The sequence below is a fragment of the Nicotiana tabacum genome, unplaced genomic scaffold (assembly GCF_000715075.1).
Source record: "Nicotiana tabacum cultivar K326 unplaced genomic scaffold, ASM71507v2 Un00001, whole genome shotgun sequence".
In the NCBI taxonomy this organism is placed as follows: Eukaryota; Viridiplantae; Streptophyta; class Magnoliopsida; order Solanales; family Solanaceae; genus Nicotiana; species Nicotiana tabacum.
This window is the reverse complement of record NW_027438239.1, coordinates 2,578,163-2,722,341: the sequence shown is the minus strand read 5'-3', so window position 1 is coordinate 2,722,341 and position 144,179 is coordinate 2,578,163. Positions and strand designations below refer to the sequence as shown.

Sequence of the window (144,179 nt, the reverse complement as noted above, 5' to 3'; positions counted from 1 at the left end):
TGATTTTTTAGGATGGTATGGGAACATTATGGAGAAAATATACAGCTTAATTTGTTGTACTCTTTAAGTTTTTCCACTTTTAAATTGTCAATGGCCAGGTGGAGGAATATAATAGGAAAATTTATAGAAATACTAGTAGCATCATCATTATTCATATATAGTAGCCCCAAAAGTCTTAGAAACTCCTAATAAGACAAAAAAAGCAGATTAAATAAATCCTAGCTTTCACCAGCTTAAAGCTACCCATTAAGATCTACTTGCAAATTTTTATTTTCACACCCAATGGTTTGAATTATAATTATTATTACTATATTTTAATGCCACAAATTAAAGCCGGTTCACATCAACCACCCCGTGAAGACAGAAGAAAACGAAGATAGTGACACTTAAATATATGGGGAAGAAAATAGTATAAATGGCAACAAAAAGTCTCCAAAAGTAGAGGAGTTTGAGATTGGTAAAAGATAAGCTTTGTCCTTTCTCTTAATTAAAAGTAAGTCCTCAGTTCCTTAAACCCTTATATATTCTACTTTTATGGCTACCCATTTCATATTTTAATTTGCTTCTTTTGGTCTTTTTCAGGATTTCAACACTTAATTTGCTTCAGGGAATTTTCAAGAAACTTGGGATAATTGTAAGATAAATACTTCTATGCAGTTTAATTAATTTTTGGAGTTTTTAAAGAATATATATATATATATATATATATATATATATATATATATATATATATATATATATATATATATATATATATATAGTAGAAGTTTGGACCTAGATTTGATATATATATGTTTGTGTTGCAGGAAATGGAATATCATGGTTTTAATCAACAGTGGCCAATTAACTCATTTGATGAGCTCAGTGCAATATCTATAGCTGCTTCATTTAGTGAAAATTTGCATGAATCTTTCATTTCTCAGCCAGATTTTGGGCTTAAGAGACCTGCAGAAATGTCCCAAAATATTTATCTTGAAAGGCCATTGAAGAATCCTAAAACTAATCAGAGCTGGAATAATTCCTATGAAAATGATCATATTTTGAGCTCCCATTTGATCAACTCAAATAATTACACTAACCAAGTTGTGAATGTGAAGCCTAAAGAGGAGATGAGTACAATATCTTCCAACAGCAGTATAACATTTGCAACTGAGCATCAGAATATGGTTTCTCAAGAATCTTTTGCCAATCAGAATTACATGTTTAAGGCTAATTGCCAAGGAGCTAAGAGTACTGTTAGTACAAATGGGAAACTAACACAAGCTCAAGATCACATCATTGCGGAGAGAAAAAGACGCGAAAAACTCAGCCAAAGATTCATTGCTTTATCTGCTCTAATTCCTGGACTCAAAAAGGTACGCACTAACAATAGCTATTATCAAACTAATTAGTTGCCCGAATACAGTGGCGAAGCTAGAAAATTCCCAAGGGTGTTCAGACCTGAAAAAAGTAAAACAAATTAAGACAAAAGGTGTTCAATATATATTATATTTATCTAAAATCTAATATTTTAGATAAATACACAGTGTAATTTTTCATAATATTTCGACGATGGGTCAATTGACCTCCCTTAGCAAAAAGGTGGCTTCACCCATGCACGCAGAGTTGACAAATGAATGGGTTGGTCAAACTTGGGCAAGCCAAATCCGTCCAAAGTTTGCTCAGATGAAAATAGGATATAATCCAACGGGCGAGATCAAAATAGGATATAATCCAACCCTTCCAACGTTACAAAATTTATCTTCCTTTTTTTTTCTTTTTGAAAAAAATTAGTAAAATTTAATATATTTTTCTTAATTATGATCTTAGTTTCTTTCATATTTACAAAAAAAAAAATCCAAATTTCAATTTGTATAGTATTTGATAGCATTTTGACTTGGGCCATTGGGTTAAACCATTTTGACCCAATAATTTGATGGGTCATTTTGGTTCAATCAACAAAGTGATCATAATTCAACTTGATTAGAGTTGGACGGGTTGGACTTAATTTTGTCACCTCTAAATACTCTGAAAAAGTACTCATATTATTTATTTATTTTTATCTGCTGAATAGATGGACAAGGCTTCTGTTCTAGGAGATGCAATAAAATACTTGAAACAACTCCAAGAGAGAGTGAAGACACTTGAGGAACAAACAAAGAAAAAATCTGTGGAGTCTGTTGTATTTATTAAGAAATATGAACTTTATGGAGATGGTGAAAATTCTTCTTCAGATGAAAACTACTCGAGTGGTACTCTACCAATTGATGAGCCACTCCCAGAAATTGAAGCAAGATTTTCTGAGAGAGATGTCTTAGTTAGAATTCACTGTGAGAAAAAGAAAGGGTTGGTTGACAAAACAGTTGCTGAAATTGAGAAACTTCATTTATCAGTCATCAATACCTGTGCCTTGTCTTTTGGAACTTCTGCTCTTGACATAACTATAATTGCTCAGGTATATTATTTCAAGTTTAATTTCTATACATGCATGTAAGATTAAGCAAATAATTTGCACAATGTAAGTAATTATAAACAAATCTCTATGATATACATTAATTTGTAACATCGTAATAAATTAGAATGATAACTAATCTACTACTATCTTGTATTAAGTACATTGATAGTGTAGTAAAAAATTTAAAAATCACTGTTCGTGAATATAACTTAAATCCTAAGTACTACTATTTTTTACGTTCTTGATGTTTTCTCTTTTCCCATGGTAAGGCTATTTAATTTTTGTGTTCATTTTTACCTTCCAAATTCTTAAAAAGGCTTAATTCCATGCAGATGGATGAGGAATTTGCAATGACCGTCCAGGATTTTGTCAAGAATTTGCGCTCTGCTCTCAAAATATTTATGTGAAGGTTGTGAATCGTCTATCGCAGTTTCTTTTAATTAGAGTGTTTGGTATGTCGGAAGTTATTTTTGATGAAAATATTTTCCGGAATACTGTTAATTATCATTTTCCTGTTTCTTGGATATTTAGGCTTGTAAGGTCTACTTCACCCTTTAAAACCATGTCCATTTTAAGCTTGTTTGCCGTGGGGTTAATTCATTTTGTAGGGAGGATTTTTTACTTTTTTGCATGGTTAATTTGTTAACCATGTTCAATTTATCCAACCTGTTGTAAACATAGATGACCCTATGGCTTAGGCTTTTTTCTTTTCTTTATACATATTTTTCCACAAGGAAGGTTGAGAAATTCAACGAGTACCAAGTGGTCGGAGAAAGGGACAAGAAGGTTTTTTTAGGGGTGAAGAGGCAGACGGGCTTTGTACCATTAATTTATGTGTTTTGTCAATGTTTTAGAGATCCTCTTGAATTATCTTTTGGAGGGTCTCTTTCGTTGTTATGTAATGTCATTTGGTTTATGATTTAGAATAAAACCACGTTATTTTCAATCTCCTATTTCTTTGCTATTTAAGTTGATTCGTGAATTATTAATACACTATCCCTTTTAATTAAGTTATTCTTGTGTATATCTTATGCTATTTCTAGAAAATGAATTACTAATTGCATCTAAGCTGTTGTGTTTACACCCAATACATTGACAACTTAGTTCTCTTTTTTCGTTTGTGCTCCGGGTACAAAGAACTTATTTCTCTACTGTTGTGTGTAATATTCCGGATATATGAATTTGGCTATGATTCGCAAGCTTGCATAACCGGAGTTTATTTCTAAGAACTATACTAATTTAATTCAAAATAGTGCATAAAAAAGAAGCGAAGAGAGTTATATGAATCACTTTTTTTCAATTGAAAAAGTGAGAAGAAAATATTGTTTAGGTCCGATTTAGTATAACTATTATTTTGGAACGTCACACAGTAAAAAAAGGTATATTATATCAGACAGGGCGTATCTAGAGTATAGTATATGGGTTCTCGGGAACTCAGTAACTTTTGTGTATGTATACGGTCGAAATAGATTTCGGTTTTCCTACGTTCGATCGAGTTCGAATGGTAAGCAACCGGAGTGGGATTTTGGGATGAGTTTCGAAGGCAGTACAAACGAGCCTCGAGTCCAAAGGCTGATCGAGGAGTCGGCTCGATACTTTTATCGAGCTCGTGACCAAATCGATCCGCAAGGTATTGCTTCGAGGTCAGAAATGCGCTACGCCCACCTCGGAGGTCGAACTCAAGCCAAAACCGCGGGTTCGACCCAATAACGAGTCTAAGCCAGTGTCGAGCTCACAGACAAGAGCCGTTACAACCATACTAAGAGAGAGAATTTTGGCGGGAATCGAGGAAGAGACAATTCATCATGGGTCCTCCACTATATGCTTTATTTTATTATAAATGAAGTAGTATCCCTCTATTATAGGGGGAGGGGAATCCTTGTAAGCAGGACACGACAGAGAATACACTGTAACAAAAGATCACTTCTCATATTGAAAAATATCTTCTGATGCTTGTTTATTTTTACCTTATTCATTCTTTTGCTCACTATTCCCATTCTCATAGACAATAACACTCATATTTCTATTTTCTATACGATTTGTATCAAATTGTATCGTATATTCTTAGAACCATACACAAATTTAACGTTATCTGATTTTTCGGGTAAACAGTTTGGCGCCCACTGTGGGGCTAAGGATAACGGTGGTTGTTTGATATAAATCTGCAGTACACACCAGTTTACAACTTCGAATCAGCAATGGCTTTACCTATCGACCACGAAGCCAGCCTTCAAGATGAAACCAACAACTTGGTACCCGGGACCGGAAGGCCACTTGACGATGGCACTGAGGCTCGAATCGAAGTACCAGAAATTCGAGTCGAAGTACCGTTAGATGTCAATTCACAAGTGGCTCTTGAGGCGAACCAAAGTTCCGAACCGGAAAAAAAGCATTCAGGGTGGTACTCGATCCGTAGCTCGAGACACCCATAACGTGGGGGAAATCGGAGTTAGCTTGCGCATGATCTTCGAGATGTTACAAGCTCAACAAGTAGCGATAGCTCAGTTGTAGAGCCAAACTCATATACAAAGCAGGCCGGATCCCAATCCGCTTCGAGAAACCACCCCCAGAACGGAGCCCGCCATAGTGAAATCAAACGAGCAAGAATCGGGGACCACTCCCGAAATTACTAAATTGCTCGAGGAACTCACAAAACGAGTCGAAGCCAACGATAAGAGAGTGAAAAAATACAATGCCAGGGTCAATCATATCCCGATAGCTCCGCCAATGATAAAAGGGTTGGATTCGAAAAAATTCATACAAAAGCCTTTTCCCTCGAGTGCGGCCCCAAAACCAATCCCCAAAAAATTTCGTATGCCCGAAATTCCCAAATATAACAATACGACCGATCCTAACGAACATGTCACCTCTTACACATGTGCCATCAAGGGTAACGATCTGGAGGACGATGAGATCGAATCCGTGTTGTTGAAAAAGTTCGGGGAGACCCTCTCGAAGGGAGCGATGATTTGGTATCACAATCTGCCGCCAAATTCCATCGATTCTTTTGCCATGTTAGCAGATTCGTTCATAAAGGCACATGCTGGAGCCATAAAAGTTGCAACAAGGAAATCAGTCCTCTTCAAAGTAAAGCAAAGGGGTAATGAAATACTGAGGGAATTTGTATCACGATTTCAAATGGAACGCATGGTATTGCCACCGGTCACAGACAATTGGGCCGTCCAAGCTTTCACCCAAGGGTTGAACGAGCAAAAATCGATAGCATCACATCGGCTAAAGCAAAATTTGATCGAGTATCCAGCAATAACTTGGGCAGATATACACAACCGATATCAATTGAAAATTAGGGTCGAAGATGACCAGTTGGGAGCTCCGTCTGGATCCATGCATCAGAACAGGACAACTGCTAAAAACCAAAGGGAGATCGATAGAGAACAAAGGTCGAACAGAGACCGATATCAATCGTACGTCGCAGATCGGATGAACAACGGTTCGACACGCAACACCGCCCGGAACAATCGAAGGATTGATCGAGGGCAAAATTGTCGGGGACTTATGAGCAAGAGCGGCTTTGATAAATATGTCGATCCTATAGAAGCACCTCAGTTATCGGAATATAACTTCAGCGTTGATGCATCCGCCATCGTGTCTGCTATCGGACGCATCAAAGACACTAGATGGCCTCAACCAATACAGACCGATCCTGCCCAAAGGAATCCCAATCAAATGTGTGAATATCATGGCACCCATGGGCACAGAACGGAAGATTGCAGGCAACTAAGAGAGGAAGTAGACCGGTTATTTAACAAAGGCCACCTTCGGGAATTTTTGAGTGATAGGGCAAGGAACCATTTTAAAAACAGGGATTTCGACAAGCAAAACGAGCAGGAAGAGCCACAGCACGTCATTTACATGATCATCGGCGGTGCCGATACCCCTCAGGGACCAGTGCTTAAACGCACTAAAACATCGATTGTGAAAGAAAATCGATCTCGAACTCAGGATTACACACCCATAGGAACCTTGTCCTTCAATGATGAAGATGCAGAAGGGGTCGTACAACCTCATAACGATGCACTAGTAATATCCGTACTCATGAATAAAACTAAAGTTAAGCGTGTGTTTATTGATCCATCCATCCAGGTAGCTCGGCCAATATCATCAGATTGAAGGTCGTAGAGCAGCTCGGCCTGCGGGACCAGATCGTACCCGCAACCCTGGTTCTAAACGGATTCAATATGGCATGTGAAACCACCAAAGGCAAGATAATTTTACCAATAAACGTGGCCGGAACCATCCAGGAAACGAAGTTTCACGTGATCGAAGGTGACATGAGGTACAACACCCTGGCCATGGATCCACAACATGAGAGCTGTACCTTCGACCCTACACCAGGTCCTCAAATTCCCAACATCGAGAGAAGTCAAAATAGTGTACGGAGAACAACCAGCCGCAAAAGAAATATTCGCCGTCGAGGAAGCCAAACCAATATCCTCGCCTTCGTCAGTAAAGGGATCGACCTCGGAAGGAGAACGAGACACCAAATAGCAATCACAGACATCGGCTTTGACCCAACCAGATGATCGAAGAACATGATGATTAGAAGGTCCCTCGATCCTTCATGATTCCCGATGACTCCGACGCCACCAAATCAACAATTGAGGAATTGGAGCAAGTCACACTAATCGAGCACTGGACCGAACGAAAGGTATACCTGGGATCGGGGCTGAGCCCCGAACTCAGGAAGAAACTTGTTCAATTTCTTATCGATTACATTGATTGTTTTGCCTGGTCCCATTTAGATATAACAGGGATTCCACTAGACATAATGACGCATCGGCTAAGCTTGGACCCTAAGTTCAAACCAGTAAAGCAAAAGAGAAGACCCTAGTCCGAGGTAAAACACGCATTCGTAAAAGATGAGGTAACCAAACTTCTCAAGATAGGGTCCATTCGGGAGGTGAAATATCCCGATTGGTTAGCCAATATAGTTGTAGTGCCTAAAAAAGGAAACAAACTTAGAATGTACGTGGACTATAATGATTTAAACAAAGCATGCCCCAAAGATTCTTTTCCACTACCCAACATCGATCGCATGATCGATGCCACGGCCGGTCACGAGATCCTCACTTTTCTCGATGCCTATTCCGGGTATAATCAAATCCGGATGAACCCGGAGGACCAGGAAAAGACTTCATTTGTCACCAAATATGGAACATATTGTTATAATGTGATGCCTTTCGGGCTAAAAAATACGGGGGCTACCTACCAACGCCTAGTATATAAAATGTTCGAAGAACAAATAGGTAAATCAATGGAAGTTTATATTGATGACATGCTAGTTAAGTCTTTGCGCATAGAGGACCATCTGACCCATTTGCAGGAAATGTTCGAGATTTTGAGGAAATACAACATGAAGCTCAACCCCGAAAAATGTACTTTCGGGGTCGGTTCGGGCAAGTTCCTCGGCTTCATGGTGTCAAATCGGGGAATCGAGATTAACCTCGATAAAATCAAGGCCATCGAAGACATCACCATCGTGGGCAGTGTAAAAGTTGTACAAAGGCTAACGGGACGAATTGCGTCCCTAGGCCGATTCATTTTGAGATCATCAGATCGAAGTCACAATTTTTTCTCCCTACTCAAAAAGAAGAACGATTTCGCTTGGACCCTGGAATGCCAACAAGCACTGAAGGAACTTAAACAATATCTGTCGAGCCCACCACTACTTCACACTCCGAAAGCAGATGAAAAACTTTTCTTATACCTGGCAGTATCAGAAATTACAGTAAGCGGTGTCCTAGTTCGGGAAGAGCAATGTACGCAATTTCTCATTTATTATATAAGTCGAACCATAGGAGAAGCAGAAGCTAAATATCCACACTTAGAAAAATTGGCACTTGCACTGATAAACGCCTCTAGAAAGTTACGACCATACTTTCAATGTCACCCCATATGCATATTAACAACTTACCCACTTCATAATATTTTGCACAAGCCCGAACTATCGGGCCGATTGGCCAAATGGGCCGTCGAACTTAGTGGGTATGATATCGAATATCAACCTCGTACGGCCATCAAGTCTCAAATTTTAGAAGACTTCATGGCCGATTTCACGCCAACCCTCGTACCCGAAGTCAAAAAAGAATTCCTGCTGAAGTCGGGTACGTCCTTGAAGGGATGGACCCTTTTTACGGACGGGGCCTCGAACGTAAAAGGGTACGGTTTGGGCATAGTTTTAAAGCCACCCACAGGTAACACTATTAGGCAATCTATTAAAACTACCAGGTTGAATAACAACGAGGCCGAGTATGAGGCCATGATTGCAGGTCTCGAGCTAGCCAAAAACTTGGGAGCAGAAGTCATCGAAGCCAAATGTGACTCTCTGTTGGTGGTAAGTCAAGTAAACAAAACCGTCGAAGTTAGAGAAGATAGAATGCAAAGGTATTTGGACAAACTACATGTCACTTTGCACCATTTCAAACAATGGACTTTACAGCACGTTCCACGAGAGCAAAATAGTGAGGCTGATGTACTTGCGAATTTGGGATCATCGGTCGAGGAAGGCGACTTGAGCTCGGAGACTGTCGTTCAACTCTCGAGATCCATGATCAAAGAAGGTCACGCCGAGATAAATTCTACGAGCTTAACATGGGATTAGAGAAATAAGTATATTGAATACTTAAAGAACGGAAAGCTCCCATCGGACCCTAAAGATTCAAGGGCCCTACGGACTAAAGCTGCTCGATTCACGTTGGCTTCAGATGGAACGCTATACCGAAGGACATTCGATGGACCATTGGCAGTATGCTTGGGTCCAGGAGATACCGATTACATCCTACGTGAGGTGCACGAGGGCACTTGTGGGAATCACTCTGGTGCCGATCCATTAGTCCAAAAAATAATCAGAGCAGGGTATTATTGGATCGATATGGGCAAAGATGCGAAGGAATTTGTTCGAAAATATGTCAAATGCCAAAGTTTGCACCAATGATCCATCAACCCGGAGAGCAACTTCACTCAGTCCTATCCCCATGGCCATTCATGAAATGGGGAATAGATATCGCCGGCCCTTTGCCATCGACACTAGGTAAAGCTAAATTTATTTTATTTATGACTGATTATTTCTCTAAATGGGCCGAAGCACAGGCGTTAGAGAAAGTAAGAGAGAGAGAAGTTATAGACTTCATCTGGGATCATATCATATGTCGATTCGGGATACCCGCCGAAATAGTATGTGACAATGGGAAACAATTTGTGGGCAGCAAAGTGATAAAATTCTTCGAGGATCACAAAATAAGAAGGATATTATCAACACCGTATCACCCCAGTAGGAACGGACAGGCCGAGTCAACGAACAAAACCATCATTCAGAACCTAAAGAAGAGGCTGAACGACGCTAAAGGAATGTGGAGAGAAATCCTACCCGAAGTCCTTTGGGCATATCGAACGACGTCAAAATCCAGTACGGGGGCAACCCCGTTCTCCTTAGTATATGGGTCCGAAGCATTGATACCAGTCGAAATCGGCGAACCCAGTAGCAAGATTTCGATACACAACATAAGAATCAAATAACGAGGCTATAAACACTAGCCTCGAATTATCGGATGAAAGACGAGAAGTTGCTCTCGTCCAATTGGCCGCCCAAAAGAAACGAATCGAAAAATATTATAATCGAAGAACCAAGCTCCGCCATTTCAAGCCCGGGGACTTAGTGCTAAGAAAAGTTACCCTCAATACCCAAAATCCAAACGAAGGAAAACTAGGACCGAACTGGGAAGGACCATATCAGGTTCTCGAGAATGTTGGACAGGGATCATACAGGCTCGGTATTATAAACGGAAAAAAACTATCAAGCAATTAGAATGTGTCACATCTAAAACGATAATACTGCTAAGGTACGACCCCTCCATATTCATCTATATTTCTAAACTGACCCCTATAGAAGTCTGATCAGGAGCTAAGATGGATCCTTTGATACGAAGCCATAGATCTGAAAGCACGCATTGCACTCTTTTTCCCTTAGACCGGTTTTATCCCAAATGGGTTTTTCGGCAAGGTTTTTAACGAGGCAACCAATGATCGTGTTGCACGTACAATAGTATCCGAGGCCTCTTTACAATCGACCTCGAATACTGGGGGGCATTAGGCCCTCAAATGTATCAAATTCAGATGCAAGAAAGTTATTTCGCAATAACAGGGTTCCATTAGGAAAAGTTGTAAGAGCCAAATGGTCAAAACGAACCATGCTCATGTAGTTGGCCTGAACCCAGGCGCGAAACATGAACACATGTGTAGTGACTTGCAAAGAAAGTTCTCCTCTTTACCGACATCTTATACCCAAGAAAAATTCCTCTATTTGGAGATTTATTACGCAAACAGAATTAAGATAAATTCGACCATTATGCCTATAGGCTATATTAATTCTATTTCGAATCATTCACTCGACTTATAAGCCTACAGGCTACTTTTATTTCGAGTTCGAGAAAGCACTCACTTGACCATTATGCTTACGGGCTACATTAATTCGAGTTCGAATCATTCACTTGACTTATAAGCCTACGGGCTACTTTTATTTCGAGTTCGAGCAAGCACTCACTCGACCATTACTCCTACGGGCTACATTAATTCGAGTTCGAATCGTTCACTCGACTAATAAGCTTACGGGCTACTTTTATTTCGAGTTCGAGCAAGCACTCACTCGACCATTAAGCCTACGGGCTACTTTTATTTCGAGTTTGAGCAAGTACTCACTCGACCATTACTCCTACGGGCTACATTAATTCGAGTTCGAATCATTCACTCGACTAATAAGCTTACGGGCTACTTTTATTTCGAGTTCGAGCAAGCACTCACTCGACCATTAAGCCTACGGGCTACTTTTATTTCGAGTTCGAGCAAGCACTCACTCGACCATTACGCCTATGGGATATATTACTTCAAATTCGAATCATTTACTCGACGACTAAGCCTACGGGCTACTTTTATTTCGAGTTCGAGCAAGCATTCACTCGACCATTACGCCTACGGGCTATATTACTTCGAGTTCGAATCATTCACTTGACGACTAAGCCTACGGGCTACTTTTATTTCGAGTTCGAGCCAGCACTCACTTGACCATTACGCTTATGGGCTACATTAATTCGAGTTCGAATTGTTCACTCGACTAAAAAGCCTACGGGCTACTTTCATTTCGAGTTCGAGCAAGCACTCACTCGACCATTACGCCTACGGGCTATATTTCTTCGAGTTCGAATCATTGACTCAACTAATAAGCCTAAAGGCTACATCACTTCAAGTCTGAAAAAACACTCGATCAATCATAGAGACTACAAAGTCCAAATTCGATTAAGTTGTTTAGATCCTTGTAAAAATATTGATAAAGGCGTGAATAAAATCTTCATGAAACAGAAGCAAGTCGGCAGAATTATCAATATAAAAATTATCTACATGGTTGATTACAACGTAAAAACTAAGGACTAAACTTCTTAGTCATCCTCGGGAGCGGTCTCTTCTTTATCGGACTCCCCCCCATTCTCGGATCCGCTCTTGCTATCGTCATCATCATCATCATCGCTATCAGAAGCCAAGGCTTCAGCTTCAGCTTCGAGCTCTTTAGCCTTTTTTTTATCTCTTCAGTAAGGTCGAAACCTCGAGTGTGTATCTCCTCGAGGGTCTCCCTCCGAGACCGACACTTAGCAAGTTCGGCAATCTAATGTGCTTGAGTGTTGGCAGTATCCGCCGCCTCTCATGCCTCCATCTGAGCAGCCTCGGCATCAGTCCGATACACGGTAATGGACTTGTCCGCCATGACTCTCGATGACTCAACCTCCGTCTTGGCCTCAGCAAGCCGTGTTTCAAGCTTCTCAATACTCTTAGCCTGAGCCAAACTCTTTTGCTTGACGCTTTGAAGCTGAACATTGGCCGATAATAATTTGGTCAAGATGGTTTCTTTTTCTGCAGCCAAGTGGTCGATAGTCTCCTTCCACCGATTATATTCAGCCTTGATTTGATCGACTTCTTTCCGAAGTAACTCGATCTTTTTAACTTTTTGCTGCAGCTGAGATAACGAAGGGTTAACTTCCACAGTTGAGTCAAACCCATACTCTAACAGAACGAGGCTCACCTGCTTATGTAGTTCGGCCTCTTCTTCACGAGCCTTAGCAAAAATCTACTTGGAGGTCCTTTATAGCCTCGTCCTTTTAGTTGCAAAGAAGCCACAGGGCATCTCTCTCCCCCGAGACCTTCTGAAGCTCGACCTCGCACTGGCTGAGGTCGACTCGAAACCTACTAATGGCCTGCACAGTAGGGAAAGAACACAAGTCAAGTTTGGAAAAGAACGAAGAAACCAAGTACAGTAAAATCATTACCCGAGAAATGAAACGTTGGGCCTCCTCTAGGAGAAGAGAAGCATCACCAATGTCGGAGGCATCATCGACTCCAATAAAGCAATCCCGAAAAGGGTCCCCTACACTAGAACCTCCGCCCATATCGGGGGTCTTCAATTCTCGAGCCTCCTTTAACGCCTCCTCAAAAAAGGTTGGAAGAGAAGGCAAATGACCCACTGTCATGGTCCCAAGCGAATCGCTCGGGATGCTCTGATCGAAACTCAGGGTACCGGAATCAACCCCGACCGGTACAGCCGCCATCGGCTCAGAAGCTCTAGCGATCTCGATAGCTTTTGCAGATCGGATCACCAAAGCCGAGGCATCATCTTTTTCTTCTTCTTCTTCTCTCAGTCGTTGGACCGAGTCCATCGAAAGAGCAATTGCCTTCCTCCTCACCCTTCGAGTTTTGGGCTTGGGGTCCTCTGGCCGAGAGATAGATTTTCGGTTCTTATCTTTCCTCGGTTCCGGGACCGGGGACTTGGTTCCTTCTTCACCACTCGAAGGCCTCAAAACGGCATCCTTGGTTACACCTGCATGAAAGAAAATCGGTGACGAATGGAGCATAAAAAATATTTTGAAGAACACGAGAAGTAACCCTTACCATGATTCTTGGCCTCCCATCTACCTTTTGCCAAATCACGCCAAGCGCGTTCGGCATAAGAGGAAGTTGATGCTAACTTTCGAACCCAATCCTCTAGGTCGGGTACCGCTTGTGGCATCAAAGGGGCAGCTGTATATCGAAGAAAGACATCAGATAAAATCGAAAAAAGATACGAAAAACAACGTCTTATGAAAATCACTTACGGTCGAAATTCCATTCCTCGGGGAACGGCATCTTCTCTTCCGGAATGAGGTCATGGGTCCTCACTCGGATATAACGGCCCATCCAACCCCGATCCTTGTCTTCGTCGATGCTCGACATCAAAGCCTTCGATGCCCGATGATGAAGCCTGATTAGTCCTCGAAATATTTGAGGCCGATACAGTCATATGAGGTGATTCAGGGAAAATTCCAGCCCCCCGGCCTTGTTGGAGAAGAAGCGAAGTAAGGTTACTATACGCCATAGAGAGGGATGAATTTGACCAAGGGTGACTTGATATCTCTTGCAAAAATCGATGATCACCGGGTCGACGGGACCCAATGTGAAAGGGGTAAGTGTAAACACTTAAAAATCCATCCACATGGGTGATGACGCTCTCTTCGGGGGAGGGAATTTGCAACACAACCTCGGAACCCCAGTTGCAGTCTTTCCTCACAGCCTCGAGATTACCCTCTGTTATCGAGCACATGTACATCGACACACGCTCACACCGACCTGGAACAGATAAAGGATTCTTAACCTTAAAATCAATCTTCAGAGTACACGGGCCGGGAACATACTCATAGGTAGGCGGCTCCACCGGCGCCTTGTCGCCGGACGACCGTGAAGAAGAAGCTTTCTCCTTCTGAGGTACAGTTTTCGAAGTTTTGGCCATTGATATAAGAGAAAGAAAGGCAAAGGAAGATGAAAAATTGATGCAGATGGCTCTGCAAACGGCGGAATAGAGAGAAAGGGTAAGAAAATTTGGAAGAGTGAAAGATGTAAAAGTGATAAATGTTAGGTGGAGGGATTATTTATAGGCTTGCATCGTGACGGTTCAATATCAAAGGTGGCCGACCACCGTCTGACATGCATTAAATACCTTGAAAAGACTAAATCGATGGGACAGCTATCGCATACGTCATGATCGAGCCCTGTGAAAAAGTCAGCTTATAACCCGATCGAACCGTCGAAGATCATATCGATTCTCACCACATCCTTCCTGAGAAACGAAGGGACTATCTGTATACGGTCGAAATAGATTTCGGCCTTCCTACTTTCGATCGAGTTCGAATGGTAAGCAACCGGAGTGGGATTTTGGGATGAGTTCCGAAGGCAGTACAAACGAGCCTCGAGTCCGAAGGCTGATCGAGGAGTCGGCTCGATACTTTTATCGAGCTCGTGGCCAAATCGATCCGCAAGGCATTGCTTCGAGGTCAGAAATGCGCTACGCCCACCCCGGAGGTCGAACTCAAGCCAAAACCGAGGGTTCGACCCAATAACGAGTCTAAGCCAGTGTCGAGCTCACAGACAAGAGCCGTTACAACCATACTAAGAGAGAGAATCTTGGCGGGAATCGAGGAAGAGACAATTCATCATGGGTCCTCCACTATATGCTTTATTTTATTATAAATGAAGTAGTATCCCTCTATTATAAAAAGGGGGAAATCCTTGTAAGCAGGACACGGCAGAGAATACACTGTAACAAAAGATCACTTCTCATATTAAAAGATATCTCCTGATGTTTGTTTATTTTTACCTTATTCATTCTTTTGCTCACTATTCTCATTCTCATAGCCAAGAACACTCATATTTCTATTTCTCTATACGATTTGTATCAAATTGTATCGTATATCCTTAGAACCATACACAAATTTAACGTTATCTGATTTTTCGGGTAAATAGTGTAGACCCTATATTTTTATTAAATATCTATAAATATCTAACTATGAACTCAATTATTATTGTACATTAATTTGAGATTGCGATGGGAACTCATAAACTTCAAATCCTGGATCCACTTATGATATTAGATCGATGGAAGATTATTTTCATAGAAACGAAACCTAAGAATTAAAGTTAATTATTATTTAAACATCAGTAATTTTTATACTTTATGAGAAATGTCGGACTACAGCACTTTAATTTTGTTAGAAATCATTTATTGTCTTTTCAATATTAACAAGACCTTCTTGTGTGAAATCGAATTATAGCATTGTTTTTTTTTTATATGGATACAAACCTTGCGTCACGCTGACTACATATGTGACATGTATGCTTCAGCCGAAATTTGAACAGTATTATGCTATTGCATCTCATGTCTCCTCCATGAATTATACAATTAGTCCAACGTTGATATTTTTTTCTTAAGGGCTCTGATTGTCACAAATATATTTGAATAAATTATTTGCAGACGACGTTTTCTTGTTTTTTTATTTTTGCCATACTAAATAAATAAGTAACCATTATGTTATGCTGATCAAACTTAACTTGCCAGATTGTGACAGTCAAGAAATGGGCAGTTTGCTCATTTAAAAAATATATAATTTATCTGTTTTAATTATCTTTTAGGAGGGGTGGATATGGAAATAGTGGATTTGAACCCCTTTAGCTAACCATTTTCAAACTATAGCTAACTTGAACTTAACTAGCTAGGAATAAAGTTGGTACAACAATGCGTCCCCACAAGATATCGTAATCTTTCTTGACCAATCAAGATTCCACGACTTTTGTTTATGTAATGACAATTATTTAGGTAGCAGACTAAATTAATAATGTGGAAAAGGATTTTGATACGTAAAGGTTTATACGCGATTTTATTCATTTTACAAAAAGTAGGTTTATTAAAATTGTCAGACCTTGCTTACATATATAAAAGAGCATGTTGCTAAAGGTATTGTCACTCTTTGTTGTCATTTTTAGGCAAATGTTGAAAATAGAACAGATAATATTTGTAGTTGGTTTAGCTAATGACGTTCAAGGCAATAATTGGACTTAGGCTAGAAAAAACTTGTATTATAGTATATTTAAGCTCCTTTTGGCGTACTATTTTGAAACTCTACTATCTAATCAAATTGCTCAATTTTGGTGGTATTTGAATATTTCTGGGGAAAATATTCCAACAAATTATTGATGACTTGTGCCTAAGGAAAGAGACTAGCTACTACCCCTTACACATTTGGCTTAGATGGGGCAAATCGGTTAAGTCAAAACTCAGTAAAAAAAAATGATACGGTACAATTGCTCTCAGAATAATAGTCAAAAAATATATATTTTTTTTATATTTTTTGTATATATATATACATTATTTATTTATACTTTTACAACTACCGCATATAAATAATTTCAATTACGGGCTAAAAATAATCTTTGCCCGATAATATAAAGTCGGTTTCATATTTCATAGTAGCAAGTCCACATCATAGAAAGTCTCGTCTAAAGCATTTGGTGTCAAATTTTTTGAACGAGTAGTTTTTAACAGAAAATGGGTAATCTTTCTTGTATATCGTTACAAGTGCATATTTTAATTGTGCATTACTCCGTGAAAGCAAATTATGTGTAAAAATTGTATGGGTCGCCTTATTTGGTCGCCCATTTTTAATTTATACCCATTTTGTTTTTTCGTTTGCATCCGTACTTATTTTTGTGTTAAAAGTGTTTTAAACAGACGATTTTGCCCTTCTTTAATAAAAGACTATTGACAAACTCCAGGTTAAAAATTTAAGCATGTTTAGGCTGAAGTTTTAGTAAATAAATTAAAACATTTCAGCTTGTTTAGACTGAAGTTTTCGATAAAACTCAGGACAAAACTGTAGACTGCGTTACAGAACTTCAGCATGTTTTGGTATAAAATTTTAGCAAATGAACTAAATAACTTTAGCATGCATTAGCAAAAAATCTGTAGAAAATTACATACTGCAAGACAAAAATTTAAGCATGTTTAGTCTGAAATTTTAGCAAATGAACTAAAAAACTTCAACATGTTTAGTCTGAAGTTTTAGCAAATGAACTAAATAACTTAAGCATGTTTAGTCTGAAATTTTAGCAAATGAACCAATAACTTAAGCAAGCTTAGTCTGAAATTTTAGCAAATGAACTAAATAACTTAAGCATGTTTAGTCTGAAGTTTTAGCAAATGAACTAAAAAACTTAAGCATGTTTAGTCTGAAATTTTAGCAAATGAACTAAATAACTTAAGCATGTTTAGTCTGAAGTTTTAGCAAACGAACTAAATAACTTACGCATGTTTAGTCTGAAATTTTAGCAAATGAACTAAATAACTTAAGCATATTTAGTCTGAAGTTTTAGCAAATGAACTAAATAACTTAAGCATGTTTAGTCTACAGTTTTAGTAAATGAACTAATAACTTAAGCATGTTTAGTCTGAACTTGTAGCAAATGAACTAAATGAACTAAATAACTTAAGCATGTTTAGTCTGAAGTTTTAGCAAATAAACTAAATAACTTCAGCATGTTTAGTATGATTAGTCTGAAGTTGTAGCAAATGAACTAAATAACTTCACAATAACTTAAGCATGTTTAGTCTGAAGTTTTAGCAAATGAACTAAATAACTTCAGAATAACTTATGCATGTTTAGTCTGAAATTGTAGCAAATGAACTAAATAACTTCAGAATAACTTAAGCATATTTCGTCTGAAATTTTAACAAATGAACTAAATAATTTCAGCATGTTTAGACTAAAGTTCGGATAAAACTCATGCAATAATTTAATTTTTAAAGCGTAGAGGACAATTACGATATTCCTCATCAGATTTATTTTGACCTTGATTATTTTTCCTTAATATTATCTTTTCAATTGATTAAACTAATATCCAATTGCGAGTAACATATCTTCATCATCTGATCTATGTTGCTTCTTTATTGTTCTCACGTTCTTAAGCACCATTAGGGGTGAGGGGTGAGGCGTTTGGGTTTTATTAATTCTCACAACTCCATCAATTGTTTCGTGACAAATAACTTTAGCATGCATTAGCATGAAGTTTTAGCTTCAATGTGAAACAACTTCATGCTATATTAGCATGAAGTTTTAGCTTCAACATGAAACAACTTCATGTAAGTGTGATTCTGAAGATGAATCTGGACAAGTTTCTGATTTTTTGATTAAGTTGCTGAGAGGAGAGGAGGAGATCGTTTTATATCTTTTGTCGGGGGTGTAGTTGTTATATTATTAAGAATTTTTTGTCAGCTGGCTACCAAATCAATAATTTTTAAGAATAAGATACAAGTTAAAAGGTGACACAAATATAGGGTATGGCTGCAAATTCCCCAAATTATGTTTAACGAATACTAGAAGTTAAAATGTGAAAGAAAGAGAGATCATAAATCCTAAAAAAGCAGTTCGTATTTAAGCATTTACACAAGTCCACATCTAGAAGGGCACATTTACACTTAGGTCACATTCTAGAAGGTCAAAAACAGCAAATGATTGGGTAGAGAATTATTACAAAACGTTTGTACGTGGTAGAATAAGAGAGTTCTGAGTTGAAACTAAGCATTTTCTATTTTAGCATCTTCTCTTACGCCATGGTTGATCTTTAGTAAGATTTTATCAATTTTAATTTTAAAATTTTTTTTTCAAAATTCTTGTTTGTGATCTACGGCGGCCAGAGGCAACTGTTATCATTATTCTATAAACGATATAAGCATTCGAAAAAAAATCAAGTTTTTTATATGATTGAGCAGATCGATTAGAGTACTATCATCTCTTCTTTTGGGGATTGTATCAAAAATTCAACTTTTTTTTCTTCTTAAATTTTGGATAACCGCATTCATACTTTCTATTTGACATATTTAAATTTTAATAAATACTAAAAGTATAATATATGCGTATATATTGAAAATATCAAGAAAAACAAAACGATTAGATGAAAACTAATATTAAAAAGTTGGAATAGAAGAACCTGATTCATTAACTTGATGTGAAAATAAATATTTGTTGCTTTCAATATATAGGCGAAAAAATACAGAATAATAGAATCTCTAGGAGGCACAAAAAAAATAATAATAGTAGTAACATTCTGTGAGAACTGAGAAAGATTAAAAATAAAATTGAATATTATGGAAACCAAGAAAAGAAGTGAAATGGTTTACATAATATTTAATGAGAAAAAGACTTTGAAAAAAAGGAATAATCACTTGATTCCTTCCATAAATTTTACATGGGATTTTTTCTTTCCTATACAATATTTGAAACTTATTTACCAAAATTGTCCTAGATTTGTATATTACCCACCCTAAACAAGGATTACTTACAAATTATATATAATCCATTTATTAGTGCCTTAAATTAGGGGATTTAGATACATCATTTTTTTTTTCTCTCCTCTTCTCTTTCCTCACTATCGCATCTCTCATCAATTTTTCTTTCTTTCTTCATCATTCTCTCTCACTGTCTCTCTCTCTCTCTCTCAATAAGGTAAGCCTAAAAGTTGTCTTCTGTCAATCAACCTATTGAAGTAACCTACATTTTGTACTGGTTTGCCCTCTTTTTTTTTACATTGCTACCCACCAAATATGGAACTTAACAGTGTAAGAAAGAAATTGAATTCATACTTGTGACACTTCGGTTTATATTGTGCTCTCTTGAAAATCAGATTATCCTGCAGCTTGTTAGTCTTCTTCAAAAGATGAATTCAGCACCTAGTATGAATGTCATAGGAATTGAAGATTCGAACACTAATCTATCATAAAGCTTTGAATTCGAATTTGGGTTTTTAAAAATCATTATTTGTTTGGATTAGGTATTATTGAAAATAATTGGGAATATTATTTGGAGTTTATATCTCAGTTTTGAGGGTGTTTGGTGAAGATTAGACTTGATTTTGGCTGAATTTCAGATTGACATACAATATACTTACGGAATTGTAGTAAAGTTGTATTATAATTGTATGTGTCACGGCCCGAAATCCAACTAGTCATGATGACACCTAACCTAACCCGTCAGGTAAGTCAATTAACCACTAACCAATTTTAATAACAATTAATAAAGTAATTAAGTAAAAAAATATTTGAATCTGATACATTCCCCAAGGACTTGTAGTATAAATCATGAGCTTCTAAGAATAGAGTTTACAAAGCTGAAATTAAGTAAATATATTACCTGTTTGAAGAGTACATAAATAGAGTTTTATAGATCTAAGGCTACCACGAACAAGAGGCAGCTACAACCGAAATGCAAGTACATCTTTAATTTCGGCTCCCATTAATCACAGCAACGTCAGCAGTCAATATCTGCACGCAAGGTGCAGAAGTGTAGTATGAGTACAACCGACCCCATGTACTCAATAACAGACAAACCTAACCTTAGATTGAAAGTAGTGACGAGCTAGAACAAAGGTCGGGTCCAATACCAATATTCCACAATAATTCATAACAACATAGTATAAGTAATAAAAGGAGTATCTCAAAAATAAAATGCTCGAGCTCGTTCCCAGTTCCAGAAAAGTAGGCATGCTTTTCAAGTATTTCAGTGAAAACTCAAATCTTTTACCAAAATTTGCTAAAAATATGAATAAGTTTGAAAACTATGATTTTCCCAAAAATCCTTCAACAATATATAAGATGTTTCATTTTCCTTCCAGATAGCAAGTGTAAGATGCCTCTCTATGCCCATATGTCAAAATGCATGAGAAGTCATAAATGACATGATACTATACAGCATGAGGAAAAATGCATCTCTATGCCTGTATGTCAAGTGTGCATGCCAAATGCGATGCAAATCAGTAATAAAGACCATATGCATACTCTCAGGGTATCAATTCACTCAATCCTCCCAGTCACCCAGTCCTCTCAATCACTTAGTCCTCCCAATCACTCAGTCCTCCCAATCACTCAGTCCACACAGTCACTCAGTCCTCCCAGTCACTTAGTCCTCCCAGTCACTCGGCACTCGCACTCAGTAGGTACCTGCGCTCACTGGGGGTGTGTACAGACTCCGGAGGGGATCCTTCAACCCAAACGCTATATCAAGCCAATCATGGCATGAAATCAATGAAACAAGCTGCGGCGTGCAGCCCGATCCCATAAATATCTTCATAATCAGGCCCTCGGCCTCACTCAGTCATCAACCTCTCCAGTCTCTCGGGCTCTCAATATCATGAAATATCAGCGCCAAAAAATGATATGATGTATCAATATATAACAACAGAGACTGAGGTACGATATGAAAATGAATGGACATGACGGAGTATGAAATTGCAATGTAAGCAAATAACTCAATAGGAGTAACGACCTCAATGGGTCCCAACAGAGTAAGCATGTAGCCTAAGCATGGTTTCTAACATGAATCACAGCTCAAAAGATCTAGTACGTAGATTTCGTGGTTACAGATATGACAAGGTAGCTACATAGTACCACAGAAATAACAAAATTATAACTTACACGGTGCACGCCCACACGCCCGTCACCTAGTATGTGTGTCACCTCAACACCAATCATATAACACGTAATTTGGGGTTTCATACCCTTAGCACAAAGTTTAGAAGTGTTACTTATCTCGAACAAGCCAATTCCAATACCGAGCAAGCCAAGTGATGCTCCAAAAATGCCATCTAGCACGTAGCGACCTCCGAACGGCTCAAAACTAGCCAAAACCAACTCAATTACATCAAATGAAGCCCAAGGAAACAATTCCAAATGATAAATATCGAACCCTTAATCAAAACCCAAAATCGGCTAAAAGTAGCACCTAGGCCCGCGCCCCAGAACTCAAAAAAACTCACAAAATCCGATAACCCATTCAATCACGAGTCCAACCAAACTAGTTTTACTCAAATCCAACTTCGAATCGATGTTCAAAACTCAAAAATTCACATTATGAAACTTTAGGCCAAAACCCCTAATTTCCTCTTTAAAATTCACAATCCAATCACCAGAAACGAAGATAGATTTATGAAATATAACCAAAACTGAGTAGAGAATACTTACCCCAATTCATATGGTGAAAATTACTTCAAGAATCGCCTCAATCCAAGCTCCATAGCTCCCAAAATGTAAAAATGGCTGAAACCCTCGAAATAGAGTACTTTATAATCTGCCCAGGCCCCCCTCTTTCGCGAACGCAAGAAATTCATCTCTTTCGCGATGAATAAAACTCACACTGCCACAAAATACTCTACGCGTTCGCAATACACCCCACGCGAATGCGATGACCACTGCTGCCAAGGCTTCGCGAACGCGACTCACCTTCCGCGATCGCATAGAAGAATGCTCCAACTCCCAACTGCAAACCTCATCACTATGTGAATGCGATCCTCCATACGCGAACACGAAGAATACTTGCCCCAACTCCACGCGAACGAGGGATATACTTCACGATCGCGAAGAACAATTTGCTGCTGCCATCGGAATACGCTACGCGTTCAAGACAATTGCCCAGCGAACACGGTGAAGGACTGAGACACCGGAAATCTGTAACGACCCGATCGGTCATTTTGAGAGTAATAGACCCGATCCCCTATTTACTCATTCTCCCATATCTCTTTCTACTATTGTGACTTGCCGAGAGGTTTCATTTTGGTTTTTGGAGTGTTTTAGGATACTTAGTCCCTAAACGGAAAGCTTAAGTTTTAGGTTGTGTGAAGACGACTCTGAAATGGAGTTCTGTTGATTCCGTTAGCTCCGTTGATTCCGTTAGCTCCTCTGTAGCTCATTTAGGCTTGAAATGGCGAAAGTCGATTTTTTTGAGTTTTGGACCGGTAGTGGAATTTTTGATATCAGGGTCGGATTCCGATTCAGGAAGTTGGAGTAGGTACGCAGTGTTGATTATGACATGTGTGCCAAATATGGGGTCAATCGGACGTGGTTTGATAGGTTTCGGTATCGGTTGTAGAATTTTGAAGTTTCAAGTTCTCTAAGTTTGAATTGGAGGGTGATTTGTGATTTTAGCATTGTTTGAGGTAGTTTAAGGGCTAGACTAAGTTTTTATGGTGTGTTTGGATTGGGTGGTATGTTTGGTTGAGGTCCCGGGGGCCTCGGGTGAGTTTCGGGTGCTTAACGGACTAGTTTTTGGACTTGAAAGAGAGCATATTTCTGGTGTTTTTGTTGCAGACAATCCTTTATCGCGTTCGCGAGAGAGGTCTCGTTATCGCGTAGAGCATCTGGAAAAGGCAGGTATAGAACACTAAGGCTATGCGTTCGCGATAAGGACCTCGTGTTCGCATAGAGTCAACGGTCAGATGGGTTCCAGGCATGATAGCCTACGCGTTCGCGATAAGTGTCCCGCATTCGCGTAAGGTCAGGCTAGTTGAGCTTCGCGTTTGTGATCAGTTTATCGCATTCGCGATGAGTATATTTTAGGTCTGAAGCAGTTTGTGCTTCGTGAATGCGAGGCTTTGACCGCGTTCGCGAAGAAGGGCATACCTGGGCAGAATTTAAAGTTCAAAAATGAGGGTTTTGAGTTCATATCACAAAATTGAATTGGGAGCTCGGTAGTAGACGAAATTTCGAGAGATTTTCAGAGGGAGTCATTGGATAATGATTCTTAACTCCTTTATGGTTATAACCCACTAATCTATCATTAATTTTATCATTTAATTTCGGATTTGGAGTGAAAAATTGGGAAAATTTGAGAAAAGTTCTTAGACCAAATTTTGGGGTTTTGATCGAGACTTTGGTATCGGATTTGAGTGAATTTGGTATGGTTAGACTCGTGAGTGAATGGGTGTTCGTATTTTATGACTTTTACCTGATTCCAAGACGTGGGCCCCGTGAGGCATTTTTGGGCGTTTTTCTAATTTCTTACCTTAGCTTTGATTTCGTTAGATAGATTAGTTTCTTGTAGCTATATTTATGTTATGTAATTGGTTTTGGCTAGATTTGAGCCATTCGGAGTCGGATATTCGTGGAAAGAGCATTGTGATGGATTGATTTGAGCTTGGTTCGAGGTAAGGGGGTACTCCCCTTAGGATTTGGTACTGTTTGATATGTGAGCACCGTGTACGTGAGGTGACGAGTACGTACACTGGCTATTTATTGTAAAACTCCATTTTCACTAAGTCATAACTTATTTTTCTCCTTATTTGAAAACACTAGCATTTGTAACTATCCTGTTTAGACTAGAATAGCATGCCTACTTGTTTAACTGCCTATTTGAACTCTGTACAACATGTTTAGTGAAATTTCCTGCTTTCCTTGACTTGAACTTAGTATAAACCATAGGATTTCTTGCTGTAATTGTTATCTCGGTTGGTTACACTGCATATTTACTTTGGGACTACGAAACGGTATTCCCTGAGATTCCCCTATACTGCATATTTATTTTGGGACTATGAAACGGTATTCCAGGAGACCCCCCTGCACATTTACGTTTGGGACTACGAGACGGTATCTCAAGAGATCCCCTGTTGTTATCACTGTGTTCTGAGATGTTGTCTTTCATTGATTCTATTCCTGTTAGATTTTCGTATTTATTTTACTGCGATATTTCATTCTCTCTTGTTTCATTATATTTATACCAGTAGGGCCCTGACCTGATCTCGTCACTACTCGACTGAGGTTAGGCTTGGAACTTACTAGGTACCATTGTGGTGTACTCACGCCCTTTCCTGCACATGTTTTTTGTGTGCAGATCCAGGTTCATCTTACTAGCCTCATCACTAGTTGCAGTCGCTGCTGCTTATTGCAGACTTCAAGGTATATCTGCTCGCGCCTGCAGATCCTCGGAGTCCCCCTCTATCCCCCTATGTTTATTTTTCCTTTTTTCTTTAGAAATGATGTATAGAACGGTTAAGACTTCTTAGTAGCTTGTGACTTACGGTATTTCGGGTTTTGGAAATTGTTTTGTACATTTTCAGAGGTAATAGTTATATATGCCGAGTGGCATTCAGTTGCTTATTAGATATTTGTTACTGTTAGTAGTTAATGTTCGTGTTTTTATTTTATTTCCGCAAAGTGTTAGGCTTACCTAGTCGTATAGACTAGGTGCCGTCACGATGGTTCACGGAGGGAGAAATTGGGTCGTGACAAGCTGGTATCAAAGCCCTAGGTTCATAGAAGTCGTGAGTCACAAGCCGATTTATTAGAGTCTCACGGATCGGTACGGAGACGTCTGTACTTATCTTTGGGAGGCTATGGAACTATTAGGAACAAACATACTTCTTTGATTTCCTTGTCGTGTGAGTTATTGGCATCAAATTCTAAAAATTCTCTATTCTATTCTTTGTCACAGATGGTGAGGACCCGTACCGGATGATCTGATGACCTGGCACCCGCGCCCCCTGTTAGAGCCGCCAGAGGCCGGGGTCAGGGTAGAGTACGTCCATGCGGTGCAGCTAGAGCACCCGCGCGAGCTGCGACAGAGGAGCCCCAACAGTTCCAGCTGGAGGGCAGGCACCGGAGGTTCCTATTGCTGCACCAGCCCTCCAAGAGACTCAAGCCCAGTTCATGAGCATGTTCAGCACCTTAGCTCAGGCTGGATTGATTTTGTTAGCTCCCGCCATATCTCAGGGCGGGGGAGGGGCACAGACTCCCGTATCCTACACTCATGAGCAGAGGGTCCAGGTTGATCAGGCACCAGAGTTCATTCCTATGCCGCCGGTAGTCCCGGTTCAGCATGAGACTAGGACAGCCGCTTCTGAGGCGGAGCAGCTCAGACTTGAGAGGTACCAGAAGTACCACCCACCTACCTTCAGCGGATTGGCTAAAGATGATGCTCAGGGTTTTTTGGAGGAGTGTCATCGTATTCTCTGTACTATGGGTATAGCGGAGACGAGCGGGGTTTCTTTTACTACATTCCAGCTTAGAGGAGCAGCCTATCAGTGGTGGCGTGCTTATGAGTTGAGGAGTCCGGCTGAGGCAGCTTCACTTACATGGACTCAGTTCTCGGATATGTTTTTGAGAGAGTATGTCCCTCAGAGCCTCAAGGACTCATGGCGCGTGGAGTTTGAGTAGTTGCGCCAGGGTGCTATGGCTGTATCAGAGTATGCAGTCCGCTTCAGTGATTTGGCCCGACATGCACCGGCCTTGGTTGCCCCCGTTCGAGAGAGGGTTTGACGATTTATTGAGGGACTTCACCCCAGTATCAGGATTAGTATGGTCAGGAAGCTGGAGATGGATATTCCTTACCAGCAGGTTGTGAGAATTGCTAGGATATTGAAGGGCATGCTTGCCCGGGACCGAGAGGAGAGAGAGGCCAAGAGGTCTCGAGAGACTGGTTCTTATTCTGGAGCTCGTGCCCCAGCAGCCCGCCATGGTAGGGGTTATGTGGGTCGCCCCGTTCATTCAGATCTTCCAGCCGCCAGTGGTGTTCCAGCCCCTTCTAGGCCCAGGAGCTTTATTATGCACCGCTAGTATCTAGTGTGCCTCCTGCTTCGGGAACTTTTAGCGGCCAGTCCAGCAGACCTGGCCCGAGTCAGTCACAACATTCACGCCCTCCAAGGGGTTGTTTTGAGTGTGGCAACACCTACCATATGGTGAGGGAATTGCTCCAGACTTAGGAGGGTTGTACCTCCATAGACTTCTCAGCCATCACGTGCTTCACCGGGTCCTCAGGCCATGATTCCAGTACCAGCTACTGCCCTACCTGCTCAGCCAACTCGAGGTGGAGGTCGGGGAGGTTGGGATTTTGCCCTATAGGGGAGGCCAGGCCAGGTATTATGCTCTTCCAGCTCATACAGAGGTAGTTGCTTCCGACTCTGTCATTACAGGTATTGTTCCAGTCTGTCATAAAGATGCATCGGTATTATTTGACCCAGGCTCTACATATTAATATGTGTCCTCTTATTTTGCCCCACATTTGGGCGTATCTCAGGATTCTTTGAGTTCCCCTGTTTATGTGTCTACTCCTGTGGGAGATTCTCTTGTTGTGGATCGCGTGTATCGGTCGTGTTTGATTGCTCTTAGTGGTTTTGAGACCATAGCCGACTTATTATTACTTATCATGGTAGATTTTGATGTTATCTTGGGCATAGACTGGTTGTCGCCCCATTATGCTATTCTTGATTGTCACGCTAAGACTGTGACGCTGGATATTCCAGGCGTACCGCGATTAGAGTGGAGAGGTACCTTAGAGTATACTCCCAGCCGAGTTATTTCATTTCTTAAAACTCAATGAATGGTTGAGAAAGGGTGTGATGCGTATCTAGCTTATGTGAGAGATGTCAGTATTGATACCCCTACAGCTGAGTCAGTTCCAGTAGTGAGGACTATCCAGATGTGTTCCCAGCTGATCTGTCGGGCATGCCGCCCGACAGAGACATTGATTTCGGTATTTATTTGTTGCCGGGCACTCAGTCCATCTATATTCCTCCATACCATATGGCTCCTCCTGAGTTGAAGGAGTAGTTGCAGGAATTGCTTGATAAGGGCTTCATTCGGCCTAGTATGTCACTTGGGGTGCTCCTGTCTTGTTTGTGAAGAAAAAAGATGGTTCTATGCATATGTGTATTGATTATCGCCAGTTGAACAAAGTCACAATAAAGAATAGGTATCTCTTGCCTCGTATTGATGACCTATTTGATCAGTTATAGGGTGCCAAAGTATTTTCCAAGGTTGACTTATGATCAGGTTATCATCAGTTAAAGATTCGGGATCCAGATATCCCGAAGACTGCTTTCAGGACTCGGTATGGCCACTACGAGTTCCTTGTGATGTCATTTGGGCTGACCAATGCCCCAGCAGCCTTTATGCACATGATGCACAGTGTGTTCCGGCCCTATATTGATTCTTTCATCATAGTATTCATTGATGACATTCTAGTGTATTCCCGAACTCGGGAGGATCATGAGCAGCACCTGAGGACAATGCTTCAGACTTTGAAAGAAAAGAAATTGTTAGCGAAGTTCTCAAAATGTGAGTTCTGGTTATATTTCGTGGCATTCTTGGGTCATATTGTGTCGAGTAAGGGGATTAAGGTGGATCCGAATAAGATGGAAGCAGTGCAGAGTTGGCCCAGACCGTCCTCAGCTACAGAGATCCGGAATTTTCTTGGGTTGGCGGGGTATTACCATCGGTTTGTTGAGGGATTTTCTTCTATTGCAACACCTATGACCAGGCTAACCCAGAAGGGTGCTCCGTTCAGGTAGACAGAAGAGTGTGAGGAGAGCTTTCAGAAGCTCAATACAGCTTTGACTACAGCCCCAGTATTGGTATTGCCTTCATGTTTGGGGTCTTATACAGTTTATTGTGATGCGTCGCGAGTTGGCCTTAGCGCGGTGTTGATGCAGGATCGTAGGCTGATTGCCTACGCATCCAGACAGCTGAAGGTGCATGAAAAGAACTATCCCGTCCACGACCTTGAGCTAGAAGCTATTGTTCATGCCTTGAAGATTTTGAGGCATTATTTGTATGGTGTTCCTTGTGAGATTTACACCGATCATCGGAGTTTGCAGCATCTGTTCAAGCAGAAGGATCTTAATTTGCGTTAGAGGAGGTGGTTAGAGCTGCTTAAGGATTACGACGTTACCATTTTTGTACCATCCCGGGAAGGACAATGTGGTGGCCGATGCTTTGAGTCGTCGGGTAGAGAGTTTGGGGAGTTTAGCATATCTACCAGCAGCAGAGCGGCCTATGGCATTGGATGTTTAGGCCTTAGCCAGCCAGTTTGTGAGATTGGATATTTCTGAGCCGAGTCGAGTATTGGCTTGTGTGGTCTCTCGGTCTTCTCTTTATGATCGTATCAGGGAGCGTCAGTATGATGACCCCTATCTGCTTGTCCTTAAGGACACGGTCCAGCACGGTGATGCTAAGGAGGTCACTATTGGGGAGGATGGTGCATTGAGGATGCAAGACAGGTTATGTGAGTCCAATGTGGACGGGTTGCGTGAGTTGATTTTTCAGGAGGCTCACATATCGCGGTACTCCATTCATTCGAGTGTAGCGAAGATGTATCAGGACCTGAGGCAGCATTATTGGTGGAGAAGTATGAAGAAAGACATAGTAGAGTATGTGGCTAAATGTCTAAATTGCCAGCAGGTGAAGTATGAGCATCAGCGACCGGGTGGGTTGCTTCAGAAGATAGAGATTCCGGAGTGAAAATGGGAGCGGATCACTATGGACTTCGTTGTTGGACTCCCATGGACTCAGCGGAAGTTTGATACAGTTTGGGTGATTGTGGACAGGCTGACCAAGTTAGCTCATTTCATTCCTGTGATGACTACCTATTCTTCCGAGCAGCTGGCTCGAATTTACATTCGTGAGATTGTCAGACTTCATGGCGTATCGGTATCTATCATCTCTGACCGGGGCACGCAGTTTACATCACAACTCTGGAGAGCCGTACAACAGGAGTTCGGCACTCGGGTGGAGTTGAGCACATCTTTTCACCCTCAGACAGACGGGCAGTCTGAACGCACTATTCAGATTCTTGAGGATATGTTCCGTGCGTGTATGATGGAGTTTGGAGGTTCTTGGGATCAGTTCTTGCCACTTGTGGAGTTTGCCTACAATAATAGTTATCAGTCCAGTATTCAGATGGCACCGTATGAGGCTCTGTATGTAGGCGGTGCCGGTCCCCAGTGGGTTGGTTCGAGCTGGGCGATGCCAGATTATTGGGTACAGACTTGGTTCAGGATACCTTGGAGAAAGTGAAGGTGATTCAGGACATACTTCACATAGTTCAGTCCAGACAGAAGAGCTACGCGGACCGGAAGTTTCGCGATGTTGCATTCATGGTTGGAGAATGGGTCCTTCGTCGGGTTTCGCCTATGAAGGGCATTATGAGGTTCAAAAGGAGGGGAAAGCTGAGCCCAAGGTTTATTGGCCCCTTTGAGGTGTTGCGGCGAGTTGGGGAGGTTGCTTATGAGCTTGCCTTACCACCTAGCCTAGTAGGAGTTCATCCGGTATTTCATGTTTCGATGCTCCGGAGGTATCACGGCGATCTGTCTCATGTGTTGGATTTCAGCTAAGCCCAGTTGGACAAGGATTTATCCTACGTTAAGGAGCCAGTGGCTATTTTGGACAGGCAGGTTTGGAAGTTGTGGTCAAAGAACATTGCATCAATAAAGGTTCAGTGGCGGGGCCAGCCGGTCGAGGAGGCGACTTGGGAGACCGAGCAGGATATGTGCAGCTGTTATCCTCATCTTTTCACCACTTCAGGTATGTCTCTATGCTCGTTCGAGGACGAATGATTATTTTAAGAGAGGGAGGATGTAACGACCTGACCGATCGTTTTGAGAGTAATATCCCCAATCCCCTATTTACTGCTTCTCCTATATCTATTTCTGCTAGTGTGACTTGCCGAGAGGTTTCGTTTTAGTTTTTGGAGTGTTTTGGGACACTTAGTCCCTAAATGGAAAGCTTAAGTTTTAGGATTCGGACTGTACTCAGAACTGTGTGAAGACAACTCCGAAATGGAGTTTTGTCGATTCCTTTAGCTCCGTTGGGTGATTTTGGGCTTAGTAGCGTGTCCGGATTGTGTTTTGTAGGTCTGTAGCTCATTTAGGCTTAAAATGGCAAAAGTCAAATTTTTAGAGTTTTGGACCGGTAGTGGAATTTTTGATATCGGGGTCGGATTCCGATTCCGAAAGTTGGAGTAGGTCCGTAGTGTTGATTATGACTTGTGTGCAAAATATGGGGTCAATCAAACGTGGTTTGATAGGTTTCGGCATCGGTTGTAGAATTTTGAAGTTTCAAGTTCTCTAAGTTTGAATTGAAGGGTGATTTGTGATTTTAGCGTTGTTTGATGTGGTTTGAGGGCTCGACTAAGTTTATATGGTGTTTTAGGATTGGGTGGTATGTTTGGTTGAGATCCCTGGGGCCTCGGGTGAGTTTCGGGTGCTTAACGGACTAGTTTTTGGACTTGAAATATAGCAGATTTTTGGTGTTTTTGTTGCAGACAATCCTTCATCGCGTTCGCGAGAGAGGTCTCGCGATCGCGTAGAGCATCTGGGAAAGGCACCTGAGGTTATTCTTTGTGTTCGTGACATCGTTCCCATGTTCGTGAAGGAATAGAACACTAAGGCTACGCGTTCACGATAAGGACCTCGCGTTCGCGTAGAGTCAACGGTCAGATGGGTTCCAGGCATGATAGCCCACGCGTTCGCAATGAGTGTCCCGCATTCGTGTAAGGTCAGGCTAGTTGAGCTTCACATTCACAACCAGTTTATCGCGTTCGCGATGAGTATATTTTAGGTCTGAAGCAGCTTGCGCTTCGTGAATGTGAGGCTTTGACCGCGTTCGCGAAGAAGGGCATACCTGGGCAGAATTTAAAGTTCAAAAAGGAGGGTTTTGAGTTCATATCACAAAATTGAATTGGGAGTTCGGTAGAAGAAGAATTTTTGAGAGGTTTTCAGAGGGAGTCATTGGGTAATGATTCCTAACTTCTTTATGATTATAACCCACTAATCTATTATTAATTTTATCATTTAATTTTGGATTTGGGGTGAAAAATTGAGAAAAGTTCTTAGACCAAATTTTGAGGTTTTGATCGAGATTTTGGTATCGAATTTGAGTGAATTTGGTATGGTTAGACTCGTGAGTGAATGGGTATTCGTATTTTGTGACTTTTACCCGATTCCGAGACGTGGGCTCGGGGATGCTTTTTTGGGCATTTTTCTAATTTCTTGCCTTAGCTTTGATTTTGTTAGATAGATTAGTTTCTTGTAGCTATATTTATGTTATGTAATTGGTTTTGGCTATATTTGAGCCATTCAGAGTCGAATATTCGTGGAAAGAGCATTGTGACAGAATGATTTGAGCTTGATTCGAGGTAAGTGGCTTGCCTAATCTTTTGTGGGGGAACTCCCCTTAGGATTTGGTACTGTTTGATATGTGAGCGCTGTCTACGTGAGATGACGAGTACGTACACGGGCTATTTGTTGTAAAACTCCGTTTTTCACTAAGTCATAACTTGTTTTTCTCCTTATTTGAAACACACTAGCATATATAACTATCCTGTTTAGACTAGAATAGCATGCCTACTTGTTTAACTGCCTATTTGAACTCTGTGCAACATGTTTAGTGAAATTTCTTGCTTTCCTTGACTTGAACTTAGTCTAAACCGTAGGATTTCTTGCTGTAATTGTTATTTCGGTTGGTTGCGCTGCATATTTACTTTGGGACTACGAAACGGTATTCCGAGAGATCCCTCTGCACATTTACGTTTGGGACTATGGAACGGTATTCCGGGAGATTCCCATGTACTGCATATTTATTTTGGGACTGCAGAACGGTATTCCGGGAGATCCCCCTGCACATTTACGTTTGGGACTACGAGACGGTATCTCGGGAGATCCCCTGTTATTATCACTGTGTTCTGAGCTGTTGTCTTTCATTGATTCTATTCCTGTTAGATTTCCATATTTATTTTACTGCGATATTTCATTATATTTATACCAGTAGGGCCCTGACCTGATCTCGTCACTACTCGATCGAGGTTAGGCTTGGCACTTACTGGTTGCCGTTGTGGTGTACTCATGCCCTTTCATGCATATGTTTTTCGTGTGCAGATCTAGGTTCATCTTACCAGCCTCATCACTAGTTGCAGTCGTTGCCGCTTATTGGAGACTTCAAGGTACATCTGCTCACGCCCGCAGATCCTCGGAGTCCCCCTCTATCCCCCTATGTTCATTTTTCCTTCTTTCTGTAGAAATGATGTGTAGAATGGTTAAGACTTCTTAGTAGCTTGTGACTTACGGTATTCTGGGTTTTGGGAATTGTTTTGTACATTTTCAGAGGTGATAATTGTATATGCCAAGTGGCATTCAGTTGCTTATTAGATATTTGTTACTGTTAGTAGTTAATATTCGTGTTTTTGTTTTATTTCTGCAAAGTGTTAGGCTTACCTAGTCGTAGAGACTAGGTGCCATCACGACGGTTCAAGGAGGGAGAAATTGGGTCGTGACAAAACCAGCGTAACACAGCAGTGAAAACATGAAGGAAAATGATCTAAAATCAATCCGAAACACGCCCGAGCCCCTCGGGACCCCGTCCTAATATACCAACAAGTTCCATAACACAATACGGACCTACTCGAAGCCTCAAAACACACATAACAACATCAAAACGGTGAATCACACCTCAAATCGAAATCAATGAACTTTGAACTTTTCAACTTCAATAACTCGTGCCGAAACATAGCAAATCAACGCGGAATAAACCCAAATTTTTCACACCAGTCCCAAATGACAAAATGAAACTATTCTAATTCCTGGAATCACAATCCGAATTCGATATCAAAAATTTCACTCCCGGTCAAACTTTCCAAAAATCCAACTTCCGTTATTTCAAGCCAAATTCCACTACGGACCTCCAAATTACAATCCGGACGCGCTCCTAAGTCCAAAATCACCCAACGGAGCTAATAGAACCATCAAAATTCCAATCCGAGGTCAAATGATAAAAGTCAAACTTGGTCAACTCTTTCAAATTTAAAGCTCCCTAGTTGAGCATCATTCTTCGAAATCAGTCCCGAATAACCTGAAAACCAAAACCGACGATTCACACAAGTCAAAATACATCATACGGAGCTACTCACACCCGTAAACTACCGAACGAGGTGCAAATGCTCAAAAAAACCGGTCGGGTCGTTACATCCTCCCCCACTTAAATATACGTTCGTCCTCGAACGTGCCCAGAGTTATTCTCAAAGCCATCAACTGCCGTGTAACCTTACCATGCACACACCCGGGGGTGATGCCACGTCACCCTATTCCATATAGGCCCGACAACACAACATAACTGAAGATCATTACTCCAACCTTAGCCTATAAGCCTTAGAATCCAATTTTCAATAAGCAATGTTCCAAATATACTCAAATCATAGGAAAATGACTCAAACGAGAGAACCATCCCGCAAGTTCAACAAGTACCACCACAACCGAAATGCTATGAACCTCTCATACCTAGTAGAACCAATACACATGAATCTAACACAAAGGATCAGATCTTAACATAACTCTGTTGCAATGCGTGACCCCATCCAAACACTGGTTCAAATGAAATACCTCAGCCACCATGCTCAAAATCAATAACCACGCGAAATTCGACATCAAGTACCCAAAGTGCATTACCGTAACCACAGAGAGCAAATAACACAATACCACAATCCGAAAAGAACATAGCCAATGCGCAAACAATCACGCAATACCCAAATACTCATCTCGCTCAAATTCCGCTATAAAGCCCAAATAGAACCACACCGTGTGTGCATATAACCCACGAATCGCAACCCCCCGTAGCATAGAAGAGTAACTCACAGATCATTTCAAAATACGAAGAAGCTCAACAATAACCGAATGGCACACCCCTCAACAATAGCAGTATGGAGCCAACCAATCCGACTCGTTGTAGAATACTCATCCTAGTTGGGTCTACCAATGTGCCCCCAAATCAACTCTGGTCACCCACCAATAGATAAATAACCCTCCGAAGGTCCACAATGACTGAATCATAACACATACTATTATCTGGCTAGCTTCGGCCACGACTTCACAGTTCGCAGCCATGAAACAATCTGTTCTTGCGAACTCCCAGTCTCCAACTCCATAGAACACACGAATCACTATATTTCATCCCAACTCCACCGCCCGAATGTCTAACACATCTCTCATACACGATCATCTCACAAGGAATACTTCTATAATTCTTCCGTGCCACATAGCAATATTTGAATATCAGCACTCGATCAAACATGAGAGTGCCGCAATACCAGTGAAGTATCCATAAATCAAAACATATTGCCCCTTCTGAAATGTATACTCTCATCAAGACATACCAAATAGTAATATCATTTACCTTGTTATCTGAAACCGTCTATGCTGCCTACGAATTTTATGACATTCCCTTCAAAACTGAACTGTGATCTCGCTCACATAAATCTCAATCCCACGCAACACACCGCACATGCCATGCCATCATATGAAAAATACGAGAACTTCATAGTCCACCCCGAATCACAAGCAACTACATACTCAATTAGTCAAGGACCTTCCATTTGATTTCATCCAGGAGAAATTCACTATACACCATATGCTCCTAATGCCAGCAGGAAATAAACCCCTCGACCAGTGGTAAAAACCATTGAGAACTCTTCGAAGTCTATTTGCACACAACCAAGCTATCAGAACTGAATCTCTCTAACTCAACCAAGCCACGCCGGTCACCAAAAGTCAAGAGAATTACCGCGAAATACCTGTAGAGACTCGCCACGTCATAAGTACCCAAAGAACCGATCATATCCATTACTGCGCTGATTCAACCTATTATCAAGTTGTCCTACTTCTCCGAGTCCCTTCCACATTGCCTTCAAATTGATACTTCTCCTAGCTGGAACACCACGATCCTTAACCAACATTCACCACACAAGAGACCCCAGTATAAAACCACAACGCCCTAAGGCCCATAAGCCACTGACTTCCCTCTTAAGCACCCCAAAGCACCACAACCGTGACACCCACTCTAAAGAGACCTTATGTGAACCTAAAATTGTTTCCTTCACCTTCTTGATGCTAAAATGCATAATCCACAATGGTATAAAATGCCACAAGTCTCGACACCATCTAATGTAACTCTCAGTTTCTAGACATATGCAAATCTTAAAAATTCCAAATCGCTATATATAAATCTTGAATCCATTAGAACCATTCTCGAGAGTCATCCACTCTACTCAAATCTCAATTAAACCGATCAAACGGATTGAACGACCTGTGTCCGATTAGCACACCAACACCCAAGGGAGTAACCCACACTCCTAAGTAACCGAGCGAATTCCTACTCCATGTACACTACATCATTCATGAATAACCACTCATTTATTTTATGATTCCCATATACCCATAGAGTGTAATACAACCTATATCCAGAAATTCCTTTACCCGAGTCATCCTCAATCTCAACCCCTGCAGTCATAACTAATTCATCAGTATACCTCAAACCGAACCCAATACAACACATAATCGTTCAATCAACTCATCGATAGTAGACTCCCCCACTTGGCTCAAAGACATAGATCAAAACACACAATAACTCACAATGCTCATACTCTATTACTGCCATAATCTCGCACTGAAATTCAACTAAATCCTTCATAAGCTCGAGTAACACAAACCATATCATACATCAAATCGCATAAATATAACCCACTGGTAGAAAAGAAAGCCTCCACACAACATCATAAAATCACACATCCGTAGATTACCTCGCAGGTTATAACCCACCTGCTTCGCCTCAAAGTGACATCTCTCTATATCCTTCCACAGTTACAACTACTACGCAATCACTTAGTCTTCCTGATTCTGAACCCATTAACAAGACATGAGAATCTACTTCACTCCATAACTAAAAAACATGAGAGATCTCTCAACACACCCATAACTCGAGACCATACACCAAATCAAGACAGAAAACAAATACCCCATAGTCCTTGCTACATATCAAGTAAACTCTTCTCGTCACATTCGAACAATCTGAACACATCTCGCAGTCTCATCATACTCACCACATAGTCATCCAATCACAAATTCCACTGATGGGGACACCAACGGACCTATAAGTCCCAAAAGCACGTGCTCACACAATCGAAATCTCTGTGCTCAACTACCGTCAAAACCCGGCCTCAAGTCCTTCAGACTGGCCCATCATCACCATGCCAAAATCATATCTCATACCTCAACCATGGAATCACAAGCCGCCGGTGCACAGCCGATACCAAGCGCTCACTTGCGCATGCGAATGCGTGGAAGTAATTCAAAGAGTTACGCTTCAAGCGGAATCAATGCCGCACGATAAGGAATGAAAGATGGAAAGTATATCCTAAATGTCCTGTATCCTCTCGAAGATAGGTGTGGATGTCATCATACCGATCCGCAAGACTCTACTAAATACTTACTCATGACTTGTAGAACCTATGAACCTAGAGCTCTGATGCCAACTTGTCACGACCCGAAATCCACCTAGTCGTGATGGAAACTAATCCAACCTGTCAGGTAAGCTAATTAACTACTAACCAATTCTAATAATAATTAATAAAGCAATTAAGTAAAGAAATATCTGCATATGATACATTCCCCAAGGACTGGTAGTACAAATCATGAGCTTCTAAGAATAGAGTTTACAAAGCTGAAATGAAGTAAATATATCATTTGCTTGAAGAGTACATAAACAGAGTTTTATAGATCTAAGGCTACCACGAACAAGAGGCAGCTACAACCGGAACGCAGGTACATCTTCAATTCTGGCTCCCGTCGATCACAGCAACATCAGCAATCAATATCTACACGCAAGGTGTAGAAGTGTAGTATGAGTACAACCGACCCCATGTACTCAATAACTGACAAACCTAACATTAGGTCTAAAGTAGTGACCAGCTAGAACAAAGGTCGGGTTCAATACCAATATCCCACAATAATTCATAACAGCATAGTACAAGTAATAAAAGGAGTATCTCAGAAATAAAATGCTCAGCTCGTTCCCAGTTCCAGAAAAGTAGGCATGATTTTCAAGTATTTCAGTGAAAACTCAAATCTTTTACCGAAATTTGTCAAAAATATGAATAAGTTTGAAAATTGTGATTTTTCCCAAAAATCCTTCAACAATAAATAAGATGTTTCATTTTCCTTCCAGATAGCAAGTGTAAGATGTCTCTTTATGCCCATATGTCAAAATGTATGAGAAGTCATAAATGACATGATACTATACAACATGAGGAAAAATGCATCTCTACGCCTGTATGTCAAGTGTGCATGCCAAATGCGATGCAAATCAGTAATAAAGACCATATGCATACTCCCAGAGTATCAATTCACTCAGTCCTCCCAGTCACTTAGTCATCTAGTCACTCAGTCCTCCCAGTCACTCAGTCCTCCCAATCACTCAGTCCTCACAGTCACTCAGTCCTCATAGTCACTCAGTCCTCACAGTCACTCAGTCCTCCCAGACACTCGGCACTCGCACTCAGTAGGTACCTGTGCTCACTGGAGTGTGTACAGACTCCGGAGGGGCTCCTTCAGCCCAAGCGCTATATCAAGCCAATCATGGCATAAAATCAATGAAACATGCTGTGACGTGTAGCCCGATCCCATATATATCCTCACAATCAGGCCCTCGGCCTCACTCCGTCATCAACCTCTCCAATATCTCGGGCTCTCAATGTCATGAAATATCAACCCAAAATAATGATGTGATGTATCAATATGTAACAACAGAGACTGAGGTATGATATGAAATGAATGAACATGACTGAGTATGAAATTGCAATGTAAGCAAATAACTCAACAGCAGTAACGACCTCAATGGGTCCCAACAAAGTAAGCACGTAGCTTAGGCATGGTTTCTAATATGAATCATAGCTCAAAAGCTCTAGTAGGTAGATTTCGTGGTTACAGATATGACTAGGTAGCTACACAGTACCACAGAAATAACGGAATTACAACTTACACGGTGCACGCCTACACGCCCGTCACCTAGTATGTGCGTCACCTCAACACCAATCATATAACACGTAATTCAGCGTTTCATACCCTCAGCACAAAGTTTAGAAGTGTTACTTACCTCGAACAAGCCAATTCCAATACCGAACAAGCTAAGAGATGCTCCAAAAATGCCATCTAGCATGTAGCGACCTCCGAACGACTCAAAACTAGCCAAAAGCGACTCAATTACATCAAATAAAGCCCAAGGAAATAATTCTAAATGATAAAGATCGAACCCTTAATCAAAACCCAAAATTGGCCAAAAATCACACCTGGGGCCGCGCCCCGGAATCCAACAAAAGTCACAAAATCCGATAACACATTCAATTACGAGTTCAAATACTAGTTTCACTCAAATCCGACTTCGAATCGATGTTCAAAACTCAAAAATTCACATTATTAAACTTTAGGCCAAAACCCCCAATTTCCTCTTAAAAATTCACAATCCAATTACCAAAAACGAAGATAGATTCATGAAATATAACCAAACCCGAGTAGAGAATACTTACCCCAATTCATATGGTAAAAATTATTTCAAGAATCGCCTTAATCCGAGCTCCATAGCTCCCAAAATATAAAAATGGCTGAAACCCTCGAAATAGAGTACTTTATAATCTGTCCAGGCCCCCCTCTTTCGCGAACGCGAGAAATTCATCGCATTCGTGATGAATAAAACTCACACTGCACAAAAGACTCTAGCATTCGCGATACACCCCACGCGAACGCGATGGCCACTTCTGCTAAGGCTTTGCGATCGCGACGAAGAAAGCTCCAACTCCCAGCTGCCAACCTCATCACTACGCGAACGCGATCCTCCATACGTGAACGCAAAGAAGACTTGCCGAACTCTACGCTAACGTAGGACATACTTCACGATCGCGAAGAATAATTTGCTACTGTCATCAGAATACACTACGCGTTCGCGATAATTGCCATGCGAACGCGATGCCGGACTGAGACACCAGAAACCAGTAGAACACAACAGTAAAAACATGAAGGAAAATGATCCGAAATCAATCCTATACACGCCCGAGCCCCTCGGGACGCCGTCATAACATACCAACAAGTTCCATAACACAATATGGACCTACTCGAGGCCTCAAAACACACATAACAATATCAAAACAACGAATCACACCTCAAATCGAATTTTATGAACTTTGAACTTTTCAACTTCAATAACTCGTGCCGAAACATAGCAAATCAACCCGGAATAAATTCAAATTTTGCACACAAGTCCCAAATGACAAAACGAAGCTATTCCAATTCCCGGAATCATAATCCGAATCTGATATCAAAAAGTCCACTCTCGGTCAAACTTTCCAAAAAATCAACTTCCGCCATTTCAAGCCAAATTCTACTACGGACCTCTAAATCACAATCCGGACGCGCTCCTAAGTCCAAAATTATCCAACGGAGCTAACAGAACCATCAATATTCCAATCCGAGGTCAAATCCAAAAAGTCAAACTTGGTCAACTCTTTCAAATTTAAAGCTCCCTAGTTGAGAATCATTCTTCCAAATCAGTCCCGAATAACCTGAAAATAAAAACCGACGATTCACACAAGTCAAAATACATCATACGGAGCTACTCACGGCTGTAAACTACCGAGCGAAGTGCAAATGCTCAAAACAACCGGTCGGGTCATTATAGTATGTAAATTATATTCTGTTGTAGTTGTATATATTTTTTATTTAAATGTTGTATGAAAGTTGAAAAATAGTTGTATAACGTATGAATCGTTGTATAAAATTTGTATTTAAGTTATTAATATTATCTTTTTACATAAAATTATTGATTTGTCCAAAGATTTTACGAGGTTAATAACTATCGTGCGGGGCCAGTAAAGTATTCTGCTTCACTTGATTGGTTAACTTACCCAATACACTAAACTATCACAAATTAAAGAAACCTATTTAAATCAGCACTAAAATGGATACATCGTACTTAAAATTAATATTATACAATTTGATGGTACAACATCATACAAATTTAAAAACAAATTTCGTATATATTTAATACAAAATGCTATATCTACAACAACATACATACTAAAAATAAATTTCATACAACTAATTATATAGTACACACTTATTTACAACTTATCTACAACTTTCATACATTATTTTTACCAAGTTAAAATACATCTACAACATCATACAACTTAAATACAATTTTCATACAAATTTTATACAATATGTCTTTTGTATATTTTATATATTTTGTATTTGATTTGTATATATTTTGTATGTGGTGTGTGCTTCTTCCTCTCTAAAATTTCAATTAAAACTTTCTCTATTAATATAATCTTGATACAAATTAACAACTTTATGTAAAAAGATAGTATTGATAACTTAAATATAAATTTTATACAACAATTCATATATTATACAACTATTTTTCAACTTTCATACAACATTCAAATAAAAATATATATATATAACTACAACAGAATATAATTTACATAGAATTATAATACAACTTTACTACAATTTTGTAAGTATATTGTATGTCATGTGTTCTTCTTCTTCGAGTTTTAATCTGAAATTCAGCCAAAATCAAGTCTAATCTTCACCAAACATCCTCAAAATTGAGATATAAATTTCAAACAATATTCCCAATTGTTTGCCACAACACCCAATCCAAACAAATAATAATTTTTGAAAATTCAAATTCGAATTCAAAACTTCAAAGCTTTTTAATGGCCGCCAATGGTGGAGAGCCAAACACCTTCAAAATTTATTGATTGACAATTTGAATTTGAACATCAATTGTGCAACATGAAAGAAAATTGCTAAGTTAAAACTCTATAGTAAAACAATTGAAATCCATTGATGAATTTCATTAAAAATATATATAACATGAAAGGATAAAAAATAAAGAACATCAGAGGGAGAAAAAATGGGAAAAGAACAGAGAATGAGAGATCGAGAGACAGAGCAGGAGAGAGAGATGGAGAGAGAGAGAGAGAGAGAGAGAGAGAGAGAGAGAGAGAGAGAGAGAGAGAGAGAGAGAGAGAGAGAGAGAGAGAGAGAGAGAGAGAGGGGGGAGAGAGAACAATGATGGAAAATAACTGATTTCTTATTCAATTCCCAATATAAAGGGATACTCATTTAAAACTAATTTGTATATAATTGATAAATTATATATGGCCATGTAATTAAGTTAAAACTTGATTAGGAAGGGTAATAAAGTTTCATATGTAGTATAGGAAGGTAAAAATCCCATTTTGCATTTACACGTGAGGGGCTCATTTTTAAGAAACAAAAATATCTTTCCTTTCTAATTTTTACCAAGATATATAATATGAGTAAAAATCTATATATTATTAAAAGGAGATGAAAAAATTATTTCCTCAAGCCAAGCGGCAGCCTAGAAAAAAGCCACATGGCATAAGTAGTTAATAATTAGTTATTGGTTATTGTTTTTGAATTTAAATATCTATAAAATAATAAAATAAAATATTTTATAATAAAAACCAAAAATTAAAAAAAACATTGTCCATTCAAATTGGAAAGACGTTTCAAGTTGGAGTTTTTAAATTATTTTAAAATAAAAAACTAAAATTACAAAAAATAAAAAAATGCCAATTCAAAATTTCATTGTTTTTTAAAATAATTTTTGTTTTTATTTTTAAAAATAAAAAGTTTATTTTTTTTAAAAATAAGAAGTTTATTTATTCAGAAAATATTATTGAAAATAATAGAATAAAATAAAAAATAAAATAAATTCTAATATATTATAAAAAGAAAGAAGCATACAAAAATATTAAACAAAGTAATATGCTAATAAAATTTTCTATTAACAATGCAATAATACTAAATATTGGATAATATAATAAAGAAAAATACAGAATAAAAAAGTTATTCGATGCCTTTAACTCTCATTAATTTAATAGAGATTTTATTCATTAAATTTTAGATAATATTATTGAGAACAATAGGATAAAATTTAAAATAAAAAAATATTTCAAGAGTAATAAAATATATATATCTTCTATTATATTATAAAAAAAATAGTAGACAAAAATATTAAACAAAGTAATATGCTAATAAAAGTTTCTATTAACAATGCAATAATACTAAATATTTGATAATATAATAAATAAAAATACATAACAAAAATATTATTCAATTACTATACAACTCTCTTTAATTTAATAGAGATTTTATTCATTAAAATTCAGATAATATCATTAAGAATAATATGATAAAATTTAAATTAAAAAAATATTTCAAACGTAATAAAATATATATGTTCTATTATATTACAAAAAGAAAGAGGTAGATAAAAAATTTAATTAATATTTTTTAATATTGACCGAGCATCGAACGATACGACTAGTAGTATTTGATAAAAAAATTATAGGGTAAAAAGTGAGGCCCGTAAAGTTGGGGGCCTAAAGCTTGGGCTCGAGTGGCTTTACCCAAAAGCCGGCCCTGTAGCATCTTTGCCAAGTACCAATTTATATTTGCGGTAAAATTTTCTTAATAATAAGACTTTAAGTAAATAACATAAAATTTCTTTCACTGCAACAAATTTACCTTATCAGTATATTAAAGTTAAACTTATTTTCTTTTTCACGTAGATAGTAAGGAAAAATTATTTAGATTGCGGTGATTAGGCTCAGTGTCCTGTGCAGCACGATTACTCAATGTCGAAAATCATGTCGGCTTTGTGTTAGTTGGTTTATCGTTTATCTGTTCATAAATTATTAGTTTTGCTCATCTTAATCTTGCAAAATAAAAGGAAAAGAAAACATACACATGAGTGCGCAAACATGTACCAGAGTTATTTGGGCTTTCATGGGCCACGTGCGATGAATCTAGTCCAGAGTTTTTGTGCGCAAAATGTATTTTTCAGCCTTATTGTTAGTCTCGGGCCTCTAGTGGATTTTCATGGGGGAGTATACTACTAATAGCCATTTTTAGGACTGCTATACAGGGTGTGTAGCAAATACTTATTTTGTCCTGAAAATTTGAACTAAAAATAATTTCAGAACTTTGTATCGTAAAAAATTAGACTGAAAAATAGAATTTCAGGACACACTGATTAATTTCTAAATAGCAGCCATTTATAATGACACTTCCTAATCTTTCTGTCTTTCATATTCTTACCTGCGTCCAATTTATTTTTTATTTGGAATTCTCATAATTGAAAATAGGGATGAAAATGGGGCGGGACGGGGCTGATTTGATCTTAAGCGGGACAGGGTAGGTTTGATCTTTTGCGAGGTGAGGCGGGTGCGGGCGGGTTGAAACTGATTTTTCATAATCTAATGCAGGACGGGGCGGTTGCGGATTTCATTGCGGTTTCTTGCGGGTTTACTCTATGAAAATCACTATGAACCGTACAAATAAGGCAAAAAATAGTGAAGAAAATTCTCCGTGACATTGATACTTTTCTGCACTAAATTTATAGGTGATTGAATCAACTTTAATATTCATTTGTCTTTGTTTTTGGGTATTATATGGTGGCCCACAAGAGGGGAGATCTGTATTATGTCCTTAAAAAGGTTCTTTTAATTATATATATGGTCTTTTTCATAAAATATTAGTAAATAAATATAGAAAATTCTTGTGAGGTCATTTTCTTATATTTAAATAGTAACTGTTAGGAGATAATTCATACTAAAAACGGAGAAAAGAAAAATACTATAATATCAAGCAGAAAGTATATGTTCACATATATGAGCTTTCATATTATATATTATAAACTAGTTATAAAAAAATTATGGTGCATATTTGCTATACGGAAATTTATCAAGTACAAGTTAATACGTAAATTTAGATGTATTATATGTTGATGTTACAATTACAACGCTTTTATTTTCTAGCTTTTATGCATTTCAATTAAGTTATATTTTTTATTAAAATTTCTGAAAATAGAAATATAATAGTTGGATCCGTATGAGGGATTTAAGAAACTGAAAAAAAAAATAAGATATTAAACTTGTGCTTTTTCAGCAAAAATAACAAATGAGAAAAAAAAAAGTTGTAGGTCAGGTTTTTGCGGGGTAGGTTGAAAATAGAAAAAACTGCTATGCGGTGCGGGACGGGTTAAAATTTTGCGGGTTAAGCTCAAACCCACCCCGCCCAGCCCCATTGCCATTCCTAATTGAAATGTAGCAAACAATAAAGTGGAAAAAAATTTCTAAAATCACATCACATCACAGACTAAATAATCAGCAATTAAAGTCTGGTGTTGCGCATCTTATTGGCATAATTAAAATAAAGTACCCAAATGAACAAATGGTTTCGTGGTGTAGTTGGTTATCACGTCAGTCTAACACACTGAAGGTCTCCGGTTCGAGTCCGGGCGAAGCCACCATAATTTTTTTCTTTTTATTCCCCAATCAAAGGGGTCCCTGGAACGGCGTCGTGTGGTTTCGAATTATTTTATCCTCTGTAATAATTAATGCGAGGAACACGGATAAAAGGTCCCACCACCTGAATTAGCCGTAGCTACTAAAAAAGCCACGTCATTTAACCCAATTATCTCAACCTTCCGCATAAGCTCCTCGCTTCTCATTGGTCCAATCGTTCCACGTCATCACTCTCTCGAATTCTCCACCACAAATACCAAACCAAATCCACCTTTTCATTCTAAATTTTAGAAAAACCGAAAAAGGAGAAAGAAAAAAGAAAAAGAAAAGAAGAATCCAATTCTTAAGCATTACTTGAGATTTGAGAATTTCCAATTTCGTAGCATCTTCAATCAATTCTCTTCTTCCAGTTTTCCTTTCGAATTTCTAAATCTACTCAATGGATTTGAGGGGACCATCGCTTTATTTTTTGCTCATATTTCTGCTTGGGATCGCTGTTCGGTTTTCTCCCTCTGGAGCTTCAATCTCTAGCAAAGATGTCAACCCTCCATACCCTAAAGCTATTTCTGTAAGTTCATACCCTCTTTTATTTTCAATTAATCAATCAATTTGCATAAATAACCTGAATCTTCCTGTAATCATATCTCAAATACGAGAGACAAACTTGATTTTGTAATTTAAGATTTTTCGGGTCTCGTTAATGTTACCCGCCGACCCAATTAGTTTAGAATTGAATTGAGCCGATGGTTTATTTAATTATTCATTACATCTTTCTTTTTCTTTTTTTTCCTAAAATATAAATTTCGATAATACCTGAATCTTCCATCTCCAGTTATAACTTATAATCGTATCACAGATAATGAGAGGCAAAATTAATGTTAAAAATTTAAGCTTTTGTGGATCTCAATGTTATATTAACATCAATTAGGTCTCTAAAGTTTTTAATTTGCAGAAATACATCGTTGTTAGTTTTGGTTTCTTAGACTGATTGAGCTGGCATTGCAACACTCCTAATTCTTCTACTACATTAGCAATGCAAAAACACAGATATTTACATGCGAAATCCGGTTCTAGGGTTTGTTTTCTTATTAAAGTTTGAATTTTTTTTTAATGGAGTTTTGTTTTTTCTTCGTTTTCTAGGACCTGAAGGAGTCAATTGTTAAGGGATTAGGTTTCCAAGATGAGGATTTCAAGATATCCGGGTTTGATTTGAGGGACGCCCTTGTGGGTAGGTCAGTGTCTTACGAATTTGATGTTGAGATTGATAATAAAGTTATTCCCTTGAAGCTTTTGGAGGATGTGAATAGATGGGAGTTCGTAGATTTGCCTATTTTCCGGGTAGAGCGAGGTGAAGAAAATGGGTTGGTGGAGAGGCGGAGATTGGAGAATCAGGTGCCTGTTTTGGCGCCTTTTACTTTGGCAGGTCCGATGGAGCTTTGGATCCAAGATGCCAAGGACATGAGAATTTCGCTACCAGTAAGTGAAACCTTGACGTAAATTTTGTATAATACTGTACATTGTGCTAGAAATTTTTTGAAGTTAGCTTTTTATTTGATCTATTCACCAACAGTTTTGCTTGTTTATAGTAGGTACCCTTTAGAGAATTGTTGAACATTTCCCTTTTCTTCTATGCTTTCTTTGTCATTTGTTTTGTTATGTGCTTAATACCTAAGGATGCATGGAATTCCGATGAATGTTTAGTTTTCTAGGGGCTCTCTTGTCTGGTTCCCTTTCTTCTGCAATTTACCTAGGAACAAATAAATATAAATGAGCCTCTGTTGCTAAAATAGTAATGAAATGCCCCTGCATTCAGCTTGTATGTTTCTCCGAATTATGCTGGAAAGAAGTCCCTGCTTTGAAAGTATAGGCTTCTATTTTTCCATGTTAAATGGTGTCCTCTGCTCTTATTGATAAGCGTTGATAATTTTGTGGACTTTGGTCTGTTGCACACTTAATTGAATGAATAACTGGATTACTCTCTTGTTGGTGGGTTTAGTTGGAATTATCTTGAGTGCATTAGGTTGATGGTAGTAGGTTTGTATTTGGAAATCTGATTCCTTTGAAGTTGGTGGATGTAGCTGCATAATCTAAAGTGCACTTACATTGGCTTTGCTAGGGATGCAGACTCATTATTTTTGATATGGTGTTTGTCTTTCAGTTGGTTGTTTGCATTAATTATTTTTCTTGCCAATTTTTATTTGACTAATCTGCTTTGCTTCTCTTGTTGGTAATTAATATGCAGCATGATGTGGATGCCGGGGAGCTGAGGAAAGTGATCTTAGCCGATGGTGCTGTTGTTACAGTCAAAGGTGCCAGATCTGTTAGCCTGCGCCATCCAATAGAGCTTCCACTGCCCTTCAACAGAACGACAAATGGATTTGCCTCTGGTCTGTTGGCATTGGCTGAATATTTACGTCAAGCTTCTCTAACTGAAGGGGGACCTCTCCTCTCTCTTCGAATTGTTGGTCCTACATCTCTTACATCCCCTACCTCACAATCTTCCCCTTCTGCAAACAAACTTAAGATTAAACGGCTTGCACCTGGTCTTGTTGAGTTGTCATCAGTATCAAAAATGAAAGCCATCTCCACCATCGATCTCCAGGGAGAAACCACTGCGATCCTTACACCCCATCAATATACTACATTGTGGCCTGTCACATCTGTCAATGGTTCAAACTCAAACTTGCTTGGTTTTGAGGCCTTGCTTACTAATGTACTGGGCCCTAAAGCAAGTCAAAAGGGTTCTTTCAAATTGCTGAAGGCAGATGTATCAGCCCAGACTTTCGTGAAGATTGGTTTTGGAGTCGAGAAGAAGTTGAAGGAAGGAGATGGATTCAATTGGGAGGGTTATCCAGAGTGGAGAACTAAGCCTGAATCGGTGAGGATGCATTTTGAAGTTCTGGCAAAGGTAGATGGGGACAAAGTTGTGCCAGAGAGAGTCGTGCAGGTTGATCCGATAACTATAGAGGATACAGTGGCACCAAGTGTGCTCATGGGCAATGTCTCCATGTCAAAAACTCCAATCATTTACCCACCTCCAAATCCATTCACCTTGTAAACTCTTTAGACGGGTGAGGTTTGTGTTGAGCAATATTGTGTAGATAAAATTACCCGTTTTCTTTTGTCCTCTCTTTTCGTAGCAATTACATACATCAGGTGGGAAGAGGCCTGACTTTGTAAGAATTTATCAAAGAAGTATCAGGAATATATGCCAGATCTTTTTGGTACTGTGCAATTTTTTTAGTTTCTTTTGACGTTTGCTTTCTTTAAGGTTAGTGATTTAACGTGGCAAAGGTTTTCATTGAGCGAAGAACAGAAGAGTTTGGTTTTGTTAAACAAAAGTGTAGCAAGAACATAAAGCTTCCATTTCGAATAATATTCGTTTCAGAGCGAGAAGACTGAGACACTATTTATCAGCATAGTACTTGACATACAACCATCTCGTTTCTAATATTTACCAGACAACCAGAAAATGTATTACTGAATTTGAAACTTAATACTAATTCCTGATGAAGGAAACTCCTTTCTGAATGCTCTCAGCAAGCTCTTGCTTGGCCTTCTCCAGTCCAATCCTGTTAGAAATTACTTAGTTAGAGAACTAACTTATCTAATACCCAGAAAATTGCAGGTCAAGCATCGCGTTCTTACCTCTCATACTCGTTTAGGGGACCAAGTTGATAGACTTCTTCAGCTCCAGTACGACCAAGTCGCACTTTGGAGGCAAAGAATGGGAGTTCTGTAACCTGTGTCAAAATTGTTATTGGCCAGTCAGGGAAATTTGACAGAAAAAGAAAACAAGTTGTTAGGACTTTTGCCCCTGGAAATAAGTTTGAGAAAGTACCTGAGAAGCTACAAAAGCACAGGCCACCACACCGGCATCTCCTCTTAAGCCCTTGAGGCAAGCATCTGCAAATTTTACAGCTGCATATGCCTATAGGAATCGCATTAGATTCAGTTCTACTCAATATGCATTTATGCAATGTTCAGAAAGCATTAATTAAAATATTTCAAGGAGTAATTCTAACCATAGATAAAGTTGCAGATCCAGCCCCTTTTTTGGCCTGCAAAGATAAAAATTCAATCACAGTTCTGTTCTGCTGCAAGAAACTATCAGTATATGCTGAATTGCAAGTAGCGCACGCGTACCTCAACAACTTCTGTCCCTCCATCTTGAATGCGCTTAGTCAAATATTCTGTTTCCTCTTGTGTGAAGGAGCAAGGAGGCTTGACCTACAATGCATTACAAAGTTCAAAATATATCAGTATCAGAGGAAATTTCAGCCTGCAAGAAAGTTTCTCTTTGTATCTCTGCTAAAGTATAATTTTGTTAGACCTGTGAGAGAAGAGGCAAAATTGTCACCCCGGCATGACCTCCAACAACAGGAACATCTACTTCCCTAGGATCTAGTCCCAAAACTTCTGCCTGTAAAGACCTCAATCACATATTAATAAAGGAAAAGACAAGAAAAAGAAAGGTCTAGTAGTTAGTGGATGGAGCCACAAAAACAGTGACAGAAGTGTCTGATGAAATTCCATAAGCTCGAAAATCTATCAAAAAACAAAGCTGAGATTCTTGAGAGGGGTTAGAATTATTTGCAGTTAGCTGATACAGAGGACACTAAGAAATAAACAGCGAAAATCGAGCTAAGATATTGCAGAACAATTTTAAAAAGTAGTATATTGGGAAACACTTACCACAAAAGTATTGGCTCTCACAACATCTAGTGAGGTAACTCCAAGAAGCTTCTTTGGATCATAAGTACCTGCTTTCTTGAAAACTTCAGCTGCAATAGGAACTGTGGAATTCACCGGATTACTAATCAAATTAACAATAGCATTAGGACAGCACTTTGCAATTCCTTCACAGAGAGTCCTCACAATCCCAGCATTAATCTTGAAAAGATCATCTCTTGTCATTCCTGGTTTTCTTGGAATACCAGCAGGTATGATCACTAGGTCCATTCCTGTAAGTGCAGCCTCAAGCTGACTTTGCCCTAGAAAACCCCTCACCTAAAATAATGCACAAAGTAAGAAAATTATTCTTCAAATTTATCTTCTGCAAATAAATTGTAGATTTTGTTGACAAGAAACTCACAACAGCACCGGTGTCCATGTGGCTAATATCAGCAGTAACACCAGGAGCATTAACAACATCATAGAGATGAAGAACTGAGACTAAAGGGTTCATCTTCATCAACATTGCAAGTGGTTGGCCAATACCTCCAGCAGCACCCAATATAGCAACCTTAAATCCAGGTGCCCCACCTTTTGCTCTGCAGTTTGATCTTTCCAAAACAGATCCCTCTGCCATCTTTATGAATTATGTGTATGGTAAAACCAACAGTTAAGTATCAATATTTTGTTCAAGTTAGTTACTAACAAATAGTCAAGTTTCAACCAATGAGGGCGTCATCCAACATCGCTTAGCAAAAAATTTCGTTATATATATTTCTAGAAGATAATTAGTATATATACAAATAGGCCTACTCTATTTACACTGCTCGAAAATAATACAAAATAAACGTTAATTTGAGACAGGAAGTAAAGCCTTATAACCAACCTAGTCTTAGACTCAAACCTACAGCTACAAGTTGAATTGTGACAATAGACCGAGATCACTTGTGTAAAATTGGGTACGCTGCAGGTGTTAACCATAATATTTCAAGAATTCACAATCTATTAAAATTAAAGTTCATTCAACTGAAACTCCAAGACTGAAAAATGAATAGCAGCAAGTAGAAAATGAAGAGACCTGGAGATTTGGGGGATTGAGATGAGCTGAAATTCTGGCAATGCGTTGGTGAACTTCTGAACCTGATGGCTGCATCTTCTGAGAATTGTGTGTCTTTGTGTTTCTAATTTAGGAAGTAAAGGTAGTGATATTTCAATTCTTTTTTTAAAAGATTGCTTGTGGATAAAACGACAATAATATAAGGTGATGCTTATTTTGGAAGTTCAGGACTGTTTTTTTCTTTTCTTCAGAATTTTTTGTGGAAAAGAATTTTCTGAAGAGTTATCCTATACTCTAACGTTTGTGGCTCACTGAAATCTGTTCCCCCCCCCCCAACTTGAAGCTATAATATCTTTGGCTCTTAGCACACCTGGCTAACTCATATAGTTATTTTCTGGGGAAGTTATCATTGATTATTAGGTTGCAACTCATATCCTTTCATTGTTAACGAGTTAGATGAATTTTGACCGAAATGCTTTTTAGGCATTTTTTACTGGTTTATTTAGTTGGGCTGCAGGAAAATGGGCCTATATTCTGTAAAAGTTCAACTGAATGCCAAGACCAAAAAGGCCCCAGAGGGAAATAGGTCCACCAATTCCCGAGTACTTCATATTAGATCTCTTTTTAGTTTTCACGTTTGTGATCAGTCAACAGGTAACTTACAATTATGTGATTTAGTAAAATTCTGCGAATCTTCAGTTTTTCCACAATTATATTGCAGCATAAAACTCTCATATGAATCTTCTATTGCGGAGAGTTCATCATTAACAACGTGTAACATTGATAATGTTCTTGAAAAGTTGTAGTTGTCCAAATTCGAAAGACTAGAAAAAATGTCTTTCCTTGTTTAACCCAAAAATAGATTTCTCGGTCAACAACTAATATTAGAAAAAATTCGGGTTACTGATAACCAAAATTACTTCTCTTTCTTGGTAATTCAAAGAATAGAAAAAATAATGGAAATAATAGGCAAAGAAAGAAAGCTTAACGTAGATCACTAAACTTTCCCAGAATTGCGGTTTGCGCACTTTCAATAAAGTAAAAGACTAATTGCGAATATTGATAAATATTCAGATGTCTCTACAAATGAGGAACGGGTCCTTATATAAGGATATACAATTATAACGATTTTTCTACTTAATTCTAGCTCGTTAATGGCATTAATTGCCTTGATTGCCCGTTACCATATTTAATTGTAACGGTTACAATAATAACTGAGGATTTTTGATAATCAAGATCAATGCCGATTTCTCTTCCTTATTTATAATAGATTCATGAATCTTCCCCTTTTATGGTCTTCATTCATCTCGTGCCTATTTCTTCTTTTCCAGCTGTCATGGCCGATACCTCTTCTGATAAAACACAAGGGGTGTTTTATTCTTGCCTCTTCATTTTCTTTTATTGACTCAACTGAAAGTGCCATTTGTCACCTCGCTGATAGTCCATGTGCCATGTCTTTTTTCCACCAATATACTCTCGGCAGAAAAGAAACATTTTAAGTGAAGCTTGGAAGTGAAAGAAAGTAAAATTATTTGGCTTCTCTAAATGAGGATTATATTTTTCTTTTTAGCAAAGGTAAATACTAGGGGAGTTAATATCGATCCAACAAAGAGGCAACTTTATGCAGATAATAATATGTATAATTTTTTGATTGCATTGTTGCTGTAAGACATGCATTTTGCGTGCATTCTTTAACTCCAATCATCACCAATCGAATCTTCAAGAAACGGTAATATTCTCTAATGTATTTCGTGGATTTCTCGGTTATAAAAAGAAAATATGTGCGAGGAATATCCAAATTTTCATTTTATAAGGACGAGTCTTATAACGTACTAAACCCTACACTGTAAATCTTACTTACCTCAAACTTCAGATGGACTAAACCGCTAAATACCATGTTGATGTATTTTGTTCCAATGGTTAGTATTATAAGGTGGCTCTAAATTTATTTCAAATGTCAAATGAGTCATTTTAATAAGGCTCAACTAACGCACACATGCACCGAGTCGTTTGATCTTAAGGAATAATGATCACTTTGTCTATCTATAACAAAGATTTTGATGCATCAAATACAACTTAAAAGTTAGTAAAAGTTATACTTTCTCGTGTCAACAACCACTTTTTCCAACTAAAATATAAGGTGTTGGGCAATAGTTTATTCATAGCAACCGCTTACTTTTGTCCCTTAATAATAAGTCAATTATGATGTGTTACGTCTAAACCAAACACTCACTACTATTCATTATTTTTCCTCTTTTTTGTTGGTGTACTCTTTCCCACATCATTAATGATAGAATAGAAACGATTCGATTAGATAACAGTGATTAAAAAAAATTGATTCGAATTCGTGACACAACAATTTAAGTTGTGTTCGATATCTTGGCCAGATTGTTCTTTAAGAACACATTTTTTGTGTCCAGTTTTTGGATAAATATACAAATCTCTTTCGCCATCCCTCTCTGCCCTTGCTTCTTTAATTTGCTTTTAGGGAGAGTAAGATCACTATCAGGTGGATGCGTAGACGCAAAATATTCATCTTATGATGATAAATCTGATAATATCAGTAAAGCATCCGATTCCCGTTTCTTATTTCTATATTCTACTGACTACTTCGGTTTTATTAATTGTGTCAGATTTAAAGAAATTAATACCCCGGGAAAGAACATAAGCAGTTTTTTTTATAAAAAAAAAAAAAAAAAATAGTACTAGCTTGCTATTGAATTTCAGATCAATAATTTACTCTTTATTCAATTAACTTAAAAAAACCACTTGCCACAAGTTTGTTTATAACTGTAGAAGTTTCATCTATCGTTGTCCCTTTTTGTCCAAATTAAAGAAGCACAATTTTGATAAAATTATGACCTGAAAATCTTCGGATGACATGAACAGAATATTGACTAGTGTCAATTGGATTATCAAGAGATTATAGATTAAAACCATAAGACAAAATGTGTCGTTTATGAATAGTGGTTATGCACTTATGCGTATATTCACCGGGTTCAGCTCTAGACATTTACCACATACTGACATACACTAATAGCATATTCGGCCAAAAAATTAGTTTATTTTGAGAAGTGTTTTTTGTCAAAAGCGTTTTTTTCAAAAGTACTTCTGGTTAAAAGCAGTTTGTGTTTGGCTAATTAATTTGAAAAATACTTCTTAGCAGCAATTTGTATTGGACCAAACTTTTAAAAAGTGCTTCTAAGTGTATTTTTCTCAAAAGTAGGAGTGTACAAACCGAACCGAAAAACCGCACCAAACCGAAAAGCCAAACCAAACCGATTAAAAAAACTCGACTTGGTTTGGGTTGATTTGATTTGGTATTGAGTAAAAAACTCGAACCAACCCGGCATATAAATATATACTAATATTTATATATACTTTTAAGATTTTTTATAAAATTTTCTTTAAAAAAATGTCTAGAAATATTTGCGATTCTCTAAAAATATAAATTTTAATAGAATGTGAAGTGCATATTTATTGACCTTAAATAATGATTGTATGATCACTTTCTTATCAAGTGTTACTGAAATGTGTCTATCTCTTTGTTCTCCCATATTCATATCATAGGTTAAGATCTATTAAATTCTTATATCTTTTTCGAATGTGAAGTGATTATTAATATTTAGGTATCATATTGATTTTTATGTTTAATTACTAAAGTCAGTTAACCCGAAAGTGTATATCAACGAAAAATTATTGTGAGACGACTAAAAAATAACTATTATGTGTTACTAATAGAATTCTACCATAAGAATATTTTAGTCGATAATATGTTTGTCAATTTTTTATATTTTTACTAAATATATATTTACTTATCAAATATTTAACAAAGTAAGATTGAAACAATATGTACGTAACAAAAAACCCGAAAATCCGACAAAACCGAACCAATCCAAACCGATATAGTTGGTTTGGTTTGGTTTGATTTTGATAAAAACCGAACTAACTCGGTCCATGTACACCCCTACTCAAAAGTGATTCTCAAAAAAGTGCTTCCGGGAAGAAACTATTTTTTTCTGCTTCTTCAACACTGCTTCTGCTTCTACTCAAAAGCACTTTTTTCCCTTCCAAAAGCTTGACCAAACACTTCAATTTTAAAATAAAAAGCACTTAAGCTTGGCCAAACATGCTATAAATATGCATTTGTTGTCATAATTATATATATTTCGTTCTCGTTAATTTAAAATTTGAATTAGACTTGAAAAAAAAAAAAACAGATTTTGATAACCAAAAAGAGTTTGAGCTGCATGCACTTTAATTTGCCAGGCTGCTGACTAGAGTAGTGACTAAATAAATTTGTAGAAACAAATAATGAGGGGAAAAGGTAGGAAATCATTAGTCAGTTTTCACGGAGAATTTCCATTTACCTAAGTCCAAAAAGAAAGTTAGCAAAAGTCATACAATAGCAAAAAATTTCAAACAAACGAAAAGTCTTAGCGAAAAGAAATGCCAACAGCTAAAGAAGCCGTGCGACGATTGATTTGTAGCTGCATCTTTTAATTTTTCTCAAATATGGCAGCTTCTATTGCATGCATTGTCAACCTCGGCGGCCATTATTAGCTTTCACTGTCACTTTGTCTGTCTGTTTTTGCACTGATACTCTCCTTTAATTTCCAGCTCCATCACTACTAAAGGGGACAAGAAATTTTCCACAACTAATTATACGTAACAACATTATATTAGAAGAAAAGTTAATGTTTAATTGTACTTAGCCTCTTCATCTTCTAATTCCTACTTAATTCATGGGGTTATGCCATAATATGTTGTAAGTCTGTGGACAAGGAAACTGTTTGGTCTTAATATGTGAATGATCTCTCTTAATTAGTTATGCCATAACCCCTTCCCTATTTAAAGACAAGAATTCTAAATTATACTTTACGCTAAATTAATTTCTAGATCATATCTTTGGAAGCACACATATATAAATTGTAAGTGTTTCTATTGTACTCCGCTTGGATCATTCTTTTTAAATGAAAGTACTCCTTTACCCTAAATTCAGTTTCTTGGGAAAAAATTACACAAAAAGTTTTAAACTTTATTCATTCCCCGCCCCTCATATATCAATATAAAATTTTAAATAGTATATCTATAATTATATATTGATTAAAGCATACGAGTAAGTATTCGTTCTAACAAAATTATTTTTATACAAAAAATTTAAGTGTACTTCCTTTTTTTCTACCTAATATTTATTTTCCCATGATTTGACGTTGTTGATTATTCAAGTGAGAGTAATGAACGAAAAGGACGAATTAAAAGATTGAAATCAATTGGGTCAGTACAATATTTGACCAGCATATGTAAAATATCCAATCAATCTGCATGTGAATTTTTGCTAAGTGTGAATACAATGAAATGGAAACTTCCTCATGGCCACCCTCTTGAGAAAAAATTCTCATAGTTTTTCTCTTCTAATTTTTTTTTCCTGTGGATTTCATGTTCCTACAGACTAAACCAAACGTCAAATATCGCCTACCAAACTTTCTTCCTTATTCATCCTACCAGCCAAAAAATGCCAGCCGGTGCAAACTTTTTCCGGCCATGTCCATTTTTGTTACTCTGTTTTTTCATCTTGATTTCTCCTTCCCATCAACAAAATGAAATACAACTCCTTATGCAATTCAAATCGACCCTCAAAATATCACAAAGTTCACAACTTTTTGATACATGGACACCTGAAAATAGCATTTGCAACTTCACTGGAATTATCTGTAATTCTACCAGCCAATTGGTTAAAGAAATCTATCTTTCTGAACAGAACTTATCAGGGGTTGTCTCTTTTGATTCATTATGCTCTCTGAAATCACTAGAAAAGCTTTCCCTTGGTTCTAACTTCTTGTACGGTAGAGTCAGTGATCACTTGAAAAACTGCACAAAGTTGCAGTATTTGGATTTGGGTTACAATTCTTTTTCAGGGGAAGTTCCAAATTTGTCCTCTTTAACCCAATTGAAGTTCTTGAGTCTCAACAAAAGTGGATTTTCTGGTCCATTTCCTTGGACTTCACTTTCAAATCTTACTAGTCTAACTTTCTTGAGCTTAGGTGACAATTTATTTGACAAAAGTCCATTCCCTCTTGAAATTCTGAACCTTAATAAGTTATATTGGCTTTATCTTACTAATACTAGTATTGAAGGCCAAATTCCAGAAGGTATTGGAAATCTCACTCTGCTTGAAAATCTTGAGCTTTCATATAATTTCTTGTCAGGTAAAATCCCAGATGGAATAACAAAACTTACCAAACTTCACCAGCTTGAGCTTTATGCAAATGGACTCTCTGGAAAATTTCCAGTGGGATTTGGGAATCTCAGTAGTCTTGTCAATTTTGATGCTTCAACTAACAAACTTGAAGGTGATCTTTCAGAGCTCAAGTCTTCGTCTCTTCTTGAATCTTTGCAACTGTTTGAGAACCAGTTTTCCGGTGAGATTCCTATTGAATTTGGAGATTTCAAGTTTCTAACAGAATTGTCATTGTATACCAACAAGTTATCTGGTTCGCTTCCTCAAAAGATTGGATCATGGGCAGACTTTCTATACATTGATGTTTCAGAAAATTTGTTGACTGGTCCAATACCACCTGATATGTGCAAGAAAGGGAAAATGACTGATCTTTTACTGCTCCAGAACAAGTTCACTGGTGGGATACCTTCAAATTATGCTAACTGCTTGCCGTTGCAGCGTTTACGGGTTAGCAACAATTCACTTTCAGGAGTAGTCCCTAGTGGAATTTGGAGTTTGCCAGATTTACTCATCATTGATCTCAGATTGAATTTATTTGAAGGTCCAGTGACATCAAATATTGGTGAAGCTAATTCTTTAGCACAGTTGTTTCTTGCCAACAATCGGTTCAATGGTCAATTACCACAGAGAATATCAGAAGTTTCTTCATTAGTAGCCATCAATCTGAGCTCGAATCAGTTCTCTGGTGAAATTCCAGCAAAAATAGGTGAACTTAAGAAACTTAATAGTCTTCATTTAGAGTATAATTTGTTTACTGGAAATCTTCCAGATTCAATCGGATCATGTGTTTCTCTAAATGAAATTAATCTTGCTGGAAATTCGCTTTCTGGTGAAATTCCTGCAAGTCTTGGCTCTTTGCCAAACTTGAACTCTCTCAATATATCTGATAACATGCTCTCAGGTCGAATTCCAGTGACCCTTTCGTCGTTAAGATTAAGCCTTCTTGATTTGTCGAACAATAGGTTGAGTGGTAGCATACCGAATTCTTTATCAATAAAAGCTTTTAGTAATAGCTTTTTGAGAAATCCAGACCTTTGTAGTGAGAATTTCGGTAGTCTCAGGCCATGTTTATCAGATTCTCACACATCTAAAGATCACAGAACAGTCATATTGTGCTTGATAGCTGGTGTGGTTATTCTGGTTCTTTCACTTACATGTTTCGCATGTGTGAAGTTTAAGCACAATAACCAGGATATTCCTGTAAAGAGACTTGATTCTTGGGATATCAAACAGTTTCATGTATTGAGCTTTAGTGAAGATCAAGTTTTAAATGCATTGAAGCAAGAAAATTTGATTGGTAGAGGTGGTTCAGGGAATGTGTACAAAGTAGTCTTGAATTGTGGAAAACATTTAGCTGTGAAACACATTTTGAAATCTGTTTCTAGTGATGAGAAAAGTTACCGGAGCAGCTCAGCTATACTGGCAAAGGGGAATGGCAGATCAAAGGAGTATGATGCTGAGGTGACCACATTAAGCTCCATTAGGCATGTCAATGTTGTCAAATTGTATTGTAGCATCACAAGTGAGGACTCAAATCTGTTGGTTTACGAATACTTACCTAATGGAAGCTTATGGGACAAATTGCACACGTCACAGAAAGTCAAGATGGATTGGTTGGTGCGATATGACATTGCATTAGGTGCTGCTCGGGGGCTGGAGTATCTGCATCACGGGTATGACAGACCCGTTATGCACCGTGATGTCAAGTCTAGCAACATCTTGTTGGATGAAAAGATGAAGCCCAAAATTGCTGATTTTGGACTAGCTAAGGTTTTGCAGGTCAATGGTACTAAAGACTCTTCTCATGTTGTAGCTGGGACACATGGCTACATTGCTCCTGGTACATATTTTTCTCTTTTCATGTCATTTTTACCTGAAAACAATTTTTGGCAAGTTTTTAATTTTTGTTCTTTTCTTTATTGTTTGGGACAAAAGAGTATGCTTACACAACCAAGGTGACTGAGAAGAGTGATGTCTACAGCTTCGGGGTTGTACTAATGGAATTGGTGACTGGAAAGAAGCCGGTGGATGCAGAGGAGTACGGGGAGAACAATGACATAGTCCAGTGGGTATGTAGCAAGATAAGAAACAAAACTAGCATGATTGACTTGGTGGATTCAAGCATTTTGGAGGGCTTCAAGAAAGATGCTGTCGAAGTTCTTAGAATTGCAGTTCATTGCACAGCTAGAACGCCAGCACTAAGACCATCCATGAGGATGGTAGTTCATATGCTAGAAGAGGCCGAGCCTTGTAAGCTGACAAGTGTAGTTGTGAATTCACTGAATGTGGATGGCAGTAACAAGGAGTTGCAAACTAATGGCAAGAATTGATGCTAATATCATGAGTTTTGAGTTTTTGTTGAGAGAAGACGAATTGTGCTAAATGTTGAATTCTGTTGCGAGCTTGCAAAGAATGCTTACTGTACATATGAGACAATTGAAGAAAGAAACTGCCGGCTGTCAAAAGTTTTTCCAGTTAACATTAATAAAATCTGCTTCTGCATTAGCAAGTGGAAGTAATGTATTTCACAACCAAACTACTTAGAGAAACTGCGCAGTTAATTTTATTTTATATATGAATAGGCATGTTCTTAGCGGAATTGTTAGCTTCACAGTAACAAAGAAGATGGAATTATGACTAATTCTGGAGCTTGACTGACCATCCAAAAAAGCATTTAAAATCTAAGACTCCAAGAATTAACATAGTTGACTTCTTGAATGAACCTTCCCTTTGATTGAATAAGTAGCTTTCAGAAGTTATTTTATAAGTTATGGTTTTGTTGATCAGTTGGATATATACAAAACGTAGGACTAGTAGTAGAGATCAAGTGGCATTTGAAGGAATTTCTTTTGTATAGATTGAGTATTCACTATAGGTAGACTAAGTTGAATAGAATAGGTGGTGCTCACATCAGCATGCTTATACAGCATAAACTAGTGAAAACTGAATCTGACACTTTTTTCTTCTCACAAGCAATTATTTTCCACTACTGGCTCTTCCCATACTGGACTTTTTGTTTCAGAATCATAGTGATCAAAACATGGCAAAATACTGGCACTTTCCATTTCATAAAACTGCCAAGTGTTAGTCGCATCCTCATTAAAATAGACACAGTTGCTTTTGCAGCCCAGTTGAATTGCATTAACTGACATACAGCAATTAGTCCCTGCAAATATTGTTCTATTTCCAAGGTTGTCCAACTTTAACAATGATAGATCATCTATCTGGAGCTTGTATACTTCAACTTTGTCCACCTTCTTAGTTGATTGTTCTGATATCAGGAAAATTAACAAGATCTCTCCATTGGATTCAAGAAGATACTCTGTGAAGTGTTTTGAGAAAACTGATGGAACAGCTCGGCTTCTGCTTAATTTAGTAACTTGAAACTTGGATTCAATTTCTTCAATTACTGCTAAAGTACCCTGCAAACTCAATGCATAAAACTTCCCTTCAAAGCCGATGGCTTTAGTAAGTATCATAAGTTGTCTTTTTGAACAATTTGGATCGACAAGACTGCTTGTTTGTTTTATCCATTTATTCTGGTATCCTACATGAGAAACCAGGAAAGCTGGATTGGAACAACCTGTTAACACCATCACAGAACAGCCCTTGTAATTGTTGAAAGGAGATGAAGACAGAGTTGCAAACTTGAATGGAATTCTGGCATCCCAAGGGGGAATACTCCAACATCTGTCAAAGGATCTTGCAGCAGGACTAAAGAGACAGTACTCTGCAGGATCCTTCCCTCCACCGACAATCAACCCATATGAACAGCCATGGTAATGGTTCCAACGATCATGCCATTTTCTATTGTACCACCAATATACTGGTCGAAACGAGATGCTGAGAATATGTTCCTGAGTCTTGGACTGGTAGTAATCTTTGTCGGAAATTTCAAGCCATGGTAATCGTGCATTGGCACTACATCGCTTAGGTGCTGCTCTACATGTTTTGGTAATACCGTGGAAACTGATGTTTTGCATTAGATCAGGTTTATCAGAATCTTGCCTTCCAATAATGTTGAGGAGTTGTTGAGGGAGATCTGGCCATGGCTGTACAAAGCTTTTAACCTTTTCTTGAGGTTTGACAAGCTTCTTCTTTATTTGGCGACCCATGTTTGGATAATGGATGAAAAGGATGACTCTAGAACTTAAAATATGCTCGTTTTAATGTTAGCTTGCTCCCATGTTCCTGCTGTTTTTTTATATTGTAAAAAAAGAGCACCAGAAACCGTAGCCTCCAAGGTAGTTGACATCTTGGGCAACAAGTTTGTGCTTGTTTTTAATGACTAAATGGCTAGATTGCTTTACTTAGTCTTCTAGCAGAATGATTTGATGGATAAAGATGTAATATAAGTGTCTATGGAAGTGTTAAACGATGGAATTATACCTAACAAAAGAAAAAGTCAAATTCTATAGAATGGTTATGAGGCCAGCTGATCTGTTGGTGCAATGCTATGGTGGTTGAGAGTTGCTAAGAATGGAAGAGGTAGACCTAAATCACATAGAAAAAAGTTTTTTTAAAAGACCAAGAAAGACCTAAAATCACTTTGATCAATATGATTATTTCACCTCATTTTCCCATTATGAGTCACATCAAAGGTGTACAACTCTTTTGCAGTGCTGCACTACATCTAGAATGCTTACAATGAAGTATGGACATGATCAAAACAAAGAAAATTCGATTTAACTTACTGGTCTGTGAACTCCAACAACAACCAGTGCATCACATTCTATAACATCACACCTCTTGACAAGGTTCTGCCCACAAGAACAACAAAGAATTTTGCTTTTATGATCAAATGCTATGAGAAAAATGCAATAAAGACAATTGGTCTATGAGAAACCAACACCGGGAGCAGACATACTGATCAACGGAAATCTATTCTAAATAACTCAACTAGGGCAACTGTTGTTGGCATGTGTAAGGAGTTTAAGAATCATATTAAAACAAGTATATACTCATAGCTAATTTTTTCCAGAATTTATAGCATGAATTAGCATTAACGACTTACATTGTACAGTCTTCTCTGATAACAACACCAGCGTAACTAGTGTTTGGTCAAATTCGAATATCAGACAACAGAAACAAATTGAAATGAAATACAAAAAACATAACTATAGTATCAGACTTGAAACAATTTGTCAATCTGAAATCCTTAACTTCTTCTCCTCCTCTTCCTTCGGCGATCATCACTTTCACTATCACTATCTGACTCTGATTCAGAACTCAGATTCTGAAACAGAGCTTGAACTCTCATATTCACCTGATTTAGAGACAGACTTTTGTTCTTGCATGATAAGCCTTGGCATGTTCTTTAAACACTCTCGCAGATTTTCAGTTATCCCACCTAGACCAATGGAAGTGAAGAAGTTGATTGCAAACCTAGTATTTTTCGGATTATCCTTTGGAAATATTGACTCAAAAGACTGTTGCATAGTGGGATCATTAAGACGTTCATTCATCAAACGGATGCCAAGCTGCTCAGCCAACTCCTGGAATAGGATCTTGATAAATATACGAGAAGAAGACGTAGTGTCCTCTTCCGTCAACCTTATATAAGCCAAAACATGCCAAGGCAATGCATCAGTAGCGAGCAAATGAGTGAAAAACTTAGCCACATTGCGCAGTTTATTAGTTTCAAGACGGTGAATCATGGAGTACTGCTGCACAAAACATTTATCAAAGTTCTCCTGGTAAACTTTGTTGATCATACAAAAACGCTGACCCAAATGCCCATAGTAACGGAGATAAGTCCGCTCTTGACCGCAACACTCCAATAACATTACACATAATTCCATCTCCTGACCAGGCTCTAGTCTTAATTTCATTAGCTTATGCCCTGCTTCTTCAAAAGTAACACTTGACATAATCGTCTGGTAAATCGTCCTACGAAGATTGATCAAGTTTGTTTCTGTCTCATCTTTTATTTCCGTTTTCTCCTCGTCATCCTCTTCGTCTGATTCTGCATCAGAATCTTCTTCTTCCACAGATTCTTCACCTAGTATCATCTTCTTTAATTCTTCATATTTTTTTTCGTTTTCTGCAAAATTAGGATCCGGCTTGAAAACATCCAAAGCAATTTCCGCATCTACTTTATCTGAGAGAGAAATTTCATGTGTTAATTGATCTTCTAGCTCAACAAGGTCAAGTTCAGGACGAACAGAAGGGTATCCCTGAAACTTGGCTTTTCTCAAAGCAAAAAGGTTTTCAATTAAGAACTGAATCCTTTTATCTATTTTTCCTTCATGAAGTATATCTCTAAACCGCTCAAAAATAGCGTGTAACCCTAAGGGACAGAAATCCTGAAGAACTGAACCGCATTCAGTAACAAAACTAACCGCAACCTCAACACTCTCTTCAGTTGGTTTCTCCAGAAAAACTGTAAGTAATTGCAAAGCAATAAGTTCGTGAACGACTTGCTGATTCACAAGATGAGCGATAAACTTGACAGATGCTAATAACTGTGGCTTATTGGAAGGTTTTTTCAGTTGCAGTATAATTCTTCTTAGCAAAAGATCTCCGATTATTGGGATTTTGCTGTTAACAACAGCAACTACAGCAGCGTAAACGTCAGTGAAAATTGGAGAAGCGATTTGGGATTTGATAATGTACCTGCAAAATAAGCCTCTACCTCGAATTAAATTTTCAGAAAACAATTCAGGGATAACGTTTTTAACGTTGACTGCGTTCACCTTATTCATCAATCCATTGATACTCTTCCTAAGAGCATCCCAACTCATCCTCTCGTATTCAACTGATGTATCTTCTCTTTTCCTCAATGAATATCTCTCCATTGCCTTTGTTAAGGTCACAGAGATGAAAACGGTGGGTTAAAGTTTAAAGTTTAAAGTTTGGTACTTTGGTTTTTCCGTTCACCCTTTTTATAGATTTGCTTGGTACTTGTTTTTGTTTTCCTAGTTATTTTAGGTTTAGGCAAGTGAAGCCCTTGCTAATAATTAAGGCCCCAAAAATAAGAAGCGCTATTATATTATTATATAATATAATAACATATACTCCATAATTTATATTTATATAATTATTAATAAAAGATTTTAAATTTTAATAATTTTTAATATTTGGTATATGTAAGATCTAAGATTGAGTGAGATAATTGGATAAATTTTTCTAACTAAATTAAATAATATATTTACCTTCTCATTAATTTTATTTTTCTTCCTTTATATATAGTCTTTTTTCATGGTTCTCACGATTTTACTTTCTAATTTCAACTCAAATACTCTAAATTAACTTCTTCTTTTTTTTGTCACATTTGATTGATCCACACACCAGAAAGCAAGTTCTTTTGTGTCTCATCTTTTTTAACTAAGAAATTCCCGAGACAAATGTCGCAAGGTTCAAAACACGATAGATAATGGGCTCATCCTTTACCAATTTCACTTAATGGAAGAATTCAATACCATATGACGTGCGCCTAACTCATACATCATGAGTTGCGCTCTCACCACTATATCAAAGTTATGTAGGTTTTTTTTGTATCTCAATATAATATGGATTTCCTAAAAGACGTTTCAAGGTTTTTTTAATATATTTTGATTTTAGGCCACCAGTTCTGTTGAGCCGCCCTTCATTGACGATCAACAATTATTTACAGACTACTGCCCCACCATGAACGTACTGTTCAACCAGCTTCATTCACATTTGGTAACTAAATGACACACACACTGCCTTTAATGTTCTTGCCATTGTTGTCTTATCTTAAGTGAGACTCTATAAATTTGATTGAGAATATCAGGCGTGGACAAGTGACTCTAGTAGGAGACTAGTAAAGCCTTGATTTAGTTACCTCAAAATTTTTAATAATGAATGTTATAGTTTTATTTCAAATTAGACAATATTAATGTTTGTAGAAAAAATAAAAAAGTACAAAAAATTTGTAAAAAAGAAAGAAAGGTGTCTACTCTTTAACAATAAAAATATTTTTAAATCTTTGAATTAAACTACTTAAATCTTCATATTATTAAATATATATTTTTACAACAATATCAAAGGTAACATAGTGCAAATACATGTCTAACATCTCATTTATTTATATTATCCTTTTCTAATATAAATAATAGTATTATTATGTGAAGTTAAAAACTTTATGTCATTTAAGAATATATACTATAAACAACAAGTATGAAAAAAATGGCAAGATTAATTTTTTTGCATATATGTGTGTATACGTACTAATAAAAAAAGTACAAGGCCTCTTATTAAAATTTGGCTTTAGGCCACTAATTTTAAGGAGCCGCCCTTGGGTTTAGGAGCACATTAATTTGGAAATAGGCGTAAACATTTGAAGGACTAAACACGTTTTAATTCGGAATGGACTAATAATGTGAAAGTACTAGTAATTCCGAAATTGAGTAAAATTAGGAGACATTATTATATTCTTTTTCTATATTTATTCCGTTTTCTAGTTACACCTTTATGCTTCACTTTGTTTGGGAGTAAAATTTGGCTTTAGGCCATTAAATTTATGGAGCCGCCCTTGGATTTAGGAGCACATTAATTTGAAAATAGGTGTAAATATTTGAAGGACTAAACACGTTTTAATTAGGACTGGACTAATAATGTGAAAGTACTAGTAATACACGTTTCCGAAATTGAGTAAAATTAGGAGATATTATTATATTTTTTTTATATATTTATTCTGTTTTCTGGTTACACCTTTATGCTTCGCTTTATTTGGAAGTATAATTTGACTGAGGCACAAAGTCTTAGAAAACCAAAAACAAGACCAACATTTTGTATTACGTCTCCTCGTACTGTTATAGCTCACACGGCTTACATAATTTTTTTCTCTCGGCTGCTTGAAAATGGTGTATATTTTGAATCAGTTGAAGCTGCTTAATTTGCCTTCTTGGTTCATTTTATTTTGAACTGGCTATTTTATCTGGGGAGAACTCAAGCCATTAAGCTAGCGTTTGGCCATAGATTTCAAATTTTGTTTTAAAAAAATCTGATTTTGGTGAATTTTGGTTTCTAAATGAAAATTTGTTTGGACATCGTTTTTCAAAACATATTTCACTTTTTTTTTGTGAAAAAACATGAAACGTGACTTATACCCATAAGTTCTAAAAACTATCAAAAATACCCAACAATACCAAACAAACAATCTTGCTAATCCTGTATATGCAGAACCTTCATCGATACCATTCATTATCATTATCACAAATTGTTGTCCTGAACATAGATAAGCTTAGCACAAAATTATTATTTTTATAACGAACTATATAATACACTATCCTAAAACCACAACCTAATATTTCAATATCAACTGCTAATATAACACAACTACTAGCTATTACAATTCGTCAAATTGCAATAATATTACAAGATACATCCGTCCAAAAAAAAATGATAGTAACTAGGTGGTGGATTAGTTGAGTCATAATAATAGATGGTGGACTTTTGTATAAGATACAAAAGTTAGGGGTAATTTTTTAAATTGTTAAAAAATCCAACGGTAATATTTTGAGCCAAAAACATGTCTAGAGCTAGTTTTGGGATTTGAAAATTTTGTTTTCAAAACCTGCCAAAATATGAATAAAATCTATAAACAAACAGATTTTGCCAAAAATATTTTGAAAAAAAAACTTGGCAAAATCTATGGCCAAACAGGACTTAAGTTTCTGGTTCTACAACTCGAGTCAGAACTAGAGAATGTTGTCCATTTGGTAAAACTCAAATTTACCATTGGCCTTTGAAATTTGTTCATTAGGGAATATATGAAGATTATCCGCAGGATGTCACTGGGATTCAAATTACAGATACAATATGTGTTGCAAACCTTCTCCTCACATTTTCAGTGAAATAGGAGCTGTAATGTTGGAGAAGGTGGGAAAAAAAAAAAATTCGACTCAAATGAATCATTTGAAGTGTACATACAACAACTCGAGAATTAATTGAATTTGCTTCGAACTTTACAAGGGCACTTGTTCTGCTAAGTTTTTTCTGCAACTTTTGGGCCGGTGGGTGCTGTGGAAGTGTGGCTCCTTTGGGATTGTCAGAGGCCTTCTTCCACGAGATAACATTCTGGAAGGCTTCAAGGCTTTAGCTCGGGGCATGGCTGCAGCACCATTTTCATGAAGCTTCCCTACCTTCTTTGGTTTCGAAATATCAGCTGATGCTTCTTGTATTACAGTGAGTTTCTGATCTTGTCTCAAACATGATGCCATGGGAGATTTAGCATTTCTTAAGTTGGCTGTTTTTATTTGTGTAACATGAGATCTCTCTGGTGTTATACTTGATTTCCTCAATCTCCCTTTCCCTTCCGAAGACTTATGGCTTTTTATCCCACTATCCTTCTGCAAATTTCAAGATATGACATGGTTCAGAAATATTCCTACCTCTCTCTAGCCAATTGATTCTGGCAAAAACGAAACATACTAACAAAATTAAGAAAACCTCAAGATACATGGCACATACGGATAAATCATTTCGCAAGTCCTTTGAATCTCTATCATTGCCTTCAGGATTATCTTCTGTGCATCTGTTTTCGTTGTCAGAATATTCTGAATTGCCCTAAATAGGATGAACAACATATTCAAGAGAAGATTTAATTACCACGGTGACAGAATTCGAAAATAAGATGGTTTCCCTAAGGATCAACTGAATATGACTTACCTGTTTTTTCCTCTGTAGGTCAGCTTCCCTAAGAATTCCCCTTTCCTGAAAATCAATTACTCTGTCATAAGCATTTAAAATAGATATTATTAAAATCTAGTAATGTAAAGGGTAGAATACCTACATCAGTTCTTAGTCTGAAAGGTTTAGGATTGGTAGGCTTTGGCTTCTTGGACTTCATCCCTGAGGCACCGGCATTTGTGGAAAGCAAACCTTCTTTTAGATTCTTGGCCGCTGGTTGGGCATTCTATACACATCAATCATATTACGGCAGTGGTCAATACCGATGCATTCACAGAAATAATCTCACTTGAAGGCTGCAGAGCTATAAAAGAAAAAGAAAAAGAAAATACCTTCTTGATGACTTTTTGCATCTTCTGCACACCAAGAATATTTTCCCCAGCCTGGTCTATATTGTTGGTGAGACTTCTGCAGTCAAATTTGACACACGTAAGCACCAACGTTACGAATAATTTGTAAAATATAGATACTCTGCGAGATTTTGGATTAAAACATGTAAGATAAGCAATATGGTTCCACACCTGTTCTCATCTGGAACTGAAACATTCTCTTTGTCATCACTGTCCATGCATTCACTACCATGATGTCCTGCCCCTTCTGAAGTCTGAAAACAAATAGAGTGGTCCGTCTTACTTAGTTCAGTCCCCAAATTTCCTTTTGTGCCATTTTCAATATTGCCACCACAATGATCCTCTCCACTTGTTGGTTGACTTTTTGGAAGATCATTTCCCACCAAACCTCTCTGATCAGTATCACAGCTCAATTTATCTGTCATGTCCGCTTCATGGTTTTTTGAAGCAGCAACATGCTCTTCGTTACTGTCTCTTGATGTTAAATCAACTTCTGACTTGCTGCAATCATTTTCTGCCTTTTCCTTGGAGTGGCACTTCTTTTCTAATTTAGCTTGGTTCTGAATGCTAGTTGAGTGTACTGGTCTGGCTTTGCTTAGTACTCGAGTTTGAGACTTTCCAGTACTCTTCGGCGTCTTGCTTTTGTCCTTCTGAGGGTTTCTGTTCCTCAAAGAATCTCCAGGATTACATTTGGTATCCTTGGATTTTTCAGAATAACCCAATACACGCTTCTTTTGATCTGATATCTCTAGCTTCTTGATTCCTTGACATAATTTAGTTAAAGGAGTTCGTAGTTCCACTGATTTCTTTAAACTGATGGCTTTCTTCGGGGAGTGGAAGACCAAAGCCTTTGCTATGGTCCTATTCTTTGGAACAGCAAGAGCTGCAGGTTTTGGATTTTGCACACTACGAAAGGAACTTGGATTTGGAAGGCACTTTTTGTTCCTTGGGGTAGTAAGATACTTAGCAGCAACTTGCTTTCCTTTGATTTTTGGAGTGGAAGTGGGCTTTGATGGATGACTAATCTTCTCTTTATCTTCAATCAGTTTACAAGAAATGTTTGAAACAGCAGCTAACTTTGAGAGTCTAGACTTGGAAGATTTTGCTGGCACTGTAAGTGGACATTTTATGTTCTTCCTGAAACACAAAAATTAAATTTATGTCAACTGTCAAATAGGGAAACAATGAGAGATTGAGATTAATTTAACTTGAGTACTATTATTTGGTCTATTATACCCTGTAGCACGTCTGCTTAGCGCTTTCTGAAGTCTTACATTAGGACTTCTAGCAGCCATTACCTAGAGTAGAAAGAAGACAGCATTGCATTTAGAATTTAAGTATAACATGAATAAAGAAGACAGCATTGCATTTAGAATTTAAGTATAACATGAATAAAGGTTCATAAGCCATTACATTCAGATGGCAAAATTGAATATAAGAAACTTACTCGGAGAACAAAATCCTTGTAGATTTTCTCATGGTCCATTTCTTCTTCATGTTTCTGGTCGCAGCCTGGAAACAGAACAGAAGTCATACTTTTGGAGTTTGGACAACTAAAAAGTTTTAGAAATTGTTAACTTGCATCCCGCCACCTAACAACTAAGAAGTTACAGAAATAATCCTCAGCTCTCTCACACACACCCTCTTTCCCTCGTTCCCCACTAAAATTAGGCTTTCTAAAGTTGAAATAAAACTTTGTTATCATGTATCCACCCCTTTGGCTCAAATTTGGTGCTTACATTTGAAAATTTTAACTATATATACGCACATGCATATGTATAGTTCTCACTTATTAGCAAGGGCGAAGCTACGTAGTTCCAAGGGTGGTCAACTCATCGAAAAATTACACGATATATATAGTTAAAATATTAGATTTTAGTGGTATATAACATATATTGAACACTCTTTATTAGATTTTTTTTACTTCTTTCAAATTTAAACACCCCGAATGAAATTACTAGCCGCTGCTTATTAGCATAAGAGATAGTAGGAGTGGTCATCAACTAACTTAAAATCCAAGATGGCTCTCTATCTCCACTGACTTGTGTACATAACATCAACGGTGCACGTGGGCAACAGAAGTAACTCTCAATCTCATAGGGAAAATATACAATGAAAGCTAGGGTTTCAGCCAAATCAAGTACCTTTGGTTCAGACCTGGATGTGTGTTAAGAAACTTACTAAACGTCTACAAATATTAAATTGTGAACCCAGTAACTGAAATTATCATAAGGTTCAGTGGCATTCCGCTCCTATAAAGTTCAAATTCGGGATCCGCCCCAATGTTGACTAGTTAGAGCATCACAAATTCCTACTTACATCTTACTTTCGCTGGTAAAACTAGACCTAGGTTAAAGACAAAAGAGTAGAAAAATTCAGATTAGATTATCAAAATCGCAGTCAAACTCTGGACAAGAATCAGAGCTCCTGATATCTAAGAAATTATGAACCTCAGTTATAGCAGCTAATCGTAAACTCAAAAATAAGAAAAGCTTCATAAATGGAAACAGACAGAGTTCAATTAAGGACCAAACATTAAATTTAAGCAAGGAAAATAACGGAACACTGTGGATAAAAAAGAAGGAAAATTAGCATACCAACACGGAGGCAGAACCAGTAACGATCGTCGGGGCGGTAGTGGTCGGGAGTGGTGAAGTCGACGAACTTTGGGGCTTCGATTCTCTCGTAAAAGACTTCATCATCTTCCCATTCTTCGCTTTCTCCTCCTTTCTCTACCTCCATCTCGGGCTGCTGCTTCTCTTCTGCCATTTTTTTTTTCGTACAACGATTGGAGCGTCTACACAGTTAGTGGTACGAGAGAGAGAAAAGGCAAGAAACAATCTGGCGTTTGTTGATGTTTACTATGACAAGCGGCGAAGGCGGACTGAGTTTTAAACAACTGACATGTCTGTAAGTAGCCGTTACGAGTGGCATCTTGGGAATTTTGAACCACATCCAGGGCAACCTATGTAATTAAGAATCTATATATATTTATAAAGGAGGGAGTGATGTGGCATCTTTTATTGATTAAAAAATGTATTTATCTATTATCTCAATTTTTTAGGAATTTAAACACAATAAACTCAATTACTAAAAACTTTTATAAAAAAATCCATTACAACTCAATTTAGAAAAGGCGTGTCCTTCAAATTTCTCAAGAAACGTTTCAAACCAAAACTTCACCTCAACCCAATATTATATTCTCTTCTCCAATCTTTCCCAACTATTGTGCAACATCTCTATGAAATTGAACTTTGCAATGTTTCCTAATTTTCCTCCATGGCCTGAATTACACACCGTGAGAAAAGTCAGAAGGTATGAACCATCATGTTTGATTGGTCTTTGACTTCATGTGTATCTGTATTAAATTTTTTTTTCTTTTTTTCATCGCAGTGCTTTTATTCTGTTCCCAAATCAGAATGGACATTCAATTCAAAAAGTGCTTTAGTGGAACCACACCACATCTACTCAAAATGATGCACATTATCTCTTCGTATTTTGCCTTCTAACTATGTGCTTGCATTATTGTGTCACTCCAGTGTCTTCGTTTTTCTCTTTAGTCCTTTCTATTCTTTATATTTATAGGAAAAATGATGGGTGTGTTAGAGTTGTAGAAGGATCTAAATAAGAAAAGGAAAGTATCCTTTGGTGATTTTATCGGAGAGAAGAACGATAGTTTTAGAGAAGAAATTAGATGAGGAAGAATGTGATTTGATTGGTGAGAAGAGAATGGTAAGGTAAAACAGAGTAGCTTATTTTTTTTCCTTTTTGTCAGTCTCTCGGCTGATGTAATATACTTGCATTTACTTGAATCATATTTTTTGTAAAATTACTTTAGGAAAAGATATTAAATTAAATTAGACTCACGCTCACTGTAATAGGTGTAAATGCTTAATATTTTTCAAAATGTTGATTAATTTGATTTAGGTAAAACAACAAAGAAAAGGATAATTGTTGAAAATGAGTGTCGATATGCATTTGGGTGCGCGTATTTACTGCTAAACTTCATCTTATCATGTTACATGATAAGTTTATTAATGTCCTACATTTCAAACCAAAACTTCACCTCAACCCAACATTATATTCTCTTCTCCAATCTTTCCCAACTATTGTGCAACATCTCTATGAAATTGAACTTTGCAATGTTTCCTAATTTTCCTTCATGGCCTGAATTACACACCGTGAGAAAGGTCAGAAGGTATGAACCATCATGTTTGATTGGTCTTTGACTTCATATGTATATGTATTAAATTTCTTTTTTTCTTTTTTCCATCGCAGTGCTTTTATTCTGTTCCCAAATCAGAATGGACATCCGATTCAAAAAGTGCTTTAGTGGAATCACACCACATCTACTCAAAATGGTGCACATTATCTCTTCGCATTTTGCCTTCTAACTATGTGCTTGCATTATTGTGTCACTCTAGTGTCTTCGTTTTTCTCTTTAGTCCTTTCTATTCTTTATATTTATAGAAAAAATGATGGGTGTGTTAGAGTTGTAGAAGGATCTAAATAAGAAAAGGAAAGTATTCTTTGGTGATTTTATCGGAGAGAAGAACGATAGTTTTGGAGAAGAAATTAGATGAGGAAGAATGTGATTTGATTGGTGAGAAGAGAATGGTAAGGTAAAACAGAGTAGCTTATTTTTTTACTTTTTGTCAGTCTCTCGGCTGATGTAATATACTTGCATTTACTTGAATCATATTTTTTGTAAAATTGCTTTAGGAAAAGATATTAAATTAAATTAGACTCACGCTCACTGTAATAGGTGTAAATGCTTAATATTTTTCAAAATGTCGATTAATTTGATTTAGGTAAAACAACAAAGAAAAGGATGGTTGTTGAAAATGAGTGTCGATATGTATTTGCGTGCGCGTATTTACTGCTAAACTTCATCTTATCATGTTACATGACAAGTTTATTAATGTCCTATGACATTCACTTTGGTCTTTTAAATGAAAGATGAAAGTGATTGTTAATCAGTACATCCTATGGAGTAGAGTCACATTCTATTCATTCTTGAGTTCTAACCGAGATGTTAGGGATGACTCCTTTTGAAATATAGAGGCAGCTCCGGAAAATTTTTAGAAAAAAGAATCAATCTATTAAAGCAGTAGTCAGTAAATATGATTGTTGATGGTGTTGCAGTCCTAGAAAACAAAAGCTAAATTCATAGAACATAGTAGCACAATCTCCTCGCAAAAGTACTAAAGATGATCTGCCACCCCAACTCAATGAGAGCCGATTACATGCAAGGATGATGCTATAATTTTGCCCTGAATGGCAACAGTAGCCTGTATCTCGGTTGAATCTAACAGAGTAAGTGTATAGGTACAAAGTAGAAAATTCTAAAAAAGGAATGGACTGCGAAAGAATTTAATAATCCCGTAAAGGTTCATCCTTTGTGGAACTTCATGGGTCACTCCGGGTATGCATAGTTGAATTTAAACAGGATTTGGTGGGATTCATGAACATTATAGCATTTGTAAAAGTTTTTGATTTGGATAAACATGGGAAGATGGATTGAAATTCTGTAATATAATCGAGATAATTAATGGTGTATGTTTGGGTTGCGCGTGAGAGCAACTCTGGGGGCATCGTTGGTAAATATCTTCGTGATATTGAAGATCTAAAAACGGTTTCTGGAATACAAGCATAGCAAAAAAGGAAAGATTAAGTCTACTATGCAACTTGTGTTATTTCCGCCAATATTGTTGTATTTGTAAATAATAATTCTGCAAAAATATAAGTTAACGTAATGAAACAGTAATTAATTCGAGCCCACTGAATTCACAGTGTTTCCTTAAGGAATTTAATCCCCTCCTAGTACCTAAGGTAATGGATTATTTTCTCCCAGGATAGAACGAATCACACACTAGTGTAGCGGTACTTCAAACCCCAGTGTTTCAGCGAACACAAAGTTCGGTAGCAAATCACACTTACAGTTGCTTTGTTTGAAGTTAAAACAATACAGAACGAGGGAGTAGAAACTCAGAAAATCGTATGGAAATGCTGAGAGGAAGGAGTGCAATGTATAGCTAAATCTGTTGAGCGATTTCAGTTTGTGTCTTGTGTGTTGTGTGTTGTGTGTCTTTCTTCAACAGCTGCTGCACATATATATAGCAGCCAGTGTTGAAGAAGAACAATCGTCCACCCTCCATGGTGGAGCAAGCATTAGCTTGTTTGTGGAGCAAGCATAATCATGGTAGGAAGAATATTAGGCGGCTGCCTTGTGGTCAATACACGGATTGGAAAATATCCGTTACAAATGCGGATAATCTTACGTTAATATTTACTATTAAAAAATAAATTTGGTCCACAAAATTAATCAATCAATCGATTATTTGACCAAATCCAAATTCAAATCCGAATCCGAATCCGAAGTCGACGCCGAAGCCGTAGCCGTAGCCGAAGCCGAGCGAGCGACGACGGCGACGGCGCGAGGCTTGCTTTCTTCTTAACTCTTTAAGAGCTACAAGAAGAGCAATTATATATATACCCACCAAAAATCTCTTCCTCTTCCAATATGGGACAATGTCTCATTGTCAAGAGAGGAAAACTTAAAATTTTACTCAAAAATTTTATTTTCCCTCCATTTCCCATTCACCCTCATTTTAAGACTATTTCATCTTAAAAAATAAAAAACTCAACAATCCCCCACATGAATGGGGAATGGCTATATCACGAAAGTATGCATGGAAAAACTGTGTGATTTACAAGTAAGGATTAATCGCATCTGGATAAGTAGGTTTCCCTTTGAACTTTTCGTAGTAAACTTATGTCGGATATACTCGGTCAATCGGTAGATTTGATATCTTTGAACCGTCGATCTTTGGTGTATACCTAGACAACCATAAGTCACACAATCAACCCTTAACCGTCTTTGGTTCTCATTGTTGTGTTCATTTCAGCCATGAACACCGCCTGGTTTCATAAGTGCGTAGAGAATTGGCCTTACAAAGTTCTTCTTGAAGCGGCTAACACTTCACACTTACATAGGTGATTTCTAAACGTGTCATCCTATAGATACACTATTTGATATACCCCGTATCAAATTTAGAAATAATTAAAAAGCCTTAATGCTTTATCCTTGGTACTGAACATTGTCTCATCACGAGAACGGACTTAAATTTTATTTGACAATGTTGAACCGTCATTAATGACTTTGTTTGATCTCCTTGAACCTAGATCTTGGGATCTCCAGTCTTCTAGGTAGAGTTACCGCCACAATGACTTGTTCTCGGTCATAGCCCCATTCCCCTTGATGATTTCTCAACTACCTCTCTAATTAGGCCTTTTGTAAGTGGATCCGACACATTATCACTTGACTTTACATAGTCAATCGTGATAATTCCTCTAGAGAGTAATTGCCTAACGGTTTTATATCTTCGTCGTATATGACGAGATTTACCGTTATACATAACGCTCCCAGCCCTTCCAATTGCCGCTTAACTATCACAATGTATGCATATTGGTGCCAACGGTTTGGGCCAAAATGGAATGTCTTCCAAGAAATTTCGGAGCCATTCAGCTTCTTCACCGGCTTTATCTAAGGCTATGAATTCAGTCTCCATTGTAGAGCGGGCAATATATGTTTGTTTGGATGACTTCCAAGATATCGCTCCTCTACCAATAGTGAATACATATCCACTCGTGGACTTAGAATCAGTTGAACCGGTGATCCAATTTGCATCACAGTATCCCTCAATCACCGCAGGGAAATTACTGTAGTGCAATTCAAAGTTCTGGGTATGTTCTAAATATCCCAAAACTCGTTTCATTGCTATCCAATGAGATTGGCCTGGATTGCTCGTATATCGACTCAGTTTACTTATAGCACAAGCTATATCTGGTCGTGTACAATTCATGATATACATTAAGCATCCCAACACACGAGCATAATCCAATTGTGATATGCTTTGGCCTTTATTCTTTGCTAATGCAAGATTCACGTCAATTGGAGTCTTTGCAACTTTAAAGCCCAAGTGCTTGAATTTTTCAAGTACTGTCTTAATATAATGAGATTGTGACAATGCCAGACCTTGAGGAGTCTTATGGATCTTAATTCCCAGAATTAAATCAGCAACTCCCAAGTCTTTCATATCAAACTTGCTATTGAGCATACGCTTAGTAGCATTTATGTTGGCAATGTCATTACTCATTATCAGCATATCATCCACATATAGACAAACAATGACTATGTGATTTGGAACATTTTTAATGTACACACATTTATCACATTCATTTATCTTAAAATCATTTGACAACATTGTTTTGTCAAATTTCGCATGCCATTGTTTGGGTGCTTGTTTTAGTCCGTAAAGAGACTTAACAAGTCTACATACCTTCTTTTCTTTACCTGGAACCACAAACCCTTCAGGTTGTTCCATGTAAATTTCTTCCTCCAACTCTCCATTTAAGAAGGCCGTCTTAACATCCATTTGATGAATTTCAAGACCATACACTGCAGCTAATGCTACTAACATCCGTATGGACGTAATTCTTGTAACTGGAGAGTATGTATCAAAGTAGTCTAGACCTTCTCGTTGTCTACACCCTTTGACTACGAGTCTTGCCTTGAATTTATCAATAGTGCCATCATCTTTGATTTTTCTCTTAAAAATCCATTTAGAACCCAAAGGTTTATTTCCATGAGGAAGATCAACCAATTCCCATGTATGGTTGTTCAATATGGATTCTATTTCACTATTGACTGCCTCTTTCCAAAACAATGATTCCGAAGAAATCATAGCTTCTTTAAATGTTTGAGGCTCATTCTCCAATAAGAAAGTCACAAAATCTGGTCCAAATGAAGTAGACGTTCTTTGACGTTTACTACGTCTTGGATCCTCCTGATTATATGTACTTTCTTTTGTTTCTTCCCGAGGTTGTTTAGATCCTTCACCAAACGACTCACATTCCTTTTTATACGAATATATATTTTCAAAAAACTCAGCATTATCTGATTCTATAACAGTATTATTATGAATGTCGGGATTTTCTGATTTATGAACCAGAAATCGATATGCTTTACTATTTGTCGCATATCCTATGAAAACACAATCAACGGTTTTTGGTCCTATCTTTACCCTTTTGGGTTTAGGAACTTGTACTTTTGCCAAACACCCCCACACTTTAAAATAATTCAAGTTGGGCTTTTTTCCTTTCCATTTTTTATATGGAATGGATTGTGTTTTGCTATGGGGCACTCGATTTAATATTCGATTAGCCGTAAGAATGGCTTCCCCCCACAAGTTCTGTGGCAAACCAGAACTTATCAACAACGCATTCATCATCTCCTTTAATGTGCGATTCTTTCTTTCCGCAATCCCATTAGATTGGGGCGTGTAAGGGGCTGTTGTTTGATGAATAATTCCATATTCTAAACATATTTCTTCAAAAGGAGATTCATATTCACCACCCCTATCACTTCTTATCATTTTTACTTTCTTGGTAAGTTGCGTTTCAACTTCATTTTTGTATTGCCTGAATGCGTCTATTGCTTCATCTTTACTATTCAGTAAGTAAACATAGCAGTATCGAGTACCATCGTCAATAAAAGTTATGAAATACTTCTTTCCACCGCGAGATGGTATTGACTTCATGTCACAAATATCTGTGTGAATTAAGTCTAAAGAATTTGAATTCCTTTCAACTGACTTATAAGGATGTTTAACATACTTAGATTCCACACATGTTTGACATTTTGATTTTTCGCATTCAAACTTAGGCAGTACTTCCAAGTTAATCATTTTCCGCAAGGTTTTATAATTGACATGACCCAAACGTACATGCCATAAATCATTTGACTCAAGTAAGTAAGAAGAAGCTGAAATATTATTATTGTTTTCCACAACCATTACATTCAGATTGAAAAGGCCCTCGGTGAGGTAACCTTTTCCTAAATATTTCATTCTTACTAATGACAACCTTGTTGGACACAAAAACGCACTTAAAACTGTGCTTAACAAGAAGTCCAGTAGAGACTAAATTCTTTCTCATTTCGGGAACATGAAGGACATTGTTCAAAGTCATGACCTTGCCAGAAGTCATTTTCAGAAATATCTTCCCATATCCTTCAACTTTCACTGTTGAAGCATTTCCCATATAAACTGTCTCTCCGGGTCCAGCAGGAGCATAAGTAGCAAAAGCTTCTCTAACTGCACAAACATGGCGAGTGGCTCCTGAATCAAACCACCACAGTTTAGGATTTCCCATCAAGTTACATTCAGAAAGCATGGCACACAAGTTATCAACATCATCATGCTTTACTACCATGTTTGCTTGACCCCTTTTCTTGTCTTTCTTCGGAGCACGACACTCCGTATATTTGTGTCCGATTTTTCCACAGTTGTAGCAGTTTCCACTGAACCGCTTCTTGCTTGGGTTGTATTTCGGACCAGAAGCCTTCTTCCTCTTTTTGTTATTTTCAACAATATTTGCTCCCATTATTGTTGAATTTACACGGCCTCTCCTTTCAGCAGCTTTATTGTCCTCTTCGATTCTCAACCGAACAATGAGATCTTCAAGGGACATTTCCTTTCGTTTGTGTTTCAAATAATTTTTGAAGTCCTTCCACAACGGAGGCAACTTCTCAATCATTGCTGCTACTTGGAATGCTTCGTTGATGACAAGACCTTCAGCAAGTAGATCATGAATAATCACTTGCAATTTCTGGAGTTGGGTAATAACAGACTTGCTATCTACCATTTTGTAGTCCAAAAGTTTTGCGGCAACAAATTTCTTCATCCCGGCATCTTTAGTTTTATATTTCTTTTCAAGCGCATTCCACAATTCTTTTGACGTCTCCACACTACTGTATACATTATACAGATTATCATCCAGTCCGCTAAGAATATAATTCTTGCATAAAAAATCAGAATGCTTCCACGCTTCAATCACGAGAAAGCGTTCATTCTCTAGAGTTTTATCTGGCAGATCAGGAACATCTTCCTTGATGAACTTCTGTAGACATAACATAGTTAAGTAGAAGAACATCTTCTGCTGCCAGCGCTTGAAATCAATCCCGGAAAATTTTCCGGGTTTTTCTGTCGGTGCCAACGCCGGTGTTCGGCTTGTCGATGCGTTGGCAGTCACCATCGGAACAGCTTGGTTTTCGCTTTCAGTCGTCATTTTTTCTGTAAAAGAATGACACAAACAAACGTTTAATAAACGTTTTCAAACTGGAGTAAAAATCACGTAGATTTTAATCTTCCAACAAAACGCCACGAAGGCTTTACTCTCCAAAACGGGAGTACACAAAACCACAAAGGTTTTAGTTTGCAGAATAATAAGAATAACACAAATACATAAATAAATATTAAATTGCTTAAGATTGTTATTCCTGCCAATATTGCTGTATTTGTAAATAATAATTCTGCAAAAATATAAGTTAACGTAATAAAACAGTAATTAATTCGAGCCCACTGAATTCACAGTGTTTCCTTAAGGAATTTAATCCCCTCCTAGTACCCAAGGTAATGGATTATTTCCTCCCACGATAGAATGAATCACACACTAGTGTAGCGGTACTTCAAACCCCAGTGTTTCAGCGAACACAAAGTTTGGTAGCAAATCACACTTACAGTTGCTTTGTTTGAAGTTAAAACAATACAGAACGAGGGAGTAGAAACTCAGAAAATCGTATGGAAATGCTGAGAGGAAGGAGTGCAATGTATAGCCAAATCTGTTGAGCGATTTCAGTTTGTGTCTTGTGTGTTGTGTGTTGTGTGTCTTTCTTCAACAGCTGCTGCACATATATATAGCAGCCAGTGTTGAAGAAGAACAACCGTCCACCCTCCATGGTGGAGCAAGCATTAGCTTGTTTGTGGAACAAGCACAATCATGGTGGGAAGAGCATTAGGTGGCTGCCTTGTGGTCAATACACGGATTGGAAAATATCCGTTACAAATGCGGATAATCTTACGTTAATATTTACTATTAACAAATAAATTTGGTCCAAAAAATTAATCAATCAATCGATCATTTGACCAAATCCAAATCCAAATCCGAATCCGAATTCGAATCCGAAGCCGAAGCCGAAGCCGTAGCCGTAGCCGTAGCCGAAGCCGAGCCGAGCGAGCGACGACGACGACGGCACGAGGCTTGCTTTCATCTTAACTCTTTAAGAGCTACAAGAAGAGCAATTATATATATACCCACCAAAAATCTCTTCCCCTTCCAATATGGGACAATGTCTCATTGTCAAGAGGGAAACTTAAAATTTTACTCAAAATTTCATTTTCCCTCCATTTCCCATTCACCCTCATTTTAAGAATATTACATCTTAAAAAATAAAACCTCAACAATCCCCCACATGAATGGGGAATGGCTATATCACGGAAGTATGCATGAAAAAACTGTGTGATTTACAAGCAAGGATTAATTGCATCTGGATAAGTAGGTTTCCCTTTGAACTTTCCGTAGTAAACTTATGTCGGATATACTCGGTCAATCGGTAGATTTGATATCTTTGAACCGTCGATCTTTGGTGTATACCTAGACAACCATAAGTCACACAATCAACCCTTAACCGTCTTTGGTTCTCATTGTTGTGTTCATTTCAGCCATGAACACCGCCTGGTTTCATAAGTGCGTAGAGAACTGGCCTTACAAAGTTCTCCTTGAAGCGGCTAACACTTCACACTTACATAGGTGATTTCTAAACGTGTCATCCTGTAGATACACTATTTGATATACCCCGTATCAAATTTAGAAATCATTAAAAAGCCTTAATGCTTTATCCTTGGTACTGAACATTGTCTCATCACGAGAACAGACTTAAATTTTATTTGACAATGTTGAACCGTCATTAATGACTTTGTTTGATCTCCTTGAACCTAGATCTTGGGATCTCCAGTCTTCTAGGTAGAGTTACCGCCACAATGACTTGTTCTCGGCGATAGCCCCATTTCTCTTGATGATTTCTCAACTACCTCTCTAATTAGGCCTTTTGTAAGTGGATCCGACACATTATCACTTGACTTTACATAGTCAATCGTGATAATTCCTCTAGAGAGTAATTGCCTAACGGTTTTATGTCTTCGTCGTATATGACGAGATTTACCGTTATACATAACGCTCCCAGCCCTTCCAATTGCCGCTTGACTATCACAATGTATGCATATTGGTGCCAACGGTTTGGGCCAAAATGGAATGTCTTCCAAGAAATTTCGGAGCCATTCAGCTTCTTCACCGGCTTATCTAAGGCTATGAATTCAGCCTCTATTGTAGAGCGGACAATACATGTTTGTTTGGACGACTTCCAAGATACCGCTCCTCCACCAATAGTGAATACATATCCACTCGTGAACTTAGAATCAGTTGAACCGGTGATCCAATTTGCATCACAGTATCCCTCAATCACCGCAGGGAAATTACTGTAGTGCAATTCAAAGTTCTGGGTATGTTCTAAATATCCCAAAACTCGTTTCATTGCCATCCAATAAGATTGGCTGGGATTGCTCGTATATCGACTCAGTTTACTTATAGCACAAGCTATATCTGGTCGTGTACAATTCATGATATACATTAAGCATCCCAACACACGAGCATAATCCAATTGTGATATGCTTTGGCCTTTATTCTTTGCTAATGCAAGATTCACGTCAATTGGAGTCTTTGCAACTTTAAAGCCCAAGTGCTTGAATTTTTCAAGTACTGTCTTAATATAATGAGATTGTGACAATGCCAGACCTTGAGGAGTCTTATGGATCTTAATTCCCAGAATTAAATCAGCAACTCCCAAGTCTTTCATATCAAACTTGCTATTGAGCATACGCTTAGTAGCATTTATGTTGGCAATGTCATTACTCATTATCAGCATATCATTCACATATAGGCAAACAATGACTATGTAATTTGGAACATTTTTAATGTACACACATTTATCACATTCATTTATCTTAAAATCATTTGACAACATTGTTTGGTCAAATTTCGCATGCCATTATTTGGGTGCTTGTTTTAGTCCGTAAAGAGACTTAACAAGTCTACATACCTTCTTTTCTTTACCTGGAACCACAAACCCTTCAGGTTGTTCCATGTAAATTTCTTCCTCCAACTCTCCATTTAAGAAGGCCGTCTTAACATCCATTTGATGAATTTCAAGACCATACACTGCAGCTAATGCTACTAACATCCGTATGGACGTAATTCTTGTAACTGGAGAGTATGTATCAAAGTAGTCTAGACCTTCTCGTTGTCTATACCCTTTGACTACGAGTCTTGCCTTGAATTTATCAATAGTGCCATCATCTTTGATTTTTCTCTTAAAAATCCATTTAGAACCCAAAGGTTTATTTCCAGGAGGAAGATCAACCAATTCCCATGTATGGTTGTTCAATATGGATTCTATTTCACTATTGACTGCCTCTTTCCAAAACAATGATTCCGAAGAAATCATAGCTTCTTTAAATGTTTGAGGCTCATTCTCCAATAAGAAAGTCACAAAATCTGGTCCAAATGAAGTAGACGTTCTTTGACGTTTACTACGTCTTGGATCCTCCTGATTACATGTACTTTCTTTTGTTTCTTCCCGAGGTCGTTTAGATCCTTCACCAAACAACTCACATTCCTTTTTATACGGATATATATTTTCAAAAAACTCAGCATTATCTGATTCTATAACCGTATTATTATGAATGTCGGGATTTTCTGATTTATGAACCAGAAATCGATATGCTTTACTATTTGTCGCATATCCTATGAAAACACAATCAACGGTTTTCGGTCCTATCTTTACCCTTTTGGGTTTAGGAACTTGCACTTTTGCCAAACACCCCCACACTTTAAAATAATTCAAGTTGGGCTTTCTTCCTTTCCATTTTTCATATGAAATGGATTGTGTTTTGCTATGGGGCACTCGATTTAATATTCGATTAGCCGTAAGAATGGCTTCCCCCCACAAGTTCTGTTTCAAACCAGAACTTATCAACAACGCATTCATCATCTCCTTTAATGTGCGATTCTTTCTTTCCGCAATCCCATTAGATTGGGGTGTGTAAGGGGCTGTTGTTTGATGAATAATTCCATATTCTAAACATATTTCTTCAAAAGGAGATTCATATTCACCACCCCTATCACTTCTTATCATTTTTACTTTCTTGTTAAGTTGCGTTTCAACTTCATTTTTGTATTGCCTGAATGCGTCTATTGCTTCATCTTTACTATTCAGTAAGTAAACATAGCAATATCGAGTACCATCGTCAATAAAAGTTATGAAATACTTCTTTCCACCGCGAGATGGTATTGACTTCATGTCACAAATATCTGTGTGAATTAAGTCTAAAGGATTTGAATTCCTTTCAACTGACTTATAAGGATGTTTAACATACTTAGATTCTACACATGTTTGACATTTTAATTTTTCGCATTCAAACTTAGGTAGTACTTCCAAGTTAATCATTTTCCGCAAGGTTTTATAATTGACATGACCCAAACGTACATGCCATAAATCATTTGACTCAAGTAAGTAAGAAGAAGCTGAAATATTATTATTGTTTTCCACAACCATTACATTCAGATTGAAAAGGCCCTCGGTGAGGTAACCTTTTCCTACAAATATTTCATTTTTACTAATGACAATCTTGTTGGACACAAAAACGCACTTAAAACCGTGCTTAACAAGAAGTCCAGTAGAGACTAAATTCTTTCTCATTTCGGGAACATGAAGGACATTGTTCAAAGTCATGACCTTGCCAGAAGTCATTTTCAGAAATATCTTCCCATATCCTTCAACTTTTGCTGTTGAAGCATTTCCCATATAAACTGTCTCTCCGGGTCCAGCAGGAGCATAAGTAGCAAAAGCTTCTCTAACTGCACAAACATGGCGAGTGACTCATGAATCAAACCACCACAGTTTAGGATTTCCCACCAAGTTACATTCAGAAAGCATGGCACACAAGTTATCAACATCATCATGCTTTACTACCATATTTGCTTGACCCCTTTTCTTGTCTTTCTTCGGAGCACGACACTCCGTATATTTGTGTCCGGTTTTTCCACAGTTGTAGCAGTTTCCACTGAACCGCTTCTTGCTTGGGTTGTATTTCGGACCAGAAGCCTTCTTCCTCTTTTTGTTATTTTTAACAATATTTGCTCCCATTATTGTTGAATTTCCACGGCCTCTCCTTTCAGCAGCTTTATTGTCCTCTTCGATTCTCAACCGAACAATGAGATCTTCAAGGGACATTTCCTTTCGTTTGTGTTTCAAATAATTTTTGAAGTCCTTCCACAACGGAGGCAACTTCTCAATCATTGCTGCTACTTGGAATGCTTCGTTGATGACAAGACCTTCAGCAAGTAGATCATGAATAATCACTTGCAATTCCTGGAGTTGGGTAATAACAGACTTGCTATCTACTATTTTGTAGTCCAAAAATTTTGCGGCAACGAATTTCTTCATCCCGGCATCTTCAGTTTTATATTTCTTTTCAAGCGCATTCCACAATTCTTTTGACGTTTCCACGCTACTGTATACATTATACAGATTATCATCCAGTCCGCTAAGAATATAATTCTTGCATAAAAAATCAGAATGCTTCCACGCTTCAATCACGAGAAAGCGTTCATTCTCTGGAGTTTTATCTGGCAGATCAGGAACATCTTCCTTGATAAACTTCTGTAGACATAACATAGTTAAGTAGAAGAACATCTTCTACTGCCAGCGCTTGAAATCAATCCCGGAAAATTTTTCGGATTTTTCTGCCGGTGCCAACGCCGGTGTTCGGCTTGTCGATGCGTTGGCAGTCACCATCGGAACAGCTTGGTTTTCGCTTTCAGTCGTCATTTTTTCTGTAAAAGAATGACACAAATAAACGTTTAATAAACGTTTTCAAACTGGAGTAAAAATTACGTAGATTTTAATCTTCCAACAAAACGCCACGAAGGCTTTACTCTCCAAAACGGGAGTACACAAAACCACAAAGGTTTTAGTTTGCATAATAATAAGAATAACACAAATACAGAAATAAATATTAAATTCCTTAAGATTGTTATTCCCGCCAATATTGCTATATTTGTAAATAATAATTCTACAAAAATATAAGTTAACGTAATGAAACAGTAATTAATTCGAGCCCACTGAATTCACAGTGTTTTCTTAAGGAATTTAATCCCCTCCTAGTACCCAAGGTAATGGATTATTTCCTTCCAAGATAGAACGAATCACACACTGGTATAGTGGTACTTCAAACCCCAGTGTTTCAGCGAACACAAAGTTCGGTAGCAAATCACACTTACAGTTGCTTTGTTTGAAGTTAAAATAATACAGAACGAGGGAGTAGAAACTCAGAAAATCGTATGGAAATGCTGAGAGGAAGGAGTGCAATGTATAGCCAAATCTGTTGAGCGATTTCAGTTTGTGTCTTGTGTGTCTTTCTTCAACAGAAGCTGCACATATATATAGCAGCCAGTGTTGAAGAAGAACAATCGTCCACCCTCCATGGTGGAACAAGCATTAGCTTGTTTGTGGAGCAAGCACAATCATGGTGGGAAGAGCATTGGGCGGCTGTCTTGTGGTATTAATCAATCAATCAATCAATCGATCATTTGACCAAATCCGAAGCCGAAGCCGAAGCCGAGCCGAGCGAGCGACGACGACGACAGCGCGAGGCTTGCTTTCATCTTAACTCTTTAAGAGCTACAAGAAGAGCAATTATATATATACCCACCAAAAATCTCTTCCTCTTCCAATATGGGACAATGTCTCATTGTCAAGAGGGGGAAACTTAAAATTTTACTCAAAAATTTTATTTTCCCTCCATTTCCCATTCACCCTAATTTTAAGACTATTTCATCTTAAAATAAAAATCTCAACAACTTGGTCAATGAGTAAGAGAGATGGAGACCAATAAATGTGAAAGGGTGTAGAGAAAACTTAGTAGAACAGAATTATTTTTAGATAATGTGATGAGTCAAAAGGAGGAGATTGCTCGAAACTACAATGCGGAAACACGATAAAAGGTAAGTAAAATAGTTGGAACCAATTATCTATCCTAGGATGTGGAAAGATATATACAATTAATTTATTAATATTCGATAAAGAGAAATCATGACACGATATCTATTAAGAGATCTGACTCGATTTACCTCTACAGATTTGCCAAATTTATTCATGCACATATTCTTGTCGGAATGAAGAGCTTAATCTCTTTAGATTTTGAAGTTTGTGGAACCTGTATAAGTCTTAGCTTAATGTATAGGTTGTTGCTGGAAGATAATTTGATATGCTAATGGAGAACATCTTCAAGCCATCTAACTTTGAGAAACATTTTCATTCTTGAAGTTCGCGAGCAAAGGTTCTGACTTATTAGACTTCAAACTGACTGAAAAACAACTATACGAACATAACTTATCTTATTTTTTGTCAGCATATTCATTTCTCAATCAATATAAATATAAATATTCTACAAAAATTTATGCCAATACATTGTTTCAGAAATGAATATGCGAGGAGAAGGTTAATTTAAGCTTTATCAGAATCTACTTCCAGAAGGGTAAGCGCCTATTGACACAACTAGAGCCAAGTAATCAAGATGCTTCTTTGTTTTTAAGATGTAATGCTGAGAACGAGTAACTGTACCACCAGGCTGAGGAGTAGGATGAGTCAACTTGTGATTGTTTCTTGTATCTATATAAATGTGGTCTAAACTCTAATTGAAGGTTGTTGCTTGTATCTATATAATTCTGATCTCAACTCTAATGAAAGGCGATGTGGTGTATCTCTTAGACCGAGAAAAACGTACGTCTTTCTTTTCCCCCATTTTTTGTCATTTGCCTTTGATTTTTCCGTTTTCTTTTCTTTTCTAGGCGCAACGGTGATTGTGATAATTAAAGTGCTTCTGAATAATGGGAAGGTTGCAACAATAGAATTGTTTTGGCAATTAAAGGTTAACTTTTTTTAAAAATCTTTTTTGTACTTTCACATAAGAAAATGGCGGCAAAAATAGGAAAAGAACACAAAGAAGGGAAACAATAAAGATATGGAAAGAACTGAAATCAAAGGTGATTACCTGAAACAAGAGAGCAGAAGTTGTCACAAGAATATAAGCTGCCTTCTTTTTCTGGTAAGTACTCTTCCTCACTTTTGATGTAATTTATATTTATGTGAATGAATGTGATCAAAATGAACAATCATATAATCCATTTATCTGTAAATTAAGTTCATTTTACTCAAAAGTTGGAAGAACCAAGCACGCACGCACAAAATGCAGGCACACTACGCCTTTTTTGAAGGTGTAATTTTTAATTTTATTACTTTGGTGTCACAAGGAAATGTCCGTTCATTTTTTGAGAATTAAATACAAAAGATAAAGATACAAAAATTAAAAAAAGTACTATTGAGTTATACATCTCTTTCTCAGTGAATCAAAAATTACTATAAGAAGGTATTGAAACTAAAACTTATATTGACTTTTATGTTTAGTATTCTCGAATTGATATAATATCATTAAAATGCAATTATTAAGTTTTAAATGTAACATTTCTCATAAATTATCTACAACTTTTAAATTCAGCATAAATTTAGTTTTCTATGAATATGTATAGTAATATTTTTTTTGTATTTTATGATATTATATAAATTACAAGAATACGAAATTTTAAAAAAGTCAAGACGAAATATGTTCTTCTTCTCTTTTCAAATTAGTATTAAATTCGAATATTGGATATAGTAACAGTATACAATTGATAAGGAACCCATATATATATATATATATATATATATATATATATATATATAAGGAACCCATATATATATATAATCTACTTTAAATAATTCACATTATGATGAACCCAAATGTATGTTGTTTATAAGCATTTTAATTTTTTTCATAGAAAAGAGGGTATGAATAAATTTAAATATATTTTCGCGCGAAGCGCGGGCAGATTAACTAATTAAGAATATAATTAAGAACTTATTAGGAATTAAGGATATAAGTTATGTGCAAATTATTAATTGTCATTGTAATTTGAGTAGTTACGATATGTCATTGCTTTAATTTTCAGATTGCCATGTCAAGTTTACTATGAAGGGTTAGCTATTATTGTAGGTAGATTTTATCTTATCAGGCGGATCCAGGATTTCAAAAATATGTGTGCACTATTATGAAGAGGTAGATCTAGAATTTATACTTTGATGGGTTTAACTTTAGTCTTTTACCATGAACTCACTACACTTTTAAAATTATAGGTTTAAAATTATATTCTTTTTGAAATTTTAGTAATTTTCACATATATATCTATACTCTGTGCCGAAAATAAGGCCGTTAAGAGTGAGATTTGAACTGCCAATTCCATTTTGTAGAGGTGCACCCAATAATAATTGCACTATAAGAGTCTTTGAGCATGGGTTCACATACATATATTTAAGTGATTTTGAAGAAATATAACATTGTTATACATGATTTACGGAGAGGAGTATGAGTTCATGTGAACCCATGTCACTTGACTTGGATACGCCTCTGATAACAATATAACTTTTTAAGTACATATAACTTAAAGTCTTATATTTGTTAACACTAATTAGTTGTTTTGTTAAAATTATTGAAAAATTGACTTTAATTGAAAGGAAGAAATGCTTACTATCTTCCTTCAAATTGAATAATTGAATAATTCAAATAAAACGTTTTACAAATCGTAATTGAGTAAAGCCAATAGCTGTTTCTGTTAGGATTTATAATTAATCATTTTTTAGTTTATTATATTAAATCCGTTTATTAGTCATAAGTTGATGACTAGTTATTATCATGTGAAAAAAAAAATCAAGCTAAGACCTACTTATCCTTCATTGAAAGACATTATCTTTACCAAGTGACTAACGAGTCCCTAATATAATGCTTCACCTGTTTTTGTTAGTCCATATTTTTTTATTAACAGTGTCTAATTTGTTTTTCTCCTTAGAAGCAACTCTCCTCTTTTTTTTCTGCTTTATTATTGCTCGGCTTAATTTTAATGTTAAAATATATGATAAATAATTACATCACATTCAATAAAATACTATAGACCATACAATAAAATATTTATCTTCATTTTAATGGCAAGAAAAACATGATGAATTATTGGGCCCAAAATCCTTGTAAGTGGAAGCCCATAAAATAGGAAGCTATTTGTGTGGCTTAGTACATAACTAAGGACCAAGCAAATTGAGGAAGAATTAACTCAAATAGCTGTCTACCCAACCGCTTAAACTAAAAATAGCCGATGGAGATATAATATATACATAATTTATGTATTATATGTGTATATTTATGTATAATTAATATATAATCTATGTATGTGACTAGAAAAAATAAACAATGAATATAACCGACTATTTGTGTAAAGATCCCGCAATTGAACCCTTAACGTCGCGGCCATAAAATTACCGGTGCCTACGTGAACGGGACAAAACCTCACATTGTTAAGCAAACAACGGCAGCCGCACTTCTAGTTTGTGGGCACCTTTACGAACTAATTATTTATTATCTCCCACTAGTATAGAATCTACTAACTATGCAAACAAGATTTAGGTTAATTGGAAAAAATAGTCTACTATTACTTTTTACCTATGCACGAGATTTGAACTCTGATCTCTCGTGATTTTCATTACACTTCATTAATTAGTGAACCACACCGTTGAGTGCAGTATCTTATTGTTTCACTGATGAGTCCAACACATGAAAACTTTCTTCAGATCTCGAGCATGATATGTGAGCTAAAGTTTGGTTATAGAAGTAACGCAAACATTGTGTATCGTTTTGTTGCTTGTGGTAGTTAGCATCTTTGCTACCATGAAATTTCCATGAAAATCTGGTTTCATGCGTATGATATTAGTCTAGCTACTTTGATCTAATGCAACCCATGCCATTGCTATACAATGATATCATCTCCCTTTTTTCTCAAAACGTAGAACCAACTTCCTCATTATATATTCCTAGAGAAATCTCCATCTAATTCCCATGTGCCTAGAACAAAAAAGGAGAGGAAAGAGTAGAGAAGAGTACTGAAACTAAACCTTTATATTTTTCAAATTGCAAATGCAGATTCTTGTACGTTTTTCCCTTAATGGGCTTGTTGAGTCACAAAGGACTTCTTTAGTTTCCTATTTGACATTAAGTATCCAATTCGGGAAGGCTGGTGTGAAAATTAAATTTATCACGATTGTTCATGTCTATAGGGAAATGAATGATGAGAAACTTTGCTTCATATTAGTTTAATTAGGACTATATATGAAGGCAAATCATGATTAAGCCACTCTTCCTGTAATCACGTTATAAGATTGGAAAATTACATATCATATACATGAAAATAAAAAGTATATACTTGAGTTGTAGAAAACTAAATCACAAGATACAATATGTCCATCAAACTGTAGAACTTATTGTCCATATAAAGCTACAATTATCGTGATGTATAGAGCAAAGTCTATAATTCAAATATCTACTAGAACATATGGTTAATTATCATTGTTTTCCAAAAGTGAGAACTTTGTTTCCGAGAGGAAATTCGGATTGGTGAGTATTAATTTCTGACCTTTAAAGTTGATTTCATGTTGACCACTCTCCCATTAAACGAGTGACATTAAGTAGGCGGTAATGTTTTCAATCCTAACTAAAATTTACGATTTGCTGAGCGTATAAATTTTTTTTATAAGCGATAGATAAAACTTAAACTCATAATTGTTGTTGCTGTTTTATATATTAAAAGTGTAAGAAACTCTAATACTATTAGATTATTTAAGAGTTAACTATAAATAAGTAATTCTTCAGTTAGAATATCCTAAAGAGTGCAACTGACAAATGGACTAAAAAGTTTTACATGCATATATAACTAAAGTCTATAAAGATCATCCATTTTATTTTATGTGAAAAATTATATTTTTGAAAACTTGTAATCTTACGTACATGGTAACCTTTCTAGGACAATAACATCACTGTTGAGTCTCAACTAATTCCTCTTCTACATAAAAAGAGCCATATTTTCTGGAGGAATTCGTCACTCAAACTTGCCAACGTACACGAATGTAACATTAAACAAACCCACTTCTCTCCACTAATTTTGGAGTGAGTAACACATTAAAGAAAGCTGACAAAATACTACAGTTGCAGTGGATTAATATAATCAGTTGGAAGTTGAAGGAAGGAAAAAGAAAGAAATTAAAGATGGAGATGATAATTTTTTTGGGCAGTTTTATCGCTTCCCTTTTTGGACTCCTCTTGCTGTACAATATGATCAGAAGGAAAATAATGGAAATAAGAAACATAGCATCAAATGTGGTACTGATTAAGGATCATAAGTCCTATGGTAAAACGGATGTTATCATTGTCGGTGCCGGCGTTGCTGGTTCTGCTTTGGCCTGCACTTTTGGTAAGGTACGTACGTACTACGTACATTCCATTATTTATTTTTAGAAAGTTCTTTTTCCTTACATAGAAATTAAAGATAACAAATTATGATAATGAAAATTCAGCTCATGACGCCTGTTTATATTAAGTGGTTGGAGATTCCCGGTAATACCACTAGGCTATATGCCGTTGTACCATTTTGCTTTGTTGTTGAGCAATTTCATGTCACCACGTTAAACATGATACTGATAAGGTCCTACATTTTGGCACAATTTGTAGACTAAACGGTCTTGAAATTTATATTTATTTTCTCATCTATCTACGGTAATAATTTCTAGGCTTGTTTATCTATGTGTAAACAGAATTATACTCTATTAGTACTTGTATTGTAAGGCAAATTATTTGCTATAACAACATATTAAAATACACTAATAATGTAATAAATCATTACATGTCAATGTATATAAGTTAAATCATTCCAATATTCTAAATAATGAAATTTGGCTTTCATCTACGCTATAATTTTTCTGTGATACAAATTGCAGGATGGACGACGAGTTCACGTGATAGAGAGGGACTTGACTGAACCACATAGAATGGTTGGTGAACTTCTACAGCCAGGTGGCTATCTCAAATTAGTCGACTTAGGCCTTGAAGGTAGGCATATAGCTTCATTTATACAAAACTTCAAAAGATTATATTTGTATATATAAGTCTAAGTATTTTTATATTTAATTAGCGAAATTTATGACTTTGTTATTGACTGTTGAGCACCCAACAGTCAAATTATTTTGTTCGATTTTTTCTAACTTAATTAAATTATGTAAATTACGTGCCTGCAGATTGCTTGGAAGATATAGATGCTCAAAGAGTTGTAGGATATACTCTTTACAAGAAGAATGGAGAACATATTATGCTTTCCTATCCCTTAGAGAAGTTCCAGGCAGCAGATATGTCCGGAAGATGTTTCCACAATGGGCGTTTCGTTCAGAAGATGAGGGAAAAAGCTGCCACCCTCCCCAAGTAATTTGCCTTTATATCCCATGCAAAATCAAGATATCCAATTATTTGAAGCATATCTTAGTTTCAAGCAGGCGCGGATTTACCTTAGGTCAAGCGGTGTCACGACTCACCGCTTAGCCAAAAAAAATTTACTATTTATATATACAAATAATATGCTACAAGACAAATGACGGATAAAATTAAAGGTATAAAGTGACACCACTTCATGTCTTCATCAATCTGGACTACTTGGTCCACTGGTAAAGACGCTGCATATTTTGGACGGTGCATATTTGTGTTATGTTTGGATTCGAGTAAAACGGGTACAATTTTGTAAAGTTTTTAAGCTTCAGCCTGAAATATAGTAGGGAATTGGGATGACTCACACACATGCCCTTCATTAAACTTCAAAAACAATCAGACTACCGAGCCTGATCTCCTAGTAATGAATTGTATTTCCTTAACGACTTGAACAATATTTATTTATATGATCTATTTTTTTTGGCACGGCATTTCTCAAATTCATTTGTTCACTCAGTGATACCGTTTATAAAAAATCTTGTTTACGCCATTGTTCCACGGTCATAGTCTACAAATATCTCATACTATAATTCACTAGTACTTCTTTGATAAGGATTTAGATTATATGCATTTGTCGTGTAAATATTTTCTATACTGTTAAATATAGTTTAAGTTGTAATAATGTATTATTTATTTTTTAGTAGGTTACCAATTAATCCTTATCATAAACATTGGATTTAACTTATCTATACTGATAGTGGCAAAAAACTATACTATCAAAGTAATTTAATTTGTCGTGGTTGTCTTTACCTTTTATTTTTCTTAGGTTTTTTATTTTTCTTATTATGGACAGTTATCTATAGCTACCTTTCAATGGTTGTGTAATTAAGAAATTCAACTACAGAGTATATAAGTTAAACTTCTATAGAGTAAGACTGAAGTTTTGCTCATGTTAACTTACTCCTGTTTTTGGGATTGGTAGTGTAAGACTTGAACAGGGAACAGTCACGTCTTTGATAGAAGAAAAGGGAACTGTGAAAGGGGTAAATTACAAGACAAAAGATGGACGAGAGCTATCTGCTTATGCTCCTCTTACAATTGTTTGTGATGGTTGCTTCTCGAATCTGCGACGCTCCTTATGCAATCTCAAGGTATTTTCTATGCAATCATACCTTTTTTTTTCCTATTGAGTTTAAGTTATATATATCGTCGGGGTAAAAAAGTCTATCTTATTTTAAAAATTATAAATATCACACTATAAAGATACTTTCCCGTAAATTTCATTAAATGATCTGATTGTGTTAAATATTTTTTTACACTAATAATATATATAACTTAAACTCCTTCGTATGGTCTCTAAAATTTAACGAACATTTTCTTTTGTTAATTGTAGATGGATATTCCTTCGACTTATGTTGGATTAATTTTAAAAGATTGTCAACTCCCATATGCAAACCACGGAGTTCTTGTCATGTCAGACCCTTCACCAGTGACATTTTATCCAGTCAGCAGCACTGAGGTTCGTTGTCTGGTTCTTATTGCTGGTCAAAATGTACCTTCTATCGCTAATGGAGAAATGGTCAATTATTTGACGAATGTGGTTGCTCCTCAGGTATGTATCTCTAATGAATTTAAGTTAAATATAGGTGTATAAAAGCTATTTATACAATTAAGCATTTGTACCCCCTAAAATTCAACCATTTCAACTCTGCATTTCTCTAATAATCCTGACAATAAATACTTAACTGCACTTGGTGTTTTCATCTAACCATAATTAAGTAATAAATAGTTTATATATAGGACAAATGTCATGTACACAGTTGCTTGGTGTAAATACGAAGATGCAGGTAAGTTCTTACCATCTGCGTCTCCATATGCATTCAATTCATATCTACCATTTTTCTAAGAGATTATTACTTATTACTCTCTTCGTTGTAGTTAACGCGAACCTACTTTTTTTATAGCCTGTTCCAAAACTAATGGTCTGATTTCTAAATTTAAAAATAATTTAACTTTAAATTCTTATCTTAATTAACCTTAATAAAAAACTTTTATAACCACGTAAATATTATGACAAATATAAATTACAAAAGTTTTTCTTTCTTTTTTAAACTTTATGTACAATCAAATAGGTTCACATAAATTGAAAATGGATTGTTCTTTATCAGGTACCTAGTGAATTGAGGGATGCATTAATAACAGCGATTAGCGAGGAAAACAATATAAGAACAATGCAATTCAGAAGCATGCCAGCAACTTGTAGTACAATTCCAGGTTCTCTTCTAATAGGAGATGCCTTCAATATGAGGCATCCTTTATCAGCAGGAGGAATGACTGTTGCTCTTTCCGACATTGTTGTCCTTCGCCATCTTCTTAAACCTCTCACTGACTTTAATGATGCAAATGCTGTGTCCAAGTATCTTCAACGCTTTTACACTCTTAGAAAAGTAAGTGTAATATAATCCACATAAATTAAATTTAATAGTAATTTAGATCTTACTAAGGCTGAGTTTAGTACGACGGAAGTCATTTTTAGAAAAATACTTATTTCAAGAGGAAGTTATTTTCAGACCATATTTGATTACTCATAAGGGAGAAAATGACCTCCTTCACTTGCTATTATTTTTAATATTTACCTCAAAAGTTTCATCGAAACGTTATCCAATTCTCTATACCTTTTACTCTTTAATAGAATAAGTTTTTCCGAGAAAATATTTTTTTAAACTCACCAAGTAAATACCGAAAAATATTTTTCCAAGAGAATGACTTCTGTCGTACCAAATCGGTATAAGTTTTGTACATTAAAAGTGCCCAAATTTAATGAGTTATATTTTTTGCGGGGGTTAACAATATTTGTAGCCACTAGCATCAACAATAAACATACTGGCTGGTGTAACATACCAAGTTTTCAGTCCTTCGCTTGATCCATCAAGAAAAGAGATTAGGGAAGTATTTTATGGTTATTTAAGAGTTGGAGGGATTTTTACAAATGGAGCAATTGGTTTACTTGCTGGTCTAAATCCAAGGCCTCTCAGCTTGCCTTTTCATTTCATTGCTGTGGCAGTATATACTTTTGGTCGCTTATTGCTTCCATTTCCTACTCCCAAGGGAATTTTGCGCGCTGCCACGTTGCTTTATGTAAGTATAAATAACTACTACAAACATAAAATTAATCGACACTTTAATCAATGTAGTATTTATATTATTTATCAGTAAAAATATTAACTGACGATCAGTGACGGACTATATATTCTGGTAGATAAATTTTGTAATTTATTGCTAATCCATCACTAAATTTAGTGACGGACGGGAAATTTGTCTCTAAATTCTTAGCCACGACAACAGATTCTTAGCCACGGCAACAGATTAAAATCCGTCACTAAACTGTTTTAGCGACAGATTTAGCAGAATCCGTTTTTTTTTTTTTTGTGTAGTATATATTGATGATCTGATTCTTTGAATTTCAGGTTGCATGTGGTATGATATTTCCCATTATTAAAGCAGAAGGAATTAAACACATGTTTTTTCCAGCAATTTTTCCAGCCTAGCTACTCTAGAGCAACTGCTATTGCTCAGTAAAATGCCTTGAAAAAGGACCTATAAAACCAGAGGATATGAGCCATAATGCCGCGACCCTAACCGTCAGGCTAATATTATATTATTAACAGGAGACAATAATGTCATGTAAAATAGGATTAGAGCAAAATTCATGTAATAATAATAAGGTTTAAGAGAGGAGGTATATCCTCAGTTCTCTATGCTATGAAAATGATGCTAAAAGTTAAACTTCGAATGTATATTCAATTGCCTAACACTAGTCATGATTTATATAGTTACTCGTGACTAGGTATATAAGATTGCCTACAAAAGAACAAAAGGATCAAACCTAAAATTATTTTTGGATTTTCTCCTAAGTTAGATACTGCAATATTTATCAAAAGGTCCACATTAAGTTGATTACTAAATTAAGTTGCTTGATTCATTACTAAAGCAATACAGACCGGAACTAGAGAGGTTCTTATGGTACTACAAATATTTTTTACAACTAGTCTTAGTTAGAGTACGAGTTTTGCGCGTGTAACCTATCTCAATGAATTATATGCTTTTTATAGTGAAAATTATGTTTAAGTTACAAAAATAAAAGTTTACAAAAAAAAAAAAAGAATTCCTGAAAATAATTATTGTTGATCCTATTTAGTCAATTACTCAAGAAGGGAGAAATTCTACCCTATAGAAGTTCTGATCAATCTAGCATCTCAATTACTCTACTCAACTTAATATTTCTCCCAGTTTTATAATTTTATTACTTCAATTTCACAAATTATCATGATTTCTTTTTAGTTTCAACAAGAACATATAACCTTATTGGAGATTTAAAAGTTAACTAAAAATAATTGAAAAGTTATATATTCTCAAGGTCATTCTAAAAGACATAAATTAACTGACATAAGAGGTTTATTCAAAAAAAATTTCTTAATCGATAAAAAATATTGTAGAAGTTATTCCAACAGATTAAAAAAACTCACTATCGCAAAATAGCATCCATAATCTACTCTTTTTTTTAGAGACCTTTCTTAATTTCTCCATCCATAACCATGCATCTAGATTCTACATCTGAATGTATCAAATGTTGTCTTTCATATTTACCGAGTTTTATGGACAATCAAATATTTGTCTTTTCTCTGCTCTTGGTTGTCATCGCTCGATCACTTCCTTTTCCACTAAGTGATTGCTTAGGGACCTTAGCATACGATATGGGCTGTTTTTCTCTCAACTGTGGATCTTAGAACCCAAAAAAATTGTATGTACAAACGATCTAGGCCTGTATTCGGAGTTTCCTTGGGGTTGGTAAGGCGCAATGAGGCCACTCTATTGTCTATAGTCGTGCATTTGTCCTTCATGCTAGTTAGCATAATATGAAAAATAAATTTCAATGTATCTTCTAATAATTGCTTATAGCTTCTTACACATTAAACCAAAATAAATATAAAAATATATAGATCGGCTCATGAAAGTAGAAGATAATATAATTTATTGTATATATTCATGTTCGTATAACGAATAACAAAAATAAAGAAATACACTAGAATAATACTACATTCTATATTTTAGTTTTAGCTAAATAGTAAATGGAATAGAAAAGGATACATAGACTTTTAATTCAAGTAACTCGGTATAGGACCATAGGTGTATAATATTTTTATGCACAACCAAATAAAAAAGAAGAATTATAGACAGCTTTTTCTAGAATTTAAATATATTATGGAAAAACTTTCATGTTGAACGTCATACTTTTAAAAGGAGTTGATGAAAAATATATAACATAAAATATGGGACTTTAATATTATCAATATGAAATTAAAGAGTTGCAAGAATAATTCCCCCAAAAGCAAAACGAAGACGCAAGATATGTGTTAATATCTATGTCCATATACTCTTTTCTATTTGTGGTTGGAGAATACTGGGACATCTACACATTATTATTATAGTTTTATTTATAGAGAAAAAAAAGTAAGATATTAACAATTTAAGATAAGAAAAAAAAAGTATATAAGGAAAAGAATTTATTGATTTTAAAGTTCTAAATATTAGGACTTTTTACCTAGTTTAATAAGAAAATATTTAATAATCAAAAATTTTAATAAGAAAATATTTAATAACCAAAATTATAGTTGATTTTAAAGTGCTAGATATTAGGAAAGTTAATAAAATTACAACTTTGTCTGATGTGAAACCTTTTTCTAAAGATAAAAAAGGCGAACGACATTTCGCGAAGGGCATTCGTGCTTTTAAATAAGTATCATAGTCTCCTTATTCTTTCTAATATCTTAAACATGAATATTTATTAAATTTGAAATACATAAGAGTTAGTATTTTTGTTTCAAGATCATAAGTTGCACAGCGGCACATGAAGAATTAACTTAAATAACTGTCTATTAAAACATGAGATTACTTATGTAGTTGGTCAATAACAAAATAAAAAGGCTTCAGATGCACAGTCCAGGAGTCTTAAAAATGCCAATGAGCATCGAGTGGTTAGACAACTACTTCTATTCAACTTATGAGATAGTTCATATTGTGAAACAAACAGAAGTTTGGCTCACTTTATTCACAATATCCAATTGCTTTATAAAAAGATCATATTGCTAACATTTGAACATTGTTGTAGCCGATATGAATGATAAGTACAATAAATATTATCTACTGAACTTTCCTTTGAAAATTTTAAATGTGAGGTTAGATCTTTATATGTTGAGGTTTCTGAACAAAATGTTGCATTCTGTCAATATAAGCATATTCTTGAGGCCTACCATTTTGACAAATATATGCAATCGTTTCTTTGGTCTACTCATTGTTAAGTGTTATGTATGAAGTCATGATGTTGCAATGACGCGTATTGTGACACATCCTAGAGTTCATGCAATTATTTTCTTTTTAATAGTTCTGTTTTGCTATGAGAAAATCTTTATATGTTAAACATTTTTGTGATTCAGGGGTTTGTTCGCAAGCAAGATGTTTGAAACTGCAAAAAGGATTGTCACTAATCTGATTTCTATGATAGATCATCTCCAGTTTTTCATGTAAGAACATAAAGGTGAATTTTTATTATACTAGAAAGAAAATTGAATTTGGATGTAGCCAACTCAAATAACCAACTTGCAGATGTTTGTATTAAATTTCTTACAGGTCCATTGAATAAATTATAGTGACTAGTGAGTGTAGACATATAACGTGTAGGATCCAGCTTGAGAGAGATTATTAAGATTATGCAAAAACAATACTTGATTTTTTACTAATTTAGGTGCTATAATCATGCCTAGAATATTCAGGATTAGTTAGGATCTGTTATCTTGCTTACAGTTGTACATAGAATTAGTAGTTAGCCTAAATTGCCACCTATAGAAAAAAGTTCTTTCTAAGGCCAGTAAATATAAAGTAGCTATATACAGTAGTAACAGTTACAAAAGTATTTTTTTTTTTTTCGCAAAGTCATATGTTACTATATTAATCTTGCTTAGTTAGCGGTAGCCTCATCAAAGTCTTATATTTCAGTGAACTTTGGTTGTTTTATGCCACGTTGATGTACAGAAACAAAGTCGTCTTTGTGGTCATTCTGTTTTATAATGCCACCTACATGTTCCCCTTATTAGTTGCTCTCATTACTGTAGTTAAAATCAACAGTTGATTAAAAAATAGGAATTTTGCTGCCATTTTTTATGTTAACCAAGTATCAATGGGTACAGAAAATCATACATAGACGCAACAATTTTTTTTGCTCGTCTTTGTCATATATAGAAGTCATCCGGTTTGAGAATGTTCTTAATGGTGCACAAGGATCAATTTGGTTATGTTCTTAATGATGCACAAGCATACTACAGTAAAACCAGAAGGCAAACATTCTTCACCTTGCCTGCCATTCTCACTTTAATAAGACAACCCCAAATGATCATCATTGACATAAAAAAAAAAATATAAATAGCCCTCTTATAAAAATCATTATTTTTCGGATGACACTCTGTAATTTACAATAAGACTTAATAATTTATCTTTTGTATTGTAGGGTAAGTTCTCATACAGGAAGAGATGGATTGCAAGAGATCTACTAATGTTGAAAATTAATTGCAACGCGATGGTACAGATAGTAGATTGGTAATCGTTAAATTGTATTAACAATATCAATAACTGATAGAATAAAAGAAGAGAATACATCTAATGTACTAACACAACAACATTGTGAATCAGGAGTAAACCAACGTGAAGACAATGACGTGAAAAATGCATGCATCAATCTACAAGGTGGAATATGAATACTTTGATTATTTCGTGCATTGCTGATTTGAATAGGAATAATGTGAAAAGCTCCCTCGTTAAATGGTAATACAAACGAATTATGGTATGAGATTTCAAAATTCAGGTTTGTGTGTGGCATGTCAACTATTGTCTGTACATGTTCCTTATTTCATGCTAGCAAATCTAGGAGACCAAACAGTGATTTTGCAAGTTTAGTATGAAATGATGCATGTAAATCGAGTAAACAATTGGTTGTTATTTATCTTGCAATTAAGTACTTGTGGCCCTGTCTGTAGATTATTATTTTCAAGTTCTGCGGATAAGTTCAGGAATTATACTTACCTCTTTTCCTTTATGTTAGTGCGACTCCAATAAGGAGTGAATTTTCTGGATCCTTTTGCTTAATTGGTCTGACAAAGCACATCTCGATTTGTTTGAAAGGTGCTTGCTTAATGTTACTATATTTGCAACATGATCTTTTATAACATAATGACTCACTTGTGCTGACAATGGCTGAATGCTATATATGAAAGTTATTTAGTGTAGTACTGGTAAATTTATCAAAATATATATTACAGATACTTTTACTACTAATTTGACTTGAATTTGATGCCAAGTTATGAGTTTGTTTTGTCAATAATCTTTGCTACATATTATTATCATATCTAATTTTTGGGTATTTTTTAACCTTCCTACATATTATAATTATTTTTCATGAAACACATAATCGCCTCATGTCCATAGTTTCATGAAAGTTAAATAAGATGCCGAAAATGAACCAATATCAAATAAGAAGTTGGACAGGTGCAGCACAAGTCGGACACACAAATGACAAGTCGAACAGGCGCAGGCTATTATGGACAGGCACAGGACAAGTCCGACAAGCGCATGACAGGCTAAAAATTCAAGAACAACCGTTTGCGTATCAATGAGCTTGAAATACATTAAATTCAGATTTCTAGATTGGTTGCTTGAATTACAAACTTTTTTTGTCGATAGTACTACATTTACCAAACTGGGATATAACACATGAATCTTTGATTGTTATTTTGCAACTTACTCGCTGTATTTTGTGATTACTGGGAGAGGGTATAGTAATGAGAACATATGTCCTTCGTCCTCATTGACTGCATTGAAGAGAGAATTTAAACATTTCTTGACATTAGTACTGTTGCTGGCTTTATATGTAGAAGGTGACATATTTGAACCAATGTTCAATTTCTAGCACTGGCACTACATTTGAGATAATATTCAAATTAGTAGATTAACTTCACAATATTTTCTCATAGGCTATTGTAAAAGGTCTCCCGCTTTACTTTTTTAACAATGATATGTGTTCGTGTAGTCAGTGATTTTCTTTCTTTTTCAGAATTCATTGACGCTGCATTTAAGATATTTTTGTTTTTACCAAAGTGATTTTGTTCTTTAAGAAGCTTCGGAATTTCTCATACCTTAATAGTATTACTTCTCATTCTCAGGCAAAATTGTGATTACTATACAAAGTTGTACTCTCAATTGAAAACTCAGTTGGTGGGAGCATCCACTGTAACTACAATTTACTCCTCCAGCATAGGCTGGATATTGTGGGGGTGAACTAATTAATAGGTTGCTTGGTTGATCAGATTAATTTCTTACAATAAAAAATAACTAATCATCTAAGGATGCATTTTCTTACGAATGTTGTCCTCACTAGCTGTTTTCTAATGGATAAGTGTGTTCCTTCATGACTTGAATGTATGAATATCCAGTGCATTTATATGTTCATAAAATAATACCATTTGCACCTTTGTGTCTACCGTATTTTCCAAATAATATTTTTTTATAAAAATTATATTTAATTTTCGCACAACGCGCGCGTACGGATACTAGTTTATAGAGAGAAAAAAAGAAGTAAGATATTAACAATTTAAAATAAGAAGAAAAAAAATTATATAAGAAAAAGAATTTATTGATTTTAAAGTCCTAAATATTAGGATTTTTTACCTAGTTTAATAAGAAAATATTTAATAACCAAAATTTTAGTTGATTTTAAAGTGCTAGATATTAGAAAAGTTAATTAAATTATAACTTTGTCTAATGTGAAACCTTTTTTAAAATGGTAAAAAAGGCGAAAGACATTTCGCTAAGAGCTTTTGTGATTTTAATATATTATAGATAGATATAGATAGATAAGTATCATAGGCCCTTATTCTTTCTAATATCATAAACATGAATATTTATTAAATTTGAAATACATCAGAGTTAGTATTTTTTTTTCAAGATCATAAGTTGCACAGCAGCACATGAAGAATTAACCTAAATAGTTGCCTACCAACAACAACAATATGCCCAGTATAATTCCACAAATGGGATTTGGGGAGAGTACTATGTATGCAAACCTTACCCCTACCTGGCAAGGTAGAGAGATTGTTTCCAATAGACCATCGGCACAAAAAAAAGTGAAACGAGAGAAAGGAAGAAGACGAAGAAGAAAGAAAGAATAGGGGGACAAAGGACAATAAGGAAAAGGGGAAAAAGATAACTACAGTAACAACAATAACAAAAAAAAAATAACGAAACAACATGTAAAAGATAAAATAGCATCAAATAGTAACTAACTGGAAAATACGATATACAGAGCGAATGAAACAATAAGCAAATACTAGGGATCAAAGAATATGAAAAAAAATAAGGGAGCTACTAATACTACTAAAAAGGAACGGGGAACTCTCGACTACTTACTAGCCAACTACCCTAATCTTCGATCTCCATACCCTTCTATCATGGGTCATGTCCTCAGTGAGTTGAAGTAGCGTCATATCCTACCTAATCACCTCTCCCCAATATTTCTTCGGTCTTCCTCTACCCCTTCTCAGCCCCGCCACAGCCAGCCTCTCACACCTCCTAACAGGAGGTCAGGAGCATTTGTACTCCTCCTCGGCACGTGCCCGAACTATCTCAGCCTCAACTCCCACATCTTGTCCTCCACGGGGGTCACTCCCACTTTGTCCCGAATAACTTCGTTCCTAATTATATCTCTCCTGGTATGCCCACACATCCATCTCAACATCCTCATTTATGCTACTTTCATCCTCTGAACATGGGAGTTCTTGACTGGCCAATACTCAGCCTCATACAACATAGTAGGTCTAACCACCACTATGTAGAACTTACCCTTAGGTCTTGGTGGCATCTTCTTATCACACAGAACACAGGATGCGAGCCTCCATTTCATCCACCTCGCACCGATACGGTGGGAGACCTCATCATCAATCTTCCTATTACCTTGGATTATAGACCCAAGATACTTGAAACTACCCCTCCTCGGGATGACTTGGGTATTAAGCTTCAGATCCACGTCCACTTCATAAGTCTCGTCACTAAACTTATACTCCAAGTATTCCATTTTGATCCTGCTCAACTTGAAACCTTTAGACTCTAGGGTCTGTCTCCAGAACTCCAGCCTCGCATTAACCCTGCTTCTCGTCTCATCAATCAAGCACTATGTCAATGGAAAATAACATGCACCATGGCACCTCCCCTTGAATGTGCCACGTCAACACATCCATCGCTAGAGCAAATAAGAACGGGCTAAGAGCCGATCCATGGTGCAACCCCATCACTACTGGGAAGTGATCTGAGTCACCTCTCATTGTCCTCACTCGAGTCTTAGAACCATCATGCATGTTCTTGATTACTCTAGTGTAAGCTACCGGAACGCCGCTAACCTCCAAACATCTCCACAGAACCTCCCTTGGGACTTTATCGTATGCCTTTTCTAGGTCTATAAACACCATGTGTAGGTCATTCTTTTTCTCCCTATACTGATCTACCAATCTCCTTACCATATGAATAGCTTCCATAGTCGATCGCCCCGGCATGAATCCAAACTGATTCTCGAAAATAGACATATTCTTCCTCACCCTGACTTCCACCACCCTCTCCCAAATTTTTATAGTATGACTCAGCAGCTTGATACCCTTATAGTTATTGCAATTTTGGATATCACCCTTGTTCCTATACAAAGTAATCATCATACTTTACTTCCATTCTTCGGGCAACTTCTTCGTCTTAAAGATAACATTAAATAACCCATTAAGTCACTCCACGCCTGCACGCCCCGTACTCTTCCATAATTCTATAGGGATCTAGTCTGGCCCAGTCACTCTTCAACTACTCATCTTACGCATCACTTCCATAACCTCTTCAACCTTAATACGCCTACAATATCAAAAATCACGCAGACTCTCAGAGTGCTCCAACTCACCCAGCACAATGCTTATGTCCCCCTCCTCGTTCAACAGTCTGTGGAAGTATGTCTGCCATCTTCGTCTAATATGGGCGTCTTCCATCAATACTATGTCGTCCTCGTATTTGATGCACTTCACTTGGTCCAAGTCACGAGTCTTCCTCTCCCTCACTTTGGCTAACTAGTACAACTTCTTATCCCCGCATTTGCTCCCAAGTTCCGCATATATATGTCCAAAAGCAACAGTCTTAGCCGACGTAACCGCTAATTTTGTATCTTTCATTGCCTTCTTATAACATAGTTATACCACAATATTGATATTAGTTTTATACCACACTTAATATGGAATAACAATCCCACGGTTAGCTAATTTAGGGATAAAACAACCCCTTCTCGTTTGTGCTCTTCACTAGTTTCAAATAAGTCGCTTTCTTGACTTCAACTTTACCTTGGACCTCCGCATTCTACCACCAGTCCCCTATACGTCTCCTAGGGTATCCCTTTGTAACCCCTAAAACCTCTCTCGCGGCTTCCCTAATGTATTTCGCTTTCATGGCCCATAACGCAGTCCCATCCCCACTATTCTTCCATGCCCCCATCGCCAACAACCTCTCTCCTAACTCCTGGGCTTTGTCCTTAGTCAAGTTTCCCCACTTGACTCTAGGTTGACTGCACACTGCTCTCTTCTTTCTATTCCTCTTGATCCCCAGATCCATTACTATGAGCCTATGTTGGGTCATGAGACACTCACTCGGGATGACCTTGCAATCCATGCAAAGACCTCTATCACATTTCCTACAGAGAAGATAGTCTATCTGAGTCGTGGCCACCGTACTCCGGAAAGTGACCAGGTGCTCCTCCCTTTTTGGGAAACTCGAGTTAGCTACCACCAGATAAAAAGCTTTAGCGAAATCCAACAGTGAAGTACCTCCCCCGTTCCTATCTCTAAATCTAGACCCTCCATACACATCGTCATAACCCCCAGCATTAGCCCCGATATGGCCATTGAAATCCCCTCCAATAAAAATCTTCTCGGTGCGCGGAATACTACGCACCACCTCATCCAAATCCTCCTAGAATTGCCTCTTAACCTCCTCGCCCAAGCCTACTTGAGGAGCATAATCACTAATCACACTTAAAGTAAGCCCCACAACCACAAACTTAACCCCCATCACCCTATTGCTTACCCTCTTAACCTCGGCCACTAGCTCTCTAAGATCTTTGTCAACTAAAATACCGACCTCATTCTTGCCCCCAACACCTCTAGAGTATCACAGTTTATACTCGTTAACATCATGTGCCTTAGTACCCTTCCACCTGGTCTCCTATGCACACGCTATGTTGATCCTCCTTCTCTAAAGAATCCTACCCAACTATATAGTCTTACCTGTCAACGTCTCTATGTTCCAGGACCCAACTCTTAGCCTATAAGCTTCCTTGTCCCCTTTCCCACCCTTGCTACCCACCTCCCGCCCCATCCGAGGACATGACTTTACTCTCACATTATAAACCACAATCATTATAGACTAAGGGTGCTATTTAATCACTACCACTCAACCAACAGAGAGCTAGAACAGAGGAAAATATGCTAAGAATATGAGAACTTAACAAGTTAAAAGTGTCAATAACAAGTACAAAAACTCAAACAAGTTTTAGCACACTTAATCTACCTGAAGAGACAGATGTAACGGGCAAGGTTGAATTGAATACAAGGCACTACCAATAAAGAAAATATGCTAAGAAATATGAAAACTTAACGAGTTAAAGGTGTCAAGAACAAGTACAAAAACAAGAACAAAAACCCAAGCACGTGCTAGCGCAATTAATCTACCTAAAGATACAGATGCAACAAGCAAGGTTGAATTTAATACACGGCACTACCGATACATAAACAGAAAGATGTAACAGAGAACAAACCGACTAAAAAAATTGCAACTAAAAATGGAGAGGTAGAACATGAAAATCGGAGAGCTGGCCAGAAGTTGGGTGGTTGATTCCGCCGGAAAATCCTGGGTAGTAGCCACCAGAAATAGCTGCCTACCCAACCGTTTAAACTAAAAATAACCCTCGAATGTGTAATATTTATATATAACCGTGTATAATTATTATATACTCTACGCATACTAGCTAGAAAAAATAAGCAACGAATTCATCTGGCTATTTGTGTAAAAATCCCGAAAAGTGGCCAGTGAACGTTTTTTTCCATCTAATGAAAGGAGTAGGCCCAATGGATTTCACACGGAGGCCCAAAACACTATAAGCTCATGAATACGAATTCCGATTGGTTTCTGCCCCGACATTTGAAATTAGGGCAGTCTCTTCTCTTAGGATTTTCCATCTCTCTACGGCGAATTTCTCGGTGATCTCTCTCCAGTGAATCAAGTTGTAAGTTCCCCTCTTTCTTTTCTTTCTCGATTTCCTCCTCTCCTTCGTCATGAATGAAACTAAATCCCTAATCACTTTTCATGTTGAAGCGCTTATTTTTAATCTGATGCTATGCTTTGTGTCTAATTTCACTGCAAAAAGAAGTCCACGCCGATTCGTATAATATGAAAGGAAATTTAAGAAAAACTGCCCCAAAAATTGGATTTTTATTGTCATGATTTTGTGATTGATGATAGTCTTGAATTTCAAGTCTAATGAATTCCTTTTACTTATAAAGTAAAAGTCTTTTATGAACCCTATCTGATTATTTATAATGGGTTGGTTTTGCTGCAATCTTGGTAAATTTTCTGCATCCAGTGCGTAACGATGCCATTTTTTTCTGTATACCTGAATCGTGTGGTTGGTTATGTATAGCTCGTCAATAGCCATATTGAAATCTGTTGCAGTTATGGTATCCACTAATTTTACATATCACCTATAGATGCAAGATACCTCTAGTTTTATAGAGTCCTAGTTTATCCTAAAAGGCAGTTTATCAAGTATTGGAATGAAATCTGCGTGAATTGAGCGGAATGGATATTAAGGGTTCATATAGCTAACCCTAACTAGTGTGGGACTGGGGCGTTCCTGATTTGTTGATTGTTACATACCAAGATGCGAGATTGGCCATTTACGGTTTTGCATATCAAAGCATTCATGTTTTATTTTGGACTACTTACTTTGTTAGCAGAAACCATTGCCCCAATGCAGTTATGGGATCTGCTAATTTTATATGTGACCTACAGATAGAGTAAAATCTAAGATTTAAAAGCAATGACTGCATCACTTGACATATATACATATTTATAGAATTCTTCTTGTATTTGGTATATGTATATATGTACAAGGATATGCTTATATGTTGGATTTGCCTCTGCCTAAAAGATATCTTTATTTGACCATTTGCAGTTTTGAGTGTTATAGGGGGTGGATATGGATTTGGAGACAGAGAACAGAATTGCAGCAATTCTGTTGAAAGAGGCTGCAGAATTGCGGCGGCAAGCAGAGTCAGATGGTGCACTTTCTTATCTTCATCGGCCTAATGTCAGGGGGAGACCAAATTCACGGTTTTTAACAGCAACTGTTCTTGGAGTACAACAAGGCACGCATCGCTTTTATTTCCCACTACGAGTTCTAGCTTTTTGTTCGGGTTGATCCATTACTTCTCATTTCCCGTCTTTGAAAACTCTTTCATCTAAAGTAACTCAATATTTACTGCACTTAATTGGAATTAGTGTCAGTTATTCAGCTAAGATCACTTTCTCTAGGCAGAAATCTGGTGTTATGCTCTGCCAGCATCTCGCTGAGCAAATTTAGAGTCTAGTGACAATAGATATGCAAGCTTAGAGTAGCCGACTGGTGCACACGATTTATAAGTCAAAACAAAGTAAGAAAGCTTAGAGTATGATCGATTTTAGCCTTGCATTTCGTAACAATTTACTCCTGTACGAGAAGAGTTGAATGAAAAGACCACAAAATCATAAGAGTATTTTCAAAAGAATCAGTGACTGAAAGAAGTAGAAGAAGAAATAGGACACAGAAGCCTCTTACTAATTAGAGAAAAAGAATTAACCAGGTCAAATACCATGTAGAGGAAAGGACGTTCTGTTGAAAGAACTGTTTTTTCCACTTTGTGCGTGCGGGCATTGCTCTGTCATTAGTAGCTCTTGCAAGAGTATTAGGAACTCACGAGATTACACAAGCACTTAGCACCTACAATCAAGTTTTTTAGAAGATAATATAAGAACTACTTCATGCATATTCACTACTGATTTAAAAGAAGAAAAAATCAACTACTTCATGCATATCCTTATGTTTTTTCCTTGATTTTGTTGTGTGAATGTTGTGCTGCCTTAGTAGGTTCTACACAACTCGACTTTTGAAAAACCTACATGAACTAGGGGTTAGACCGGAAAATGTGAAAGTATAGTTTATCTGAAGGGTAAAATTATTCTTCACATATAGACACAAAGCACTATTCTTTCTCGGACAGGTTTCTTATATTAGTGCTCATAGTCGCATCTTTTGTGGCTCTGAAATTTACTAATTGCAGCTAACCGAGCTGTTGAAGTAAATGAAATGTGGAAGTTAAGGCAGAAAGAGGTGGAGCTTGAGAACAGGCTTAAAGGGAGGTTGGCAGATAAGAACAGAGATACAAAGTGTCATAGCTCTAGTGTCTCGGAAAGGAGGTCACATGAGAGATGTGATACTGATTCAGGCACGAGTGGATCAAAGAAAAGAGAGATGCAGGATTCTCATTCCAGTGAGGATGATGGCTTGAGAGATGCTGAAATTGAGGAATTTTTACAGTCAAGGTCAGTCTTTCTCTCAGAACATCTATTTGCGCATCTCTGTGGCTGCATGCATTGAGTCTTAAACTTCTCACTTCCTTGTCCTTTTGTGGTGTCACAACTTCGATGTGCCTCACATTGCTAAATGAACATCTTGTTATTGGCAGGGTCAAGCGTGGCAGGGGAACTGTTGGGTCACGGATGGATGAAGCTGGCCCTTACCTTCCTTCTGGTCCGGATCCTAGAGAAAGAGAGTCAGCAAGTCCTGATATGAAGCTAAGCAAAGGACGCGCATATCATGTTGTCATTGGTCCAGAGAAGCCCGTCTGGCTGAATTCCCCTGGTTCTTTAGAAAATGAATCTCTGTCAGAAGATACGACAAAGGGCCGGAAGAAGGCTAAATCCAGTAAACACCACCACCAGTGTAGGAAACATAGATCAAAAAAGAAGTCCAGGGACAAGGAGGATAAAAGGAGGAGAGAGGAGAAAAGGGTTAAACGTCACAGATAGATATTATCACCTAATCAGTGTATATTAACTTTTTCTCTTCCTTGTTGATGATTCAGAGGTTCGTTCAGATGTTAAACGTCAGAACTTTTATTCCTGCTTCATGGAGTTTCATTGTTGTGTAATTTTGTATATTTTGCTCATTTCTCCTGTAAAGATGACCTTTTGAATAAGCCGTCTCCATTTTCACTGCACTACTTCAACTTCTTATCTACACTAACGAAATTTTATGCAAGCTTCTTCAAGAAAAAAATGTCAGTGTAAGTCGTATATTATACTATCTTGTATGGCTGGACAACTAATTGATTTGACCTCGACTAGCCAGTCTCAAAATCAGGGGGCCACCTATGAGTGAAAATATCTAAAGGTATTGACCCGTGAAATTACGTGTCATTACTTCAGAAGAATTCAGGAGCCAATATGAGATGACCATTCTGAAGTAAGCCAAACGCTGTAAACATCATTTTAAGTTGTTAATCATGAGAGTAAATCAACTCATTACCGACGTCAAATCATTTTATCCCTTGAAAACTGAGCAGTTGGCTAATATTAGCAGCTCCAGTTTCACTCTGAGAGTTCCTATTCCCGTCCGCCATATCTTTAGGTAATTTACTATGGTACAAGCTATTTGATGACACTCCATCTGCCGACTGCCATCTTAAAAGTAATTTAATCTTGAAAACAGCCGATAGCCAGCCACAAAAACAATACACGCAAAACTCAGCACAGTATCATAAATTGCTCCAATGCTGACTGAAAACGTCTTTATATCAGAAAGAACCTTTTTGTAACTTTTTGAGGCTCATTTCTTCAGTAGACAAGAGTCTTGTACAAAGCGTCTGAATGTTCTACTATAGTTGTTCGGAAGTACAGTATAACACATCTCTTAAATAAGACATCAAAATTTTCTAATTATACATTGTCTACAACAACATAATTAACAACATATATATGATTATGAATCCTCCACGTGGTGATCCGTCTCATCAAAGATTTCCTCCTACACAAAAAAAAAATAAAAAATAAAATAAAAAAATAAATAAATATCGACATTTAGATACCTCGGAGCTGCAAAAGTCATGGAAAGTATTGAAATCTAAAAGCTCTACATATAGCAAATTTATCCAGTTCACCTGTAAAAGCTCTTCAATAACATCTTCCATAGTTATTATTCCGACAACCTCTTCCTCTTCTGGGAGTTTTGGCAGGGGATTTCCATCAATTCGCAGAATGTCCGAGTACATATCTCTAGTCCACTTTTTGTTCCTAGAACTTTTGAATGAAGCATTTCCACCATTAGGGAAACTCTTCCACTTCTGCAATGATCGCTTTGTCTTCAGACTCTTCTCCAGGGGAGGCTTTTCACCATCAATGTCTACCCTGACATCCTTCACGGGATCTAGAGAGCAAAGAGAAGGTGGGATGTCAAGATTAGAGAAGGTTTACATGCGAGAAAAGCAAAATAATCCAGCAAGCAATACGTACTCTCTGCAGGGGATTTGCTATCAGGATGATCCATATCCTTGTTGCACTGTCTTACAACCACAGCCATGTGGCTATGACCTTTCTGAAACTCATTCAGGATGTCATCCAAATGCATAGTATCTGGGACCCTGCACCATAAGAGCCGGAAATCATGAAGGTGTTTATGAGGGATATGGGAAGCATAAAACAATCATTCACACACAGTAATTTCAACCTAAAACGAATGCAAGCATCATTGACACAAACCAGATGGCCTTCCATTCTTGCGAAAGGTTAGATGACATAAAACACATGACTAAAATTATCCTCATCTTGAACACACATGATACTACCACTGACAGCATTTTAGTTGCCCTCTGTCTACATTCAAGTTAAATGTCATTTTCACTTTCATGAGTCAACCTTCATCATTTTCTATCAATGCGTTTTAAAGTATTTTAAAACAAGAAATTACCCATTTTTCTGTATTTTCATGTAATTTATGAACAAATGAACTTTTTTCAAATAAAGTGAATCATTTTTTTATTTCAAATAGAATACAGGTTGAACCAACTCTCAGTGAATGGAGTAATGACAGTCAATGTGAAACCATGGAAGTAAGAGATGTGGTGAAATATATCATGGAAGAGAATTTTCAACTGTCCTATACTATAATGAATAGACGCATACAAGAGATCTGGGAAATCTTTTCTTTACCCCTTAGTTTTTGAATTCATTGATCCCTCCACTCAAAGTTAGTTTTTAAATTAATTGAACATACATCTTCTTCAGAGATTGTTACACTCAAATCTTTCAGAGAAATTCCTTCAGGAAACCAGTTCTTTCCTATTTATGACTATCAGGATAAGCCCAAAACTCCTTGTAAAATAGATAAGCCAGTTAAAACACATCATAAATTCAGTTTATGACCTTAGTTTCTGATATACTATTATAAATCACTCAACATCAAACAGAAATCAAGCATGCAGCCTAAGTTGTTCCCACAAACAGACGCACAGCGACTACCTCCCTCCCTCCGTTGTAATGCACATGTGGAAACATCACCTACCACTTTATGTGGGTTCTACCCCCAAATCATCAGACCAAATCTCAGTCCCTAGAGGAAGTTACGCCTAACTGATGCTTGTCAGATAGATGTCTAGCAAGTTTGCTAGCTTGAGTCGGGAGGAAAACTTGGATAAGCCACATTACTACCTAGGAGGATTTCTTTCATCTGCAGCTATATTGAAAGTATCAGGTAGTGTATTAGTTCACTCTTTATAAGCCAAACTTGAATAAGTCCTTTAACTCATTCATATCAGGACTTGTCCATTCATTATCAATTCAAGGTTTAAGCTATTTTCTTTTTTTGGTGATGTCTAACTTGTATGCACAACCTACAGACGTCTATTATGTATTGTTCCGGAAAATGGATGTCCAGACTCAAGACTGTAAACCTCTAAAAAAGGAAGCTCGAGAAGTGGGGAAAAAGTACCCTCTTTTATGATTTTAAAGTGGGAAAATTGTACCTTAGAACAGCATGACAAGGCTTTAAGCATATTTTAGACCTAAAAAGCACTAAAGACTACCAATTAGCAGTATGCAGCACAGACACAGAATAACAGTCTGCCTCATCTTCCATACTAACTGACTGAATAGACAAGAAAGGCAGCTAAAACTACAAAAGTTCCTTTTTCACTTCTTAGTTTCTGGAGATTTTCAGAAGGACCAACTCTAGGCTGAACAGATCATGAAAAGGTGTATATGATAAAAGAAAACTGAGTTACTGAAAAGAAAGAGGCCAAAAGGAACTTTAATGTAAGTTAACTATATGCTAGCAACTAATAAAAAAAAGTTAAATATATGCTAGAAGCAATCACAAACCAAAGAAAGCATAAGAGTAATTTGCTTTTTGCATCCATGTAAAGACTTAATAGTTTGCCAAGACATAAAGATATAAAGCATACCTTGGGATTCTTCGGATGGTAACGCTTTTCACAGGAGTTTCATCTTCTGGATGGACAGTCAACAAGTTCTTGACCTACAATGTCATAAAACAAGTAGGCAATTAAGGCATTAATGACGAAAATGGAACATAGAGACAGAGTCACTACAAAGTTGGCTTGTCTTATTTTGATTTGAAATTAGGCAAAAAGGTGCTTCCAACTACGTCGATGGGAACTGCACAAATAAAGCAACGAGTACCAGAATTAGCCCTATTATGTTTGTAGGTTGGTCGTAGTAGACTGGTATCCTGCTATGCCCTTTCTTCAAAATTAAGTTCATCAAATTCCTGCACATAAATAGGAGAATATATAGTGTCAAGCAGCTGAAGAGGCATACATAAATCTATCATTTATTCTGACATCTAACAAATATAGAAACCTGTCCAGCTTCGCATTAATATCAATGGCAAAGATTTCAGATATCGGGGTCATCGCATCACTAGCTGTTTTGTCATGCAGCTCAAGAGCACCAGCAATTATCGTTGTCTCATCATGTGTTAGTTCTCCGCCTTTACCAGCCTGTTTACAAGTAAGCCACGGTATTAGAAATACAAAATAACCAACACATGGTAAGTCGGAATCCTAATTCAAGTGGTTTAGAGGCAGAGATTCTCTAGATCATAAAAGGTAGGAATTCCAATTCAAGTGGTTTAAAGGAAGCAATAAGTCAATTAGAAGATATAGGAAATAAAAACAGCTAGACGTATGTCGCAATGTGTAAGAAGCACAAGCACATAACCTGTATCAACAACATAGCTTCAATTAATTACCTCATTCCCATGCAAATTTACTAGAGTTTTCAACTCAGCTCGCCGGAAAAGAGCTCTATTTCCATGTCCCAGCAGAAAGTCCAGCAGCTGGAAATTACAGCAACTAAGTGAGCTATTAATTAAAACAAGCAACTACCATCCCAAAGCCAGCATTTGATAAACTAACTTGGAGTACAGTGCGCACTCAATTCAGAAAGACAATGAAAAGTTAACATAACCATTACCAAAAAAAGAGTCTACCTTGCTTATTGGATATGCAATAGGAAAACAGATCCAAACAAGCACACGAACAACTGGGGCTGTAGCTGCACCAATGGCCAGTCCATATCTTGAGCACACAGATTGTGGTATGATCTGCCCAACCACACAAGGAAAGCAGCACATGTAAATTCATCATGTGGTTTCCCAAACAGCTTAATTCATTGGCTTTTAAGGAATATAATACGTCTGAACTCTTGATAAGTTGTGTTTTTTAGAGCAATACATATTTATCAAATTCCTCCTTCATTAAATAAGCGGCACAAAAAGAGGAATAAGAAGCATTTTTCACTACGGATTCCGATTACATTCCATCCAGACTGTCCAGTACGCTAAATGACATCTTAAGGCAACAATCCACGGACGGTAATGGAGTGCAGAAGGTAACCCCCAAGACAAAAGCTCATTTGCCCGTTTCACCAATCTTGCAGTAGTTTCTCACTATATATTTCATTCAAAATTTTAAAGAGAAATAATTGCACTTATTTGAGTGGGAAGGAGTGACAACAATATCACCCCAAATTAGTAAAATAATCATAAAGCAACTCAGGAAAAAACTAATAACCCCTATTAACAAACAGCTTTGACTCTCCTAAGAATCAGATCATGTAATCAATGCGAATTTGGCCATCTGTATAAATTCAGGGTAGATAAAGTGCAGGGAGGCAGACACACCATTAGGACCCTATTACTCCGCCCCATCCGGGTGGATGAAGGGGAATTCCCCAGTTTACCCTTCCCACCCAACTGCCATCCCTAAATCTATATGTCCTGATTTAGTCAGTTTTGAAGCTTATACTCAACAAAAATAAAATCCTTACCTCACCAAACAGAAGAATCAACGTGACAGAAATCAGTATAGCACCCCAAGCCGTCACTAGGCTGTCAAGAAAGATAGGAAGTGCCTGAAAGGATATCATACAATTTTTAAAAGCTAAATAAGTATCCAAATTAAGCAAGAATTGCTTGTTGAACTTGAAATATATAATGATAATCTTGCTTACCTCCATAGCAGCAGCATTGCAAATAAGCAGAGTGACCAGCAATAAATGCTGATTTTTGACAACAGGCAAGATCTTCTCTGTTAATACAAAAGCGAAATTATGAATTTTGTCAAACCGTGATTCCCAAAATAAACATCTTGATGCAATGCCACCAGATCATTTCACAAAAAAAAAAAAAAAATATTGTATCCTCTACTTCTACAACCTATTGACCGCAGATAAAACCAATTATTAGTTTTTGTTACATGCCTAGCTCTCTTGCTTTCTTTTCATCATTCTCAAAATCCCTCTTTTCCAAATCAACTGACTAAAAGCAACCACAAATTGAGAGGCAGTATCATGACAAATTTAAGTTTGGCATTCAAGGTTACTCAACTAGTACTAAGAATTATTAAGAGAACTCCTAATTTGCAGTAAAAGATAAATTATCTACAACTGGAATGAAATAACCCCAAATTGAGCAGAATTAATATAGAGGATTCATATAGCAACCCCAACTAGTTTTGAATTGCAGCACAAATGATTGATCGATTGAGTCAAAGGTTACCCCATAAAAAAAATCATTTCTTTGCATATTTGATCCCTAGTCCATACAAAGTCTAAGCATATTGACTGCTACTCCCTCTTCTCTCACCAAGCGAATAACAAAAATGATATAAAGATAACTAAAAAAAATCTTTTTGAGAAAGACCAAAGATAACTAAATTTATTGTTCAAAGATTTATCATTTATCATCTATAAACATCCAATAACATTCATTAAAATAGACAGTATCTGCTATAAATATATAAAAGGCACAATAAAACGAAATAATACCAGCATTTTTACGATCACAAGGAGTTCCAGACTTAGCGAGGACTTCGAGATCAACTAGGCTGAGGGACATGAGTCCTAGCGTAAGGCCAGACATTAAACCAGCGAAACATACCAGAAAAATAATTATCAAAATATGTATGAAGAACCCTGTCTCGCAACATCTATACTCCACCGCCATTCACCGTACGTCTTCTCCACAAAAGAAACCTAAAACCTAACTCTTCCAAATATGTAACCCTAGAAAGTCTCAAAAAAACCTAAACGATTTAGTGTTAGAGAAACACAATCCAGTACTGTAGCACCTCCATTCTCGAAAATTTAAAGCTTCCAAAATAACTTCACACCAAAAATGCGTTCCGACAAAAGGAGCAGAAGAAAACAGTGAAACTGCTTAGCTCACAATTTCCTCGTTTTATTATAGATAGAGAGAAGAATTGAAACCGTAGTTTGCAGATACTGAGGGTATATAGTATATACTCTTATCCTTTTTTAAATATAATGCTTTTGGTATATAGATTTGTGTATTTATAGAAACAAGCAGGATTCGCCGGCGACGGAAAATTACGGTAACTAGGGTGTGGATTGGTGTTCCCGTGTTCGTCGGAGGTGAAGTAATGTGAAGGTGACGTGTGAGCTTGTGAAGAGATGGTGATGGTGATACAGCTGATATAGTTGTGTCCTTGTCATTGTATTATGATGGAAATAAAAGGCTTTTATTCTGATTTTGCTCTTTTTCTTTCTTTGTTGGTTTATGACTTCTCCTTGACAATTTTCTACTTATAACATAGATGAAGTTGTTTGACTGGATATGAAGTTTAAGAAAAAATGAATATTTTTATAATTTGTGGTTCTAAATAAATAAATAAAAAAGTTTAGAGTATTTGTGTGGTTATAAAATGTTAAATTAGAAGTTTAAATTAAATTATTTATAAATTTAGAAAGGGGTCATTTATTTTTAAACGAACCAAAAAAAAAATAGATTCACATAAATTGGAACGGATGTAATATCTTTTTACACCTATGTTTTCCTTTTTCTTCAAAATCTCCCAAAGTTATTCCAAGAATATATTCCTTCACACATTCAAGAAATTAGATTACAAACAATTGGGAAAATACCGACTTTTCCTACTTATCTTTTAAAAATACTCCTATTGAAGTACGAATTCGACACTGGACAGGCTGTTCATGGTTTGACAAAAAATTGATCCAAACCGAAAATCGATCCAAATCGAAAATCGAGCCAAACCTATTAAGTAAATCGATATTTTTTTTGATTTGGATTGGTTTTGGTTTTAAATTTTAAAAACCGGTAATATTTGGTTTGGTTTTGGTTCTATTAGAAAAAACCAAAAAATAAACCGAACCAAACCGATAAATTATATATATAATTTAATGACTATTTATATAAAGTATCATATCTTTTTGTAAATAATTTTAAATATTTTCTGTATTTTAATTATTATATAAAGATTTTGATTTATACTACTTATATCTTAAAAGATTGCCTAAGCCCAAAGTAATAGGAATTGGCCAATTTCTTTTCCTTAAGAGACTCAAATTCTCTAACCCTATGTATCTACTTTTGCCTAACAGAAGAGTTACAAAAAAATCTATCACAAAAGTCAAAAAAAAAAAGCTACTCAAATTGCAAGACAACGGGCTAAAGTTTGAAAAGATTTTTATGAACGTAAGATTCTAATTTGTTACAATGAATACTTTATCATTGATTCAACAAAGTGATGTTTGTACTTTGGAACCTTTATTTTGGCTTGTTCTTTTGATTCTATCATGTACTGCAACTTAGTTCACCCGGTACAGTTTTCTATCTTATAATATTGCTACAATTTTAATACTCTACTTTACATTATATGCTACAGTTTTAAATATAAAATACTTAAAAGAATTACCACCGTAGGTATTTGAATTTATGCTCTAGTAGTACTTAAAATATTGTTGTATAGTGTCGTTTTACTATTATCGACTTATCATTAGCATATTAAGAATCGAAAACCCGAACCAAACGGAACCAAACCAACAACAACCAAACCGATGGTTTGTATTTAATTTGGTTTGGTTTTGGTTTTAAAATTTTAAAAACCGATTAAATTGATTTAGTTTTGGTTTTAATAAAAAGCCGACCAAACCGAACCGTGAACACCCCTAGACATAGGGTGTTCATAAAAAAACGAAAACCGAAAAATCAATACTTTTTTGTTTTGTTTTAATTTCGTTTTGGTTTTGAATTTTAAAAATCTATCAAATTTGATTTAGTTTTGATAAAAAAATAACTGCAAAAATTGAACCAAAACGACTATTGAAATAATTATTTAAAATTTATTATTATACCTATATATATTTATAATTTAATACAAAATTTCTAAAATTTTATGGTACATGTTAATCGCTATTATAACAATCTAGTTCTTTGCCTTTAAATTTTAGTTTGATTGGTAATTTTCTTTTGCTAAATACAATAATATATTTCAGGTTAAAAATAATTTATTTTTAATTGAGTTCTTAAATTATTTATCACTCTTTGATTCAGTTAGCATCAATATATTTTTGTAAATGATGGATTTCTCAACGAGCAATTGGTTTGATAGTGTTACATTGAAAATGTAGTCGTCGGAATATGTGTTTGGTAATGTGTGTATCATATTTAAGAAAAATCCGATAAATAAGCGAAAACCCCAAAAAAATGACAAAAAATGAATCGATAAAAAATCGACTTAATTGGTTTGATTTGGTTTCAATATTTAAAAAATTGACTTACTTAGTTTGATTTTTTTTTAGAAAAAAAACTATCTAACCCGAACCATAAAACACCCCTAAGTGGACTACTTTCTTTTTTTGGCTTAAAATGGATATATTTTATATATCTGGATTGAAACTGGTGATTGAATTTTTCTCTTGCTCGCTTATTGGTCTATTAGATTCACTTTATTTACTTAATTACCTGTTCGATTCTTTTATTCTTGCTTGACCAAAACTTGTTTTGATTTGGTAAAGCAAAAGAGAACACGTATCGATCTGTTTGCTTTGGTTGCGGTAAATTACTTTTTAAATATTTACATAAAAATAACTAAAGAATTTAGGACTGTGTAATATAGTCATTGTATTCTTATAAGAGAAATATGTGCCCGAGATTGTTACGTTGGAAATTTAGTAGTCAGAGAATCGTGATCATAGGTTGATTTTCTGTTTCGAGTAGAGACGGAATTTATTTTGTTCTCCATGTAACCAAACATAAATTATTACAGTAAATAAACCTCATCCCCAACCACCACCACCCCAAAAAAAATTCTATTACTTTCTTTATAAAAAAATATTATATATGAAGTGGGAAAGGAAATTCTCACGATAAGATGAAAGTTGAAGTAATCAATCAACTACACTATTAAAACTTTGTTCGAAACATAATATGATCACATATTGATAATAAAAAAATAGAATAAAAGTAACAAAATCATATATACTCGTAAAGTTATCAAGAATTCTATATCACTTGCTATTAATAGATTTGACCCGTTTGGCCATAAGAAGTTTTTCAATTTTTTGGGAATTTTATTTTATTTTTTTCGGAATCAGTGTTTGTTCAATGAAATTTACAAACTTTACTTGAAGATGAATTTCGAAACTTTTTAAAAAATTTAAAAATTTTAAAAATTTATTTTTCAAATTTTTCACTTCAACTCACTCACAAAAGTTAAAAAATGTCGAAACACAACTCTAATTTTTAAATATTATTTTTACTTAAAAATATTTTTTTTACTTTTATCTAAAATTTCACAATTCTTATGTTCAAACCAGTGCTTTAAAAGGCGTGGGCGTAAGGTGGGGCGTTTTACATATACCTCAGCGGGGCGTAAGCCCCGAGGTGCGGGGCGTAAGCCCCATAGATATTTAATTTTTAATATTTTATAAAATAATATAATGACAATTAATATTTATAAACAGGTAAAATTGCATAAAAATTGAAGAAAACTATATATATATATATATATATATATATATATATATATATATATATATATATATATATATGTGTGTGTGTGTGTGTGTGTGTGCTCCATCCCCACAAAAAATTAATCAAAACAATCTATTATACGTTACTTACAAGCACAAGTAATTTGAGTCTAAAAGAATAAAATTTTCTATATGGAGGGAAAAAAAGGATGATTAACCTGCAATTTGAACTTTGAATTTGGTGCTATGAAGAAAAATGTAGTTCTCTTTGTATTTGTAAAAAAAATTAAATATCCGTTGCTTTTGGGAGATATTAGTAGACTAGCGGACAAGATAAAAATTTGGGAAAACAATGAATTAGGGCTTAAATCAATAAAAAAGGTCTTTACTTTTAAATTTAATACTTTTGAGCTCCTTTTTAAACCTTTTGAGTAATTACCAAACTCACTTTTGAGAATTTAGGTTTTATATAAAGGATTAATTCAACAAATTTTGTTTTAATTTGAAAAAATCTTTAGGGCTTACTCCTTACTAAAAAAAATGCACCACGAACGCTCGGGCGTACGCCCCTAACGTCCGGGCGTATGCTCCAAATTGCGGGGCGTACGTCTCTTGAGACTTTCGCTCACACCATCGTTCCGGGACGTTTTTGGTACGTCTCGCCCCGGGGCTCGCCCCATAGATCCTTTTAAAATAGAGGTTCAAACGTCCACTTAGATTCACCCTAAAGAAAAAAATAAAAAAAACGTTATGGTGGAGTATGATATAATTAATATTATTCCTGTTGCTGTCCCATTTCACACGAGTTTCGATTAATAAATCGTTTTGCCTTTAGCCAAATCCTTAAATTCGACTTTCGTAATGGTCTCGTGGTCACGATCCTCCGGCATGTATGACAGCTGCGACCCAACTAAGTAAAGTGCATAATATTGTAATTAAAAAATACATTATAAAATATTTAAACTGATTTTATTTTATTAATTGACAATTAAGTTAAGCATGTTTAACAATGTAGTGCACGCAAGTAATGCAGAAAATGTGGGTCCACGTAATGTCTGTTACGATTTGGTACATACGACTAGTCAAGTTGCAAGTTCTGAACATGGAACATGGTCCATTTAATGATAATTCTAAACAGACAACAAATGCTGGCCTGAAACCCATTGCCTTGTTTGACAACTTACCAAAATTTAAATTAAATGGGATTAAATTTTACCTAATTTTATAATTCTGGTTGGTAAGTTTTGATCTCAAGATCAACTTTGATAAAAGAAAGATTAATCTATCTGTTCTTTTCTACTTGCCTGGTATGGATTTTGTAATCTTTTATGAAAACATTAATTAAAGGTATTTATTTTACTATATTAGTAATAAATCCCTAGAACAACATAGATGATAAATAATCTAACTACTGGTACTCCAATAAGTTTCTGAAGTAATTACTTAATGATAATGGTAAAATAAATTATCTCTGGCATTACTAGAATGAACAAGTAAAAGAAAAAAAAATTTAATACTTTAAACAAGTAAAAAAGAACTGATTGAGCATTAAAGTATTTTAATCATGTTCTCAAAAGATGTTTTCCTTAATACATAGTACTACTTGGTCTTATTATTTTTATATAAATATGCATCTACTTCCATAAAAAAATTATTTAATTTAATGAGATCCTGATTGATATATACCCAAAACATATAGATACATTATTAAAACCAGTTTGAACTAAATCTGCATCAGTTTACAAATAAAATTGTAGAATATGATTGATTTAAACCTGAATTTCAGTTCGAAACAACTTATTTATTCTTTTTGTGTGTTATTCCCCAGAGGGAGGCAAATAACAATATCATATTTAAGAGAGTTAAAGAGACTAGTTTCAATAATTAACAAATACATATATGCTTAACGGTATCAAGCAATAAATACATGATACATATCTTCACAAGTCACAAACATAATTATCACTAAATCATAGTTAATTATTACACACTCTCACTTTAATTTATAACTTAACTATAGTAAATTAGTGTAGTTTGATGTACACACGATTTCAATTAAACCAAAAGGTACCTACATTTAAAGAAGTTCATAATAATTATTACTCCCGGTCCACAATATTTGTTTGCACGCTTTAAGAAAGATATTTAATACTTTTAATCATAAATATTTGTCCAATTTATTCTATATTTCTCCCTAACTGCTTTACCTAACTAATACCGCATCGCTAATTGGAAGAATATACGTAATTTGAAAAGAAAGAAAAAGAGTAATATCAAAACCACTAATATTCGGATTGAAAAGTACTCTACAAATTACTCTACTTCTAGGATAATTTAAATCCAAGATCTCGGGAGTAAGCGATCCTGATATTTGCGCTACACCAAATTATTGGCCGCAACTTTCTACCAATTGCTCGTTGGCTCTTTCCCGAGACAAATTTATACGTACACTTCTGTTGAATAGTAGCTTAGAAGTACGTAAAGTCATTGAACAAAGTAAACGAGTGGCTTATCCACTGTTGTTATATATAGATACTATTCAAATCACCCAGCCGCTGGGGCAGATACACCCATAGGTATACGTGTCCAACCTAGTAGCTTTGTTTCATGTTCTGTAGTGCTTTTTCCGTTATTTTTTATTAGTCCACTATTAATTTTGCACACTTTTTTAAAAATATTAATAAATAAAATACATAATTTATTATAATATCCGTATTAATTAGTGTATAATTTTAAAGTATTTGGAAAATGATTTGGAATGAGTAATTAATGCTAAGGGTAAAATATGAAAATAAATTATTTTTTTCTTGATATGCTAAAGTGGACAAGTAAAATTGAAAGTTTATTTTTAGAATAGTGATAAGTAAAAGTGAAACGGAGGAAATATTAAATTATAAACCTAAAAACTCGAATAGTTTGTAAATTTAATGATATCTTTGTTATAAAATAAAGACTGAAAAGTAAAGACAAGTATAGAGAGAAACTGATATATTATTCAAACTTATGTACATAATGAACTGAATTCTCCTCTATTTATAAAAGAACGTAAGCTGCTGTGTAAGCTGTTGCTATAAACTGTTGTGCCAGATATAGATAATCTTCTATCATGGGTAATATTTATCCATAACGGAGTACCGAAAGGATAAGCTTCTTCAGGAGGCTTATTTTCAATAGAGTACTAAATAGATAAATGTATTTATGGCGGAGTCTCATATGGATAAACTTCTTCAGGAAGCTTATTTACAACGGAATACTAAATGAATATCCATAAAATAATATATTCATAACACTCCCCCTTGGATGTTCATTAAAAAATAATGTGCCTCGTTAAAACCTTACTAGGAAAAATCCCGTGAGAAAAAATCCTAGTGAAGGAAAAAGAGTACACATATTTAGTAATACGCATTGCTAGTTGCCTCATTAAAAACCTTATAAGGAAAACCCTGTGGGAAAAAACCTTAATAAGGAAAAAAGAGTACATCGCGTATTTTACTCCCCCTAATGAAAACCTTGTTTCAAATATTTAAGTCTCTGCATTCCAATCTTGTATACTATCTTCTCAAAAGTTGAAGTTGGTAAAGATTTGGTGAATAAATCTGCCGGATTGTCACTTGAACGGATTTGTTGCACATCAATGTCATCATTTTTCTGAAGATCGTGTGTGTAGAATAATTTTGGTAAAATGTGCTTCGTTCTATCTCCTTTTATAAATCCTCCCTTCAATTGGGCTATGCATGCAGCATTGTCTTCGTATAAAATTGTGGGTCTTTTCTCACATTCCAAACCACATTTTTCTCGAATAAAATGAATTATTGATCTCAACCATACGCATTCCCTACTTGCTTCATGAATAGCTATTATTTCAGCATGATTTGAAGAAGTAGCAACAATATATTATTTTGTGGAGTGCCATGATATGATAGTACCTCCACATATAAATACGTACCCGGTTTGAGATCTAGCTTTATGGGGATCAGATAAATAACCTGCATCTGCATAACCAACAAGATCTGCACTATCTTTGTTAGCATAAAACAAACCCATATCAAGAGTTCACTTTAAATATCGCAATATATGCTTAATCCCGTTCTAATATCTCCGTGTAGGAGAAGAGTTATATCTTACTAGTAAATTAACAGAAAATGCTATGTCAGGCCTTGTAGCATTAGCAAGATACATAAGTGCACCAATTGCACTGAGATAGGGTGTTTCAGGACCCAGGAGCTCCTCATCCTCTTCTGGAGGTCGGAACGGGTCCTTATTCACTTCAAGTGATCGAACAACCATTGGTGTACTCAATGGGTGCGCTTTGTCCATGTAAAAGCGTTTTAAGACCCTTTCTGTATAGGCAGATTGATGCATAAAGATCCCATTTGCTAAATATTCAATTTGCAGTATAAGACAAAGTTTTGTCTTTCCAATATCTTTCATCTCAAATTCTTTCTTAAGATATTCAATTGCCTTTTGGAGCTCTTCTGGAGTTCCAACAAGATTTATGCCATCAACATAAACAGCAAGTATAACAAATTCTAATGCCATTTTATTTATAAAAATACATGGACAAATAACATCATTTATGTAACCCTCTTTCAACAAATATTCACTGAGGCGATTATACCACATGCGCCCAGATTGTTTTAAACCGTACAAAGATCTTTGTAATCTGATTGAGTACATTTCCCGAGATTTTGAATATGCTTCAGGCATTTTAAATCCTTCAGGGATTTTCATGTAAATCTCATTATCAAGTGACCCGTACAGATAAGCTGTAACCACATCCATCATATGTATTTCAAGCCTTTCACGTAAGGCTAAACTGATGAGATATCGAAATGTTATGGCATCCATAACGGGTGAATATGTTTCTTCATAATCGACTCCAGGTCGTTGTGAGAATCCTTGTGCGACAAGGCGAGCCTTGTATCTTTCAACTTCATTTTGCTCATTTATTTTTCACACAAAAACCCATTTATGACCAACTAGTTTTATACCAGCAGGTGTTTCGACTACTGATCCAAAGACCTCTCTTTTAGCAAGTGCGTTTAATTCTGATTGAATTGCCCCTTGCCATTTTGGCCAATCAGATCTTTGTTGACATTCTTTGACAGATCGGGGTTCAAAATCCTCATTATCTTGCATAATGTTAAGTACAACATTATATGCAAAAATATTATCCACCACTATTTCAGATCGATTTAAATTAATCCCATCATCAGTAGAACTTATTAAAAGTTCTTCGCTCACTTGAGTCTCGGGTTTATTGATTTCTTCAGGAATCTCATAACTAATCAGATCTTGGGTATCTTGAGGAGATCCCTTCATAATATCATTTTGATCATTTGTCGATTTTCTTTTTCTAGGATTTCGATCCTTAGAACCCATAGGCCTACCACGCTTCAGGCGTGCTTTAGGTTCACTAGCTCTCATGTTAATAGATGGTCCTGCTGGGACATCAATTCGGATAGGCACATTCTCTGCAGGGATATGTGACTTAGTTATCCTTTTCAAATCAGTAAATGCGTCTGGCATTTGATTTGCTATATTCTGTAAATAGATGATCTTATGGACCTTCTGATTATATATAGCGGTACGTGGATCAAAGTGAGATAATGATGAAACTTTCCACACAATTTCTCTTTTGATTTTCTTTTTCTCTCCCCCTAATTGTGAGAAATTTGTTTCATCAAATCGACAATCTGCAAATCGAGCAGTAAATAAATCTCCCGTCAATGGTTCAAGATAGCGAATAATAGAGGGTGATTCAAACCCAATATATATTCCTAACCTTCTTTGGGGGCCCATCTTACTACGATGTGGTGGTGCTACTGGCACATATACAACACATCCAAAAATTCGTAGATGGGCAATATTTGGTTCATGAAAACTAATTATGACGGAGAATATTTATTATAATGTGTTAGTCTGAGACAGATAAGTAATGATGCGTGCAAGATAGCATGGCCCCAAACAGTAGTGGGCAATTTTGTTTTCATAAGTAGTGGTCTTGCTATCAATTACAATCGTTTAATAAATGACTCTGCAAGGCCATTTTGAGTATGAACATAAGCTACCGGATGATCAACTTTTATCCCAACTGATAGAGAGTAATCATCAAAAGTTTGAGATGAGAATTCCCCAGCATTATCAAGGCGAATAGCCTTTATAGGATAATTTGGGAATTGTGCCCTTAATCGAATTATTTGGGCTAATAACTTTGCAAACGCCAGGTTGCGAGATGATAATAGGCACACATGAGACCATCTTGAAGATGCATATACTAGGACCATAAAATATCTAAACAACTCACTTGGTGGGTAAATAGGTCCACATATATCCTCATGTATACGTTCTAAGAAGGTAGGAGACTCAATGCCAACCTTCATTGGTGATGGTCTAGTGATCATTTTTGCCTTGATAACAAGTATCACAAGAAAATTCATAATTTGTAAGAATCTTCAGGTTCTTTAATAGATGCCCACTCGAATTTTCAGTAATTCGTCTCATCATTATTGATCCAGGATGGCCCAAATGGCCATGTCAAAGTACAAAAGTATTTGAATCAGTAAACTTCTGGTTTACGATAGAGTGTGCTTCAATTGTACTAATCTTTGAATAATATAAGCTAGGAGATAAAGTTGATAACTTTTCTACAATGCATTTATGGCCAGAAATATTCTTTGTAATACAAAGATATTCCATATTCATTTCATCTATTGTCTCAACATGATACCCATTTCGGCGGATATCTATAAAACTCAATAAGTTTCGTCGGGACTTGGAGGAGTACAATGCATTGTCGATAATAAGTTTTGTTCCCTTAGACAGAAATACAATAGCTCTTTCGGAGCCTTCAATCAAACTTATATTACTAGAAATTGTAGAAATATTTGCTTTTTCCTTATACAAATAAAAAAAATATTTCTGATCTTTGAATATGGCATGAGTTGTTCTACTATCAACTATACAAATATCTTCCTGATTGGTCTTTGATCCAAACATAATTTGAGGATTATCCATATTCTTCAAAATGACATAAATAAAATAAATATGATAGTAAATATTATTATCAAAGCATAACTTTTATTTAGATACAACAATTACATAACCATACTATCTACTACAAATAACAAAAATTAAAATATTTACATCTCTACAGATTCACTACCGATCACATGACTTGTTTCTCCTTCTGGGAGTGCAAAATAATCAGCTACATCCAAATGCATGAAGTCTAAATTATCTTCAGAAATAAAATTTACTTCAGCATTTTTCTCTGTCTTCTTCAGGGAAGCTTGATATAGCTCAACCAGGTGCTTTGGCGTACGACATGTACGTGACCAGTGCCCTTTTCCTCCACATCTATAACATCCATTTTCTAGCTTTGTTGCTTGCACCGCTTTATGCTTTTGCTCCTTCCTTTTCCACTGCTAGTGGTGAGGAGGGTTCTTTGGTGCATTATTATTACCACGATTAGAGTTTCCTCCCCGATCACGGCCATGACACGTCCTCTTCCACGCTTAGCTTGGTGGAAGTTCGTCTCATTCACTTCATGGAATGGACAAGAACCAGTAGGTCGGCTTTCATGGTTTTTCATTAATAGCCCATTATGTTGCTCGGCTACAAGAAGATGTGAGATAAGTTCAGAATACTTTTTAAATCCCATCTCTCGATATTGCTGCTGCAGGAGCATATTCGAGGCATGAAAAGTGGTGAAAGTTTTCTTCAGTAATATTATCACCACATAGTTTCAATTGGGAAATAATTCTGAACATAGTCGAATTATACTCAGTGATAGATTTAAAATCTTGTAGCCTTAGATGAGTCCAGTCATAACGTGCCTGTGGAAGAACGACCATCTTCAGGTGGTCATATCTATCTTTCAAATTACTCCACAATATGACTGGATCTTTAACAGTAAGATATTCCATTTTCAGGCCCTCATCAAGGTGATGGCGTAGGAATATCATTGCTTTGGCACGGTCTTAATTTGATGCCTGATTTTTATCTTTGATGGTGTCTGCCAGACCCATCGCATCAAGATAAATTTCGGCATCAAGCACCCAAGACATGTAGCGTTTGCCTGATATATCTAGGGCTACAAACTCAAGTTTAGAAAGATTTGACATTATTTAGAAAAAGAAAGTTCGTACCTCTGATACTTTCAAAGTATTTGCTCGAGATGGCAGAGTCTCGTGCTGATACCGTGTTATAAAATAAAGACTGTAAAGTAAAGACAAGTATAGAGAGAAACTGATATATTAATCAAATTTCAAACTTATGTACATAATGAACTGAATTCTCCTCTATTTATAGAAGAAAGGAAGCTGTTGTGTAAGCTGTTTGTAAGCTGCTGCTCTAAACTGTTGTGCCAGATATAGATAATCTTCTATCATGGGTAATATTTATCCATAACGGAGTACCGAAAGGATAAACTTCTTCAGGAGGCTTATTTCCAATAGAGTACTAAATAGATAAATATATTTATGGCGGAGTCTCATATGAATAAACTTCTTCAGGAAGCTTATTTACAATGGAGTACTAAATGAACATCTATAATATAATATATTCATAACAATAAAGATGAAATTATGGGTTTTAGTGCAAAATTTCATGCACATAAAACAATACATAAAATCAAAAAGCTCCTTTTATACTTATGGCTATTGGCTACATACCGTATAATACACATACCAATCTTTAATATGCACATCTTATTATTATTTTTTTGAGGGTTTCTACTTTGCTGCATTGATGGGTTCTATTTGGGGCTATACAGAGATCAAAAGGCATGAAACGGGTACATAAAGTTTCCCTTCGATGCTTGATTTTCCAGGGTCTACAGTTATAATAATACGTATATAATTAAGTTGTTGATTCATTAATGTCATTAAATAGTGATTACCTTAGAGATAATCAAAATGCAGGGACAGGTATAATTCTCATAGGGGTGTGAAACGGACAACTTGAGCCAAGTTTGAACGGATTAAAACAAGTTAAACCAAATATGCATTGCAATGAAGTTAGATGTAATTTATGTTTTCTGTCTCTTGTTCTCCACTTCTTCATAGGATGGTTTCTGCGTTACGTTGCCCACGACATTGTAGTTGTAATGACTCGACTTGGCACGACCCAAAATTTTATCACTGGCGTCGTGATGACACTTAGTTCTTAAGACTAGGTTATTCGATTACAATTTTATTTCGAGCCATTTTTTTAAGTATATAATTTAATACAAGTGTTGAAACCAAAAGCGGAAACAATTATAACAACCTCACAAGACTGGTAATACAGAGTCACGAACTCTAACTGAATACATGGAATGATCTCAAGAATCGAATATATAATATTGTTCGAATAAGAGTTGATAGTACAATAAAATGGAAAGACTCCAAGGGACTGCGACGACCAAGCAGCTCTACATTGAATCCTTGCGATCAACACACTAACTCTGCCCGAGTCTGATATCTCCAATACCTGATCGGTACCCAGTAGATATCAAGACATCTCGGTGGAGTAATAACGAGGTACAGTCAAGACACTCACTAGTCAAATAACATGTGCAATATAGCGGTATACAATAGTAGTAAAAAATAACTAGCAATGATAGCAACAAAATCAACCAGTGATATAAACAGCAAGGCAACAACAACACCATAATTATTGTTCAAACGAATAAGGAACACAAGTACAACCACTTAATAAAGTCCTTCAAATATAAATCTTTCACATATAATTCTTTCAGATAAATATCTTTCGAATATACTTCTTTCAAATAACCATTTTAGAATATACTTCTTCCAAACAAAAATCTTTCGAATATAATTCTTTCAAATAAAAGTCACTTTATGACACCTTATTTCATAATCATAAAATACGGGTCTCAGTCCACTTTCATATTTTTATAACACGGGTCTCAGCCCACTTTCATATTTTCACGACACCTCGTGCCTATATTTCTATCAAAACCGCACGGAGAACTCATGTGCCAATAATAAAAATTATCATATTTTTTCCGGCACCTCGTGCCCACATTTTTTATATGTTGCGGCGTGCAACCCGATCCCATATAACATTAATCATACTTGTTGCGGCGTGCAACCTGATTCCATATAACATTAATCATACTTGTTGCGGTGTGCAACCCGATCCGATATAATATAATCTGCCCGACGATAGCCACAGGCTCACAATTTCAACATAGATCGGACTATTATCAAGTTTACCGAAATAACAAGACAAGTTGCACAAAATATAAAATTAAACACAAGGAAAATCGCAACATCACATGAAAATTACCAACGCAATAACCCCACATCATCACATAAAAATTGTCAACACAATAATCTCACATCATCACATATCATCCTTGACACTAGCCACCTTTATCTCTCATTTAGCCACATTTATCACTCCTATAATAGCCTCTTTTATCCCTCCGCCCTGACAATATCAATAGCCACCCTTATCGCTTAAATAACTATCATTATCACTCCTATAATAGACTTCCTTATTTCTCGACCCTGATAATATAAATAGCCATCCTTATCGCTCCTATAGCCACCCTTATCTGTCACACCCCGAACTCGGGGAGCTCGACCGGCGCTCAACCGAATGAACCTGGTCAAGCAAGCATGTTAGATACTTTCTACCCAAACTCACTTATGAATACAGAGAATAAATATTTTCGTTAATTATACGATAAGGAGACCATGTATACAATACCAATTCATTACCATTAGTTACTTCATTTTAAAGTCTCAAATTACACACAATTTTCATGGTCTGAAGTGGAACAAGTAATTCAAATATAACATAACATTGTTTGACTTCCCTAGCACCAATATACAATCCATACTATGTCTACGGAGCCTCTAATAGATACAGAAGAATACTATGATAGTGCCGGCAACAAGGCCCCAACTATACCTCAAACACAATACACGAGGAACCATGTATTTATAAAGCTGTGTTCTATGAAAATGCTAAGAGTTACCTTTTATGAATTATGTATCATTTGTACAGTTGATGTTAAGGGTGTTCACTTTCTGGCAATATATTGCTTATGAGGCCACGGTTGGTGTTGTTTTATGTTATATTGCGTTATCAGAATAAGTACATATTGTTAGGATTGGTTTCTGGGATTCTATGACATGTGGATAGGCCCAGTTACATGGGAGACTCTAGCGATTTATTTTGAAAATTTACGGAGTTAGCCAAATTTTAAAATTGTTGGTGTGTGTGAATTAACATTTAAGTCACATTGAATGCTAATGACATATTTTGACCCTCATTCGAGGACGAATGATCCTAAGCGGGGGAGAGTGCAAGCTCGCCGCGACTCAGACTTTTTTGGGTTGAACAATACGCTGGGGAGCTGTAACGACCCAAATTTCAACTAGCCGTGATTGCACCTAACCTCACATGTTAGGTAAGCAAATAACAATAATTCAATTCAATTAATATTTAACTGACTCTAATACACTCCCCAAGGACTGGTAGTATAAATCATGAGCTTTTACGATTAGAATTTACAAACTGGTATAAAATAAATACATCATCTGTTCGAAATGTACATAAACAGATTTTTATAAATCTAAGGCTATAATGAACAATAGGCAGATATGACCGGAATACAGGTACATCTTCAAATCCAGATCTCATTGATCACATCAACATCAACATTCAATATCTGCACGCAAAGTGCAGAAGTGTAGTATGAGTCAATCGATCCCACGTACTCAATAAGTAACAAACCTAACCTTAGGTTGAAAGTAGTGACGAGTTCGAACAAAGGTCAGGGTCCAACACCAATAGCCAATAACAGTCCATAACAACATAATAGAAGTAATAAAAGAAGTAGCTCAGAGATAAAATGATCAGCTCTTTCACAGTTCCAGAAAAATAGGCCTGCTTTTCAAGTATATCAATGAAAACCCAAATCTTTTACCGAAATCACCAAAATATGAGTACGTTTTGTAAAAATGTGATTTTTCCCAAAAGCCTTTCAATTACGGATATGATGTTTCATTTTCAAATGGCATGAGGAAAATACATCTATATGCCTATATGTCAATGAGCATGTGAAGTCATGAATGACGCAATATCGTACAACATGAGAAAAAATGCATCTCTATGCCGGTATGTCAAGTATGCATGTCAATGCGATGCAACTCAGTAATAAAACCATATACATATTCTTAGAGTATCAATTCACTCAGTCCTCATAGTCACCCAGTCCTCACAGTCATTCAATCCTCTCAATCGCTATAATCTGTCCGGACAACTCCCATGCTATAGTATCAATATCTGGATCCGCACGGATAACTCACGTGCTATAGTATCAATATCTGGATCCGCACTGACCATGTGTTGCATGGATAACTCATGTGCTATAATAAGATATTCTAGCCTACTGCGGCATGTAGCCCGATCCCATAATTATCCTCACAATCAGGCCATCGGCCTCACTCAGTCATCAATCTCTCCTGTCTCTCGAATTCACAATATAATGAAATTAGCCCAAAAAGATAATATGATGTATCAATAAATAACAGCACAGACTGAGATATGATATGCAATGAATGAATATGACTGATTATGAAATTACAGTTTAAACATGTAATTCGACAGCATAAATGACCTTAGTGGGTCCCAATAATACCAATATTTGCCTAACCATGATTTCTAACATGAGTCACAATTCAGTTTCTCTAACACATAAAAATACATGAAAGAATACAAGTTGATTGACTAAATAGCTCTACGAAATCAACTGAGTCTCAATTTCTACGGTGCACGCCCGTCACCTAGCATGTGCATCACCTCCAAACAATTCACATAACACGTATAATCATGGTTCATACCCTCAGCTCCAAGATTAGAGATGTTACTTACCTCGAACAAGTCGAATCCAATGTCGAGCAAGCTAAGCAATGCTCCATAAATTTCATTCTGTGCGTATCAACTTCTGAACGGCTTGAATCCAGTCATAATTAATTCGATTCAGTCAACACAAATTATAGGAATTAATTCCATATCAAAATACTAATTTTCCCAAAAATTCAAAATTACACTCAAAAATCACCCGTTGGACCCACATATTGGAACCCCTAAAAAGTTATAAAATTTGAACGCCCATTCAACCACGAGTCCAAACGTACCAATTTTACCAAATTCTGACATCAACTTGACCTTCAAATCCTCAAATTAAACTAAGAGGGTTATCTAAATTTTCTAACTTAATTCACCAATTAAATGTTAAAAACAACCATGGATTCGGGTAATTTGACCAATATTGAGTTAAGAACACTTACCCCAATATTTTTCTTGAAAATCTCATGAAAATCGCCTCTTTCTGAGCTCCAATTCGTCAAAAATGAAAAACGAACAAACACTCGATATTAAATACTTTTTTGGCCCAGTTGTTCTGCCTTGTTTCGTGTGCCAAAAAACCCCTAAAACTCTCGTTTGATGCCTCCAATGCATTTCTTATAAATTTCAGTCAACTTAGGCTTTTGAATCACCCAATTTGGTCTTAAAATGAGGGAGATATGATGTTTTGAAAATTTAAATGAAGTCTCGAAATTTAAGGGATAAAAAATGACATTTTCGTAATTATTTTACACTAGAAAATCAGCAATGAATTTTTTTTTGTTTTAGCACCCAAAACTCATTCAGAACCTCCCGGACACAAATCATATATGTGTTTCAATCATAAAACACGCTACGAACTTTCTCGCATACTCAAAACACCGAAAAGAGATTATCTTGACCTGATATTGACCATGGTCAAACTCCAAATCCTTAACTAGTTTCTCAACGAGTGATCCAAAACACACCCGAGCCCCTCGAGACCCCATTCAATCATATCAACAAGTCTTAAAACACGATACAAACTTAGTAGAAACCTCAAATCACATAAAACAATGCTAAAACCATGAATCATACCTCAATTCAAGCTTAACGAAACTAAGAAATTCCAACTTCTACATTCGATGCCGAAACCTATCAAATCAAGTCCGATTGACCTTAAATTTTGCACACAAGTCATCAATGATATAACGGACCTATAAAAAATTTTAGAACTGGATTCCGACCCCGATATCAAAAAGTCAACCCCCCGGTCAAATTTCTAAACTTAAATTTCTATTTTAGCTATTTCAAGTCTAATTTAACTACGAACTTCCAAATAATTTTTCGAACACGTTCCTAAGTACAAAATCACCATACATAGCTATTGGAATCATCAAAACTCTATTCCGATGTCAAATTCACAAAAGTCAAACTTGGTCAACTCTTCTAACTTAAATCTTCCTAGTTGAGAATTGTTCTTCCAAATCAATTACGAATAACCTGAAAACCAAAATCGACGATTCACACAAGTCATAATACATCATAAGGAGATACTCATGCCTCAAACTACCGAGCGAAGTACAGATGCTCAAAATGACCAATCGGGTCGTTATATCCTCCCCTACTTAAACATACATTCGTCCTCGAACGTGCCTAGAATTGTTTTTAAGCCATCAGATCACCGTGTAACCTTACCATGAACATACCCGGGGGTGATCCCACGTCACTCTATTCCATATAGGCCCGACAACACAATATACTGAAGATCATTACTTCAACCTTATCTCATAAACTCCAGAATTCATTTTCCAACATTTGGAATTTCTTACAAGACCCGAATCTCGCATCTACACACTGCCTAAGTTTGAACAAGTTGCACAAAACCATAACCATAACCCGAGACACAATAACATGATATACTAGATAACTCAAATACTGATAGCAACAACTTCCGACCGCAATAGCTGCTCGATAACCAACTCGACATCGGTAACACACCTGATATCAACTAAAATCTTGTTTTGAACTTTTGTCCACTACCGATGATGAAAAAAACACGCAGAAACTCTTAAGCACTCATCTTATCAACAAGTCATGAAGCTCTCTCTCGTTCGACGGGAACCAAAGCCAAGTCCTAAGATGACTTATGATGTTATTCTTCCAAATATACCGTTATCAAATCCGATAGTATCCATTCTAGCTCTATTTGTTCGAAAACTCTTCATATTTCCGAGCAAAAGGGGGCGCCAGAGCTGTCACACCTCTTTTTTTGAGGGGATAGGGGAGTCTTTCTAATTTAAGTGACATTATTCGAAATGGGATTATTTATTTAATTTAGAGTCGCCACTTGAAATATTTATTATAGTGTCTCAAGTCACCGATTTTTTTTAGAATACCAAATCGAGGAAAATTGACTCATATTTATGGTCTGCGAACACAAAAGACCGGGTAAGGAATTCTGTTAACCCGGGGGAAGGTGTGAGATACTCCTGGATTCCGTAGTTTTAGCACGGTCGATTAACAATTAATACTTGGCCTAATTATCTGATTTATCACATGTTTTAAGACCTATTGTACATTTTTAACTTTCTAAACCGCTTTTAATATTTATGGAACTTATTTAAATAAGTCGCGATGTCGCGTACTTATTATTTTTGAACACACTGTGAACCTCACGTGAAATGCATCCGCGATTAACAACATGTTTATTATTATTTTTGGAGTTATAGTCAAGTCGCATGAAATGCACACCCGAATTGGGGAATTATTTATCACGACTATGCCACGGGAACCGTACCCATAGTCGTGGTGATTTAATCACGCGCCTAAAGCAAACTACGATATTCGATTAATAATCAATTTTTCTAAGGTTTGGGATTACATGTGGGGGTCTAGATTTATGGAGTTTATTTGTTGGGAAAGAGTATCAATTTAGTTACTGATTCAAAGCATGCGTATGTTTAAATCTCAAAGTCTTATTTCAAAATTAGTTGGTGAAAACCCATATCAAGAGTACAAATCCTGATGAATGAATTGCAAAGTGGACTCGTAACATTAAGAAGAGGTCCTATTTTCCGTAGTTGATGATGGATTAAAGGAGTTCTTGCTATTTATTTGCTTATTAATCATTAAAAAAATTGGGGTGTGGGCCAAGCATTCACTTTTAAGCCCCAAACAGGTTATGTAGTAAATATGGAGAGGCCTGCATTGAAGCCCAAGGAATCATACCCTTAGAATAGTGAGATTTTCAACAAGCAGCACTGAAATAACCCCTTGTATCTCTAGAAAAGGTTTGGGCTTTTAAGGCAAGCCCAATAATATTGAAAAGGCAAAAAATCGGGCAATACACAAAAAAAAGAACTAAACACAATTCTTAATCTAAAGTTATTCAACACATAATTATAATGAATTAACAATAGCTAATACCATGAATTGCATGATCTATCAATTTTAAACTACTTCCACTTCCATTGTATTTTCTTCATAGAAATATCACCTCAGTCACATGGCTTTCATTCTTTCCAACGATACTCAATTTACAATGAAATAGCCATTGGGCTATTCTTGTAGATCAAATCAGCCATGGACAGTAGATGAACAGGCAAGCCATAAGTTAGAGTGATATCATCGTGTCAGCATCACTTGGCATGAACTTTATTTTTTAAAATTTTTAAACTATTGTCATCAAGCAAACACCAAGTGGCTTGTTGGCAATTAATTGACTCAGGAATCCATTTTTATATGAGTGTTTTCAAAAATTAGCAAAAAAAAAGGATTCAGGCAAATTTAAACATTAAAACCAGCTAGATCTACAACATTAGGCAAACAACAACTTGAATTTCATTCCTGACTTCAAACTTGAGCAACAGAGATGACTGAACACACATATTAGCAGAAAACAAGCTGAAATTGGACCAAGTAAAGGTGGAAATCAAAAAAGAAACAAACCCAGCTAGCAATTCCAATACAAACAGCAACAAACAGCAACCAACAACTTCACTTTTGAACTTCGAATAGCCTTTTCTTTTTGTAAATTCAAAGAAGGGGAACTTGAACTCTAGTAACTTAGCAATTAATTACTCCCTCTATCTTCCCTGAAATCTCAGTTTTTGTTTTTGGGGCTCTCAAAAATTCTAGGATTTCAGAAAAATTTAGGAAGCCGATATTTCTATCTTTATCAATGTGTGTCTATATCAATGAACCGGAGGGGTGAAAGTTAGCTTCTCTTGTTAAAAAGAGTGGTCATCAATCGGCGCTAGGATTTTTTGGGGTCAAGGGGGAAGATCCATTCTTTTTCGTGAAGAAAAGGGGATTGAGTCATTTATAAGGATAGAGGGATTTGGGCCAGGCAAGTTTGAGGGGATTTGGGTTGGGGCAGCAGATAAATTGAGGGTGTTTTAGGCCGCAAGAATTGTCTTTGGCCCAAATTTAAATAAGACCAATATGTTCCTTAATTCATTCTTTTATTTTATTTTTCTTTAAAAGATTCTAAATTAAATCCTATCTTATATCTAATTTGCAAAATTAATCAACCTACTATTTCTATTTAATAATGCAACTAATAAACGTAATTAAATCCTAAAATTACAAATAAAAACCTAAAATGCTATGCAATGAAGATTTGGATATTTTTTGGTATTTTTTTTTATAATTTTAAGATATTAAATATGCAACTAAATGCAAACAAGAAATTCCTAGAAATTCAATGAAAATTAAAAAAATTAGAAAAAATCTATTTTCGTGGATTTTATAGGAGTATTTTTCACAGGGTAAAAGTTACGTGCTCACAAGCTCCAATGACCTTATCTCATCAAGCACAACTATTCTATTGACATGCCACACCAATACAACCTAAAGTCACAACCGTGCAATCTGTGCACCAACAAGCAACAATTCAAATGTACTCAATCAGGAAAAATGACTCAAAGGAGAGAACGTCTCGCAAGCTCAACAAGTACTACCATAACACAATACTATGAACCCATCACACATAGTAGGACCAAGATACATGAATCTAACATAAAGGATCATATCCCAACATAGCCCATCCGCGATGTGTGACCATCCAAACACCGGTCCATATGAAATACCTCAAGCCACAATGCTCGAAATCAACAATTACACGCAATTTGACATCAAGTACATGAATTGCATGACCATAGCCATGGAGAAGCCAATAACACAATATACCATTGCCCGGAAAGACCATAACCAAGGCGCAATCAACCATTCCACAGCCCAATCACCATATCGCTCGAATTCCGCTATAAGGCCCAAACAGAACCACATCATATGTGCATATAACTAACGAATCACAACCCCTCATAGCATAGAAGAGTAACACATATAACATATCAGATACAAATAAAATCAATTCTAACTGAATGGCATATCCCTCAACAATAGCAGTTCTGAGTCAACAAATCCGACCGGGTGTAGAATACACATCCTCATTGGGCCTACCAATGGATCCTAAATCAACTCTGGTCATCCACAAATAGATAAATAACTGATGTTAGGCCAAAATGTTATACTTTTAGCACATTTCTCGCCTTATATTTTGTTGGTTTAGTGAGTTATTATGCGACAGTTGTGCTAAATTATGTTATTTTATGTGTAGGAATATCAAAATAAATCATCGAATGAAAGTTGCACAAAATGTGGACAAAAAATACAAGAAAAGAGCCAAAATCATCAAGTACCCAAATCGTGCTACAGATGAGGCTTTGCGAGGTCTATAGCCAGGTCGATCGTGCTATAGACCAGGCTTCGCGAGGTCTATAGATAGGTCGATTGTGCTATAGACCAGGCTTCGTGAGGTTTATAGCCAGGTCGATTGCGCTATACACCAGGCTTCGCGAGGTCTATAGCTTGGTCGACCACGCTATAGACCGGGCTTCGCTAGGTCTATAGCTTGGTCGACCGCGCTATAGACCGGGCTTTGCGAGGTCTATAACTAGGTCGACCGCGCTACAGATCAGGCTTCGCGAGGTCTATAGCACGATAATTAAAAGTCGCGGGTTAAAAGACCCCGAATTTGGACCGGGGGATTGGCATAAATACTCACCAAACGAGTTATTCTAGGATTTGACTCGATTTTGGAGAAGAAAAAGGCTGCCAAGCACAGAAGAGCCATTTTTTAGGGTCAGACTCCACCAGTGAGGACGTTTTTTAGAAGGGATTCTGCCTAAGGATGCAAGGACACGCTAGGGGCAAGGCGGAAAATTCTTCTATGAGTTTTTCATCTCCTTATTCCTATTTTCATTATTGGTTATGAATTCTAGTATTGTAGTTTTGCATACTATTATAAATAGCTAATTTGTTATCTAGAGTTTTGATAGAACCTTTTGTAGGATAAATTCTTGTTATGTTTTTATATAATTAAGCCGTTGGATTCCTCTAATTGTTTAACTATGTGTTTATTATTGTTGGTTGAATGACCATCAATTAACTGTGCCTATTTAGTGTGTATATTGCTCGAGAGAGAGTATGCATTTAGGTAGTTGTTGAACAACATCACTCCTAACGTATGTGAGAGATCAATACATAGGGTTTAAAGGTAGGATAAGAGATAACGTAACTTTGATGCGATCGTAGTGAGGAGTGAGTTAGTGACAGTTAGCGTAGTTCGAGCGAATATGTCTAGTAAATTGTGGTAGTTTCTCAAGAGAGAGCTACGACACCCAAAGTACTCACGATCGGTAAAGAATACTTAGGCAAAATTATAGATGGCGTAATGGGAAGGATTCCGACAATTGGGAAAATCATAACTCTAGACATCCTTAAGTTTGTCTCTAATTTCATCCTTGTTAGTTGATAATTTTATTGCTTTATAATATTTGTTAGTTAATTAGTAGAAATAAAAATCAAATTTTTATACCTAGAAAATTTTTTGGACTTGTATTTCTTAGAAATATTGAGCAATTGTAGCTAAACCTTAGTTCTCTGTGGGATTCGACTCCGGACTTGTAAACCGGATTATATTTGCAACTACCGCTTAGTCCTTTTTATAAGGCATAGTTGGCCGTGATCAATAACCCTCCGAAAGTCAACAATGACTGAATTATAACACGTACTATCATCTGGCTAGCTTTAGCCAAAACTTCACAGTCCACAACCACGAAATAATCTGCTCCTGAGAACTCCCGGTCTCCAAATCCATAGAACACATGAATCACCATATATGATCCCAACTCCACCGCCCGAATGTCTAATTGTCACGACCCAGAATGCCACCACAGGCGTCGTGATGGCACCTAGTCTCTAAGACTAGATAAGCCGATTTCAATTACATTTTGAAGCTATTTGTATTTTTTAAACTAACAGCGAAAATAATTACAATATACAACCTCCCAAGACTGGTAGTACTGAGTCACGAACTCTAACTGAATACATGGAATGATCATGAGGACCGAATATACAATATTATTTAATTACAAATTAACAGAACAATGGAATAAAAAGACTCCAAGGGACTGCGACGACTAAGCAACTCTACATTGAATCCTTACGATCCCGCTTTAACTCTGCTCAAGTCCGATATCTGCTAAACCTGGCTCTGCACAAAAATGTACAAAAATGTAGTATGAGTACACCACGGTCGGTACCCAGTAAGTATCAAGACTAACCTCAGTGGAGTAGAGACGAGGTATAGTCAAGACACTCACTAGTCTAATAACATGTGCAATATAATATACAAAATAATAAAAAACAAATAACAATAAGGGCAACATAAAACAACCAGTGATGTGCACATTAAGACAATAAAATCACCATTAACATCGCTCAACAATTGATAAATACATTTACACCCAGTTAAATCAAGTTTCTCAATTAAATATCTTTCAAATACAATTCATTCATATAATTCTTTTTGAATAAAAATCCTTCCAAATTAATATTTTGAATATAATTCTTTCAATTAAAAGTCACCATGTGACACCTAATTTCAAAATCATAAAAATACGGGTCTCAGCCCATTTTTATATTTTTCGTAAACACGGGTCTCATCACATTTTTCATGTTTTCACGTCACCTCGTGCCCATAATTAAATCATCATATTTCCCCGGCATCTCGTGCCCTCATTTCATATCACAACTGCATGGACAACTCACGTACCAAATATCATTATCATTTCATCACAGCACCTCGTGCTCACATTTCATATCTCAATTGCATAGACAACTCACGTGCTAAATATCCTCATTATTTACTCACGGCACCTCGTACCCGCATTTCATTTTATAATCTGCCTGGCCATAGCCATAGGCTCTCAATTTTAACATAAATCAAATTGTTATCAATTTACCAACAACAAGATAAATTGCACAAGATATAAAAATAAACACAAAAAAATCACAACATCACATGAAAATCATCAATACTACAACCCCACATCATCACATATCGTCCCTGATAATAGCCACCTTTATCGCTCCTATTGCCACCCTTATCGCTCCTATAGCCACCCTTATCGCTCCTCCCAGACAATATCAATAGCCACCCTTATCGCTCATATTGCCACCCTTATCGCTCATATAGCCACCCTTATCGCTCCGCCCAGACAATATTCCAACAAACACAACAATAGTAAAATGTAACCATTGTACCCACATAATATCAACGGTGAAATGCCACCCTTTTTCCCCAAAAAAATAACTCACACAACACAACAATTTATACGAAAAATTATCAAGGCAACATAATAAAATCAATTCATATCACAATTTGCCCAATGGCTGTCACACTAACTTTTTACCCCAAGGGGATAAGGAGTTTTTCCAATTTAAGTGACATTATTCGAAATGAGATTATTTATTTATTCAGAGTCGCCACTTGGAATAATTTATGGTGTCCTAAGTCACTGATTTATTTTAGAATTCCAAATCGAGGAAATTTGACTCTTATTTATGGTCTGCGAACATAGAAGACCGGGTAAGAAATTCTGTTAGCCCGAGAGAAGGTGTGAGGACCTCTCGAGTTTCGTGATTTTAGCACAATCGCTCAACTATTAATAATTGGCCTAGTTATCTGATTTAATACATGTTTTAAACCTATATGTGCATTTTTATTCCTTTTAACCGCTTTTAATTATTTGTGGAACTTATTTGAACAAGTCGCGATATCACAAACTCATTTGTTTTTGTACATATTGTGAATCGTGTCACGTGTAATGCACCCGTAATTTACAACATGCTTATTTTTATTATTATTCGAAGTTGAAGTCAAGTCGCGTGAAACACGTACTTGAGTTAGGCTTAACATATCGTGACCATGCCACGGGAACCATATCCATAGTCACGATAATTTATTAATCCCGCCTAAAGCAACTAGGACGTGTTCATGATTTGTTTTTCCTTACGGGTTTGAGATCTGTGTAAGGTCAAGAGCTATGAAAATCAATTGTGGAAAATGAGTCAGCTTTTGCTCTTACTAAATTGGGCCTGACAAAAACTATTTTGGACCAGATAAATTAAATTGGATCGTAGTACAATTGGCCATTTAAAGCCAATTAATGAGTATGCCTAGTTACTAGTTCATCAAGCTACTCACCTATCAATTAGTCAATTACAGTAGTACATGTTTCATTAAGCAAAGCTCAACCACCGGGCCCAATCATTATTTTTTTTAAGTCCAAACCTCATTTTTCAATTTCAACTAGCACACATAGATTTTATCCCCAAAGTTCAAACATTCACTACGTGCCCAAAAATCATATTTTTTATCAATCTTCATGTTAATCATCAAGAAAGTAGCAAAATTTAACAAAGCTAATGAGACCTAACAATTAATACAGAAAAAAAAATATTTCAATATTCATGAATATAAATAAGATCAAATTATATATTCAAGTATAATATCTTAATAAAACAATGATGAGAGAAATGGACCGTTACAAGAATGTTTTGAAGCTCGAACAATGGACAAGGATGTAAATGGAGCCTCGACCAAAATTGACAAATGGAGCTCGAACTCGACGACTCAACTTTGGAGCTGTTGTTTTCTATATAAAGGGGACTGTTTCGCTGGGTTTTCGGCTCGTTTTTGTGGTGCTTTTTAGCTTGGTTTCCAGTTGGTTCGGGGCTGGAGTTTAGGTGATGAATTGCTGGATTTTTCGAAAGAAAGCCGAAAAAAGAATGACACGAGTAGAAATTTCCTTATCATAGAAGAAGAAAAATAAATTTCTCTCAATTCCTTCATCCCTCTTTTTTTTCCTTCTCCCCCTTTTTCTCCTCACATTTCTCTTCTATTTATAGATTATTTTTTTTAATTATTTTTTGTTTAAAAAGAATTCCCACTTCTCATTTATTTTAAAAAATAAAAAATAATTCCCCACTTTCTTTTACTTTTATTTTTTAATTTCTTACTTTTTTTACTTTTATTATATTTAAATTCCCACTTTTATACTTTTCTTTTTTATTTCCCACTTATTTTTTTTTTAATTTTCACTTAATTTTACTCCTTTTTAAAAAAAAATTCAGCTACCCTTACTTTTATTTTTTAATTCCAACTTTCTTTTACTTTTCACTTTTTAAATTTTCACTTTCTTTTACTTTTATTTTTTTTATTTTTCCACTTTCTTTTACTTTTTTTATTAAACAATTTCCACCTACTTTTACTTTTACTTTTAATTTTATATTTCTACTTTTCCTATTTTTTAATTCCCATCCGAAATTTGGTTTAATGAATTAAAAATTAATTAATATTTATTTATTTTTGGGTTTTTAATTTAATTTGGATAGATTTGAGCTGCCCGGAGGTCAATTCAAGCAAGAAGACGATTTTGGAATATCGGCATAACTTCAATAAAGTAATGTCTTGCTTAACCTCGAGTGGGGGAATTACCCTTTAGGCATCGAGTCTTATATGGCATTTTGTGAAATGTGAAAAGTCGTGTATGCGAGGTGACGAGTATGTACTTGGGTTTATATGTGTAATTTTATATTGGATTAAAGTCTTAGGCATTATTGTATAGTAAATTGGGTAATCGTGAATAATTATTAAATTATCTGTTTGCCATGCCTAAATCCTTGTTGTTGAATTTGTTTTTATATGACAATTTGATGAAATTATTACTTGTATATTTATGTGAATTCCGTGAGTTTGATGGTTAATATTTCTTGGAATTTAATCTCATTATGGATTTTTCCTCTACAAATAATTAATTAAGCAAGGTTAAGAAGAAGTGTTAATATAATTATCTAAATTTGCATTAATGAAGGCTTTGCTTTATGCTGAGTAATTTTTATCTCTATTGATTATTTTTGGGTGTTATATACATTGTGTGGAACTTTGGTCTATTTGTTGTGAAATTAATTAATTTTGTTATACTTTTGGAATTTGGTTGTGGCCATTGTGAGCACCTAATTTTTGACTATATTTGAATTTTTATCACCTTCTACTATGTAAATATTTTTAGAAATTT

The 144,179-nt window shown here is 36.3% G+C and overlaps 11 protein-coding genes and 1 non-coding gene across 17 annotated transcripts; 6 read left to right on the top strand and 6 right to left on the bottom strand.

Annotated features, from left to right (window-relative positions):
- Window positions 1–432: 432 nt before the first annotated feature.
- On the top strand, window positions 433–3,379 carry LOC107797497 (transcription factor bHLH25-like). Its single transcript, XM_075248587.1, has 5 exons — window positions 433–493; window positions 583–634; window positions 807–1,355; window positions 2,054–2,434; window positions 2,767–3,379. The coding sequence occupies exons 3-5, from the start codon at window positions 810–812 to the stop codon at window positions 2,839–2,841; spliced, it is 1,002 nt and encodes a 333-aa protein (XP_075104688.1). The 5' UTR covers window positions 433–493; window positions 583–634; window positions 807–809; the 3' UTR covers window positions 2,842–3,379.
- Window positions 3,380–44,982: 41,603 nt separating this feature from the next.
- On the top strand, window positions 44,983–45,056 carry TRNAV-AAC (transfer RNA valine (anticodon AAC)). Its single transcript has one exon. It is a non-coding gene; the product is annotated as a tRNA-Val (tRNA).
- Window positions 45,057–45,336: 280 nt separating this feature from the next.
- LOC107797500 (protein TUNICAMYCIN INDUCED 1) lies at window positions 45,337–48,289 on the top strand. Its single transcript, XM_016620399.2, has 3 exons — window positions 45,337–45,622; window positions 46,195–46,530; window positions 47,297–48,289. Exons 1-3 carry the CDS (start codon window positions 45,494–45,496, stop codon window positions 48,110–48,112), a joined length of 1,281 nt encoding a protein of 426 aa, XP_016475885.1. The 5' UTR covers window positions 45,337–45,493; the 3' UTR covers window positions 48,113–48,289.
- Window positions 48,290–48,398: 109 nt separating this feature from the next.
- Window positions 48,399–51,190, bottom strand: LOC107797501 (malate dehydrogenase, glyoxysomal). Its single transcript, XM_016620400.2, has 9 exons — window positions 50,807–51,190; window positions 50,150–50,365; window positions 49,750–50,064; window positions 49,388–49,477; window positions 49,201–49,284; window positions 49,080–49,115; window positions 48,896–48,985; window positions 48,703–48,797; window positions 48,399–48,626 (listed from the first exon to the last, which is right to left on the bottom strand). The coding sequence occupies exons 1-9, from the start codon at window positions 50,879–50,881 to the stop codon at window positions 48,554–48,556; spliced, it is 1,074 nt and encodes a 357-aa protein (XP_016475886.1). The 5' UTR covers window positions 50,882–51,190; the 3' UTR covers window positions 48,399–48,553.
- A 4,920-nt stretch (window positions 51,191–56,110) lies between these two features.
- On the top strand, window positions 56,111–59,562 carry LOC107797502 (receptor-like protein kinase 7). The gene is made up of 2 exons (XM_016620401.2): window positions 56,111–58,866; window positions 58,962–59,562. Exons 1-2 carry the CDS (start codon window positions 56,301–56,303, stop codon window positions 59,354–59,356), a joined length of 2,961 nt encoding a protein of 986 aa, XP_016475887.1. The 5' UTR covers window positions 56,111–56,300; the 3' UTR covers window positions 59,357–59,562.
- Window positions 59,563–62,059: 2,497 nt separating this feature from the next.
- Window positions 62,060–63,878, bottom strand: LOC107797498 (uncharacterized). Its single transcript, XM_016620397.2, has one exon. It carries the CDS (start codon window positions 63,821–63,823, stop codon window positions 62,249–62,251), a length of 1,575 nt encoding a protein of 524 aa, XP_016475883.1. The 5' UTR covers window positions 63,824–63,878; the 3' UTR covers window positions 62,060–62,248.
- Window positions 63,879–66,767: 2,889 nt separating this feature from the next.
- Window positions 66,768–70,989, bottom strand: LOC107797496 (uncharacterized). The gene is made up of 9 exons (XM_016620395.2): window positions 70,630–70,989; window positions 69,480–69,544; window positions 69,269–69,330; window positions 68,204–69,169; window positions 68,015–68,090; window positions 67,786–67,908; window positions 67,662–67,706; window positions 67,464–67,559; window positions 66,768–67,342 (listed from the first exon to the last, which is right to left on the bottom strand). Exons 1-9 carry the CDS (start codon window positions 70,799–70,801, stop codon window positions 66,959–66,961), a joined length of 1,989 nt encoding a protein of 662 aa, XP_016475881.1. The 5' UTR covers window positions 70,802–70,989; the 3' UTR covers window positions 66,768–66,958.
- A 19,907-nt stretch (window positions 70,990–90,896) lies between these two features.
- Window positions 90,897–96,305, top strand: LOC107786596 (squalene monooxygenase SE1-like). 3 transcript variants are annotated; one of them, XM_075248588.1, is made up of 8 exons: window positions 90,899–91,375; window positions 91,899–92,010; window positions 92,196–92,376; window positions 93,359–93,527; window positions 93,770–93,988; window positions 94,545–94,823; window positions 95,236–95,514; window positions 95,844–96,302. In XM_075248588.1, the coding sequence occupies exons 1-8, from the start codon at window positions 91,310–91,312 to the stop codon at window positions 95,922–95,924; spliced, it is 1,386 nt and encodes a 461-aa protein (XP_075104689.1). In that variant the 5' UTR covers window positions 90,899–91,309; the 3' UTR covers window positions 95,925–96,302. The 3 variants fall into 3 exon arrangements, with proteins under 3 accessions (XP_075104690.1, XP_075104689.1, XP_016463591.1); XM_016608105.2 differs by having other exon boundaries at window positions 90,900–91,380; window positions 95,844–96,301; XM_075248589.1 differs by lacking the exon at window positions 95,236–95,514 and having other exon boundaries at window positions 90,897–91,380; window positions 95,844–96,305.
- A 6,917-nt stretch (window positions 96,306–103,222) lies between these two features.
- LOC142178806 (uncharacterized) lies at window positions 103,223–103,552 on the bottom strand. Its single transcript, XM_075248528.1, has one exon. It carries the CDS (start codon window positions 103,550–103,552, stop codon window positions 103,223–103,225), a length of 330 nt encoding a protein of 109 aa, XP_075104629.1.
- A 1,307-nt stretch (window positions 103,553–104,859) lies between these two features.
- Window positions 104,860–105,915, bottom strand: LOC142178805 (uncharacterized). Its single transcript, XM_075248527.1, has 2 exons — window positions 105,783–105,915; window positions 104,860–105,278 (listed from the first exon to the last, which is right to left on the bottom strand). The coding sequence occupies exons 1-2, from the start codon at window positions 105,913–105,915 to the stop codon at window positions 104,860–104,862; spliced, it is 552 nt and encodes a 183-aa protein (XP_075104628.1).
- A 728-nt stretch (window positions 105,916–106,643) lies between these two features.
- Window positions 106,644–109,790, top strand: LOC107786597 (uncharacterized). 4 transcript variants are annotated; one of them, XM_075248569.1, is made up of 4 exons: window positions 106,644–106,780; window positions 107,744–107,921; window positions 108,873–109,134; window positions 109,278–109,790. In XM_075248569.1, exons 2-4 carry the CDS (start codon window positions 107,753–107,755, stop codon window positions 109,618–109,620), a joined length of 774 nt encoding a protein of 257 aa, XP_075104670.1. In that variant the 5' UTR covers window positions 106,644–106,780; window positions 107,744–107,752; the 3' UTR covers window positions 109,621–109,790. The 4 variants fall into 4 exon arrangements, with proteins under 4 accessions (XP_075104670.1, XP_016463594.1, XP_016463595.1 ...); XM_016608108.2 differs by having other exon boundaries at window positions 107,744–107,969; XM_016608109.2 differs by having other exon boundaries at window positions 106,645–106,780; window positions 107,729–107,921.
- Window positions 109,791–110,367: 577 nt separating this feature from the next.
- Window positions 110,368–116,695, bottom strand: LOC107786600 (DUF21 domain-containing protein At2g14520-like). Its single transcript, XM_016608110.2, has 11 exons — window positions 115,936–116,695; window positions 115,120–115,196; window positions 114,937–115,020; window positions 114,098–114,211; window positions 113,858–113,944; window positions 113,467–113,606; window positions 113,287–113,374; window positions 113,049–113,122; window positions 111,103–111,230; window positions 110,751–111,016; window positions 110,368–110,617 (listed from the first exon to the last, which is right to left on the bottom strand). Exons 1-11 carry the CDS (start codon window positions 116,111–116,113, stop codon window positions 110,573–110,575), a joined length of 1,281 nt encoding a protein of 426 aa, XP_016463596.2. The 5' UTR covers window positions 116,114–116,695; the 3' UTR covers window positions 110,368–110,572.
- Window positions 116,696–144,179: the final 27,484 nt, after the last annotated feature.

Bases quoted from the DNA above. Each gene is read 5' to 3' on its own strand.
- LOC107786597 (XM_016608108.2), top strand. From the start codon at position 107,753: ATGGATTTGGAGACAGAGAACAGAATTGCAGCAATTCTGTTGAAAGAG. The intron at 107,970-108,872 runs GTTGATCCATTA...TACTAATTGCAG, and splicing joins AGTTCTAGCTTTTTGTTCGG to CTAACCGAGCTGTTGAAGTA. The intron at 109,135-109,277 runs GTCAGTCTTTCT...TGTTATTGGCAG, and splicing joins GAGGAATTTTTACAGTCAAG to GGTCAAGCGTGGCAGGGGAA.
- LOC107797498 (XM_016620397.2), bottom strand. From the start codon at position 63,823: ATGGAGAGATATTCATTGAGGAAAAGAGAAGATACATCAGTTGAATAC.
- LOC107786596 (XM_016608105.2), top strand. From the start codon at position 91,171: ATGGAGATGATAATTTTTTTGGGCAGTTTTATCGCTTCCCTTTTTGGA. The intron at 91,381-91,898 runs GTACGTACGTAC...TACAAATTGCAG, and splicing joins TGGCCTGCACTTTTGGTAAG to GATGGACGACGAGTTCACGT. The intron at 95,515-95,843 runs GTAAGTATAAAT...TTTGAATTTCAG, and splicing joins GCGCTGCCACGTTGCTTTAT to GTTGCATGTGGTATGATATT.
- LOC142178806 (XM_075248528.1), bottom strand. From the start codon at position 103,552: ATGGAATACTTGGAGTATAAGTTTAGTGACGAGACTTATGAAGTGGAC.
- LOC107797496 (XM_016620395.2), bottom strand. From the start codon at position 70,801: ATGGCAGAAGAGAAGCAGCAGCCCGAGATGGAGGTAGAGAAAGGAGGA. The intron at 69,545-70,629 runs GTATGCTAATTT...TTCTGTTTCCAG, and splicing joins CTGGTTCTGCCTCCGTGTTG to GCTGCGACCAGAAACATGAA. The intron at 67,707-67,785 runs GTAGGTATTCTA...ATTGATTTTCAG, and splicing joins CTTTCAGACTAAGAACTGAT to GAAAGGGGAATTCTTAGGGA.
- LOC107797502 (XM_016620401.2), top strand. From the start codon at position 56,301: ATGCCAGCCGGTGCAAACTTTTTCCGGCCATGTCCATTTTTGTTACTC. The intron at 58,867-58,961 runs GTACATATTTTT...TTGGGACAAAAG, and splicing joins ACATGGCTACATTGCTCCTG to AGTATGCTTACACAACCAAG.
- LOC142178805 (XM_075248527.1), bottom strand. From the start codon at position 105,915: ATGATTGTGGTTTATAATGTGAGAGTAAAGTCATGTCCTCGGATGGGG. The intron at 105,279-105,782 runs GTAAGACTATAT...ATCTGGTGGTAG, and splicing joins GAACATAGAGACGTTGACAG to CTAACTCGAGTTTCCCAAAA.
- LOC107786600 (XM_016608110.2), bottom strand. From the start codon at position 116,113: ATGGCGGTGGAGTATAGATGTTGCGAGACAGGGTTCTTCATACATATT. The intron at 114,212-114,936 runs GTAAGGATTTTA...GTGGTTGGGCAG, and splicing joins TGATTCTTCTGTTTGGTGAG to ATCATACCACAATCTGTGTG. The intron at 113,123-113,286 runs GTACTCGTTGCT...ATGACATTGTAG, and splicing joins ACATAATAGGGCTAATTCTG to GTCAAGAACTTGTTGACTGT.
- LOC107797501 (XM_016620400.2), bottom strand. From the start codon at position 50,881: ATGCAGCCATCAGGTTCAGAAGTTCACCAACGCATTGCCAGAATTTCA. The intron at 50,065-50,149 runs GTGAGTTTCTTG...GCATTATTTTAG, and splicing joins ACATGGACACCGGTGCTGTT to GTGAGGGGTTTTCTAGGGCA. The intron at 49,285-49,387 runs GTCTAACAAAAT...AATGCATTGTAG, and splicing joins TTTTGCCTCTTCTCTCACAG to GTCAAGCCTCCTTGCTCCTT.
- LOC107797497 (XM_075248587.1), top strand. From the start codon at position 810: ATGGAATATCATGGTTTTAATCAACAGTGGCCAATTAACTCATTTGAT. The intron at 1,356-2,053 runs GTACGCACTAAC...TCTGCTGAATAG, and splicing joins TAATTCCTGGACTCAAAAAG to ATGGACAAGGCTTCTGTTCT. The intron at 2,435-2,766 runs GTATATTATTTC...AATTCCATGCAG, and splicing joins ACATAACTATAATTGCTCAG to ATGGATGAGGAATTTGCAAT.
- LOC107797500 (XM_016620399.2), top strand. From the start codon at position 45,494: ATGGATTTGAGGGGACCATCGCTTTATTTTTTGCTCATATTTCTGCTT. The intron at 45,623-46,194 runs GTAAGTTCATAC...TTCGTTTTCTAG, and splicing joins CATACCCTAAAGCTATTTCT to GACCTGAAGGAGTCAATTGT. The intron at 46,531-47,296 runs GTAAGTGAAACC...ATTAATATGCAG, and splicing joins ACATGAGAATTTCGCTACCA to CATGATGTGGATGCCGGGGA.